The sequence below is a fragment of the Polypterus senegalus genome, chromosome 13 (genome assembly GCF_016835505.1).
Source record: "Polypterus senegalus isolate Bchr_013 chromosome 13, ASM1683550v1, whole genome shotgun sequence".
NCBI lineage: Eukaryota > Metazoa > Chordata > Cladistia > Polypteriformes > Polypteridae > Polypterus > Polypterus senegalus.
In genome coordinates this window covers 1,701,856-1,830,490 of record NC_053166.1, presented here as the reverse complement: position 1 = coordinate 1,830,490, position 128,635 = coordinate 1,701,856, and the positions used below count along the sequence as shown (strand labels likewise).

The following is a 128,635-nucleotide window of genomic DNA, read 5'->3' as shown; positions in this document are numbered from 1 at the left end:
CTGGGTACCCAACAAAAGTGAGCCAGTGAGTTGGGTGGAAGGAGGACAAAGCTTGAGTGGTGGTGGTGGTGGTGCTGAAGAAGAGTGTGTGGACTCGTGCTTGGGACTGTGTTGTGGCAGAAGGGATTACAGGGAAGACGTGCCCTCCAGCTGAAGAAAATAAATAGTCTCTTTTATTTTACCCGTGTCAATCTGTGTCGGGTTGGGCGCTATATACTGTAGCGTCCTTCTTACACTGTGTACCTTCAGTAAATTAAAAGGAACAACGCAAGTGTGACTGATGGCTGCATCGGTGTCTCTTCATTAGTGCACTGGTGCAGAAACTCAACGGCGTCCTCAGCTTCTCGTTTGGCTGAAAATGGAAGGGATGTCCACATACAGGAACGAGGCACGGGCTGGGCTGGGTGACTGCGTTATGACTAACAGGTGTGGTTACTTAATCGAGATGCCCCATTGGTCCATGAGGCATGACAGGAAACCAAAGGACTGGCGCAAGTCGGGTCTCTCGCTCTCTGCCATTTCCCCTCCATAGACGGGGCCGGGCCGGGGGTCTCCATTTAAAAGCCAGGAGCCACTCAGCGTACTAAGACAGACAGCCACCTGGTAACAAGCATATGGGCACAGGACCAACTGCCTCTTTGGTTGTATTCTACAGGGTGGCGCAGGGAAACAGGACATTTTCAATTGACGTTCAATAAAGACATCACAGCATACTTTAAATGATTGTGGGAGCCTCTCGAACCCAACACCGGGGATAGTTATGATGGAGTGAGCTGACAAATGGGGACAAATCACACAAGGTGTCAAAAGTGTTCTGTGCTTTCATTAGAAAGCATCCAAAAAAAACCAAAAAACAGAGCCCATGGTGCACTGCTTCATGAATAATCCATAAAGACAAGTGGATAGCAGGGGATAAAAACACAAAAAATCAATCCATCCAAAGCATCCTGGACCTTCAGATCCCAGCCCACCTCCACCCATAACTGGCGCAGTCGGCGGAGACTCGGCAGCCACGATCTTCATCCCCCGACCCCCTGTCACAGTGCAGCAGGACCACCCGAGGTCGGCACTCCTCCCGTCATCCTTCACGCACCCGCAGTCGGATCTCTCGGGGGGTCATCCGCCACGCTCGCCCCTCTCGCCCCACATGCTCTTTCGTGGCCTTTCCCCTTCAGTCGTCTTTTAACTTCAGTTCCTTTTCTTTCCATCTTCCCCCTCCCTCTCACACTCGCGCTCCTCCTGAGTAAGTGTAATAAAACATCCGGCCAGGGGGCGGCGGAGTGCGCTGACTGTCTTTCTCAGTTCCCTACAGACCTTTCCCGGGAAATCCTGCAAGGTTCCAGCGCCTCAGAAGACATCACTTCCGGAGCTGGCCCCTTTGATGACATCATTCCCAAAGCCAGCCCCTTTGCTGACGTCACTTCTGAAGACAGCCCCTTTGCTGACATCACTTCTGAAGCCGGCCCCTTTGCTGACATCACTTTCAGAGACAGCCCCTTTGCTGACATCACTCCCAAAGCCAGCCCCTTTGCTGACATCACTTCCGAAGCCGTCCCCTTTGCTGACATCACAGCCGAAGCCGGCCCCTTTGCTGACATCACTTCTGGTTCCGGCCCTTTTGATGACATCAGTTCCTCTACGGGCCTCCATCTTGGGCTACTTTCGTCAGTTCTGTTGTGGACTCTGTTCTATGCACATCGTGCTTCAAAAACTTAAAACTTTTGCAGCCGGGAAACACAATACACAGGCGGCTGCTCCAACTCTTGATGATGTCTTTTGTTTATTATTATCAAAACTGTAAATATGGTGGGTAGGCGGAAGAGGTGGAGTCAGGGCAGCTGATGCGGCAGGATTCTGGGTAGATTTTTGGGTAGAAAGTGACATCGGGGGACCGGTGGTCATGTCATTGGGAGGCGGGGTCTTCGGCTGAACTGCAGAAGAACAAGAGGAGAGGGGATCAGGTGAGGGTACCCACCCCTGGTCTGGCTGTCGCAGGACACTATTTGTGCCTATTTGTGTGACAGAAGTGCAACATATGAGGGCTCCAGCAGGGATCGGGGGACACTTTATTCAGGTCTGCGTAATAAAGAGCATGAAGGGGAGAATAAGATCACCACGGGACCCCACCAGAATAGAGCAGTCATACATCATGACGATGGAAATCGTACCGCAGCTGCAACTGCACCGAGAGCACGGCACTCCGACAACGCTTGATGGCACCAGTTTGTAAAATCTTTGTCCGCTCAAAGGCTGTTATGATGGGGGGGGCGGGTATCGCACACTCACACTTATCATATTTAAAGTGCTGCATAAAAACTCCAGATACGCACACCTGGTGACAGAGGAGTCCTTCAAGAAAATGGCTAAGAGACGTCATCACCACTGTGGACCCAGAGGCAGGTGTGGGAACTCCGGAATCAGCGAAAAAATATTCAGTGGAAAAAACCAAAATAAATAAATAAATAAATAAATAACAATAATACAACACACATCAGCACAATTCAAAAAGTAGCAGAGAGAAAAATGTTTGTCACCGAAGTGACGGCGATGTCATGTAGGGGGGAAGCAGCAAACCGCAGAGCCCACATCCTGGGACGAGGTCTTGTTTTGTTTCTGCTTCATCTGCGGCGCTGGACTTGTTACAACACGTGTGGAAAAGCTGAAGACCACAGAATCACAAAACGCACTAACAGGGGGGTCCGCTTTTACTAAACTGGCGTCTGCCAACCTGTGGGCCGCAGCCAACCCCGGATGATTGGACAGCATCACAGGAGGATCGTGGCCAATCACAGACGACCTTCTGACGATCGCGCTTGATTTAGTCACCGAGTGGGACCACCCGACATGGGGAACATGGGGGTCACGGCACGTCCATCGGCTGTTTGAGTCCCCTGAGCACAAGGCCTGCTAGAGTCACAGTTCAGGGGTCCACTCAGGGTGGTACACAAAGCCAGTGGTGGATTCTGAGTGGGCCACCCACCCTGAGCCCTCGGGGTCCGCTTTTCAGTCACTGAATGACAATGACAAAGCCTTTTAGCGCCCTGATTGTGGGCGATTCTAAGAGATGAACTTCTCTGTATGTTGAGATGCCATCTTCTAACACAACAGAAAATTGTGCTGCGCAGGAAGACCTGGAATTATTATTTAGTTTTGGAAAAAGGAGAGAGGGGGGCCGGGGGCCCCCACCACACAACGAGCCCCCTGGATTGGGACCCGAGTGCAGCGAGTGACACCTCAGCACCACACTGGGACACTGGAGTGAGTGCCAGTCTTGCCACCAAACCCCAAGTTTTCCCTGCATGTTGGAGGACCTGAATGAAGGGGTTTGGTAAAGAACAGAAGAACAGGAGACCATTCAGTCCATGAAGCCCCCTAAAAGTCCCAAAAGTGAAGTCTTGCACTGCCAAGTTATGATAATTAAAATTAATAAAAGTGTAAAATAAATAACCACAAGCACCTCAGACATCACCCACTAATCCAACTGTAGGGGCTCTTTGGGTGTGTGTGTGGGGGGGGGGTTATACTATTAGCCCACCAGCTTAAACTTCGGGCTTCTTCTATCGAGAACATCAGCATCTGTGGAAATGTAGAAAATGACACAAGAACTCATTCAAGTTAGATCAGCGACATTCACTTTACAACTTCTGGAAAAAGTGAAGGGTTCTCAATGCTTCCTGCACCAACTATATAAACTGTAAGAGGAGAACTGGCATGCCGGCTGGGCAGGAGGGTGGTTTCATACCCGGATGGGAGGCCAGAGTGGAAGGGCAAATGCATCAGCTGGTGGGACGAGAGAAAAACTTTGTGTCTGACTGGCATCACGTAACGGATGGACCAGCAACAGCCAGGAATCAGGAGCAGTTCCATCACCCATACACCAGGTGGCAGTGGTCCTCACATGGGAACCCAGTCAGGACACCCGCAGGGGTGCTTGGGACATGGAGTCCAGAAATGTAGCCCTGTTGGGGTCCATACGTACCAATAGAGGGCGCTGTCGGAGGGAGGACATCCCTACTGTCTTTATGGCTCAGACGTGCGTCCTGGAAGACATGGTGTGGTGCGGGAAGCATTCCCGGGTCCAGAATAAAATAAGGAGTCAGAGTTGGGAGGCAGCGGGCAGTGGGAGTTAAAAAGGAGGAAGAATTAGTTTGTTTTGTATTATTGTGGCTTATTTTTGGAGATGGGGTTGTAAAGAAAGTGCTTCTTGTGAATCAAATCCTTTATTTTATCACAACGATGTGTCGATTACTGTGTCTTGGATTCGGGGAGCTGCAGTGCCCCCTGGAGGTTACCATATAAATAGTCATATGAAAAAGTTTGGGAACCCCTCTTAAGTCTTTGGATTTTGGTTTCTGATCGGCTGAGCTTTCAAAGTAGCAACTTCCTTTTAATACGCAACATGCCTTATGGAGACAGTAGGATTTCAGCAGGGACATTAAATTTATTGGGTTAACAGAAAATATGCCATATGCATCATAACAAAATCAGACAGGCACCCCAACAGAGATGTGACATCGATACTCAGCTGAGCCTCCTTTTGCTCCTTTGAGCCTCTCGACGCTGTCCTCCTGTAGCCTGTGAGGAGTCTCCAGATTCTGGATGTTGGTATTTCTGACCCCATTCTTCATTACAGAATCTCTCCAGTTCAGTTCAATTTGATGGACAGCCTGCTTCAAATCATCCCATAGATTGTCGATGATCTTCAAGTCAGGGGACTGTGACGGCCATTCCAGAACATTGGACTTCTCCCTCTGCATGAATGCCTTTGCAGATTTCAAACTGTGTTTTGGGTCATTGTCTTGTTGGAATATCGAACCCCTGCTTAAGTAACTTCAACTTTGTGACTGATGTTTGAATATTATTCTGAAGAATTTGTTGATATTGAGTTGAATTCATCCGACCCTCGACTTTAACAAGAGCCCCAGTCCCTGAACGTGCCACACAGCCCCACAGCATGATGGGACCTCCACCAAATCTGACAGGAGGTAGCAGGTGTTTTTCTTGTTCTTCTTCCACCATGCAAAGCGCTTTTTGTTCTGACCAAATAACTCCATTTGTGTCTCATCAGTCCAAAGCACTTTGTTCTTAATGACTCTGACTTGTCTAAATGAGCATTTGATACAACAAGCGACTCTGTTTGTGGTGCGAGTGCAGAAAGGGCTTCTCTCTCATCACCCTGCCATACTGATGTTCTGAATTGTAGAGCGATGTACAGATACACCATCTGCAGGGAGATGTTCTTGAGGTCTTTGGAGGTGATCTGTGGTTGTCTGTCACCATTCTCACAATCCTGACTCTGCATATGCCGCTCTTGTATTGTTCTTGGCCTGCCAGACCTGAGTTGTTTAACAGCAACTGTGCCTGTGGCCTTCCATTTCCTGATTCCATTCCTTACAGTTGAAACTGACAGTTTAGACCTCTGAGATGGCTTTTTGTAGCCTTCCCCTAAACCAGGAGACTCAACAATCTTTGTTTTCAGATCTTTGGAGAGTTGCTTTGAGGATCCCATGCTGTCTGTCACTCTTCAGAGGAGAGTCAAAGGGAAGGAAGCACAACTTGCAGTTGACCACCTTAAATATCTTTGACCACTCATGATGGACACTCCTGTCTATGAAGTTCAAGCCTTGACGAGCTCATCAAGTAATCAGCATTGAGCAGTGACAGGCACTCAAATCAGCACAATGACAAGGGGACCCACAGCCAGTTTTTCACATTTGATTTAATTTCATAAAACTAAAATACGGCGTCACTAAAAAACGTTGTTCGGAAAACACCGCAGTACTCCTAGGAAATGACAGACACACCACTGTGATCTTTGTAGTTCAAAGGAGAGTCAATTATTATGCAGGCTGAGAGGGGGTCCCAAACTTTTCATATGACTGCATGTATATAATATGTAGTATTTAGTATATATTATCTAAAACATAGAGTATACAGTATATGTACATACTAGGGGGCTTCACCCCCTGCTTGCTTTGCTCGCCAACCCCCCGGCCTGCACAACATGACAGCCGCTTCACGTCTCTGCCGCTCGTGTTTGTGGATTTCACTTTCACCAAACGACAGATCCCTTAATTCTCGCGGATACGCCTCTTCATTGGGATGAAACCCCGATGGCAACAGGAATTAGATGATCTTAGACGAGCCTCCGACTTAAACGTTAAAGCCTTACAATATCTTTATACTTCTGTCCATATATTCGATCTCTTTTCGCTGTACTGTTATATCAACGAGCAATAATTTCCGTTTGTTTGCGCTAATGCGATCTTTGCGCATGGGAAAGGCGCTATATAAATAAAATGTATTATTATTATCATTTATTATTATCTTTACTATCAGATTTTTGAGACTTTCGAATTTTCTCACTTTCATAATCTCTAACCTGCTCTGCATGTGTTTCACGTCGACGATTTTGCTCTCTACGACGTTCGACTTTGTCTTCTACTCTTTGTCTTTTGTTTCCGACCCCGCTTGGAGCGGAGAGCGCAGGAACTGAGTCTGACGTTAACATTCACACGAATGAGAAGTGATTGGATGGTGGGCGTGGCTCTAAATGTTTGAGAGGAGGGCGGGACTTGTCGAAATCTCTGGGCCAAAAGTCTCGTCTCGCGGGACCTGAAGTTATCTCTGAGAAAGTCTCATCCTGGGATTTCCTTTTATAATAGAGATGTATATATAGTAGCACACACACACACACACACACACACACACGTATTGTCACACGTGTGCACACAGGGGACAGTTTAAGGGTAATTCACTGCCGCTCCACAGGATGGCGCTGTGTGTTCATGCTTCTCCTCATCTCCCTCTGCAGATTGGACGGTTGACGGTTTCTCCACCGCTGACATCACCTCCGGTGGCCGCCCACCTGGACCCGCCTATTCCTGCTAGTAAAGGTCTTGACCAGAAGAGCCGCCATCTTTGGTGGTCACATCGAGACTCCCGGCTGAGAAGACACAACATAATGTTTTACTTGCCTTTTATTTCTCCTCGAGTATTCAAGCTTTGCCTGTGGGTGCCCTAAAACGTGTCGCTGTCTTTGCTTTGTCATTACAATCAACTGGTTTGGTGTTATTGTCAGCTGTTCTGAGGGGACACACAAATTAGAGTTTCGTTCTGCTATGGCCAGGTGAACGTGACGATGACCGATGGCCGTGTGGCCGAGCCCTGAAGGATACGAAGCGGAGTTTGATTAATTTGGGATGATGGCTGGCATCTCCGTATCTCAGGTCTCAGGTTGTCCTCCTTCAGAGCAGAACAGCGCATGGCTGACTAGGCAGCACCTTTGTATGTTCATCGCTTGCTCATCGATAAGAACTCGAGGGTCATTTCCTGTTCCGGACCCTCCTCTCTTCAAGCTGCTAGTCCTCCTCATGGATGCTTTAGGATTTCATCATATGCCGTGATTCAGACCGCCCAGAGTGCCTTTGTCATCGTCTTTTTATGTCTGATGAAGGCCAGGCGTAGCTTGTTGATTTATTTTTTTAATTTCTTCAGCACCTCTTTGAATTTACTGGGGGCTTTGCCAGTTTGATTGTTTGTTATTTTCCTTCACATAACTAGCGGGCTCTACCCCCTGCTTGCTTCGCTCGCCAACCCCCGGGCGGGCACTACCCGCTAGCCACTTCACGGCTCTGCCACTCGCATATGAGGAAGCGGATGTGCAATGTAAACAGATTGTTATTTTCATGGGAATTGTGACAGATGCATAACAGAACTAACTATTTGACATTACAGCGAGTAACTAACCGTAGTAAAAAAGAGTAAAACGTAATTATGTGTCCTGTTGCGTTCGAGGTATTCACTGTGTTATACGTCTTTGTTCTGTTTGTCTTTGAAATTAACACACAAATACTTTTTAAACTTACACTTTTACTGTAAAACAATTTTTTGAATTAACTTTTCGTCAATATCGCATTGAATTCTGATTCCGTGTTTGGACTTTCTTTGTGACAGCACCACGTCTAACTGAGTGAATTTCATTTCTTTCTCTCTAATAAATAAAACGACTCTTTCGAATGTTTGTCCCTATGATTTGTTACTTGTCTTTATAAAAGCTTTTCTAACGGGAAACTGTAAATGTTTTAATATGAATGGCATATCAAGATACAATTTATTTTTGTGCAGCCCAAAATCACACACGAAGTGCCGCAATGGGCTTTAACAGACCCTGCCTCTCGACAGCCCCCCAGCCTCGACTCTCTAAGAAGACAAGGAAAAACTCCCAAAAAAAACCCTGGTAGGGGAAAAATGGAAGGAACCTCAGGAAAGGCAGTTCAGAGAGAGACCCCTCACCAGGTAGGATTGGCGTGCAGTGGGTGTCAAAAGAAGGGGGGCAATACAATACAATACAATACAATCCACAGAACAGAACACAAGTCATCCTCAATACAATAGAAATATGATGAGTACAGAGCAGATTTCAACAGGAGATGACACCCTGCCACTTGACAGCCCCCCAGCCTGGACCCTCTTAGAAGACAAGAGACCCCTTTCCAGGTAGGTTGGGCGTGCAGTGGGTGTCAAAGAGAAGGGGCTCAATACAATACAATACAATACAGAGAACAGAACAAATCCTCTATACGGTATACAAATACAAATTTTAGAAGTAGGTAGCAGAATTTAACAGTAGATGATATCACATAATAGGATTTGGAAAGATCTCCTTTGGTGCCCATGTGCGGGCACGGAACTACTCCCAAGTGGCTTCCACTGGTCCACCTTTAATTTTATACCAGCTGGGCACAGAGTTCTCTTTCTGCCCAGCTGGCCAATCCATAGACTGTCCCGTCCAGGTGCTCCTCCTTGGCCGCGATGCCCGTTCTTATCACACAACTGGTAGTCGTTGACTTATGACCGACGCGTCTTACAACCATTTGACTTACGCCGCTACCTCGTCACACGGGAGAATGACAGTTTTCGCCATGCCGGCTTACGATTGCCTTTTAGACAAATCCTTTCTGCTTCCTTTTTGTTTTGAGCTTTTTATGATCTTTTATTTTTTTCATCAAAGTCTTCCTTCTGTAAAGATTCCTTAGGGTAACACACCCATCCCAGACTGGGACGTCAGATAATCTTGCTTGGCATTTACACGAGATATTAAGTCAAGACGACATTTGTTGTATTTGTTTCATAAAAAATGGACCTTGAGACTTGTGTACTTGAGGAAATGGCCTGCCTGTTGAGGTAATCAAGAGCAAATGTAGCTTTTAATTACAAGAAGTCTTGTAAATAAGCGCACGTCTAACACACGCTTCTATAAAAATACAAAATAAGCAAATCGAAGAAACACCAGCTCCGTTTGTTATTTGCAGCGGTTTCGACTGCGTTCAGTTATATTTGTCTTACAATTACAGGAAATGAGGCATTTGATCTCAACTCAAAAATGAAGGCGATCACGCAGTAGAAGGGAGGAAAGAAAGCGAACGCGGTGGCACGCGACTTTAAGTTAGCCCGTTGTCACCACGCATGCGCTGCACTGCTGCGCTCTGGCATTGCAGCCTCCGGAGATTCTGCGCTGTGACTCACGACGTGTTGCTTCATGCGAATCGTCATAAAGGGGTAAAGAAACCAGGCTGAAGTCCGTTATCTGTTAAAGTTTACTATTAACAGGCTGTAGTACTAGGGGGTTGTACTGTGTTAGCCATTATGAATGTAGAGAAGAGCCAAGCAAAATGACCCCTTTTATTGGCTAACTAAAAAGATTACAATATGCAAGCTTTCGAGGCAACTCAGGCCCCTTCTTCATCTTCTACATCTTGCCTGAAGAAGGGGCCTGAGTTTGCCTCTTGCATATTGTAATCTTTTTAGTTAGCCAATGAAAGGGGTCATTTTGCTTGGCTCTTCTCTATTAACAGGCTGAAAAGCTTAAACAGAAAACCTACAAGGGCTCGGAATTCTGCCAAGATTAACACGATGGACACTGGGAGAGGCTCACGCTGATGACGTAACATAACATAACATGACACAGACAAAGAAATGATTTGTGACGCCGTTAAAGTAACGAAACAAAATAATAAAATGGAAAAATAATTTACACATAAATGATAGAAAATCTACACCGTGTGCTAAGAACGATGATAAAAAAAAAAGCCATCAAACAAACAATAAGGCTTAAGGAACTTCTATTGTATTATACTTTGAGTCAGGTTTGAATACATTACACCGTTATGTCCGTCTTACCTCCAGATCGACTTTTGACCGGTCCGTCGGAACTGAACGTGGTCATTAAGTCGATGACCACCTGCACGGTTCTCGTCTACAGGGTGGTCCAGATCTAATTCTGCAGATCCTGATCGTCTGGATGACTTTAGATAGATAGATAGATAGATAGATAGATAGATAGATAGATAGATAGATAGATAGATAGATAGATAGATAGAAACTTTATTAATCCCAAGGGGAAATTCACATAATCCAGCAGCAGTATACTGATACAAAGAAACAATATTAAATTAAATAGTAATAAAAATGAAAAGAATTAAAATAAAATTAATGTTCGCATTTACTCCCCCGGGTGGAACTGAAGAGTCGCATAGTGTGGGGGAGGAACGATCTCTTTAGTCTGTCAGTGCTTTATGTGGAGACGATTCCAGTTCTGCACGAAGACGATTCTTCATGTTGTCAGTTCGCACACTTCTCGATGGTCCGGGATTTTTCGGGTGATTTTCTATGTAATAAACTTAATAAGTTACAGCGTAATGAAAATTGCATAATTAGATCTGGACCACCCTATAGATTGTTGTAATAAGAAGGCTGCTGTAAAGAGTCAAGATTTTAGTATGAGTGTCATGTTACTTCTGGCCAGCAGGGGTCTCCACAGCGCCAGCACACTACAGCACCGTAAGTTCTGCTCTGTGAGCCGCAAGTGGAGGCAGATGTCAGAAAATCCAGCTGAAGCTTCTGGGCTGCATATTCAACTTTGTGCATTGATGATGAGTTGAAGAAGTTCAAACACATCAAAGAATTCAAGGCAGCTCTGAGAGAAGGTGTCATTCTTAATGCTTTGAACAATGTTTCTGTCAAAGGTGGTGTGCTGAGCCCCCTGCTCTATTTGCAAATATACACACAGTGCCTTCAGAAAGTATTCAGACCCTTTACTCGGTACTTAGCTGAAGCCATTCCAGCTCCGAGTCTCCTTGGGTTTGACATGTTGAGCTTCACACTCCCAAGATTTGGGGATTTTCTGCCATCCTTCTCTGCAGATCCTCTCAGACTCTGTCTGGTTGGTTGGTTGGAGGACGTCTGTGGACAGCTGGTGATCTGGAGATGTTCAGTTGGGTTCCAATCCAGGCTCTGGCTGGACCACACAAGGACATTCACAGAGTTGTCCCTAAGCCATTGCCCTGTTGTGTTTACTTTGTGAACCTTCAGCCCAGTCTGAGGTCCACGGCTCTCTGAGGAGGTTTTCATTGCGAGTATCTCTGTGCTTTGCTCTGTTTGGCCTTCCCTCAGCCATTTTCTTGTCTCCCATCTGCCCAGTTGTTATCAGGAGCTCGGCCAGAGTGACCATTAGATTCTTGGTCACCTCTCTTAGCAGGGCCCTTCTCTCACCATTGCTCCGTTTAGAGCAAGTCCTTTGTCATCCAGCAGCTACCTGGCTACACCTTCCATTTTGCACTGTGTAGTAAACTCAGGTTTGATACAGTTGAGCACAAGACCCTCTGTAATTACAGTGGTGTGAAAAACTATTTGGCCCCTTCCTGATTTCTTATTCTTTTGCATGTTTGTCACACAAAATGTTTCTGATCATCAAACACATTTAACCATTAGTCAAATATAACACAAGTAAACACAAAATGCAGTTTTTAAATGATGGTTTTTATTATTTAGGGAGAAAAAATCCAAACCTACGTGGCCCTGTGTGAAAAAGTAATTGCCCCCTTGTTCAAAAAGAACCTAACTGTGGTGTATCACACCTGAGTTCAATTTCCTGATTACTGCCACACCTGTTTCAATCAAGAAATCACTTCAATAGGAGCTGCCTGACACAGAGAAGTAGACCAAAAGCACCTCAAAAGCTAGACATCATGCCAAGATCCAAAGAAATTCAGGAACAAATGAGAACAGAAGTCATTGAGATCTATCAGTCTGGTAAAGGTTATAAAGCCATTTCTAAAGCTTTGGGACTCCAGCGAACCACAGTGAGAGCCATTATCCACAAATGGCAAAAACATGGAACAGTGGTGAACCTTCCCAGGAGTGGCCGGCCGACCAAAATTACCCCAAGAGCGCAGAGACGACTCATCCGAGAGGTCACAAAGACCCCAGGACAACGTCTAAAGAACTGCAGGCCTCACTTGCCTCAATTAAGGTCAGTGTTCACGACTCCACCATAAGAAAGAGACTGGGCAAAAACGGCCTGCATGGCAGATTTCCAAGACGCAAACCACTGTTAAGCAAAAGAACATTAGGGCTCTTCTCAATTTTGCTAAGAAACATCTCAATGATTGCCAAGACTTTTGGGAAAATACCTTGTGGACTGATGAGACAAAAGTTGAACTTTTGGAAGGCAAATGTCCCGTTACATCTGGCGTAAAAGGAACACAGCATTTCAGAAAAGAACATCATACCAACAGTAAAATATGGTGGTGGTAGTGTGATGGTCTGAGGTTGTTTTGCTGCTTCAGGACCTGGAAGGCTTGCTGTGATAGATGGAACCATGAATTCTACTGTCTACCAAAAAATCCTGAAGGAGAATGTCCGCCATCTGTTCGTCAACTCAAGCTGAAGCGATCTTGGGTGCTGCAACAGGACAATGACCCAAAACACACCAGCAAATCCACCTCTGAATGGCTGAAGAAAAACAAAATGAAGACTTTGGAGTGGCCTAGTCAAAGTCCTGACCTGAATCCAATTGAGATGCTATGGCATGACCTTAAAAAGGCGCTTCATGCTAGAAAACCCTCAAATAAAGCTGAATTACAACAATTCTGCAAAGATGAGTGGGCCAAAATTCCTCCAGAGCGCTGTAAAAGACTCATTGCAAGTTATCGCAAACGCTTGATTGCAGTTATTGCTGCTAAGGGTGGCCCAACCAGTTATTAGGTTCAGGGGCAATTACTTTTTCACACAGGGCCATGTAGGTTTGGATTTTTTTTTCCCCCTAAATAATAAAAACCATCATTTAAAAACTGCATTTTGTGTTAACTTGTGTTATATTTGACTAATGATTAAATGTGTTTGATGATCAGAAACATTTTGTGTGACAAACATGCAAAAGAATAAGAAATCAGGAAGGGGGCAAATAGTTTTTCACACCACTGTACATTACGACACCAAATTAATCGAGTGTCACACACATGTGCATGGGAGGCAGCTAAAGGGCCTGAAAGGGAGTAATTCCATGCCAGGCCAGGGGGTGGCAGAGTGCACTGAGTCTCTCTCTCTCACTTCTCTGCAGACCACTTAGGGGAAATTCCATTGACATAGAATTACTAGACGGCCAGCAGCACCGTACGTCATCGGCTCCGCCATATTGCGAGTGGCACTGCTGTGGAGTGAAGTTGTGGATAATGTGCTGCTTGGGATTACAAACCTCTGGGTGCTCCAAAGCAGATCCTGGGAGATTACATGTCATAGGTACGGCTGAACAATTGTTTTGGTTATATTTGGTCATTAGAAAATCCCGTTTTATTGTCTTAACTTTAGCTACGCCAGGCTAAGCTAGCAAAGCTGTGCATTTATATGCTCAAGTGAGCCTCCAAACAGCGATTTGGCTAAACGTATTTAGTCACTGACTATGTAGATTGTTGTTAGCTGTTAACGTTTCTCAAACTTTGAAGGTTTCCCAAAGAAGTCCACCTCAGGAAGCAGTGGGAGGTCAGGCAGCCCTTAGACGTGATTTTGAGAAAGCTGTCCTGTGACGTGTGCCATGCTAGTTTGGTGACAGACGCTGTACTGGCATCATATGATCAAAGCTGCCACTCGCTCACATTAAAAAACAAAGGAGGTCTGATGATTCCTCCCGAGGGTCCAGTCAAGGTGGTCAAAGTAGCTGAGCGTGTTATCCGACAGTCGACATTCGGGCAAGCTGCCAGCGTATCTTTGATCGATCAGGTTGTTGGGGCTGAGATCGGTTCAGACATCGAGGAGACACAGTTTGAAATTGACTGCCATCATTTGATGCTCCTGTCTTTAGTCGTCTCTGTCTTCACAAACTAAGGCTGCACCACATCGCCAGACTGAATCCTCTCAAATTACAGAGTGGCAGCACACGGAAAAAGCTATGGAAGACAGCTCTGTGTCAAGGATTTGAGATCCTATCCTGCAGATATTTAAGTAACCACATCGTGTGTGTGTGTGTGTGTGAGAGAGAAAGACAGATGGAGAGAGGAGCGAGTGAAATGTTTCCAGAAATTATTAAGCCAATGTGTGTACAATAAAATTGTTTCTTTTTGTCATTGAGTTTATCATTTCACTGTTAAGAGGAAGACCAGACCGCCAGTTGCAGTCTTACTATCTTGACTTTCAGACATTGGTCAAGCGTTCATCTCAATAATTAATAATAGTCCATCCGTCAATCATCCAACCCGCTATATCCTAACTACTAACAGCATGACAACGATCAACACACCCCTAACAACAACAACAAACTTCTCAAAATGGTGGCACTTGCAGAAAAAAACAAGATGGCATCACGGTAAACAATAAGAATAATCTCTATGCAGATAAAAGTGAGAACCTGTGTTCTCTGACCTTAGTCACCGTCGCAAATGCACAAAATACATCTCGGAAAAATCCATCCATTATCCAACCCGCTATATCCTACCTACAGGGTCACGGGGGTCTGCTGGAGCCAATCCAAGCCAACACAGGGCGCAAGGCAGGAAACAAACCCCGGGCAGGGTGCCAGCCCACCGCAGGGCACACACACTCACAAACATACCAAGCACACACACACGGGACAATTTAGGATCACAAATCCACCTGACCTGCACGTCTTTGGACTGTGAGAGGAAATCCACGCAGACACGGGGACAACAAGCAAACTCCACACAGGGAGGACCCGGGAAGTGAACCCTTAAGGGTCTCCTAACTGCGAGGCTGCAGCGCTACCCACTGTGCCACCGTGCTGCCTATTAATAATAATAGTAATAATACATGGTCACCTTACAATAAAACAAGAGAATGACAAATCACAAAGCAATAATTAGCAAACAAAGATAGCTGGCAGTAACAGTGCAGAATTCACAATTGTTATGCCAGTTTAAAAAGATTAGTTTAGAGGGCAGTTTTAAAATGTGATATTGAACCGAGCTGACGGATATGAGAGGGAAGAGAATTCCCGAGTTTTGGAGCACCAGGAGAGATGTTCGAGCGCCCATAGCATTGAGTCTGACGTGTGGGACAGAAAGACGAGCTTGAGAGGAGGATCTGAGTGAGGAGAGGAGTGCCAGCCTGGAGGAGATCAGTGAGGTTGTGGAGAGCTTGAAATGTTCAGAGCGGGATTGTGTGTCGTATTCAGTAGTGAAGTTGAGAGAGAATCGGTGTGATGTGATCAGTGGATTTAGAAAAGCAAGTTAGTATCCTGGCAGCGGAATTTTGAAGACGTCGTAAGCGATGGATACGTGTTTGTGGGATGCCAGATAGAATAGCATTACAGTAATCTACACGTGAGGTGACTCGGGCATTAACCGATACTTCAGTACTGTGCTGTATAAGAACAGGACGGAGTCTAGAAATGTTTCGGAAATGGAAGAAGGCAGTCCGAGAAATGGTACTTATATGGGAGGAATTATTTAACAATAATAATAATTGCCATTATTAGTGTATAAATGTTTATAAATAATTGCATTTAAATGATTCGGCCAAATCTGTTGTATGTAAACGATACTGTTTTAAACAGTTTCCACGTCTACCTGTATTAGTTTAAATGGCACTTTTGCCACTCGCAATATGGCGGACGCGCTGACATATCGTGTGGACTGGGCAGCACAGTCACTGCAGCGTCTATCTATCTACAGTTAGGTCCATAAATATTTGGACAGAGACAACTTTGTTCTCATTTTGTAAAGTTCTGCACATCACCACAATGAATTTGAAATGAAACAACTCCGATGACGTTGAAGTGCAGACTTTCAGCTTTAATTCAGTGGGTTGAACAAAACGATTGCATAAAAATGTGAGGCAACTAAAACATTTATTAACACAATCCCTTCACTTCAGGGGCTCAAAAGTAATTGTAAAGCCAGGCCTTGTCCCGGTCCTTGTGCTGGACTTCACATGGCAGCCATAATGAGTGGCACATTTGAGTCACTGATGGCAGTCGGAGGCCCTGCCCCCTTAGGCTCCATTTTTAAAAGGAACAGAGCAAACCATTAACAAATAAAAGAAACATAAAGGAAAGGAGACCAAAAAAAGGGAAATGTGCAGAGTTAGGAGCTGAGCTGCAGCTAAACCAGGAGCTGCTCGGATATGCAATCACTCAGCAGGCGGCACACGGTTATTGGCATGGTACCAGGGACCATCCTGGGACTGCTTCTTGGTGGTAGCAGGAGACTGAAGGATGGCTTTACTGATTGAGACATGACAAACTTGAGTCGCCATAGCGACAGGAACAACATAATCATCATTAACTATTTGTTTAATATTCATCAATTAGGTATTCAGTTCAGTTTAGCACACCCTGCCTAGAGCTGCTGATTAGCTGTGCAGACTGTCCTTAGCACTAAAACAGAAGTAACGTGATAGTGAGAATTGGATACTCACCCTCACCTATTCGGTTTCTCTTCCCGGTACTCAAATATGGCACTTGGTGCCCACGGCCCACCTGCCAAGTTGTTCTGTCTGCCAAAGGTGAAGTCATCCCTGATGGAGGATCGCAGGAATGGTGGGAAAGAGGAGTCCTGTCATCTGATTGGCTGACTCGGCTGTGGAATGGCCAACTGGGGGAGGCAGCTTGATGGCTGAGGTCTCCTGGACTTGAAACAAATCCAAACCCTATTATGGGATGTCATCTCCTGTTGAAATCTGCTCTGTACTCATCATATTTCTATTGTATTGAGGATGACTTGTGTTCTGCTCTGTGTATTGTATTGTATTTGCCCCCCTTCTTTTGACACCCACTGCATGCCAATCCTACCTGGTGAGGGGTCTCTCTCTGAACTGCCTTTCCTGAGGTTCCTTCCATTTTTCCCCTACCAGGGTTTTTTTTGGGAGTTTTTCCTTGTCTTCTTAGAGAGTCGAGGCTGGGGGGCTGTCGAGAGGCAGGGTCTGTTAAAGCCCATTGCGGCACTTCGTGTGTGATTTTGGGCTCTTGTATTGTATTGTATTGTATCACAAAGGCATTTCAGTATTTCATTAAAGAAGCAATGCAGCACTTTTAGACAACGTCGTGATTAATATTTAAACAGGCCTCGACGATCATCGACATCATGAGGTGATTGGACCAAACTGATGAACCGAAACAGAAGCAAACTGGGAGAAGGGCGAGGGTGAGCCAGAGGGGAGCGGGTAACAACAACAGCATTTATTTCTGTCGCACATTTTCATACAAAAAGTAGCTCAACGTGCTTTACATAATGAAGAAAAGAAAAATAAAAGACAAAATATGAAATTCAAATAAGACAACATTAGTTAACATAGAAAAGGAGTAAAGTCCGATGGTCAGGGTGGACAGAAAAAAAACTCCAGACGGCTGGAGACAAAAAATCAAATCTGCAGGGGGTCCAGGCCACGAGACCACCCAGTCCCCTCTGGGCGTTCTACCTCACATAAATGAAATGGTCCGAGGGTAACCTTCAGATCATCAATACCTGGGGCACCAGGTGGTCATCTGCAGTCAGCGAGGTCTCCCCCAAATTTAAGGCAGCGTTCCTTCACGGTTATGTTCCCATTCCTTTTTTATGCTTTAGTTCGTTTTTAATTCTATCACTTGTGCTATTGGCTGTTATGCATCTAAATTATTTGCCTAATTATGCATTTTATGTTAATTTAGTTTCTGTGCTTGCAATGATATTCTCTTGTGGGTGGTTCCCCAAGAGGCGGGGCCACTCTTACCTCACCTCTAAGGGACCGCCCCCAACCAACAAAGGAAGGCTGGGACTTGCAGTCCCTTGCGGTTCATCCGAATGCACTCTTGCGACGGCGGTTTTGTCTTTCCTGTGAGTATTTTGTTCTTTGTATTGAGTTTTGCTAACCTTCTGCTAATGTTTTTTCCTTTCTCGTATACAAAGTATGAAGTGCTGGAATTTTCCAAAAATTCGTTGTCGAGATTTTGATGAATCTCGATGTTTGGAATGATGTCTCTGTGTGTGTGGGTGTAAACACGATAACTTGAAATTTGGGCCTCAGACAGGAGGCGGAACCCCTTTGGTGGGATTGCGGTGTGTAGTTTTTATGCTTTTGCTGTCCTGGGACGCCTGGGAGCGAGTGGCACGTGGTGTCATATGCACAACGGCGTCCCCATGCACTTCCTGGTTACCTGAGGTTACAGAGCGAAGCAGCACACGTGTTTATGTTTCACAGCTGAGGTCCTCCATTGTGACTTGTGCTTTCCGATTAGGCGGCAGCGGCGGGGATTGGAATTCATTTTCAGACTTGGCTCGGCCTGCTCATTCAGTGTCACCCCATACGGGGCCGTCCACTAGCAGGCCGTCTTTATGGTGGGTCTGCCTATCGAGTTATTCTCATTGGACAGATTAAGGCGGCTCTGTAGAACGCCAGCCATGGCAGCATTTGAACTTGCTAGGAAAAGCTTGGACGTGTTGGTGAGGCCAGCAGGGGGCGCTTACCCCGTGGTCTGTGCGTGGATCTCAGTCCCTCACTGCAGTGACAGGGGACACCGTGCTGTGAAAATGGCGCCTCCTTCAGATGAGACATAAAACGGAGGTCCTGACCCTCTGTGGTCATTACGGATCCTTCTTCGTTAAAGAGCTGGGTGGATCCTGGTGCCCTGGTTAAAGTGCCCACCACCGCCTATTCACCCCCAGTCTTTAACTGGCTCTCTCTCTCTCTCTCTCACCGCTTCACCACCTAACAGCTAATGTGTGGTGAGCGTACTGGCGCGAAAACGGCTGCCATCTTATTATCCAGGTGGGTGCTGCACATTAGTGGAGGTTAAAGTGGCTCTCCACTCACTGTGGAGTATTGAGCTGTAGAAACGTAAAGGATTATGATTATTATTACTAAGGGGCACTGCCCACTGTTCGCCAAGCCCCGGGTGGCCACTTCATGGCTCTGCTGCTCACGTATGGGGAAGCGAATGTGCAATTTAAATGGTGGATTGTTATTTTCATGGGAATTGTTAGACATGCATAATAGAATGAGCTATTTGACATTACAGCGAGTAATTAACACGTAATAAATTGAAAGTAAATTATGCGCCATGTTGCGTAATACGATTTCATTCTGTTTGGCACTGAAATTAACACGCAAATACTTTTCAAACTTACACTTTTACTGTAAAACTTTTTTGAATGAACTTTTCGTCGATATCGCATTGAATTTTGATTCCGTGTTTGGACTTTCATCGTGACAACGTGATGTAGAACTGGCCGTGAGCGAATTTCGTTTCTTTCTCTCTAATAAATAAATCAATTTTTTCAAATGCTTGTCCCTGTGATTTGTTAATTGTCTTTGTAAAAGTTATTCTAACGGGAAACTGTAAACGTTTTCATGCGACTGGCACATCGAGATCTCCTCTGGTGTCTCATGTTGGATGGACTCCATCACCTTTCTCCTTGTTGATATTCCATATGGTGGTCCACAAGGCTCCATCAGGGGTCCGCTGCTCCTTTCGATTTACGTGCTTCCGTGAGGTCAGATTACCTCGGGGCACAACGTGAGCCACCATAGCTGTGCTGACGACACACAACTGTGCTTATCAGGAGCGCCTGACGACCCCGACTCTCTTCATTCACTGACACGCTGTCTCACTTGTGTTTCTGAATGGATGAGTTGGCATTTTACTCAACCCTGCTTTTCATAAGGCAGGTTTAGGAAAGAACTGGATAATCCGACATGTCTGCAAGGGTTAAAAGGCATAAAAGGAAGTAACGCCGTTTAAATTTTACAAGGCAGCCTTCGCAGATCACAAAAATCACAAAGCAAACAGACGTAAAATGAAATGTCGACATCTGAGGACACGACGGAGCGGCCTTTGAACCCGACAACACACACACCGCCAGAGAGGACTGGGAAACACGGGGTTAATGGATCTAATAAGAGACGCGAAACCAAAAACCAACACGTTGTCAAGTCTCCATTAGGACTTTTTGTGTTTCCAGATTTTTTTCTACTGGTAGACACGGTGGCGCAGAGGGTAGCGCTGCTGCCTCCCAGTTAGGAGACCTGGTGTTCGTTTCACGGGTCCTCCCTGCGTGGAGTCTGCATGTTCTCTCCGTGTCTGCGTGGATTTCCTCTCACAGTCCAAAGACATGCAGGTTAGGCAGGCATTGGCGATTCTAAATTGTCCCTAGTGTGTCCTTGGTGTGTGTGTGCCCTGCAGTGGGCGGGCGCCCTGCCTGGGGTTTGTTTCCTGCCTTGCGCCCTGTGTTGGCTGGGATTAGCGGGTTGGATAATGGATGGATTTTTCCGAGCTGTATTTTGTGCATTTGCGACGGTGACTAAGGTCAGAGAACAAAGGTTCTCACTTTTATCTGCATAGAGATTACTCTTATTGTTTACCGTGATGCCATCTTGTTTTTTTCTGCAAGTGCCACCATTTTGAGAAGTTTGTTGCTGTTGTTAGGGGTGTTTTGATCGTTGTCATGCTGTTAACGTGATAAGCTGGCACCACTTGGGCAGCAGTGCTCAATGTATGCATTCCTCTCTATTATAATAAAAAATCTTGGGGAGGCAGAGTAGGGAGACAAGCCGTGATCTTCTCCGAAGACCATCTGAAGTCCCGTGAGAGACACTAACTTGCTCCCGGCTCTTCAAACAACGACAAGCGACAAGCAAAACACGCAGCTCACAGCAGACGATGCGCCCGCTGCTCCTTGTGTGCATTCATCCACCCTAACCCCCCCTCTTCACAACGCGAGTGACAAAAAGGACATCGGCTTTGAAATCATCGACCCCTTCACAATGCGTGCAGCATTATACGACCTGCGGGAAAGAGATGTAACCACACCCGGGGCCGGAAATAAAGGACAAGTGTCCATCCATCCATCCATCCATCCATCCATTATCCAACCTGCTATATCCTAACTACAGGGTCACGGGGGTCTGCTGGAGCCAATCCCAGCCAACACAGGGCACAGGGCAGGAAACAAACCCCGGGCAGGGCGCCCGCCCACTGCAGGGCACACACACGGGACATTTTAGGATCGCCAATGCACCTGACCTGCATGTCTGTGGACTGTGGGAGGACATGGGGAGAACATACAAACTCCACACAGGGAGGACCCGGGAAGCGAACACCAGCGCTACCCACTGCGCCACCGTGCCACCCCAGGATAAGTATTGTTTTTACAAAAGTTTTTAAAGTAAAAGTCAAAATAATGCAAATGTAACAATTCCCATGAAAATAACAATCTCTTTAAATTGCACATCCGGTAAACCAAACGCGGGGGTGGGTGGGTGAGCGTAGCGAGAAGGAGGCGGAGCCCCGTAGTCGCTTAAAAGTAAAGAAAAAAAAAGAATCCCGCGTACACGTAAAGAAATTGTCAGAGTGCCAGGGAGTCGCCCTGCGCTTTGCTTCTTCAACTTGGCGTCTAGGAGTGTGCAGTACGAGGGCGTCGTGCCGCGTTAGCCTTTATGAATGTTTTGAGAAGTCAAGCAGAACGACAAACTAAAAAGGTCACAACATGCAGGCTTTCGAGGCGACTCAGGCCCCTTCTTCAGGCGAGATGCCATACCGGAACTGGGACTCCCTGTGTTCCCTGTCACACGTGTGAATAGGAGGACGTTGTGTGGACCAAGTAATGGTAATTCCACGCCAGGCCAGGGGAGGGCGGGGTGCAATAAACCTTCTCTTGCTATCTCTGCAGACCAGCCGCAGGAAAGCCTATCTGAATCAGGAACATCACTTCCAGTTCCGGCGCCCAGACTGATGTCAGAGAGACATCACTTCCGGTCAACCAACATCACTTCCTGTTAACATGTCACTTCCTGTTTGATCATTTAAAACCGCCATCTTTTCAACCCTTGAGCAGTTCTGTTTTGGACTCCGTACTGATAACATCAGTGCTGAAACTTAAAAGACTCCTTTGCTGCTAGGAATATTATATGGGTGGCTGCCCCAAACCTTTTATACGTGTGTCGAGTGGCTTCATTTTACATCCCATAGACGCCAGGACAAGACACAACATTGGCAAACCTTTAAGGGAGACATCTTTGATGTAAAAAACGTCACGGACCTCTTCAGGCTACGATTCATTTAACAAGAGAGGAGAACAATGTGTAGAGTCCTAAAGCACACAAGTGCCATTAATATGTCCACTAGAGGGGGCTGTCACAGTCAAACCCCGGCTAGTAATAAGAGCAAGCACAGGATCTTTATGAAACACTAGGGGGCTTCGCTTGCCAACCCAAACCCGGCCCTTCGCTACGTGCCAGTCACTTCACGTCTCTGCCGCTCGCGTTTCTGGATTTTAGATTCACAACAAATCTTTTAATTCTCGCAGATACGCCTCTTCATCGGGATGAAACCCTGACGGCAACACGAATTAGACGAGCTGCAAGACTCCAACTTTGAGTTTAAAGCCAAACAATTTATTCGATCTCTTTTCGCTCTTCCGTTATTTCACAGAGTAATAATTTCTGTTTGTTTGCGCCAATGCGATCTTTACCATCATTTTTTTTTTTTTGAGACTTTCAAATTTCCGTACTTCCATTATCTCTAACCTGCCCTCATGTGTATCACACCAACGTTTTTGACTTTGTCATCTACTCTTTGTCTTTTATTTCCTGCCCTGCGTCATTAAATCTCTTGGCACAAAGTCTCCTCTCGTCTCGCAGGACGTCATTTTTTTATTATAATAGAGAGATGTAAAAAGCCCGGGCTCTTAGACACCATGGATTCTAGCACTTCGATCGGTCGCCTCGCTGGTGTATCAGTGGATTAGCGAGTTTCTCTTTTCTTGGTGGTGTCACTTTGGTCACAGAGTCGATTTCTTTGAGCTTCACTGCTAAAGCCTCGCACTTCCGGGCCGGACAGACAGACACCCAGACGTCCACATTTATATATAAGAAACGATTTACTCCTAACAAAGTAACTCTGGAGAGCACAAAAGGCAACAGGGATTACCCGAAGAAAAGGCCATCCAAGACCAACAAGGTCCAAATGTGGACATGCAAGGCAGCAGCCGTAAACAGCGCAGGAGCTCACCGATGGCAAAGCGCAGTCACAATGACTGACCCACCAGAAACTGCCCAGCTTTATAGGGTGGAGGCGGGGCGGTTCCTGCTGGTGATTGACAGGTGGCCCCGCCTCTTGGGGGGTGGGGGTAGATCCCCCTCAAAACATTTACAAAACAAAACCAAAAATAATAAATACCATTAATTAAAGAATACAAAATGAACACAAGAGACATAAATCTGAATCAGCCACTGGAGGAACCCTGACACTTTGATTCATAGACAGACGTTCATTTGTCCCCAGGGGAATGTTGGGCTTTTTACAGAAGCTCTTCAAACACACACACACACACACACACACACACACACTGCGGTCTGAACATACACCACCTTGACTAAAAATAAACTGAAAAAGTCTCGGCCCCAGTAAGGCGCTATACAGGTGTATTGTTTTTGGTATAAAGGACCCCCGAGTTGCGTATCTTGACACCCTTGTGCTAAGTGATTCATTGGCTGAAAGTCCTCAGTGTTGGTGTGTCACACACAGAGAGAGATGTGCTGCGTTGTTCATAACGGCACTCACCTTGCTCTCCATTCTCTCCTCCTCTCCTACTTCCAGAGTGTGTGCCATACCTGAGCCAGCCCCTTTGAATTGGCTTGTTGGTGTGGTTGTCCTCTCTTGAAGTGGCATCGCCAGCCCAGCATGCCACACTGGTCATCACCGAGTTGTAGAAGATGGGAAGGTTGTCACTCCCCAATTTGAAGGACCGCTGTCTCCTAAGATTAAAGAGCCTCCTCTGCCCCTCCTTATTTAGCTCTGCTTGTCATTGATGTGGACCCCCGCGTGCTTGGAGGAGCGCACCACCTTCTTGTTCTTTGTATTGGGGTTTGGTGCCCATTTCTTTTTGTATTTCCAGTTTGGACCTCTGCTTACTTACTGATCTCATTTCAGCTCTTGGTCCTTTCTGTGCCTTAACTTATGGCCTTCTCAATAACAACATCTATGGCAGCCTGTGGCGTTTCTATGCCATAGCAGCCCTCAGGTGGCACTCAGTGCGCCTCCCTACCATGTACCTTCAACAGTCCACCTCCCAATTACCCTAACAAAGGTTTTGCCTCAACTACTTTATCTTTCCTTCCTCCTGCCCAGAGGTCTCTCATCTAAGACGCCTTGGGGGGGGACTGGGTGGTCCCGTGGCCTGGAAACCCTGCAGATTTGATTTTTTTTCTCCAGCCGTCTGGAGTTTTCTTTTTCTGTCCACCCTGACCATCGGACTTTACTCCTTTTCTATGTTAACTAATGTTGTCTTATTTTAATTTCTTATTTTGTCTTTTATTTTTCTTTTCTTCATCATGTAAATCACTTTGAGATACTTTTTGTATGAAAATGTGCGACAGAAATAAATGTTGTCGTTGTTGCTGTAAGCCTCCACTCGTGGTGTGTGTAAGGAGAGTGTAGAGGCTGTGGGGGCAATCATGAGGGGCGCCCTCTAGTGGCACCAGGCGGTTCTGTGGTCTCAGGCTGCAGTGGGCGTCAGCTGGTTCAGACCACACAAAGAATAAATGGAGCACAGCCAGGACCACCTAGTGACTTGGGGAATTCCTAATAGCAGCATGGGCGCTCCAAGCTCTATAGAGTTATCTAACAGTGCCGCTTGCCACCGGGAGCAGATGGCACTAACTGTGCCACATTCACGACGTATCATAAATTACAATGTGATTAAATACAGAAGAGGCAGCACAAGAACTCTTGATATTTGAGTAGATTGAAAATATAATCTGAAAACAGAGCCGAGCTGGCATCAGTTCAGACTGGCAAACCCCCGGGAGGACATGGCGTAATTTCTGCTTTTCTTGGCATTAATGTGGTGCGCCCCACAGATTATTATTATTACGTGCTCAGCAGTCACTATTATGTACGTATCGGATACTTTCATGTGTGCACCAGATACTATCTCACGTGCCAGTGCAGCATTTGCTGTTAACAGCTTGACGTGACGTCTGCAGTCACACTTTCTAAAAACAGATACTGCCGAGTTTACACGATACAATTTATTTGTTGTACGGCCCAAAATCAGACAAGTGGTGCCACAGTGGGCTTTAACAGGCCCTGCCTCTTGACAGCCCCCCAGCCTTGACTCTCTAAGAAGACAAGAAATGGAAGAAACCTCCAGAAAGGCAAAGATAGAGAGAGAGAGAGAGAGAGAGAGAAGAGAGAGAGAGACAGAGAGAGTGAGATATGGAGAGAGAGAGAGAGTGAGATATGGAGAGAGAGAGAGTGTGAAAGAGAGAGAGAGAGAGAGTGTGAAAGAGAGAGAGAGAGAGAGAGAGAGAGAGGAGATATGGAGAGAGAGAGAGAAAAGAGTGTGAAAGAGAGAGAGAGAGAGAGAGGAGATATGGAGAGAGAGAGAAAAGAGAGAGAGAGAGAGAGAGAGAGAGAGAGAGAGAGAGAGAGAGTGAGATATGGGAGAGTGAGATATGGAGAGAGAGAGAGAGAGAGAGAGAGAGAGAGAGAGAGAGAGAGAGATATGGAGAGAGAGAGAGAGAGAGAGAGAGAGAGAGAGAGAGAGAGAGTGAGATAGAGAGAGAGAGAGAGTGAGAGAGAGAGAGAGAGAGAGAGAGAGAGAGAGTGAGATGTGAGAGAGAGAGAGAGAGAGAGAGAGAGAGAGAGAGAGAGTGAGAGAGAGAGAGAGAGTGAGATATGGAGAGATGGACATGCAGTGGGTGTCAAAGAGAAGGGGGGGGGGTCAATACAATACAATACACAGAAGAGAACACAAGTCATCCTCAATACAGTACAATATACTGTAAAACTAAAAATATTACAAGTATGGAGCAGAACTTAACAGTAGATGATATCCCAAAACATGATTTGGATTTGTTTAGATCAGGGGTCTCCAACACGTCACTTGCGAGCTACCGGTAGCTCAAGACCCCTTTCCAAGTTGTTCGCCAAAGGCTTAATGAATCCTACATAAATTTGAAAACTTGATTAGTCAGATTAGGGAATGGCCGATCTTTCCAAAAAAAAACAAAAAAAAAAAAAACATACCAGAATCCACAAACTGAATTTCAGTCTCTCTTGTCAAAGTGGCAGACACTTAAGAGAATATCGGGACTCAAAGTCATCAAGACCGGAGTAACACTTTCGCACCGTATCTCTCTCTCTCTCTCTCGTGTGTGTGTCTCTCTCTCTCTCTCTCTCTCTCTCTCTCTTGTCTCTCTCTCTCTCTCTCGTCTCTCTCTCTCTCTCTCTCTCTCTCTCTCTCTCTTGTCTCTCTCTCTCTCTCTCTCTCTGTCTCTCTCTCTCTCTGTCTCTCTCTCTGTCTCTCTCTCTCTCTCTCTCTCTCTCTCTGTCTCTCTCTCTCTCTCTCTCTCTCTCTCTCTCGTGTCTCTCTCTCTCTCTCGTGTGTCTCTCTCTCTCTCTCTCTCTCTCTCTCTCTCTCTCTCTCTCTCTCTCTCGCTCGCTCGAGACTCAACACATGCTGGCTTGTTCGTATACCGAGTGTGTGGTCGTGAACAGATGCAAAAGTTTGGCAAATGTTTTGGTCGTAACCCGATTTGTACGTGTCCCAAGACGTTCGTGAACTGAGGTTCCACTGCACATTAGCTAAACCTTCAAAATAATGTGCAGTTCCAGTCTCAGCAGCATTTCTGGAGCTTAGTAGAGCCTGATAACGATAAGAATCTTCACCAAGCAGCTCTGAAAATGTCTGCTGTGTTTGGGTCTCCACACCTCTGAGAGTCTGACGTGAATGTCATGAAATCAAAGTTCAGAACACGACTGAGAGACTAGCATTGAAACGACTCCATCAGAGTGAACCTCAGTGGCTCCACTCCTCCATCCACCTCCGTGCCAGTCATCTGACTAACTCAAAAACACACATGACACATGCGACTGGACCTGTGAGTAAAGTGACACAGTGACATGTGACACAATGACAAATGAAGAAGTCATATCTGTGGATCTGGAATTGCGTTGTCTTGTGTGGACAGCATTCGTGTTTTAATTCAATAGTGTGAGATTGACTAGAAAATGCAGACAGACGTACAAAGTGCACTTGCAGGTGAACTCAATATTTTTTTTCTGATGTTTTAAGGCAAAATGTGAGTTGTGGACACCAGAATTTTGTAAATGTTCAGGGAAAACGAGCGTATTCAGTTTGTTTGGGTTGAAATAAGCGATGAGAAGAAACGTTAGAAAACATGAACTCGCGGCCATTTTCATTTTGTAAAGTAGCTCTCTTGGAGGTTGGAGACCCCTGGGTTAGAGTCCTGGAGACCCCAGCCATCAAGCTGCCTCCTCCTATTGGCCATTCCACAGCTGAGACAGCCAATCCCTCCTACCTGATGATTCGTGTGATCCTCCATCAGAGATGACTTGACCTTAGGCAGGCAAAACAACTTGGCAGGTGGGCAGTGGGCACCAAGTGCCACATTTGAGTACCGAGAAGAGAAACAGAACAGGTGAGGGTTAGTAACAAATTCTAACTATCGTGTTACTTCTGTTTTAGTGCTAATGGCTGACAACAGAGATGCAGTCTGTAGAGTTAATCAGCAGCTCTAGTCAGGGTGTGCTGAACTGAAGTGGTGAGTCTGAAACCGAAGGGGCATCTCTTTTAGTAGCAGGCAGACCACTCCACAGTTTAGGGGGTCCAGTAACTAAAAGCTCGACCTCCCACTGTTATTTTATTAACCCTTGGAATCCTAAGCATTTATAAAAGTTTGTTCAAACTCGGGCCTTTGCATCTGTGAAGGAGCAGCGCTACCCGGTGCTCTAAATGTTACGACCTCCTACAAAAGTAAAATGACATATACAGTAAAACAAAGTGCTTGCTGCTGTTCCCTCGCCGCCAACTTCATTGTCGCACGACTTACACAAGCGCCACTCACATTCCTCGTTTTGACTGCATGTGAATTTTGCCCGCCGGCTAATTCAATTCTCCAGCACAGTTGGCACGCTCGCTCGTCTACATCACTGCACTGCGGTATTTAACATGCAACGGCTCACCTTAATTGTGACAAGAGAGAGATGCCCTTGTTAAAACAAAAGGAGTTCCGCCTGACCAATCCGGAATATCCTCGTCTCATCCACTGGCAAGCCTGGCACACTGGGCTACCCGCTGCACTGTACAGATGGAGCGGTGAAATCTGAAGGGCACAGCAGGGAGTACTGAGATGGTTTTAATTGTCAGTTTAAATTGCTTACCCCTCACGTAGCTTCACTGCTGAAATTTATTGGGCAACCTGTGCCATGTTGTCGTGTTTGCTGTGTTCTGAAAAAGAAAAGACACCTTTGTTTAGTTTTATGGTTTTACAAATCACTGGCAATGATAATCACACAATCAGCATGTGACAAATGACATGTGGCTCATTTTACTTTGTCATTGTGATTTACTCCCTCAAAGCCGTTAAACTGTTACGAGTAATGAAGAGCGCGCTGGCACCACGCTGGGCTACACTGGCACTTTAACACAGGAGTCCCTTTTAAAATGACCGACGTGACTTAATCACTGAGTGCCCATTAAACTCGGGTGGCTGACCTGTGCAGACTTTGCCAGGACAAAAAGGGACAATCGTACTCACCTTTGGCTGAGCAAAACCTAACTGCAGGTGAACACAGCGGTCGCCATCAAATTCGAGTGGCTCAAAGTGATTTACGCATTTACAGCACCACTAAAATATCGTAAATTGTCAAGTGCTACAAAGAAAGTAAAGTGCGGCTCATTAAGATGGCACACAGAGAGGCAGAGACAGGGAATACAAAGCGATACCTGAATGAGGTTTCACTAAGAACTCCATAATGAAGCTTCAGAAAAGTGAGAAGGCCGATGTCAGAAGATCTCAAGATGTCTGGTGGGTCTTTATGAGTCACGTAATCAAGTCAAGTCGGGGAGCCTGGCACTGGTACAGCCCGTTGCCACACCCACTACACGGCAAAACAACTCGGGATCCCGGTTGGCAACCCCCCTGGCAGACACGCGGCCCAGTCCCACCCTCCAGAAATGACCCTCTATCTGCCGCAGCCTTGGCCTGGTCCAGCCACTCGGGTCCCCAACAACGAGGTTCTTACGAGCCGGATCACCCTCGGGTAACGGTGCCACGCGGCCGCAGTGCCGTTACTGACGCTCCCTCACAGTGCAGGTCATGTGCCTCATTCGGGACTCCATGAGCAACACAAAGTCAGATCAGCGGGATCCAAGGATTTTCCGGAGAGACACACATGAAGGAGTCCAGTCTTCGTCTCAGGTCACTGGATCGCGTCCATGTCTCGCAAACAGGGAGCACCAGGACTCTAAAGACTTGGACCTTCGTCTATTTATAGTCAAGAAATGACGACAGATAATTTGGTGGCCATGCCGGACAGAAAAAGATTTTAAGAAAATACAGAATAGTATGGGAAGCAATACTGGACTGTGGTGAAACTCTAGCAAGACCAGATTGAACTTTCCAGAAGACCACCACACAGTATGAAAGGAAATTTGACAGAAGTAAAAGGCTTTTATTCATTCCTTTATATCAGATTTTCCTACCAGCCACGATGGCCGTTTCTCCCTGTCCAGCATGTTAAGGGTGCTTCACGGGAACTTAGGGACAAGTGAAGCACAACGTCAGGGTGACGAGGAGCATAGCAGGGCCTTGTGCTGGTGATGATCTCAACGGCCATCCACAAAGTCTGCAGTACAAAGACGTGTCATTGGGGCCCACCGTACTACACAGCCATTTCAAAATAATGAATGTGATCAACACGACGAAACGAAGCGAGTCTTTTAAGATTGTGCAAAATAAAACCTTCTTGCTTCCTGGAGTTTCCTCCTTCAGAACATTTCATTTCAAGGTGAGCTCCTGCCTCCTAGTGGCTACTCAGAACAATTCAAGAGGAGTTTCATACACGGATCCGCCATTCAGCTTTGTGCTTTGTGTTGTAAATAAAGAGTGTGACGGTCACCGAAGCCCTTTATTTAATTCAGGGCCACGGGTGGGGACACAGTCTGTCTGAACTGCATCAGGTGTAAGGTAAGGACTTTCAAAGTCACCAAGGGACACTTTCAGCTAAACTGGTAGTTCACTTGTTTCAAGGATCTAAAGTTGTCTGGGTGAAGAAAAATGAGAGTGAAAAACGTCTCGTAACCAGCCTGTAGTGGATACCCCCGGGTGATTATACATTTTATAAATAAATGATAATAATTCATCTGTCCATTAACAGTAAAACAGTAACTACACGCGCTTCAGAACAGGCCCTCCACTTGAAGACAAGCAGGTTCAGACTCGGCCAGGACTTGGATGGGAGACCAACCAAGAAAAGCTGCAGTTGCTGTTGGCGAGGCCAGCAGGGGGCGCTCGCCCCGAGGTCTGAATGTGGATCCTAATGCACAAGTGCAGTGACAGGGACATTGGTGCCGTCATTCAAGATGAGACATAAACTCTGACTCTCTGTGGTCATATTAAGGTTCTGTACAAACTATAGAACATCTGAACACTCTGGACGAGAACCGGCCATTCAGCCCCACAAAGCTCACCAGTCCTATCCACTTGTTTCCTCCAAGAAAACATCAAGTCGAGTTTTGAAAGTCCCTAACGTCTTATTGTCTGCCACACTACTTGGTCGCTTATTCCAAGTGTCTGTCGTTCTTTGTGTAAAGAAAAACTTCCTGATGTTTGTGTGAAATTTCCCCTTAACAAGTTTCTAGGATCCTTGGGCATCCTTCGTAAGTAGGGTGACCACAGCCCCCTAATCACCCCCTGTCTCTAACTTGCTATCTACCTCACCTTTTCACCACCTACTAGCTCATGCGTTTTGAGCATCCTGGCACAAAATGGCTGCCGTCCCATCATCGGGTCTCAGTACTTTAGCAAAACCAGCTTGAAACAGGAATGGCACAGTTATTTACACTGTGTGCACAATTATTAGGCAAGTGAGTATTTTGACCATATCATCATTTTTAATGCGTATATTCCAACTCCAAGCTGTATTAACTTGAATGCTTATTGGATTTCAGCACGTCAGGTGATGTGTATTTGTGTAATGAAGGAGGGTGTGGCCTAAGGAGATCAACACCCTATATCAAGGTGGGCAGAATTATTAGGCAGGCAAAACGGGCCAAAAAAGAGATTTAACTGACTCTGAAAAGTCAAAATTGTCAAAAGTCTTTCAGAGGGATGCAGCACTTTTGGAACTGCTAAGATATTGGTGTGTGATCACAGAACCATCAAACATTTTGTTGCAAATAGTCAACAGGGTCGCAAGAAACGTGTTGAGAACAAAAGACGCAAATTAGCTGCCAAAGATTTGAGAAGAATCAAACGTGAAGCTACCAGGAACCCATTATCCTCCAGTACTTTCATATTCCAGAGCTGCAACCTACCTGGAGTGCCCAGAAGTACAAGGTGTTCAGTGCTCAAAGACATGGCCAAGGTAAGGAGGGCTGAAACCCAACCACCACTGAACAAGAAACAGAAGTTGAAACGTCAAAACTGGGCCAAGAAATATCTGAAGACAGATTTTTTTCAAAGGTTTTATGGACCGATGAGATGAGAGTGACTCTTGATGGACCAGATGGATGGACCTGTGGATCAGTAATGGGCACGGAGCTCCACTCCAACGTGGAGGTGGGGTACTGGTATGAGCTGGTATTTTTAAAGATGAGCTAGTTGGACCTTTTTGCATTGAAGATGAACTCAAAATCAACTCCCAAACCTACTGCCAGTTTTTCGAAGACACTTTCTTCAAACAGTGATACAGGAAAAGACCATGATTTTTATGCAGGCCAATGCTCCATCACTTGCATCGAAGTTCTCACTGCGTGGCCAGCCAGTAAAGGCCTTAAAGATGAAGGAATAATGACATGGCCCCCCTTCCTCATCTGACCTAAACCCTATCGAGAACTTGTGGGCACTTCTTAAACGCTAGATTTACGGGGGAGAAAAACAATCCACCTCTCTGAAGAGTGTCTGGGAGGCTGTAGTCACTGCTCCACAAAAAGCTGATCGTCAACAGATCAAGAAACTGACAGACTCCATGAATGGAAAGGCTTATGACTGTTATTGGAAAGAAGGGTGGCTATATTGGTCATTGATTGATTGATTGATTGATTTTTTGAAATGTCAGAGATGTTTATTTGTAAATTTTGAGGTGTTTGTTTATTATTCTCACTATAACAGATGAAAAGAAACAAGTGAGATGGGAAAATTTTCATTTTTCCTTTAGTTGCATAATAAATCTGCACACTAATAGTTGCCTAATAATTGTGCACATATGTATTCCCCTGATGATGTTCACACTCACATTTCCGTTGTGAAACATTCAGGTTTATTAACATTTTGGATTGACTGATAGCACTGTGTTTGTTCCATATTAAAATGAATCCTCAAAAATACAACTTGCCTAATAATTCTGCACTCCCTGTATTGTAGTGGGATGTGCCACTCTGCAGCTCAAGTAATCAGGTTACCTGCATTTGCGATGTTCCTCGCACCACCCATCGAGATCTTTTCCGTTTGCTGTGGCGGAGAGATGCAGCATAGCTGTGAGCCTGCTGTTGCCCTGGCAACAGATAAACAGTCTTCCATAGACGTGGAGATCGGACTTTGGGACGCTCCTCTGCGTGTTGTCCCGTTATGGGAGGTCAATTTAAAGTCATCCCCCCCATTTCCTTGAGGATTCTTTTTCATTTGCCAAGGCTTGGGGTGGCAGAGCCTAACCTGTGAAAATCGACTCTACAGTATATGGGCCATCAGTCCCTCACGTGGCTCACTCGCAAAGAGCATGCTGGGAGTTAAATAATACTTAACATGCATCAGAGGCAAATTAATGGAAGGAATTATTAAGGAGAAGATTGAGCAACACCTGGAAAGGACAGGACAGGACAGGAGTGTCAGCGTGGGGACAGAAGAGGGAGGTCGTGTTTCACTAACAGGCTGGAATTCTATGAGGAGGCAACAAAAGGAGACGACCAAAGTGGAGCAGATGAGATTATTGATGAGGACTTTCAGAAAGCATTTGATGAGGTGCCACATGAGAGGGTGGGCATCAAGTTAAAAGAAGTGGCAGTTCAGGGTGATGTTTTTAGATGGGTGCAGAATTGGCTCAGACACAGGAAGCAGAGGGTGATGGTGTGAGGAACCTCATCAGAACTGGCCGATGTTAAGAGTGGTGACCAGCAGGGGGCAGTGCTAGGGGCTTGCTATTTTTAATATCTATAAATGATTTAGATAGGAATATAAGTAACAATCTAGTTCTGTTTGCAGATGATACCAAGAGAGGTGGATTAGCAGATAATTTGAAATCCGTTATATCATCACAGAAGGACTTGGATAGCAGACAGGCTTGGGCAGATTTGTGGCAGATGAAATTTAATGTCAGTAAATGTAAAGAATTACACATAGGAAGTAAAAATATTAGGTTTGAATACACAATGGGCGGTCGGAAAATCGAGAGTCCACCTTATGAGAAGGATTTAGGAGTCACAGTGGACTCTGAGCTATCAACTTCACAACGGTGTTCAGAAGCCATTAAGAAGGCTCACAGACTGTCAAGTTATATAGCAATTGCAATACAATGCAGTTTATTTGTTGTATAGCCCAAAATCACAGAAGAAGTGCCACAATGGGCTTTAACAGACCCTGCCCCTTGACAGCCCCCCAGCCTTGACTCTCTAAGAAGACAAGAAAAAACTCCCAAAAATAAACCCCTTGTAGGAAAAAAATGGAAGAAACCTCAGGAAAGGCAGTTCAGAGAGAGACCCCCTTACCAGGTAGGTTGGGAGTGCAGTAGGTGACAAAAACAAGGGGGTCAATACAATACAATACATTACAATACAATACACAGAACAAATCCTCAATACAGTATAAAAATAAAAATTTTAGCAGTACGGAGTAGTATTAGGGTCTTGTACCGTGTTAGCCATTATGAATGTAGAGAAAAGCCAAGCAAACTCCATCCATTATCCAGCCCACTATATCCTAACTACAGGGTCACGGGGGTCTGCTGGAGCCAATCCAAGCCAACACAGGGCAGGAACCAATCCCGGGCAGGGTGCCAACCCACCGCAGGACACACACAAACACACACTACGGCCAATTTAGGATCGCCAATCCACCTAACCAGCATGTCTTTGGACGGTGGGAGGAAACCCACGCAGACACGGGGAGAACATGCAAACTCCACGCAAGGAGGACCCGGGAAGCGAACCCTTAAGGGTCTCCTAACTGCGAGGAAGCAGCGCTACCACTGCGCCACCGTGCCCAATACAATACAATACAAAACACAGAACAAATCCTCAATACTGTATAAAAATAAAAATTTTAGCAGTACGGAGTAGTACTAGGGTCTTGTACCGTGTTAGCCATTATGAATGTAGATAGATAGATAGATAGATAGATAGATAGATAGATAGATAGATAGATAGATAGATGTGAAAGGCACTATATAATAGATAGATAGATAGATAGATAGATAGATAGATAGATAGATGTGAAAGGCACTATATAATAGATAGATAGATAGAGAGAAAGATAGATAGATAGAAAGGCACTATATAATAGATAGATAGATAGATAGATAGATAGATAGATAGATAGATAGATAGATAGATAGATAGATAGATACTACCTATAATAGTGAAAAGCCAAGCAAACTCCATCCATCCATCCATTATCCATCCCACTATATCCTAACTACAGGGTCACGGGGGTCTGCTGGAGCCAATCCAAGCCAACATGGGGCACAAGGCAGGAAACAAACCCGGGCAGGGCGCCAGTCCACTGCAGGCCAAGCAAAATGCCCCCTTTTATTGGCTAACTAAAAAGATTACAATATGCAAGCTGTCGAGGCAACTCAGGCCCCTTCTTCAGGTGAGATGTAAGACAGAAACTGGAGTCCACACACTAGGACAAGAAACAACAATGGTAAATCTTTAAAGGAAACATGAGAGTAGAATTTAACAGTAGATGATATCCCATAATATGATTTGGATTTGTTAAGAGTCCTGGAGACGTCATTCATCAAGCTGCCTCCCCCGTTTGGCCAGTTCACCGCGGAAATAGCGCTAATCCGATGAAAGGCGCCCTCTATAGCGCCTTGACGTGTGGAGTACAAGTCACAGGAGGTTCTGCTCAGGCTTTGTAACCCACTGGTGAGGCCTCATCTGGAGTCCTGGGTGCAGTTTGGGTCTCCATAAAGACACAGCAGCACTAGAGAAGGTCCAGAGAAGAGCTAATTATGGGGGGCTACAGGGAGGGAATGCGTGATGAAGATTAAAAGAGCTGAGCCTTTAGAGTTTAAACAAAATAAGATTAAGAGGTGACCTGATTGAAGTGTTTAACATGATGAAGACCATTAGTCCAGTGGATCGAGACTTGTATTTTAAAATGAGATCATCAAGAACACGTTGGGGGGACACAGTTGGAAACTTAAGAGTAAATTTTGCACAAACATTAGGAAGTTTTTCTTTACACAAAGAACGACAGACACTTGGAATAAGCGACCAAGTAGTGTGGTAGACAGTAAGACGTTAGGGACTTTCACAACTCGACTTGATGTTTTCTTGGAGGAAACAAGTGGACAGGACTGGCGAGCTTTGTTGGGCTGAATGGCCTGCTCTCGTCTCGAGTGTTCGAATGTTCTATAGTTTGTACAGAACCTTAATAGTCAGTATAATTAAAACAGGTGTATCATGGATCAAAAGGAAAGTAACCAAACATTAAACTCAAAACCGGCAAAGATGAGACAAAACAAACAAACTGTCCCTCTCATACAGGACACGTCGTCTAGGATCTGACAAAAAGAAGGGCCACATTTCAAGTGTTTATTCTACAAAAATGCTACAAGATGAGATTTTTTTGTCTCTGTGTTTTAGAAATGACGTCTTCAAGGTGGTGGCCATCATCAGCGCGATGATTTCTGAACGCTAGCCGGACTCGTTCAGCCATTTCGAGGGGAATAGCTGCAATTTTGTGGCGAGTAGCATCCTTGAGGGCTTCAAGGTTCATGGAGGTCGGTGTGTGTGTGTGTGTGTGTGTGTGTGTGTGTATCCCTTCGACTCGAGAGGAAATCACACAGAATGAGATCAGGCGAACGTGAAGGCCACCAGACAGCGCCACGCAGGGAGATCAGCTTCCCCGGAAACGTCTCCTACAAAACTTGCATGGACCTCCGCGCAGGCCACATGAGCGGTCACTCCAGGCATCCACCACATCACATCACATTCTGAAGTGACCTTTGCTTCCCCCTCCCCTCAAAAGAGTAAGGGTCTAACAATGCCAAACTCTGCAACGGCCCACCAAACTGTAACACGTGTGCTCCTCGTGCAGGGGTCTCTGATGAAGTTCACAAGGGTCGGTTTCAGCCCAAGAGCGAAGGTTTTGCTTACAACCATTCAAATGGAAATGTGCCTCGTGACGTCACATGACGATGGCATCTCGGTTTGCAGAATGTTGCCGCTCAGCTCTCTACGGCTTTCCCCGTGCCTCTCAGTGAGTTCCTGCACTCCCATCATTTTGTGTGGATGGAAATGAAGGTCCTCGTGCAAAATCAAAGACGTGTTAGAAATGCTGAAGTGCGGTGAACGTCTAGCAGACTGCAGAATGGACGCCCTTACAGCTTGGATGTTTTCAGGCGTTCATACAGTCCGAGGACGGCCTGGAGATCTTCTGTTCAACGTTGTGCCCGTCTGTCTAAATTCAGCCACCCACTGAAGAGCTGTCTTCCGATTTGGGACATCGCCGTTAGGAGGAATGTGGAAGTGCGTTCAGAAGGAGCGATGTGCCGTGATGATGGATTCGTAGTTTTTGAAGAAGGCTTCGACGGCGACAGCAACAGTGTGCACCAAGGCATGTGACTGACTGAAAACTACAAGGGGTCGCCAATCAAAGGACCCCCACCCACCTCAACCCAACTCGGCTGCCTCTTCCTCGCGCAGTCACCATGAGAAAAGGGGGTACTTCACTTTGGCTCCCCCTGTACAAAGACGTAGAGAGAACGTTGGCACCAGACATCCTCAGATGTTCAGTGTGCTTATCTGGAGTCAGCAATAAAAGTCAAGTAAGCAAATGTTGGGGTCCTAGAGGGGCCTCTGAAACAGACAGACAGGGATGGGGGGGCAGTGCCATGCTGCAGGCGGGTTACCTCGTCATGTTTCTGATAGATAGATAGATAGATAGATAGATAGATAGATAGATAGATAGATAGATAGATAGATAGATAGATAGATAGATAGAATAGATAGATAGATAGATAGTTTAGCAGCAGCAGCATACTGATTGTAGCTGCGTTTTCCCAAAATTACCAGTTCTGTAGCTTCAACTCAAAAAAAGTGGGATTCAACAAAAGCCTGACGCGTAGAAATGATTCCACAGACAAAATATCTTGGTTTTTTTGTAAGTTTAGTTAAGTTTTGAAGTAAAACAGTTCACACAAAAAGAAAAGATTAAAATAACAAAAAAGAAAAAATTAATGTTAAGAAAAGTTCAATTCTAAGCTTAATCTTGTTACATCACAAATCGTTACTTCTCACTTAACATTTCTGAACCATTTCAAAACGGTCAGAAAACTGTATGCTTATCCCATTTCTAAGCTTAAATGGGTCTTTCAAGTCCTTCTTTACTGGGACTTGTTCCAAACAAACTGAGCTTATTATCACACTGTTATTCAGTTATAGTAAGAAGGTTCTATCTCTTGTTAACTTATAGGGGGAAAAGACTATACCATAAGCTATGACTATGAAAGACATTAATATTCTATTCAAATTAAGCAAACATCAATATGAGTTTAACTCAAAACTTTAACTTTCTAAGATTGGCTCTTACATTTCCGGCCCCTAATTGGCTATGCAGGAGCTGAGACAATTACTTTTATATTAACTATTCTCTCAAATCATTAGCAATAACACTGCAAACAAACATTTTAAAATTTCATATTTCAAACATTGGCTGTTTCTTGAAGTAGGCACAGTTTATTCACGGGTCTGTCCAGTGTGCTGGTTTTGGTCTGCACACAAACTCTTCTGACTGCACCTTTGGCATCTGGCATTGTCTTGATGACTCGACCCATTACCCAGGAATTGCGAGGTGTAGCTTTATCTACAATTAGAACAACGTCCCCTGGTTCAAAATTTCTTCTTGGTGCAAGCCACTTTTGACGTTTTTGAAGTATTGGCAAATACTCTTTTGTCCATCTTTTCCAAAACAAATCGGCCATGTATTGAATTTGTTTCCAGCGTCTTCTTGGGTATGGTTCATTTTCTGAAATGAGTTTAGGTGGTATTTCAGGTTTTGTCTTCAATAATAACAAGTGATTGGGTGTGAGTGGTTCCAAATCATTTGGGTCATCTGATGTCTTCGTAAGGGGTCTGTTATTGAGTATTGATTCCACTCTACACATCATTGTAGGAAGGTTTTCATCATCAAGTGTTTGTTGGTTTAGTGTTGAATTTAAAATCTTTCTTATGCTTCTGATTTGTCTTTCCCACACTCCACCTTGGTGAGAGGCTGATGGTGGATTGAAAATCCATTTGATTTGTTCTTGCATCATAGCGTCACTGATTTTTTTGTGTTCCAGTTTTTTAATAGCTTCTCGTAGTTCTCTTTCTGCTCCAACGAAATTTGTTCCATTGTCTGAGCGCATGATTTTAACTTGTCCTCTTCTATCTGTAAATCGGAGTATGGCTTGGATACAAGAATCAGTGTCTAAGCTATGTGCAATCTCTATGTGTGCAGCTCTGGTTGTTAGACATGTGAAGATTACTCCGTACCTCTTGACCAGACTTCTTCCTCTTTTGACTTGGAAGGGACCAAAATAATCAACTCCAACATTAGTGAACGGTGGTTGGTTTGATGCTAGGCGATCTTCTGGCAAATCTGCCATTTTTTGCTCACCTGCTTTGCATTGTATCTTCTGCATGTTGTGCACTTTGAAATTATTTTTCTGATAGCTGAATTTGCTTGAGGTATCCAGTATTTCTGGCGTAATTGTGCGAGACATAGTTACGCCACAATGTCCGACGCGTTTATGAATGTGCTGCAATATGAGTGAAGCAACATGTGAATGCTTGTGTAAATTGCAGGATGTTTAGCTTCTTCAGGCATTGCAGCTTTACGGAGTCTTCCTCCAACTCTTAATATTCCATCTTGTATGATCGGGTCGAGTTTATAGATTTGACTGTTCTTTTAACACAAGTCTTTTCTTTAGAGCTTTTAATTCTTCTGGAAATTCTTGCTGTTGACTTAGACGGATAAGCTCGGTTTCAGCTTTAACTAAGTCATCTAAAGAAATTGTACTTGGTTTTAAAGTCCGTTTATATTTTTTCATGTGTTTTGTGATTAGTGATTCTTGTTCTTTTGGATTACCTTTAGTCTGACTGGCTTCTAGTTGAAATGTTTTTCTTTCATTTCTTAAGTGCAGCAATAAGTCTTTAAACTTGAGAAACCAAGCTACTGCTTTCTTCAAGCGATGCCAATCTGAAAAGTAAGTGATTAGTTTGTTGATGGGTTCGGTCACCTCTCTACTCTGTCATGTTAACTGCACAAATTTTAGTTTCTGGATCATCTTCAAAAATGAATCATTCAGTTGATCTGGTCTTTTGGCCACTCACATTCTGACTTCAATAAGAAACTTGGACCATGTGACCATGTGGTGTTCTTGAGAAAGTTTTCTATGCTCAGCCCTCTAGAGGCTTGATCAGCGGATTAAGGACAGATGTGACATACCTCCACTGTGAAGGTTGTGAATGATCTCTGATCACGGAGATTCTGTTTGCAACAAAGGTCTTGAATCGAGTGCTTTCATTTGAGATGTATTTTAGCACCGTGGTGCTGTCAGTCCAAAATGTAGATTCTCGTAAGGGCATTTGAAGCTCACCTTTAAGCATTTTGTCCATTTTAACTGCCACAACTGCTGCTGTCAGCTCCATTCTTGGAATTGTGACCTGTTTCAATGGTGCGACTCTTGACTTGCCCATCAGGAATGAACAATGCCTTTTGCCCTCTTCATTTGTTAAAACAAGGTAGGTGACAGTGCCATATCCATCTTCACTAGCATCTGCAAAATGGTGCATTTGTGCTGTCTTTATGGTTCCAAACCCAGTAGGTTTGAAGCATCTGTTCACTTTATAGTCTGTAAGTAACTTCAAATCATCCATCCATTTTTCCATTTCTGAATGTGTTTGACTTCTACTTCTTCATCCCACCCATTTCTCTTTACATAAGTCTCTTAGAATAAGCTTTGCTGGCAGTAAGCAGGTGCTAGAAACCAAGTGGATCATAAACTGAGCTAACAACAGACAGATACCACGCCTTGTAGCGGGCTTGTTTTGCAACTTAATCTGAAATTTGAAACTGTCAGTTTCTGTGCACCACTGGATGCCCAGGGCACGCTCTGTGGGAAGGAGACTGTGGCTCAAATCTAAGTCCTTTTGTTCATGAGCTCTGTCTTCTTCAGGTATGGACAATAAAACTGCTCTGTTGTTACTCACCCACTTAGTCAAATGGAATCCCCCTTTGAGGCATAGAGCTTGGAGGTCCTTTGCCAGCTTTATTGCTTGTTCTTCTGTAGTCACTGACCTTAAACAGTCATCCACGTAGAAGTTGTTGAGAACGGTGTTAACAGCTTCCTCAGGAAATGTATCTCTGGCATCTTCGGCTGTTCTACGCAAAGCATAAGAAGCACAACTGGGTGAAGAAGTAGCACCAAAAAGATGTACTGTCATTTTGAATTCTTCTAGGTCTTTACTTAGATTACCTTCAGGCCACCATAGAAAACGTAAAAGATCTGTGTCTTTGTCTGGTATCTTAACTTGGTAGAACATTGACTTAATGTCTGCCATTAAGGCTACTGGCTCCTTTCTGAATCTTGTAAGGACGCCAATGAGTGTGTTAGTTAGGTCAGGGCCTTTTAGTAATTGTTCGTTAAGTGAAATCCCCTTGGTAGGTGGCAGTGCAGTCAAAGACCACTCGAATCTTATTTTTCTTTGGATGATACACACCGTGATGTGGAATGTACCACACTCTGCCTTCATTGCAATTCAGGCTTTTTTTGGGTACTTTAACAGCATAGCCATTGTCTATAATATCTTTCATGAAGGCTTTATAGTCTTTGTGGAAACCTGAATTTTTGCTCAATTTTCTTTTGAGTCCGATAGCACGCTGTTCAGCAATGCAGCGGTTGTTCGGCATTTTAAGTGATTCATCCTTCAAAGGCAAATTTAAACAATAGTGGCCACCTACCAGTCTTGCAGATTCTGAAGCTATGCGCATGAACTTGATGTCTTCTTGTGACATTTCCTCCTTTTCTTCACAATTGCGCTCTGGAAAATCTGTGTTATACTGTTGCAGCAACATATCTTCAATCTCTGTTATTGAGACACGATTGATTGAATGTTTAGGCATCTTACCACTTTGTTTTGCGAGGTCGTCTTCTCTTTGTATGGTCCACCAACTACCCATCCAAGTGCAGTCTTCATAGCATGAGGTCCACCTCCTTGGCTAGGTATGATTCGTGACTGCTTGAAGATTTCTGGATAGTTGATTCCTATTAAAAGATCAACTTCAGAGTCAATACGAGATAGACGTACCTCTTTAAGATATGCCCACTTATCGAGATCTTCTTGTAGTGGAATGCTTTCTCTGTTCACTGGAATGGAGACCTGTGTGAAGACCTTTGGCAAATCAATATATTCAACATCATTGAGACCACAGACTTGTAAATCTGATAAAACAGAACATTGGGTTAGCATTTTTGAATCATCATCATAATTACTCATAGTTTTGAGGAATACTTGCGTCCTTTTCCCTTGAAGGCTCAGTTGTCTCTGGAGCCTTTCAGTACAAATTGTTACTGTACTGCCGAGGTCTATAAAGGCGTATGTTTCTACATACCTTTCACTTTTTTGGATTTTACCTTAACAGGAACTACTTGTAGTGCATTCTTCTCCAGCCCCTATAAAGATACAAGTTCCAGTCTCGGTTTCCGTTTCAGTAGATGTTGCCACACTGGCCGTAGCTTTAAATACTGCTCCACTGTTCCTTTGAATGTGCAGGATATCTGGGTGCTGTAAAGAACATGTCTGACATTTCATTCTCTCTTTACAATTCTTACTTAGATGACCCTGTTTGAGACAGCGAAAACATAAACCTTTAGATTTTAAAAGTCTATTCTTTCTTTATGTGGCAATTCTTTGATTTTTTTACATTCGGAGAGAATATGCTGGTTACTGCAAAATGCACATGTATCATTAACAATATTTTTGACAAAGCTTTCTTGAGTCTCCTTTTCGGCTACATCAGAAATATTGGTGGTGAAAATACTTCCTGATCTCTGTCCGTACTTCTGAGGAGACCTACTTTTGTCGGTTTTTTCTTTTTTCTCCATGTTACCTTGTGTAACATCTCCATAAAAGGGATCCATCATCATCCTCACCTGGCGATGTAGAAAGATAATCAATTCATCAATGCCTGCCCTTCTACTTTCCTTTTCTTTAAATTCAAAAGCCCAGCTTCTCCACTTGTCTCGTAAAGTGTATGGGAGCTTAGAGATTATTATACGAATATTTGGGTTGTTACTGAATGTATCTCGACTTCCTGCACTTGTCATTGCGTCTTTGCAACTATCAAGAAAGGATGCATATTCTCTCAGAGCTGCACTATCATTTTGCTTTATTTGAGGCCATTTCAATGCCTTTTCCATGTATGCATCAGCTATGAATACTTCATCACCAAAATAAATTTCAAGTTGCTTTCTGGCCTTTTCATAACCCAGACTCGATGGCAGTCGCACACAGCCTTTAACTAAATCCTGAGCAGGACCTCTTGTAAATTGGATTAAATAATCTAATTTATCTTGAGGATTTTGTAGCACATCCCCAATAGCATTATCAAAGGCTCTGATAAAATCTGCATAAGCTAATGGGTCTCCTGAAAATAAAGGGACCTGCCTGTGAGGTACTTCACCACGCGGAGCTGGGGGTGCTGGAGCAGGCGTTGTCTTTTGATCAGTTAACGATTTGGCCATTTCGGTAATTGCCTTACTACATTCAGCTTGTTTCTGCGCTAAGAAATCCATAAGACCGTGTCCATACAATTGTGGCTGTGCCGAGGTAGTTAGTGACCGTATTTGCCTTTCAGACTCTAGTTCATCTAACCTTTGTAGGATTCTATCAAGTGTCGATTGTTCAATCAGCACTGGCGTAGAAGGTGATGATGTGGCTTTCTGAGCTAAAGAGTCAAGTCTAACATCAAGAGTATGTTTTAATTGAGGTGACGTCTTTCGTTTTTTTGGCTTTAAACGAACCCGTTCTTGAAATTGCATCTCTTGAACTGATTTACTAGCTGTTCATCAACTTTATGTGCTAACAGTCTATTTGCGTCTTCTAACCAAGCCGTAGTAGCGACAGTGAATTCATTCCATTTCTTAAAGCGTTCGGCTAATGTCGCTTTCTGTTTCTGAATCGCTTCCTCCTTATTTAATATACAAAGTAGCTTTTCATGTAGTTCTTCTAGCTCTCTGTGTCGAACGAAAATCTTCAAATCTTTTGCCACCATCAGCGGTTTTCTGGAATGTTTTAAGACTTTCGATCTCAGCTATGAACACATGAAGCTTATCTTCTCTCTGACTTATGTGATCTTTAAGATCTCTAATTATATTTTCTGACTTCGAGTCTGAACTCAGATCACTGCCGATCTCACTTGAGCTCTGTTTAGACATCGCCATGACAACTGTTCAATAAAATGACAGGACGTTTCCTGACAGCAGTTTCGTCACAATAGGGACGTTCCAACAAGGCAGATTACTTTCTTGAAACAAGGTTCCAATGACTCAAGCAAAGGCACATCCAATCATCCAAAATGTCTTTTTCCAAGACGTCATTTAATAATATCACAGTCTCTCAAATCTTCTTAAGGTACGGCGACCTTGCTTTCATTAATGATCATGCGAAGATAGTAGATAATATCACAGTACCTTCTGAATGATTCAGTTCTTTTCCTTCGTTGACGAGTTCTGTAGCAGAAGTGTCTTCTGTTCTCGAATGGTAGATTCCAGTTCAGGCCTTAGATAGCAAGTTTTCTGACGAAGATGTAGCTGCGTTTTCCCAAAATTACCAGTTCTGCAGCTTCAACTCAAAAAAAATGGGATTCAACAAAAGCCTGACGCGTAGAAATGATTCCACAGACAAAATATCTTGGTTTTTTTGTAAGTTTAGTTAAGTTTTGAAGTAAAACAGTTCACACAAAAAGAAAAGATTAAAATAACAAAAAAGAAAAAATTAATGTTAAGAAAAGTTCAATTCTAAGCTTAATCTTGTTACATCACAAATCGTTACTTCTCACTTAACATTTCTGAACCATTTCAAAACGGTCAGAAAACTGTATGCTTATCCCATTTCTAAGCTTAAATGGGTCTTTCAAGTCCTTCTTTACTGGGACTTGTTCCAAACAAACTGAGCTTATTATCACACTGTTATTCAGTTATAGTAAGAAGGTTCTATCTCTTGCTAACTTATAGGGGGAAAAGACTATACCATAAGCTATGACTATGAAAGACATTAATATTCTATTCAAATTAAGCAAACATCAATGTGAGTTTAACTCAAAACTTTAACTTTCTAAGATTGGCTCTTACACTGATAAAGAACAATATTAAATTAAAGAGTGATAACAATGCAGTATAACAGACAATAACTTTGTATAATGTTAACGTTTACCCCCCGGGTGGAATTGAAGAGTCACATAGTGTGGGGTCTCCACAGTCTGTCAGTGGAGCAGGATGGTGACCGCAGTCTGTCGCTGAAGCTGCTCCTCTGTCTGGAGATGATCCTGTTCAGTGGATTCTCCATGATTGACAGGAGTCTGCTCAGTGCCCGTCGCTCTGCCACAGATGTCAAACTGTCCAGCTCCATGCCTACAATAGAGCCTGCCTTCCTCACCAGTTTGTCCAGGCGTGAGGCGTCCCTCTTCTTTATGCTACCTCCCCGGCACACCACCGCATAGAAGAGGACTCTCACCACAACAGTCTGATAGAACATCTGCAGCATCTTATTGCAGATGTTGAAGGACGCCAGCCTTCTAATGAAGTATAGTCGGCTCTGTCCTCTCTGGCACAGGGCATCAGTATTGGCAGTCAAGTCTAATTTATCATCCAGCTGCACTCCCAGGTATTTATAGGTCTGCACCCTCTGCACAGTCACCTCTGATGATCATGAGGTCCATGAGGGGTCTGGTCCTCCTAAAATCCACCACTAGCTCCTTGGTTTTGCTGGTGTTCAGGTGTAGGTGGTTTGAGTCGCACCATTTAACAAAGTCCTTAATTAGGTTCCTATACTCCTCCTCCTGCCCACTCCTGATGCAGCCCACCATAGCAGTGTCGTCAGCGAACTTTTGCACGTGGCAGGACTCTGATGTCTGATGTAAGTTGGCTGAACAGGACCAGAGAAAGTCCAGTCTCCTGCGGCTCCTGTGCTGCTGACCACAATGTCAGACCTGCAGTTCCCGAGATGCACATACTGAGGTCTGACTGTAAGATAGTCCACAATCCATGCCACCAGGTGTGAGTCTACTGCCATCTCTGTCAGCTTGTCTCTAAGGAGCAGAGGTTGGATGGTGTTGAAGGCGCTAGAGAAGTCCAGAAACATAATTCTTACAGCACCATTGCCCCTGTCCAGGTGGGAGATGGATCGGTGTAGCATGTAGATGATGGCATCCTCCGCTCCCACCTTCTCCTGGTATGTGAACTGCAGACGGTCGAGGGCGTGGTGGACCTGTGGCCTCAGGTGGTGAAGCAGCAGCCACTCTATGGTCTTCATCACATGTGACGTCAGAGCGACAGGCCGGAAGTCGTTCAGCTCACTAGGACGTGATGCGCGCCTGGGTGCCTGATGTTGACCTTTGTTAATATTTTGTGATGATTTTGAAGGACAGAATTGGAAACAAAAGGCACAGCAAATGTCTTTTTAAAATGGTTGCAAACGTCCACAGGGTGTAATAAAGTTGATGCATTTTTATTTACTTCTTCAGACCGACAGATCCAAAAAATATTTAACACACAAAAATGGGGTAATGATGAGGAATACCAAAAAATAATGTAATTACATCTTTTCACTTTTTCAGGGTGGATGTCGACTTTTGTCGAAATTCTGGGGTGCTCTAAACGACAAGAACGAATGACGTGTCACATCTGGCCGTCCTCTAACGCTACTCAGCTGTAAATGGTGACAAAACTCACCGTGATGTTTTCGTTCGACTCTCTTTGCTAGAAGGAAAGTCAGCGCCGTTGATTTGACCTCGACGTCCTGCGCGTCTACGAGTAGAGAAGAGCAAAGAACTTCTAAAATGGCACCGACATCCGGCCAGAGACCAAAGCGATCGCGTAGAACCAAACACTCCTTGGACGGCGTGCTGCGTGTTATCGCTGACTGGGACTCGGACTTGTCGGACTTCGATTTTCATGCGAGTGATCTGGAGACGGAAAACGAAACGGCGGCATCAGCCGATCGAGGCGCAGAACACGTTTGTGTAGCTGATGTGTGCCTGGGAGGAGTGGCACTTACGAGGACGAGAGGTACAAAGCTGTAGAACCAAACACTCCTTGGACGGCGTGCTGCGTGTTATCGCTGACTGGGAAAGAAAGAAACAGGTGACAACCGTCTCGATTGTGACATCAGGCTGTGCGTTGGGGACAGTCTCAAAACATGTCACACCAAGGACGTGTGCCAAACCTACATCAGCAGAGCAGTGGGCACCAGACAGGCCTGTCCTGCTGTATCCATGGCGACGTATTGCTGTTTACTTGTTTACGTTACACAGAATTCCGTCATTTCCTGTTGAAAAAATGCCACACTTTTGGCTCGTTTTTCTGGGGGCAAACGCAAAGCAGAGGAGGTTAAGGCAGGAGTCCAAGTTAGTGAAGAAACTGGGGGAGGGGAGACGGTGGGAGTGGGGGCCGCACTACGTTATTTGGCCAAATGCACTGAGGGCCGACTTAGGGGGCATCTCCTGGATTTTGGCCGTCTGATCCCAGAACTCCCCTTGAATGTTTCCTGCCATCTACAGCTCTACAGGTTGGAATTGACCGTTTTGTGTTCTCTCTTCTTCTAAGGACACTCCAACCGGACCATCGGCGCTGATCTCGGTGTGGTGGGCACTGCAGCTCACGTCTGCCCACTACTGTGAATGTGGCAGCTGCGCTAAATCGCCTTGTTACGTTAACTCTTTCAGGGCGGATGTCGATTTTTGTCAAAATTCAGGGGTCCTCTAAACGACAAGAACGAATGACGTGTCACATCTGGCCGTCCTCTAACGCTACTCAGCTGTAAATGGCGACAAAACTCATCGTGACATTTTACTTCCGACTCTCTTTGCTAGGAGGAAAGTCAGCGCCGTAGATTTGACCTCGACGTCCTGCACGTCTACGAGTAGAGAAGAGCAAAGAACTTCTAAAATGGCACCGACATCCGGCCAGAGACCAAAGCGATCGCGTAGAACCAAACACTCCTTGGACGGCGTGCTGCGTGTTATCGCTGACCGGGACTCGGACTTGTCGGACTTCGATTTTCATGCAAGTGATCAGGAGACGGAAAACGAAACGCCGGCATCAGCCGATCGAGGCGCAGAACACGTTTGTGTAGCTGATGTGTGCCTGGGAGGAGCGGCACTTACGATGACGAGAGGTACAAAGCCGACTGTGTGGCACGACGACTGCCACCGCCAGCCCCCCACCGGCTGCACAAAGACAACCAGCCCACCGTGTATTCCTGCTGACCGTCAATCGATGGTGAATGGGTGCCGGCAGCAGCCACTGACATTTTTTTGTTTGATTGCTTTGCTTTGTGTGGCTTTCAGCCCTCAAAGAGTTACGCAGAATACAGAAATACGTGTTTGCTAAATGCGCTTTACAATATCGACTCTCTACTATAAAAGAAAATGACGGGAGACCAGACATGATCTTCACGTTAAGATCACAGGAAGACACTTAAAAGACCCGCCAGACTAAAGAGACTGGCCACGGAGCGTCTCGCGGGGACCTTAAACATGAGACTTTGTGCCCAGGACCGTCTCGCGATGACGTAGAACACGAGATTCTTGTGAGACACGCCCTGCTAACAAATAAATAAGAGCGCAGGGAGGAACACATTCAGTCGTGTAAAGGAGGCTTTGAGCAGACGCAGAGCCAGGGCTCTCAGCGCATAGAAAGTGTAGAAGGACAATACGTTATAAATGAAACGTCGACGACTAAGCGAAGAAGAAAGCAGCGTGGAGAAAAGAGACTCAAGAGCGTTGGAGATTTAAAAAAGAAAAAGAAGAATCGAGTTACAAATTCAGATAAAGAGGAAAGTAATAAATCAGCCCGGAACAAGTAGAGTTGAAACAAATAAAGCAGGTCCACTCGGGCTCAGAATTAAAAGACAAAGTAGAACTTCATAAAGACGTTCACAAATGGCGGCGCTAAACACGTGCAGAGCAGGTCAGAGATTAGGAAAGCAGTGGAATTCGAAAGGCTCAAAAATACAAAAAAACGTTCGCACAATAACATGTGGAGAAAGTTAAAGAATATGAAAGTATAAAAAAAAAAAAAGACAGTAAAGATCGCAGGAGCGCAAACATAACGGAAATTATTACTCGAAAGATCAGCACGGACCAGGTGTCGTCGAAAACAAAAAAAAAAACGAGACAAAGCGAGGTCAGAAATAAAAGACAAAGAGCAGAAAACAAAGAGGTTAAAAAACCCAGAGGGCCAAACACATGCAGAGCAGGTTAGAGAAAATGAAAAGTGGAATCAAAAGACGAAGGCGAGAAACACAAACAGAGCAGCAGACAGAATATGACAGCAGAAAAAAAAATGGCAGGGTCAAAAAAAACAAGGAGAGTCAAGATCGCATTAGTGCAAAGAAAGAGAAATAACGAAATGGCGACTAAGAGATTGAATATACGGACACGGGCGAGATGGCAGACGTACAGTGGTGTGAAAAACTATTTGCCCCCTTCCTGATTTCTTATTCTTTTGCATGTTTGTCACACAAATTGTTTCTGATCATCAAACACATGTAACCATTAGTCAAATATAACACAAGTAAACACAAAATGCAGTTTTTAAATGATGGTTTTTATTATTTAGGGAGAAAACAAATCCAAACCTACATGGCCCTGTGTGAAAAAGTAATTGCCCCCTTGTTCAAAAATCACCTACCTGTGGTGTATCACACCTGAGTTCAATTTCCTGATTACTGCCACACCTGCCTGTTTCAATCAAGAAATCACTTCAATAGGAGCTGCCTGACACAGAGAAGTAGACCAAAAGCACCTCAAAAGCTAGACATCATGCCAAGATCCAAAGAAATTCAGGAACAAATGAGAACAGAAGTCATTGAGATCTATCAGTCTGGTAAAGGTTAGAAAGCCATTTCTAAAGCTTTGGGACTCCAGCGAACCACAGTGAGAGCCATTATCCACAAATGGCAAAAACATGGAACAGTGGTGAACCTTCCCAGGAGTGGCCGGCTGACCAAAATTACCCCAAGAGCACAGAGACGACTCATCCGAGAGGTCACAAAAGACCCCAGGACAACGTCTAAAGAACTGCAGGCCTCACTTGCCTCAATTAAGGTCAGTGTTCACGACTCCACCATAAGAAAGAGACTGGGCAAAACGGCCTGCATGGCAGATTTCCAAGACGCAAACCACTGTTAAGCAAAAGAACATTAGGGCTCGTCTCAATTTTGCTAAGAAACATCTTAATGACTGCCGAGACTTTTGGGGAAAATATCTTGTGGACTGATGAGACAAAAGTTGAACTTTTGGAAGGCAAATGTCCGTTACATCTGGCGTAAAAGGAACACAGCATTTCAGAAAAAGAACATCATACCAACAGTGAAATATGGTGGTGGTAGTGTGATGGTCTGGGGTTGTTTTGCTGCTTCAGGACCTGGAAGGCTTGCTGTGATAGATGGAACCATGAATTCTACTGTCTACCAAAAATCCTGAAGGAGAATGTCCGGCCATCTGTTCGTCAACTCAAGCTGAAGCGATCTTGGGTGCTGCAACAGGACAATGACCCAAAACACACCAGCAAATCCACCTCTGAATGGCTGAAGAAAAACAAAATGAAGACTTTGGAGTGGCCTAGTCAAAGTCCTGACCTGAATCCAATTGAGATGCTATGACCTGCATGACCTTAAAAAGGCGCTTCATGCTAGAAAACCCTCAAATAAAGCTGAATGACAACAATTCTGCAAAGATGAGTGGGCCAAAATTCCTCCAGAGCGCCGTAAAAGACTCATTGCAAGTTATCGCAAACGCTTGATTGCAGTTATTGCTGCTAAGGGTGGCCCAACCAGTTATTAGGTTCAGGGGGCAATTACTTTTTCACACAGGGCCATGTAGGTTTGGATTTTTTCTCCCTAAATAATAAAACCATCATTTAAAACTGCATTTTGTGTTTACTTGTGTTATATTTGACTAATGTTTAAATGTGTTTGATGATCAGAAACATTTTGTGTGACAAACATGCAAAAGAATAAGAAATCAGGAAGGGGGCAAATAGTTTTTCACACCACTGTACATCAATACTGTAAGGCTTTGAAGTTTAAGTCAGAGAATTTCAAAGACGGAGTTCACCGCACATGCATTTATTGGTTACTTTGCAAAAAAAAAAATGATGAAGTGCTGATGATGAAGAAGATCGCCGTGTCTGTGCTGAAAATCCAAACAGAGATGCCTGTCCTGAATTAGGGTACAAAGTCATTAAACACACGGGTCTCACTGAGCTCAATTAAAGGATTCAGCACTCGAAAGACTCCAAATGTTGTTTTTACAGAAGATCTGAAATAAAAGTGAAACTAATGAAATAGCAACAATTCAAAGAGAAAAAAAAAAATCTAAAAAGTGTGTATCCGGAAAAACAAACACGGGGGTTGGCGAGGAGGGAGTGAAGCCCCCCAGTGCAAAAAAGGCTAATGTGGACTTAAAAGGCTTTCACTGGCACCAGATTGTAACGCGGCTCATGCCAACATGACATCGCCAGCTGGTTCTCCTTTATTAATTGTCAGGTTCCTGTCGCCCAGTCGTCCTGTGCCCTGCCTCTGATTCCAGAGCTAGGATTGCTCCAGCGTGTCTCTCTGCCCAGTGTGACTAGAGTGGGCACAGTCCAGGGAGGCACCCTTCTGTCATGCCCAGTCTGTCTCTATTCCGAGCCTCTCCCAAATTGCTGAGCTTCTCAGCCTACCAAGGAGTGCCAACCCAGCGATCCTGCTGAGAAGACTCACTGCTGCCCCTCGTACTCGGGATGTTGGCTGCAAAGGCCTATGATGGATAGCAAGTCATTGTGGCGCTTTGCCAAGATATTATAATGTTAATGAAATATTGAATTATTACAATCTGCCGATAAGGCGGCTTTTAAGAGCAAATACGGAGTCCACGTTTATTCACTCGGTGCTTGCAGAGCCAGGCTTACGGAGCTCCTTTCTGATTTCAAGAATTCCCAGATAACTTACACTAAGTCATATTTTTTTTCCTTTCCATGTTTGCATTTTCCACTTTTGCCATCACAAAGATCCTTTGCCCGACCTGGGCTGCCAGAAGAAGTGACTTGGGGTGGCAGAGCTCGTAGCACATTCAGGTACAAACTGCTGCTGGCTGCGCTCCTCTCTCATGATCTGTTTTTGGCATCTGGAGCAGCGACTGGACAAGTAAGAAAGGAAAATATGCAAAATATAAAGGTTAACGTAACCGAAAGTAAAGTAAGAAAGCAAGTCGGGGAGCAGGCACTGGTACACCACGTTGTTGCACCCCCCCAGTCGGACACGCAGTCCAGTCCCACCCTCCGGAAATGACCCTCTTATCTGCCACAGTCAGGTGTTATGTGATGTCCCCTTGGCCTGGTCCAGCCACTCAGGTGCCCAATAAAGTGAGGCTCTTACAAGCACGATCACCCTCAGAGAAACGCGCCACATGGCCGTAGTGCCGTAACTGACGCTCCCTCACCGTGCAGGTCATGTGCCTCATTTGGGACTCCACGAGCAACACGAAGTCACACCAGCGGGACCCAAGGACCCTCTGAAGAGACCCACATGAAGGAGTCCAGTCTTGGTCTCACCAACATGAAGCACCAGGACTCTGAAGACTTGGACCTTCGTCCTTTTGCAGAGATATCAGTAGCGCCACACACCCCTCTCCAGTGACTTCATGACCCCCCCCATGCTCTCCCAATCCGTCTACTGACTTCATAGGAAGAGTCACCAGCGTCACATGAATGTCACCGGTGAGGTAAGTAAACCTCTCGGTGACGAGGTCGACACTCAGACAGACACACTGCTGATGGCCATGCCCAAGAGGTCATTAAAGGCCTGGCTCTTGGTTTTTATCCGGACCCTCACAAGCCCAGACACTCCGACTCAGTCTCTCGAGACCACCGATCAGGGCCTCCATTGAAGATCACAGCATCGTCAGCAAAGTCAAGATCAGCGAATCTCTCCTCACCAACAGATGCCCCCCCACCAGCCACTGGAGCCCACAACCCTGACCAACACCCAGTCCATTGAACAGAGTAGGTTGGTTGCTTAATTAATTCATTAGCTGATTGATTGATTAAATAATTACATGATCGATTGGTTAATTAATCAATTAATTACTTACTTGATTGACTGATTGGTTAATTAATTAACTGCTGATGGCCCACGAGGTCATTAAAGTCCTGGATCTTTGGTGTTTATCAGGACCGTCGCAAGACCCCTCACTCAGTCTCTCGAGAGCCCCAATCAGAGCCTCCATTGACTCTGCGAAAGCAAACTAACCCAGAATTGAAGTCACACAAAATGCTTCTCGGTTTTAGGACAAGTGAGCTGCCAGTTTTCTAAAGCTTTACAACAGGAGTTATTGAAACTATAAAAATACTTGCAGTTTGTTCTACTCAACAAAAACAAAAAGTTCCAAACAGATTTCGATCGTAAAAGAGGACAAAGATAAAAGAGTTGGGGAGACGCCGTGACCCTGTATTTTATAAATGAAGCAAAAAAAAAATAAATACATCACTGAGGACGCGAGTCTCACATCCAAGATGGCGTCACGTCTGGTTAAATGCCAGCCAGGCAGGATACGGTGGCTCCAGGGAGATGAACACCAGAAGTGACATCAGAGGTGGGTGAGGTTGTCAATCATCCAGTCTATAGAGGGAGGAAGAGAAGAGTAGAGCGCCACCCTGTGGACTGGTGAGGAATTACCAGCACCAGAGCCTTTACGTTGTGTGTGTGTGACAGACTGGCACACTGACAGATGCGGACAGACTGAAAACGCACCTACTATTGTCAACATGTCGGAGTCCGTGCAAACGCACCTAAAAAGCTTAACGGTGACTCTGAGTAAAAAGGTCAAAATAATCTTAAAATGAAAAACAGTAAAAGATGTAGGTTTAAATCTTATTGGAGGAAGTGTAGAGCGGGCCAACATAAAGTACACTTAAAAAGGAACAAAACCCCACCACCCCACTGAGACAGATGGCATTTCTCTGTGTGCCATTCGGAGTGGCGAGTGTAGCGCTTCTCACTGCCCACACTGCCACCATGCCAGCTGGCCATCAACACAACTCACCACTTGGCCTCGGACTCGGTGAACTCTGACATGAGGGGGTTGCTGTACCAGTGCAGAGGTGCCCCCTGGTGGCCACTGGTCCACTTTACCTCTCTGAGCCTTGTCAGGTCCTTAAAGCCTGCAGCACACATCACACATGAAGGACGACTCCATGACCTGCATTCAAGAATAAAGAGAAATATGAAGCGCCTTGTGCATCCCAGCTGATAACCGTTATCACAAAAAGACGACGCAAGAGTCCATCCATCCATCCATTTTCCAACCCGCTGAATCAGAACACAGGGTCACGGGGGGTCTGCTGGAGCCAATCCCAGCCAACACAGGGCAGGAACCAATCCCGGGGAGTGTGCCAACGCACCACAGGACACACACAAACACAACCACACACAATTTAGAATCGCCAACCCAGCTAACCTGCATGTCTTTGGACGGTGGGAGGAAACCCACGCAGACACGAGGAGAACATGCAGACTCCAAGCAGGGAGGACCCAGGAAGCGAACCCAGACGGGTCTCCTAACTGCGAGGCAGCAGCGCTACCCACTGTGCCACTGGGTTTGGGGCAGGCGCCCGTATAAAATTCCCTAACTGCAAAAGGGAAACCTGCAAGCACTGATGGGCTCAGGACGGAGTCCAAAACAGAACTGATTCACTGCTTGTAAGATGGCGGTTTTAAAGGCCAAAACAGGATATGATGTCAACAGCGGGGGGCCAGATCCGGAAGTGACATCATTAAGGACCCCAGAAGGGTCCTCCTCCGTGGGTTCGGGACTGGAAGTGACATCATTAGAAGGGCCGGAGCGGGAAGTGACGTCATCAGGGCCAGGCGGGATTTCCCACGAATGGTCTACAGCAGTGCTTCCCAAACTCGGTCCTGGGGACCCCCTGTGGCTGCAGGTTTTTGTTCCAACCAGCTTCACAATCGGTGATAATAATCGATAACAACTGATCTCATTTAATTAACTGGTCTTTATCGCTCTTCTCTTATTCTGCATTTAGGAAAACACAACAGTATGGTTTTAACATTCAGAACACATTTAGAAATATCTTTATTTTTTTCTAAAGCTATAAATGCTTAACTGTCTTTTGTTGTTTTCCTATTACTTTCCCCTTTTCCTGTGTAGCGCGCTCCCTTCATTTAACTCTAATAGTGACAATTAACAGCCAGCATAGCAGCAATGACTTCAGTGTCAGACCCGCTAATTAGTAGATAATTAATTAAATAACCAGAACACTTGAAAAGCAGAATGAACATCAGGTTGAAAATACTGAATATATTCCCCAAATAACTGCTGATTACATTTTAATAAAAATATATCCAACTTAGTTTTGGAATTTCTAAATTGACTCCAAAATACAGAAACTGGGAAATAATGACTCACTTAATTAGGCGAAGAGTCCAATGAGAAACAGAAGTTGGTTGGAACAAAAACCTGCAGCCACAGGGGGTCTCCAGGACCGAGTTTGGGAACCCCTGGTCTACAGGAAAGCGAGAAAAAAGGTCAGTGCACTCCGCCACCCGCTGGTCTGGCGTGGAATTACTCTCATTGAGACCCTTCAGCTGCCAACCATGCGCACGCGTGCGACACCGTGTACAATATTATTGAGGGATGGAGTGCAGACCGTACGGCCAAAAGCATGTGGACGGCCCTCCAAGTGACCGAGTTTGGATGATTCGGCCGCACCCATTGTGCATGAAAACAAGAAGACAGGCCACACAATCTCCCCTGACAAACACTGGGCCACACTGGAGACCTAAGTGAATTCAAACGTGGCACGGTCACAAGTCAGTAGGCGAAATCTGCCTTAAAGTCAACCATAACTGCAAGTACTGTAAAGTGCACCAGCAGATCAGCCACAAAATGGCAGAAAACACAAAGTCACAGAGCAGGGGTGGCCAAGTGCTGAAGCACACAGCATGTAAGAGTGGCCCGTCCTCTGTTACGTCACTCACAACCATCCCAAAATGCCACTGGAAGCCTCATCAGCACCAGTATTGATGAGCCTGGAACAGTGGAGATGTGGTCTCTCGAGTGATGTATCCCCCTTCACTATGTGGCAGTCTGACGGATAAATCGGTAATTTGGTGGATGCCAGGAGATTCGCTCTCCCACACCGGCTTTCTCTCTCTCTCTCTCGCTCTCTCTCCTTCTCTCTCTCTCTCTCTCTCTCTCTCTCTCTCTCTCTCTCTCTCTCTCTCCTCTCTCTCTCTCTCTCTCTCTCTCTCTCTCCTCTCTCTCTCTCTCTCTCTCTCTCTCTCTCTCTCTCTCTCTCTCTCTCTCCTCTCTCTCTCTCTCTCCACTGCTTCATGCTTTCTTCCTGCAACCTCCGTCCTTTCTCTTTCCTTTCTCCTTCCTTCTCTTCTTAGCCGACCCGCGCTTCTATTTATCAAGAGGGGGCAATCAGCAGCTCCTGGGATCAATTACGGACGTGCACTTCGGTGAGTAACGGCCACTTCACGATCTCCCCAGGAACTGCTTTGGCCACACCCCACCATGCCACCTCGCTAAGCCGCGAGTACGGCGATTATTCATTTTAAAACGGGCTTTAGCATGGGAGCTGTGGAGCCGCTATACCACAAAGCCCTCTTCTGTTTTAACACGACTGTGCCCCTGTGCCCAAAGACAGGTCAGTAAAGATGGCAAATTGGCAAGTTTAGTGTGGAGGAACTCCAACGGCCTGCACAGAGCCCTGACCACAGCCATATTGAACACCAACGGGATGAACTGAAATGGCGATTGTGAGCGTCAAACCTCAGCACCTGACCTCACAAATGCGCTTTCTGGCTGGATGGGCACAAATTCTCGCAGATAAACTGCAAAATCTTGCGGAAAGAAGAGCGCAAGTTGTTAGAGTGGAGACAACTCCATATAAATGGACATCTAAGAAGCTCATTGAGGTGTGGTGGTCAGACTTTCACAAACTGTTGGCTTTGTATCGTATCTCAGAATTCAGGCAGAAATACCTCTTACAGGTGAAAGGGATTTCCAGGCTGAGAGCGGCACTTCTAGCAGAGTCTGGTCTTATTCCACACATATAGAAAAATACAACCTTTAAGATTAACAAAGTCTTGAAGCTTTTTTATTTTTTAACGTGTAATTAACTCAATTACTGGCTGGACTGGTCTCGTAACACAGAGGAATGGCAGACTCTTCATTCTTAGGAAATCCATCCATCCATTATCCAACCCGCTATATCCTAACTACAGGGTCACGGGGGTCTGCTGGAGCCAATCCCAGGCAGCAGAGGGCGCAAGGCAGGAAACAAACCCCGGGCAGGGCGCCAGCCCACCGCAGTCTTAGGAAATCACACTCCGTTAATGTGGGTAGTGACGTCCTCCACATGTTTTACAACACTCTGTGACGGCCACTGTCACCTCACCTGAATCAAACAAGCGAATTACAAGGGTGGTCTTAGTTATGGGACCCACTCTGGACCCCCTGGAGGTCGTAGTAGAGGAGAGAATGAAGACCAAACTGAGCGTCACTTTGAACAACGCTGCACATCCATCAAATTATTTATCAGAAGTGTGCGTCACGCATGTGAGTATGGGAGGCAGCTAAAGGGCTCAAAGGGGGTGGCAGAGTGCACTGAGCCCTTCTGTTTTTTAACGGGAACGTCCGCCTGGGCCCTATAAGGTCACTTCCGGCCCCACCCCTGATGATGTCACTTCCTCCCTCCATCTTTAAAACCCAGCACGTCTGTACCAAACCTCAGTTCTGTTTTGGACTCTTTGTCTGTAAAGACCCCTCTTTTCTACAACCTTTTCGATTCATCAGCCATTCCCAAGTACACCGGAGGCTCCCCCAGACCTCTTTTGTTGTGTCAAAGCTCAATTATTTATCACACGTGTCAAGAAATGCGACTGGGGCTCCTTTATACCAAAAGGGCTACGCCTGTCTAGCTCCTCACCGAGGCCATTTATAGCCACTCTTTTAACGTCTGGGCAAGTCAGACGTTTTTCTTTCTTTTCAGTTTTCTTTCTGTTTAGCCATTCTAGCGTGTATTTGTTGTTTTTTGTCATAATATAAGATTTATCGAACTTCTGTAAAAAGCCAAATTTTCCCCTGGGGACAAATAAAATCTATCTACCGATCTATCTATTATATAGTGCCTTTCACGTCTATCTATCTATCGATCTATCTATTATATAGTGCCTTTCACATCTATCTATCTATTATATAGTGCCTTTCACATCTATCTATCTATCTATCTATCTATTATATAGTGCCTTTCATGTCTATCTACCGATCTATCTATTATATAGTGCCTTTCACGTCTATCTATCTATCGATCTATCTATTATATAGTGACTTTCACATCAATCTATTTATCTATCTATCTATTTATTATATAGTGCCTTTCACGTCTATCTATCTAACTATCTATTATATAGTGCCTTTCACGTCTATTTATCTATCTATCTATCTATTTATTATATAGTGCCTTTCACGTCTATCTATCTATCTATCTATCTATCTATCTATCTATCTATCTATCTATCTATCCATTAGACTGGCGTTTAATCTGGCAATAATGCAAAAGCACAGACAGTAAGGAAGCTTTCACCCCGTATGTAAATCTGTTGGCCATTTCCACGCTAGTTTGAGTTTATTTCTGACAAATGCAGGCCTGTGTTCTTAGAACTGCTCCCACAGTGCCCATGTTTAAAATGGCAGATCCCATACTAACTTTTGCAAAATTCCTGACGCCTGACCCTGTATCTTGTGGTTGGCACCATGCCACTCTCCCACGACACCTCAGCAGGCCTGCGGTGCTGAGACAATTTCCTTTCAGGGAAACATTAAAGGATTATCAGCTTCAGGCAGGGCAGCAGCCTCATCAAACTGGTGCCACCTTCTCCATAATAAAGACATTAATTTATACGCAGAGGAAAGAATTGGTCAATTATTTAAAATGAATTGTATTTTGGTTTGGACTTCTTCCGCATGGCATTTTCAAAGCAGCATCGTCTACTTTTGGGTTGTTGACCATTCTGGCCGCAGGAAAGAACCAAACTTAGACAGAGTGCCAGTATATCACGATGCACACTCACACATCCGAATACGGGAGGGCAGCTGAATGCCAAAAAAAGCAAAAAAATATATATTTTTATTAAGTAGGCACAGAACTCTGTGGTTGTACCCTGTGGATGGGCACTAACTGGTAGTCACACACTTGGCATAAATCCACACGCACTGGGATAATTTAGCATTGACAATTAACTTACGCTCAGGGCTGAATTAATCATTAACCAAAATAAGTAGGCGCTTAGGGCATCAAGGGAAAGGGGGCACCACAGAAATTTTCCATTGCTGGATTTACGACAGACCATGTGGTGCAAAACTGCAAAAGGCGCAGCTAACCCAAAAAAATGGGCTCTGACATTAAATGAAAAAATTACATAAATGTAAATCTCTCTCTCTCTCTCTCTCTCTCTCTCTCTATATATATATATATATATATATATATATATAGATCTATATATCTCTATATATACACATGTAGATAGATAGATAGATAGATAGATAGATAGATAGATAGATAGATAGATAGATAGATAGATAGATAGATCCAAGGGGAAATTCCCATACTCCAGCAGCAGCATACTGGTACAGAACAATATTAAATTAAAGAGTGATAACAATTCAGTGCAAGTTAAAAAATGCAAGGAGAGAGTGCCAGGCAGGTATAACAGTCTTTAATCTCGTGTAGTGTTAATGTTTACCCCCTCGAGTGGAACTGAAGAGTCACATAGTGTGGGGTCTCCTCAGTCTGTCAGTGGAGCAGGATGGTGACAGCAGTCTGTGGCTGAAGCTGCTCCTCTGTCTGGAGATGATCCTGTTCAGTGGATTCTCGATGATTGACAGGAGTCTGCTCAGCGCCCGTCGCTCTGCCACGGATGTCAAACTGTCCAGCTCCGTGCCTACAATAGAGCCTGCCTTCCTCACCAGCTTGTCCTTCTTCTTTATGCTGCCTCCAAAGCACACCAACACGTAGAAGAGGGCACTCTCCCGGAAGTGCAGGTGGATGTCGGCAATCAAGCCCCTGGAGCACTTCCTGGGTACCCAATAAATGGGAGCCAGCAAGTCAGGTGGAAGGAGGACAAAGCTTGCTGAGGAGGAGGAGGAGGAGTGGGGGTGGTAGTGGTGGAAGAGAGAAGAAGAAAGTGCTTTAGGGTTGTTACTGTGCTTGGGACTGTGTTGTGTCTGTGGGTATGAGGAAGGTGTAGCCCACAGATGAAGAAAAATAAAAGTTTATTTATCTTACATGTGCCTCCGTGTCCAGTCTGCATTGGGTCGGGTGCTATATAGCGTCCTTCTTACTAAATATATATATTGTGGAAGCTGGCCCAGACACAGACAGGCGGACACGTTAATGTCACCCAACACACATTTATTCACAAAGTCCATAATTTACAAAAGTGCACAACCCCAAAGTCCTTCTCCTCCCGACTCCAGCCATCATATCGAGGGAGGCGGCCCCTTTTATGTGCACCCGGATGTGCTCCAGGTGCTTCCCGGCAATCTTCAACCGGCACTCCCCAGTGTGGCGGAAGTGCCGACTGCATACCCGGAAGCACTCCGGGTGTCCCTGCTTGTCTTCGCCACACCCAGAAGTTCCGAGGTCCAGGGCTCCCAAGGCACAGAGGTGTCCCCTGGTGGTGACCACGGGCCCCTACAGGGTACAGCTTCAAAGCTCTGTACCCGTGGTCACCAAAGGAACCAGGGTGGTCGCCCCCACATGATCTGAGGTGGACGTAAGCCCTCTTCTGGTCTTCCTGGGCGTCCCGGCTGGGTCACCACCCCAGCCATCTCCAACAAAAAAAAAAATATATAAATATACTGTATATATAGTCACATTGTCACATGAGTCAAAGACATCATAAAGGAGTAATAAAGAGTCTAAAACAGAACTGAGGGTATGGTAGCAAAGATGGTATCTTTATTAGGCTGTATAGGAAGTGACGTCATCTGTGCCAGAACTGTAAGTGACATCATAAGAGGTGCTGCGGAAGTGATGTCATCAGAGGCACCGGAAACGGTTGGGATTTCCCAAGAAAGGTCTGCAAGGAACTGAGAGAAACAGTCAGTGCACCCTGCTGCCCCCTGGTCTGGTGTGGAATTATTATTACAAAGGCCCTTTAGCGGACTCCTACTCGCACACGTGTGACCATATATATATATATATATATATATAGATAGAGAGAGATATGAAAGGCACTATATAATAGATAGATAGATAGATAGATAGATAGATAGATAGATAGATAGATAGATGTGAAGGCACTATATAATAGATAGATAGATAGATAGATAGATAGATAGATAGATAGATAGATAGATAGATAGATATGAGGCACTATATAATAGATAGATAGATAGATAGATAGATAGATAGATAGATAGATAGATAGATAGATATAGATAGATAGATCTATCAATATATAGTATATATAGATCAGTATATAATAGATAGATAGGTTGGGTGTATGTGCTGATTTTACAGTGCGTTGCTGTACCCACCACACGATGCAGCACCTGAATTGGGACCCAAGTGCAGTCATGCAATGGGTGACACCATTTTTTTTTTCCCCCATTGACTAGAGTGCCAGTCCCGACACCAACTCCCACATTTCCCCTGTAAATTGGAGGACCTGTTATAGAGGGCTGGATGCAGATTAACGTCACACCCGAGATGAAGGCTCAAAGGCCCGATGGAGTAGAGTCACTTCAGGCGTTTATGGGATTTGAACCAGCAACTTTGTGATTGCCAACGGTGATCTCTAGCCTCAGAGCCACAACTCGCCCCCAGTCATACACACTCACCTAAAGGATTATTAGGAACACCTGTTCAATTTCTCATTAATGCGATTATCTAATCAACCAATCACATGGCAGTTGCTTCAATGCATTTAGGGGTGTGGTCCTGGTCAAGACAATCTCCTGAACTCCAAACTGAATGTCAGAATGGCAAAGAAAGGGGATTTAAGCAATTTGGAGCGTGGCATGGTTGTTGGTGCCAGGCGGGCCGGTCTGAGTATTTCACAATCTGCTCAGTTACTGGGATTTTCACGCACAACCATTTCTAGGGTTTACAAAGACTGGTGTGAAAAGGGAAAAACTTCCAGTATGCGGCAGTCCTGTGGGCGACAATGCCTTGTTGATGCTAGAGGTCAGAGGAGAATGAATGGGCCGACTGATTCAAGCTGATAGAAGAGCAACTTTGACTGAAATAACCACTCGTTACAACCGAGGTATACAGCAAAGCATTTGTGAAGCCACAACACGCACAACCTTGAGGCGGATGGGCTACAACAGCAGAAGACCCCACCGGGTACCACTCATCTCCACTACAAATAGGAACAAGAGGCTACAATTTGCATGAGCTCACCAAAATTGGACAGTTGAAGACTGGAAAAATGTCGCCTGGTCTGATGAGTCTCCATTTCTGTTGAGACATTCAAATGGTAGAGTAAACAGAATGAGAACATGGATCCATCATGCCTTGTTACTACTGTGCAGGCTGGTGGTGGTGGTGTAATGGTGTGGGGGATGTTTTCTTGGCACACTTTAGGCCCCTTAGTGCCAATTGGGCATCGTTTAAATGCCATGGGCTACCTGAGCATTGTTTCTGACCATGTCCATCCCTTCATGACCACCATGTACCCATCCTCTGATGGCTACTTCCAGCAGGATAATGCACCATGTCACAAAGCTCGAATCATTTCAAATTGGTTTCTTGAACATGACAATGAGTTCACTGTACTAAAATGGCCCCCACAGTCACCAGATCTCAACCCAATAGAGCATCTTTGGGATGTGGTGGAACGGGAGCTTCGTGCCCTGGATGTGCATCCCACAAATCTCCATCAACTGCAAGATGCTATCCTATCAATATGGGCCAACATTTGTAAAGAATGCTTTCAGCACCTTGTTGAATCAATGCCACGCAGAATGAAGGCAGTTCTGAAGGTCAAACACCGGATTAGTATGGTGGTCCTAATAATCCTTTTGGTGAGTGTAGATGTGGGCACCAAAATCTTTTAAGCACTTGGAGCCTCTAAAGGTCGTAATCCAGCCCTGCTTAAACTGCATATTTTTGAGATACGAGAAGAAATCTAAAATACATGAAGAAAGCCTTATGCTGACAACAGAGAATACGGCCACTCCATGCAAAGGGATGCTGGGCACAGAATTCAATTCTAGGCAATGCCCCTTTGGAGCTTGGCGGGTGGCGGGAGGGGGTGGAGTTGCTCACCCCTTTAGTTACATAAACCCATAATCCACATCCTTTGGTGTCTACTGTGTACTCTCAGTATTATATGAGGACCTGGGGGGTGGTGGTGGTGGGGTCCCTAGCGCTGTCCGAGAGTGTGCGCCCCTTAACCTTCATAAACGGTGCCCCTCAGTTGTCTGTGCCCAAAGCAGCTGTCTGTGTCACCTAATGGATTGACCAGCTCTGAATTGGGGACACTGGATCCATGAGTGTCTTTATAGAAAAGTTTTTTTTCTTCCTATTTTCAGTTTACATTCCAAGTATTTTTAAATTCTAAAAAGCCAAATTTCCCCCAGTGGACACGTAAAGTTGTCTCTAGCTGTACTGTACATCTATTATTCAGTAAAGATGGTGGGAATGCCCAGTTCCTTCCTTACAGCATTTCGTGGGTTTATTTCCCGACGTTCATGCAAATCTCGTTTTCACGCTTCTGACTCAAAATGCCAGCTCTGTCGGGGCAGACCGAGGTGTTCATCACAAGGCGCAGAAACGGAAAGCAACGTACGCGCTGAACGAACCTCAATTCTGAAAGGCGTGAAAAGGAAACGAACGATAAGTAGCCATTGGTGGGGTTGCCGGGGGGTTTCAAAGCCGTCTATAGACCTTCAATCGCCTGCTCTCTGGGCTCAGCGTGCGGTTCGGTTTCCAGTTGACTCATCACGGTCGGCAGGGGCGGTAGGCGTTACCTTCCGGCTCCCGCTCGCTATACTGTATTATCATCAAGGAAGAATTTTCAATATACAAATAAACTGACTGTATGAGCGGATATGGCCACTTACACTATAAAATGACACGACACGCCACGGAAAGTTTCCATAACTAGAAAAATAAAACCCGCGACTTGCGGAAGCTCACCGGTCAGCAGCTGGTCGTCTGCGCGCCAATCACCAGCCTTTAACCGCTCTTGTGCAGGTATTCCGAAGACCACGCCCACTGGACCGGCGACTTCCAAGAATCGAAAGTGAAAGTGAATTCTTTTCTTTTTTTTGTCGGTATCAAAGAAAACACATTCAAAGAAACCGCCTGCCAGGGAACGAGCGAGGAGCTCTGGTAAGTCATCCGATTGAGCACGAGGCCTGCCGAATTTCGCCGAACCAAACCGAACCTGGCCGAGCCGCGCAGGTAGCGAGGAGGGTGGGCCTTTCCGGATTTAATGTCTGAGAGATTTTAAACGGGGAAGAGGCGCGGAAAGTCGAGGTGGCCGCGGCAGTCTGGGTCGGCTCGGTTCACATTTGGGAGTGTGCAGTGACTTTGCATCCGTGTTAACGTTTATGAAATTCCGGGCTGTGACACAATAAGAACGTAAAATGCGTGGCGTGGCCTAGCAAACTGAAGAAGTGCGTTTAAAGGGACTTAACTTGGGCTTTAAGAGTTTGGACCACTGAAGTCAGTTTTTCGACTGTTGTTTGCGAACACTTGGCTCAGATGAGATATTCTGGGATGAAAAGGCAAAACACGTCAACTTATCCGGACACAAGGAGCTCCCTAACAATAAGCTTTAAAATGAGGGCCGTCAGATAAGCGGAATGTCCAAGAGGCTACTAAATAGTTTGAACAGCTAGAAATCCAAATCCCGTAGGACCGGTTTGATTACACAGGCGTCAGTGCCTCTAAATGTGTGATGTAGTTTGGCTGTTTAAATAAAACGCACACAGCTGATCTTGTCAGGAGTCCAGAAATTAGGCGTCCCTGCGTGGAAACTGAGCGGTCAGCGTGAGCAGAACACAGAGGTGGTGCGCCGGCGCAGCACAGTTACACTTCACAAAGTAGTGGCACGATACGTGGCACCATCACAGCATGGCAGGTTGGCAGTTGTTGGGCATAATATTCTGTTGCACAACATGCAAATATATTAAACCGTTTCACAACGTGGCACTCCCACCCAGGAATATATCAAGTAAGGAAATGTAAATTAGGAAGGAGGAGTTCGGGGTGGCACAGTGGTACAACTGCTGCCTGGCAATACGGAGACCCCAGGGTTCAAATCCTGGAATCCTCCAGGGTGCAGTTTTCATGTTCTCCCCATGTCTGCATGGGTTTCCTCCAACAGTCCAGGTTGGGTGAACTGCCAATGCTAAAATAGCTTTTGTGTGTGTGTGTGTTCATCCTGAAATCGGTTAGAGATCTTATTTGTCACATGCACTGTGAGAGCATAATGAAAGTCTTGTGCCCCAGTGGGATTGGGGACAGGTATAAATCGACAATAATATACAATAAGATGATGATGATGATGATGTATAAATAAAGAAGAGAAGGAGAAGAATGGTCTACTGTACATAAGGCTAAACAGACCACGCTACAGACATATAGGGTGTATTAAATAGTAGTGGAGAAAATGAAGTGTAGATGGCAGTACACGTGTAACGAAGAGTACAAGTAGATATAAACCAGCAGGTGTGTACAGCACAGGGCATGAGAGCTCACTGACTTTATGGCCTGGCAGAAGGAGCCGTCGCTGATGTGGCTAGCGTGATGGGTGAGGCTCTGGTAGAGCTTAACAGAATCCAGAAACGGAAACGGGATGAGCTGGGTGGTTGTCATCTCAGTGGTGGAGTCGAAGTTATGAAGCTGTGGAAGGTCAGCCCCAGTGACTGTCCAAGTGGTGTTTCTGCCTTGGGCCTTAAGGTTGCTTGGATGGGCTCCAGCTTTCCTGTAATCCTTCTCTTGGTGAAAAGGTTAGGAAGATAGATAGGATGGAGGGATGTAATCCATTTGTCGTATATTAATGTTGGTCTCCAGGCTCAAGTTTGAGGATCTTCTAATGTCCGTGAATTGTATGATTTTTCTTCTGGGCGGCACGGTGGCGCAGTGGGTAGCGCTGCTGCCTCGCAGTTAGGAGACCCGGGTTCGCTTCCTGCGTGGAGTTTGCATGTTCTCCCCGTGTCTGCGTGGATTTCCTCCCACAATCCAAAGACATGCAGGTTGGGTGGACTGGCGATTCTAAAATTGGCCCATTCGTGTGTGTGTCCTGCCGTGGGTTGGCACCCTGCCCGGGATTGGTTCCTGCCTTGTGCCCTGTGTTGGCTGGGATTGGCTCCAGCAGGTTAGAAAATGGATGGATGGATGGATTTTTCTTCCAGGTGATCCGGTTACCTCTCACAGTCCAAAGACATGCAGGTTAGCTGGATTGGTGATCCTGGCCCCTGATGTGTGTGTCTGTGTGTTCACCCTGTGATGGGCTGCCTCACTGTCCTAGGATTGCTCCTGCCTTGTGCCCGATGCCGGCTGCGATAGGCTCTAGATAAGTAGACGTAGAAGAACAAGAAAAGGCAGAGACGATCAAAGTGTAGCCATACTGACTGCAGTAGCGACCGGTAACACTTTCCTGATTGGAAAAACTGAAGGAAATGCTTGTCCAGGTGTGCGTAGTCTTCAGTTACATTTCAGACTCCTTTCCTGAATCCTCGATGTGTGCGGTCCGCAAGTCCTCGACAGAGTCCAGTTGAAGGAGCTCCGACCTTTCTGCTGTCTGAGTGAGACCTGCCAGTTTGTTTGGACGCTTTTTCTAAAGTTAAGTCTTGGAAGTAAATTAAACCGCACCAGGGTACAGAAGTAGAAAGGCGCAAGAGTGGAGACGTCGCCAGCTTCCTTCATTGGCAGACCATTTAAACGGAGACTGGTCCTGGTCCTGGTCCTGGTGCAGCCTGGAGCATCAACTCCGCAACATTAACACATGACTCACATTTCGGTAAATTTACATAAAACACCAAAATCCATATTCATGTTAAATAGTGAAGAAGAAGAAAGCGTCAAAGGAAATTCCAGTGTGTAGTTCTTGGGAATTGTGTATGTGGCCTTTTACAGTTAAACATTATAAATATTAATAAGCATTACTGAAATAATACTAGTCAGGGTTTCTGTGGAATAAAAATATTTGTTTCTTGTAAACGGTTTTGTCTACTAATTCGACAGCACCCTTTAAAATGGTGACTCTGCTAAAACAGAGAAATGTTGAGCTCAGGGCTGTGGAGTCGAGGAGTCGGAGACAATTTTGGATACCTGGAGTCAGCAAAAATGTACCAACTCCGACTCGTAATACATTTTTACATTTTAATGAAAAAACGTAAATAAATACAGGAAGTTCAAATGGCCCATTTCTCAAACGATAGTCCTAATGAAGTGAATGAAGAATGAAGCCACGCGCACAGTCGGGTCACTACAAGTGTGAAGTTCTGCCGAGCGATCAGACAACCCGACGTTCACATATTGTAATCTGGATTATGGCCCATTACATGAAGTGTTCCTTTTGTTTCAGATCTAATGTGTTTAACAAGTTGATTTGAGCGTAGACGAGTGTAATGATGGAGGTGGAGGTGTGCGCTGTGGCCTGATGGGTGTTCAGGGGTTTAAACTGGCCGGTACGGTAGAGAGTCGACCTCCTCGCCACCAGTTGTGTGTTTGCTTCCTTCAATCAACGTGGAAAATCCTTTAGCTTATTAAATCCAGAGGAGTCAGAAATACCAGAAACTAAGGAGTCGGAGTCGAAGGATTTATCTACCGACTCCACAGGCCTGCTTGAGCTGCACTTTTGAGTGGAAGAAAAAGTTAGGCAAGTACAGTGACTGTTTTTCGATTATTCGTAGGATTTATTTCAGATACTGGCCTATTGAAAATGAAAGAGCTGATTTCAAAAATGTATTTCAGGCAAACTGTGAAAGACAGAAACGCGTTCCGCAACTCATCGCTGGATAGAGGAACGTTCAAAGTGTGGTCCTAGGAATAGCCGTGTAGTCACTGTTGACCATTACAGCCCTGCCAGTTTGAAAATCCACTGCTCGCTGACAGAGGACGACACACTGATGTCACGTACTTACCTTTAAAACATCTTCGTGACCCACACGTGTTTATTTACAAAGTGTACAGACTGGTTCCACCAACTCACACAAGACCATTCAGTCCTCTTCCTCTCTTCGGCCGCCTCCACTCCTCTCTCGCAAGCTCCGTCTACCTCCTCCTCCCGACTCCGGCTCCTCGAATGGAGTGAGGCGGCCCCGGATGTGCTCCAGGTGCTCTGAGATGGTCTTCCGGCAGCACTTTCGCCACACCAGGAGGCACTCCGGGCGTACGCAGTTCCTGGAGAAGCAGTACTTCCTGGTGTAGCAGAAGTGCTGTCCTTCAGGGTTCGAGAACCATCCAGGCGTCCCCTGGGTTTGGTAATGGACCGCCACAGGGTTGAGCTTCCCAGCTCCGTATCCGTGATTCCTAATGGAAATTGGGGGGGCTGCTCTATTGCGTCCAGGGGAGATGTTGCCCCTCTCCCAGTCCCTCCCTGATCCAGGTGTCCTGGTGGGGTAAGGTCCCTGGTCGTCTGCTATATATATTATTATTATATAATACTGTGTAGATATATATATATATATATATATATATATATACAGTATATGCATCAGAGACTCTTTAAAGTCGTATGTGATAAAATGCTAAGGTCTCTCTGTCTGTCATGTGACTTTCTGCAAACTGCTGAGGCTAAAACCTTGATGTTGGTCTTAGGCAACAGCGTATGACCTGAAATGTTCTGGAACTTCACAACGTTTTTAGGTAGGCATCATACGCCGGGGCAGAAACGTTTATTGTGACTGAAGGATGGTCCCCGCAAGCCCGTCTAGTGATAATCCCTCAGGACATGCGTGTTCACGATTCACAATCAAGTGTCCGTTCTTACGATTGTTAACCACAGGTGAAGAGTTTACTGTTCTTTACATGTCCTCCTTTTGTTACATTTTATTTTCGGACTGCAAGTCCACGTAGGTCCATTTCTAGTATAGAAATAAGATGTTGAAGTGTTTGGGGATTGCAGATTTGCAGTAAATGCCACTGAGAGAGACTGCATGTCGGTGAATGCCTACATTGGTCAGGGGTTCCTCCTCGCCTGTGATGTTCTCAGCATTGTAGTTCACTCATTTCTTCTTCTTCTTTTTGCTGCTCCCGTTAGGGGTCGGCACAGCAGATCATCTTCTTCCATCTCTTTCTGTCCTCGTCATCTTGCTCTGTCACATCCATAAACCTCCTCTTAGGCCTTCCTCATCTCCTCTTACCCGGCAGCTCTATCCTTAGCACCCTTCTCTCTCCTCTGCACAGGTCCAAACCAACGCCATCTCGCCTCTCTGACTTTGTCTCCCACCTTGAGCTGACCCTCTAATGTCCTCATTTCTAATCCTCTCTGACTTTGTCTCCCACCATGAGCTGACCCTCTAATGTCCTCATTTCTAATCCTCTCTGACTTTGTCTCCCACCTTGAGCTGACCCTCTAATGTCCTCATTTCTAATCCTGTCCATCCTCGTCACACCCAATGCACATCTCCGCATCTTTAAGTCTGCCACCTCCAGCTGTGTCTCCTGTGCCACCGTCACCTGCCCATATAACACCGTTGGTTTCCCTACCGTCCTGTAGACCTTCGCTGTCACTCTTGCTGATGCCTGTTTACCACAAGTCACCAGTGCGTGTCCATGTAGTGCTCTATAGTTCACTCATTTGCGGATTTATTTCATGTTGTAGATCCCGTCTTGGACTGCAGTGGGTAGAAATTCTTTCCTCGTAGCACCAGAGACCCAGGATCAGTTTGCTTTACAGACGAGGTGTTGTTTGGAGTTTGCCCGTCTCCTGTAGACCCCCTAGACCTTTTTTTTTTCTCCCCTCTTTTCTGAGACAGTCTGATTTCTGATTAATAATTGTAAACCTGTCCCGTTTTTCACCACCAGTCATTGTTGCAATGGGAGAAGAGGAGTTGTGTCATCTCGTAAAGAAGGAGCTGCTGGCCGGAGATGAACGCAGCCTCACTAATTGCTTTCTTTCCCTCGCAGGTCATGGCCAGATCCTCCTCTCTTCCCAGTTCACTGGACTCCACTTTGCCGGGGTTCTCCCTAACGATCCTGGGTGCAGAACTTGAGCAGAAATACCTGTGCCGTCAGTGTAAACTGATCCTCCGCAGACCCTACCAAGCTGGTTGTGGCCATCGCTTCTGTGCTTTCTGCTTCAAGCAAATCATCAGGTACATTTTGATTCTTCACAATGAATCTTTTCTGACAGGTTTGGTTACATTGGAGACTTTCAGAATCGATGAGCGTTTCCTTGACATACGTGGGATTTGGTCTACAGCAGGAGGGAGTGAGTGAGTGAGAGCGTGCGCGCGTATGTGTGGTGCGAGTTGGTAAAAGTCGTCGATTAAGTTGGCATTTACTGGGTCTGTGGTGGGTTAGACTCTTACGTGGCTAGGGTGTCCTCATGCTTTTGATTTTTTTGCATCTTTGTGGCTGTTCACTCTTTAGCTCAGGACCTCAGCATTGCCTGGCATGTGCTGATGAAGGTGTGGTAGAAGATCTCTTGGACACAAATTCGGTAAATTTCAAGAAAGACCTGTCACAAACTAAAGAATCAGGCTACGTAGGAGAGGATTGGGTGACATGTTTGTATTTCTCCCTTGCCAGGCTTTTCCAGACAATGCTGCCAGGAGGGAAATCGAGAACCTGCCAGCCGTGTGTAGCAATCCTGGCTGTGTCTGGAAAGGGAGCATTCGAGAATATGAGGTAAGAGCTCGGGCTGGGATGTGATGGGAGTTGGCGTGCTCTGTCCGTGTTATGGCGTCGGCCTCTTCCATATTCATGGACCCTTTTTCTCTTCACCTCGGCAGCCCACTGCTTCACTTTCTTAAATGCATGTATCCCCTCCTAGTTGCACTGCACCCAAAGAAACCGGGCACCTCTGACCTCACACCCCGTCCCATCTTTCTTCCTTCTTGCACCTTTGGTCCTGCCGGGCCTCCTCTTATCTCGTTCTTATTTTCTGCCACAAGTGCTCTTCTCGTGTTTTCCTTTCTTCTTCTGACCCAAACTCTCTCTCATGTCGCCTCCTTTCTATTCTTCGGTCTTCCAGTCTTTTCCTCTTTCTTTTGTCATCTTGCCTCCGTAATCCTGTCCAGCCATTGCTGTGTCGGCCTCCTCTTCTTATTATAACGCCAGTTTACTATAAAGATTCCATCTCTCTAACTTCCTTACTTTCACAATGAGGTCCACCCGCCATAACTCACTTGCTGTCATACTTGTCCCCCTTCCAATACTAGGCCTCTCCATTTTACCAGATCCTCCTCCTTTTTTATTCATTAATTATCTGAGCCTCTTTCCTCTTGTCCAGACTCCCCATTACACCCACATTGTTATACGCCAGTCACGGCCACTCTCCAACCAGTACACATGCCGGCCCAGCACCCTCTTAAAAGCTGCACTCCATCCATCCATCATCCAACCCACCATATCCTTACTACAGGGTTACGGGGGTCTGCTGGAGCCAACACAGGGAGCAAGGCAGGGCACCGGCCCACCACGGGGCACGCACACAATTTAGGATCGCCAATGCACCTAACCTGCATATCTTTGGACTGTGGGAGGAAACCCACGCAGGGAGGACCCAGGAAGTGAACCCAGACGGGTCTCCTAACTGTGAGGAGGCAGCGCTACCCACTGTGCCACCGTGCCGCCTCAAAAGCCGCACTCCCCTTTTTAGAAATGTCTCGGCTCAATGCATTTCACTTATAGTGCAGTCATTACATCTTTCTTCATGGCCCCAGCCTGGCACCTTCCCTCTGCAGGAGCCTCTCAACTCCTTTTCCTTTGCTCTGTGCCATCCATTGAGTACCAGTCTTGCTGTACTGTGCCCTCTCCCTCTCCTTCTCTCTCCTTATTCACATTTGTCAACTGCGCCTTCCTTGATTCTGATGGATCGTCAAGCTTCTCACCTCAGGCTACTCTGGCAGTGATGCCCGGTCAGCCACTCGTATGCTATTGATTGAATCATAAAGAGCACTGATGCCAAGTGTGTGGAATACCCAGTAGTAATTGAGATGGAAAGGTCCTCATTGGCTGAACACTGTGACTCTGGCACTTATGAATAAACAATAAATTGGATCCGAAGAATTTTCTCATTTATCTTAAGTAGACAAACCGCGGACATCGCTTGCCAGATGCATTCAGCAAATAAAAGGCACAGTGGCATCATGCAGAAAAGCCCATTTACATGACAGACACTCTATTGGCAAAAGTATCGGGACGCCTGCCTTTACACACACACGGACTTTAGTGACATCCCATTCTTAATACATTGACTTTACTATGGAGTCGGCCCACCCTTTGCAGCTCTAACAGCTTTAACTTTTCTGGGAAGGCTTTCCACAAGGTGTGTAGGAGTGTGTTGATGGGAATTTGCGAGCATTTGTGAGGTCAGGCACTGATGTTGGCTCGCAGTCTCCAACTCGAGTTCATCCCAGAGGTGGTCTGTCGGCTTGAGGTCAGGGCTCAGTGCGGGCCACTCAAGTTCCTCCACCCCAAACTCGCTCCTCCATTTCTTTATAGACCTTGTTTTGTGGTGTAGTGCAGTCACGTTGGAACAGGAAGGGGCCATCGGCAAACTGTCCAAAATGGCTTTGTATGCTGAAACATTAAGAGTTCCTTCCACTGGAACTAAAGGGGGCCGAGCCCAACCCCTGAAAAACCGCCAGACTTTCCACTTGGCACAATGCTGTCAGGCGAGTCCCACCAACCAAACCCAGACTCGTCCATCGGATCGTGTGATTTGTCACTTCAGAGGACACGTCTGCACTGCTCCAGAGTCCGGTGGCGTCTGGGGGGCTTAGCATCACTGCACCTGACGCTCGGCATCGCACTTGGTGATGTCAGGCTTGGCTGCAGCTGCTCGGCCATGGAGACCCCATTCATCCTGTGATGCTCTCCACGCTGCACCGTTCTTGAGCTTTTGGGGGTCTGTAGCTATGGACTCTGCAGAAAGTTGGCGACTTCTGCCCACCTCAGCATGCGCTGTCCCTGCTCTGTGATTTGACGTGGCCTACCACTTGATGGCTGACTTGCTGTTCCCATTTGCTTCCACTTTGTTATAAGACCACTGACAGCTGACTTTGGAATATTTAGTCACGAATGGACTTGTTGCACAGGTGGCATCCTATGCCAGTACCACACTTGAGCGACCCATTCTGTCACAACTGTTTGTAGAAGCCAGCAGTCTGCATGCCCAGTTGCTTGATGTTATACATCGGGGGGGGGTGCCAATACTTTTGACAATATAGCGTATGTGCATGTAGACGCTGTCTATCAAAAATATGTTTGTCTTCCCCCTCCTTGGCTAGCAGGCTACTTGCTGCCAGTCTGATGTCGAGGCCCGCCCGCCTGCCCGCCCAGCCTGCTGGCACACAATCCCTGTGACGTGCTGCTACACTGCGCTGCCTACTCTCTGCCCCAGTATTTTCTCACAGTCCCTGTACGGGATACGGACTGATTTATATGTTTTTGTTCCCCCGTGTTTGATTTTCGGCCCTTTGGAGGACCACATGGTAGATATGGAGGGGCTTAGACACTCTGTATTTTAGACCTGGTTTAATTCAAACATCTCATCTCATCTTGTGTGCTTTTGGGCTGACATATTTTGTGGCAGGATGACACCAATGAAGACCGGGGAAAAGAAAAAGGGCAGGGGATTTCTAAGTGGTGTCACCTGGTCGTAATCTAAGCACGGATTGCAAAGGTTGAGCTGGAAAGTCCCGACTTCCTGTTATGGGTGTTTGGTTAACATGTGGCTTCCTGTGGAAAGCACCCTGCGTTCCTGGGACTGTTTATAGAACAAAAGCTTCACTTTCATTTTAACTTCGGAGTTGCAATTTAAACTCATTAACTTATTCTAGCCGTGACAGCGTGATGAGCCATCATACAACACGATTGTTCTTCTTCCTCAGTGGCATTGAGTAATTTTATCTGTATGCCTTTAAAAAAAAATAAAATGCTTGCTCATAGTGGTGAAAGAGAATAAAGGAAATAGTGAGTCATTATATTCTACAGTGCCTTCCCTATACAATCCGTGAACACAAGTGACCTTACAAAGCCCACCGAGCTCTGTTTTAGATATCGACGTTTGTAGTAAGGACTCTCACAATTGTGGACCAGCCGAGCTGGAACTCTTCAACATGAGCAGGAAATGCAATACTGGTAGTTTTTAGTGCCAGGCGTGGCATCTTATTTTCTGTAGTACCCGCCATATAAAGCACCGTCCCCAATAATCGAGTGCCATTAAATTGGGTTCTTATATGGTGCCTTGAACTCTTTGGAGGCGGATGTCGACATGTAGGGGTGTCTCCACGCAGCGGCCGGCCGCTACACGAACGCGTTCAGCGCTACGATCAGCTGGGGATCAGTCAACTGATGCTGGTACATCGCTTTCATTTTCGATCTCCATCCATCCATTATCCAACCCGCTACATCCTAACTACAGGGTCAGAGGGTCTGCTGGAGCCAACGTGGGGCGCAAGGCAGGAAACAAACCCCGGGCAGGGCGCCAGCCCACCGCAATCTCCAGATCGCTTGCATCAAAATCAGAGTCCGATAAGTCAGAGTCCCATTCAGCAACAATACACACGGAGCTTTTAGCTTTGCACCTTCGCTTTGGTGTCTCGTCTCGCCAGAGCCGGGTGGCGCCTGCATGAAGACGGCTCGGGCGGGAAGAGCAGCTGCTCTGCTGTGCATTCCTGCCAGCCGCCGAAAAAACATTCAGCTCAGAAAGAGTTGATAGAAGGTACCATCATACGTGCAGGATGTGAGCTCGGCACAGTGCGATAGTGTGTATCGAGAACATGGGCACCGTCACAAGCTGGGACACTGTGGTCGAGAACAGGCCAATAAAGCTCGCCACTCGTCTCCACTTATTTCTTCAAAAATAACATCAAGTCGAGTTGTGAAAGTCCCTAACGTCTTACTGTCCACCACACTACTTGGTCGCTTATTCCAAGTGTCTGTCGTTCTTTGTGTGAAGAAAAAACTTCCTAATGTTTGTGTGAAATTTTCCCTTCACAAGTTTCCAGCTGTGTCCCCCCCAGTGTTCTTGATGAACTCATTTTAAAGTCACCGTCTCGATCCACTGGACTGATTCACTTCATAATTTTAATCACTCCAGTCGTGTCACCTCTTAATCTTCTTTTGCTTAAACTGTAATGGCTCAGCTCGTCTAATCTTTCCTCATAACTCATCCCCTTGTAGCCCTGAATCAGCCCTGTTGCTCTTCTCTGGACCTTCTCTTGTGCTGTTATGTCTTTATGGAGACCCAAACTGCACTCATTACTCCAGATGAGGCCTCACCAGCCTGAGCAGACCCTCCTCTGACTCGTACTCCACACATCAAGGCGCTATATAACCTGACAGTCTGTTAGCCTTCTTAATGGCCTCTGAACACTACTGTCTAACACATTACTTAGAGAACCACAGTCACATGGAATAAGCGACTATGTGAAGAAAAATTTCCTAGTGTTTGTGCGAAATTTCCCCTTCACAAGTTTCCAGCTGTGTCCCCCCCAGTGTTCTTGATGAACTCATTTTAAAGTCACCGTCTCGATCCACTGGACTGATTCACTTCCTAATGTCACCTCTTAATCTTCTTTTGTTTAAACTGTAAAGGCTCAGCTCTTTTAATCTTTCCTCATCACTCATCCCCTGTAGCCCTGAATCAGCCCTGTTGCTCTTCTCTGGACCTTCTCTTGTGCTGCTGTGTCTTTATGGAGACCCAAACTGCACACAGGACTCCAGATGAGGCCTCACCAGCCTGAGCAGACCCTCCTCTGACTCGTACTCCACACATCAAGGCGCTATATAACCTGACAGTCTGTTAGACAGTAGTGTTCAGAGGCCATTAAGAAGGCTAACACATTACTTAGTCGCTTATTCCATGTGACTGTGGTTCTCTATGTGAAGAAAAACTTCCTAATGTTTGTGCGAAATTTCCCCTTAAAATTTCCAACTGTGTCCTCGTGTTCTTGATGAACTCATTTTAAAGTCACCGTCTCGATCCACTGGACTGATTCACTTCATAATTTTAATCACTCCAGTCGGGTCACCTCTTAATCTTCTTTTGCTTAAACTCTAAAGGCTCAGCTCTTTTAATCTTTCCTCATAACTCATCCCTTGTAGTCCTGAATCAGCCCTGTTGCTCTTCTCTGGACCTTCTCGTGTGCTGCTGTGTCTTTATGGAGACCCAAACTGCACACAGGACTCCAGATGAGGCCTCACCAGCCAGAGCAGACCCTCCTGTGACTCGTACTTCACACATCAAGGCGCTATATAACCTGATACTCTGTTAGCCTTCTTAATGACTTCTGCACACTGTCTGGAAGTCGATAGCTTAGAGTCCACCACAACTCCTAAATCCTTCTCGTAAGGTGGACTCTCGATTTTCAGACCTCACATTTTTACTTTCTTTGTGTTATTCTTTACATTTACTGACATTAAATTTCATCGTCCACGAATCCACCCAAGCCAGTCTGCTGCCCAAGTCCTTCTGTGATGATATAACGGATTCCACATTATCTGCTTATCCACCTGTCTTGGTATCTTCTGCCAGCTTAACCAGCTTGTTCCTTAATTTGCTATCTAAATCATTTATATTTATTAAAAATAGCAGCGGCCCCCACCCTGCCCCCTGCTGGTCACCACTCTTAGCGTCACCCAATTCCTCACACCCTCGTCACCCTCTGTTTCCTGTGCCTGAGCCAATTCTGCCGCCATCTAAAGACTGCCACTTCTTTTAATTTGATGCCCAGCCTCTCATGTGGCACCTTTCTACTAGATAACGTGTTTCTAGTTGGTTCTTATTGTTTTGTACTTTAAGTAGCACCTTTAAAAGGTGTCTGTCTCGCCCTTGAAACGGTGCTGTTAAAGTTTTACGGTTCGCTGTTTGCCGTAAACTTGTTTATCGGCACAGTTGACGGGTGAAATGCTCTATTATACCACGACTGAGCGCCCGTTTGTGTTCTGTAGGGCTTTCCAAGTAAATACGCACTTTTGCCCAGTTTGTGTCACTTGACGGTCATGGGACTTGCTGCTTGTCACATCACGGCGCCTGCTGACACCACAGATCATTTATTTTTTAAGGGCGTACTGTAGAAAGGTGGGTGTGTGAGAAGCGGCGCGCTAACCCCACACTACCCTGATATTCCAGGCCAGCCATGAAGGGCAGTGCGAGTTCCAGCGCATTGAGTGTGACGCCTGTAAGCAAACGATCAGGAGCTGTGATAAGGAGCGGCACATGGAGCGAGAGTGTCCGGAGAGGAGCCTCCACTGCCGCTACTGCAAGACCATCTTCAACTTCAAAGACATAAAGGTGCTGAGGGCATGGGTAGCTGTTGGGGGGCGGTGGGGTCTACGGTCTCGGCTGCCACCTCCATTGCCTGACTGTCATCTCCGACCCTGTAGGCTCATGACGAGATCTGCCTGAAGTACCCCATGCACTGTGAAGGCTGTGGAAAGAAAAAGATTCCAAGAGAGAAGGTCCGTGTGCTCTCAAGGGGTCTTCTGCCATTGGGGTTGTAGTGACCATCAGCGGCTCTCGAGCTTTCTTATCACTTTGACTTTTTCTTCATGTCACACACAGTTCTATGATCATGCAAAGTCCTGCGGCAAATACAAGTCCCCTTGCCACTTCAAAGGAGTCGGATGCCCAGTGATTGTGAGTATCGTCCATGTCGGTCTGTCCAGTGGGGGCTCATGGTTACAGGGGTCCTGATGTCCGACTGATCCTGTCTGCCAGCTGGCCTGTTTTCAGGTGGACTTTATTGGCCTCTGGTTACCGGCTGGAGATTGATGTCGGTCTCCCTGCGGGTGTGGCTGGCGTGAAACTGATCTATTACTCCTGCAGACAGATTGTTCCTGGGGTGAGAGATTCTGGATTCTGGCGTGAGACTCCTGTCTGTGTAGGCCCACTGTTAGTCTGCGAGCTCGTCCTCTTAGAGATGTGCCGAGTGCCAGCTATTGACCCTAAACTGCGTTCATCTTGAGAAGCCAGCATCCCAGGAGAAGAACGGACTTTTTTCTGCAGTAATTTAGCTGACGTTTAGTTTTCAGCTATGCAGGGTGTATCTTGGGGGAAAGGATGGCAGAGTAAGTTCACTGTGGAGGAATCCTTTTGGTCAGTGAGGTGGTCATGTAATCCTGTATTTTAACCTTCATTCAGATTCTTCAGCCCTGTCTCATTGTTTTTTGGTATGTGTGTGTGTGTGTGAAGATGTCTTCATGTGACAAGTGACACACTTACCCTGTATGGCCTGTCTCTGCAGGTGGAGAACGAGAAGTTGTCAGAACATGAGATCCAAGGCAGCCGGGAGCACATGAGGCTCCTCTTAGCTGCAGTCGAAAGCCTCAAGTTTCTGAATGAGGAGAAGACCGTATCCAACTTGCTGGCCCCACGTTCGAAACCACGTGGACTGGACTTCTGCGTGCAGAACCTGGGAGAATGCTTGATGGGTGGAGGTCTGTACTGTGATCCTGATGAAGGCTTTGCCTCCAATATTCTTCCTTCTGTCGACAAACCGTACAACGGGCACCAGAGAAGGTATGACGATCTCGCACAGAAGCTCGCCACTTTTGAGAACATCGTCTGTGTCCTCAACCGTGAGGTGGAAAAGAATTCGCTCACTCTCGAGGCATACAGCAGGCAGCGTGGACTTGACCAGGAGAAGATCGACTACCTCACCAGCAAGGTCAGGCTGACCAAAGTGAAACAAAAGCAAGGCCTCGCTGCACTTGGGTGCTCTTGGCCGACAGACCAGTTAATACACGCTGTGTTTGTTTACTTAGGTACGGCAAATGGAGCGCTCGGTGTCTCTCAAAGACTTGGCTATCGCCGAGATGGAGCAGAAACTCCAGGAAAACGAGCACAGCACCCACGATGGCGTTTTCATTTGGAAAATTCATGACTTTTCCCGTAAAAGACAGGAAGCGGTTGCTGGGCGCATGCCGGCTATCTTCTCTCCAGGTATGAACGTGCGTAGCTACCTGTCGCTGTAAAGACTGCAGTTAGTCTGGTCCAATCACCTGTTAAGATTCTGATACATGATACATGATACACCTGATACATATTGAAGATGTCTCCTCTCGGGACCCCCCTACAGTCGTTGTGAGAAGGACCCCAGTGTTGGTGTTCACCAAGTCTGCTGCTTCAGTGTGTTCAGGTCTTTCTGTCAGATGTTTCTCTGGTAGACTCAAGTAGAATTACAAGAAGTTTCAACGGCTTTTATTGACAACTAGCAAAATACCCGCGCAGCGCAGCGGTGAAGTACTGCCTTAAAAGTTTTATTAAGAAGAAAATTTAATTTATTAAGAAGAAAATTAAAACCTTTTTAAACTGAGGGAAAATATCCCAATAAATATTCGTTAAGGATCTCTTTGTATACCACGTTGTCAGTTCGGCCCTCTGGTTGTAATCTGACCAAGCTGTGCGCTGAGCTGACTCTGAGCATGTAACGTACAGTCGGCCATGTGAACAGTAATCTTGTCTCAAATCTCACAGCTTGGATTGCTGCTGTCGTAATCGGTTTGAGTTTCATGGTTTGTTTCAATGACGACAGTATCTGTAGGACTTGTTGTGTTGAAGTGACATTCGACATCTGTCAGGCTTTGGAAGCACACAACCAGTTTCAGTGATAACTTCACTTCTCTCTTTTGTGCCCACTCGGTGATACCCGTCTCTCTCTCTCTCTCTTTTTGTGCCCACATGGTGATACCCGTCTCTCTCTCTTTTGTGCCCACTCGGTGATACCCGTCTCTCTCTCTCTTTTGTGCCCACACGGTGATACCCGTCTCTCTCTCCCACTCGGTGATACCCGTCTCTCTCTTTTGTGCCCACACGGTGATACCCGTCTCTCTCTCTCTCTCTCTCTCTCTCTCTCTTTTGTGCCCACTCGGTGATACCCGTCTCTCTCTCTCTTTTGTGCCCACACGGTGATACCCGTCTCTCTCTTTTGTGCCCACTCGGTGATACCCGTCTCTCTCTCTCTTTTGTGCCCACTCGGTGATACCCGTCTCTCTCTTTTGTGCCCACACGGTGATACCCGTCTCTCTCTCTTTTGTGCCCATACGGTGATACCCGTCTCTCTCTCTCTCTCGTGCCCACATGGTGATACCCGCACTATTTATTCCGAAGCGACGTTTGCACTGTTTAGTGGTTTTTGGTGTTTCTCACCCCCTCGTACCCCTTTATCGTAAGAGCATCCCTTATCTACGATCAGAAGAAAATATGAAGCTGGTTTTAAATGAAAAGTCGTTGAAGTGGCGAAAGAAATTGGGAACAAAACTCGAGGTGTCCGAGAAACTGATGAGAGAGATTGGAGGAAGCGATTAGATGTACAAACATGGAAGAGGGCGTATAAGTCGGGTCCAATTTTATGATCGATTTTTCGGATTTCAAGACCCCACTTCTCCGTGAGTATGTTTTGCGGTGAGGGGGCCACGGCTTTGTTAACCTTTGTTAGGACACAATGAAAATCGGGGGGGTATTTTGGTTTCTCTGAACGTTCATGGAAAACAATCGCTGACGGCGGCACTCGCTTGTCTTTTCTGCAGTTTTCTACACCAGCAAGTACGGGTACAAGATGTGTCTGCGACTCTACCTGAACGGGGACGGCACGGGACGCGGCACTCACCTGTCTCTGTTCTTTGTTGTGATGAAAGGAAAATGGGACGCCTTGCTGAAGTGGCCCTTCAATCAGAAGGTGAGCAGCGTGGACACCATCGACTCTGGGGGTCTCGATGAGGGCGATTCTGCCAGGCGGCACCCCCGTTTTACACAATGTCGCTTCTTTTCAGGTAACCTTGATGCTGTTAGACCAGAACAACCGAGAGCACATCATCGACGCCTTTCGGCCTGACATCACCTCTTCATCGTTCCAGAGGCCCATCAGCGAGATGAATATCGCCAGTGGCTGCCCGCTCTTCTGCCCCTTACACAAACTGGACTCCAAGAGCTCCAGTGCCTACCTGCAAGAGGATACCATTTTCATAAAGGCCATCGTAGATCTGACGGGGCTGTGAGGCAAAACCTGGCAGGTGTCTTGGCGCCCAAAGGCGGACATGACGCCTTCTCGCGCCTTTTGTCTTTTTAATGCTCATAGCCATTGGATAGAAGAGCATTAGAATAACAAACGGGCGGCCGGCACGTGAGAAGTCTTGCATGCCAGCTGCCATTGTTTGGTTTCAGTTTACTGTGTAGAGAAAAGCCAAGCAAAATGCCACCTTTTATTGGCTAACTAAAAAGATTACAATATGCCAGCTTTCGAGGGAACTCAGGCAGGATGTAATCTTTTTAGTTTGCCAGTAAAGGTGGCATTTTGCTTGGCTTTTCTCTACATTCATAATGGCTAACACGGTTAACACCCTCGTACTCCAGCTTATTGTGTGAAAGGTGCCGGTGGGACGGGCGTAGTTTAGTCAGCTGTAAGGCACCTCATCATCTAGAGGACGTCAAGGTGGATGGGTGTCGGGTGGTAGCCATGTAGTGTAACAAGGCCACCTTCTCGTTTCGGTGATAAAGATGTCAGTCTGGGGGTCTCGTTAGGACAGAATGCTGGGCCACTTTGCATGCCACTACATGAAGGTTGCTGAATGTTGTGGATGTAAGGCTGGCACGCCTGCATTTGTAAAATCCCCTCTGGTGGGTAAGCGTGGTGGTCCTCCAATTGGTCACCGCTGCTCATTTTAAGTCTCACAGAACTCTGCAAAGGCAGCCCACCACTGGGCTAACTGATGGGCGTGCAAATGCTGCCATTCAGAATTTTTTTTGAAGATTTCAAATTGCTGCCCCTATTTATTTGGCACCGTCACATATTTCCCAATAACAATTTCTATTAAAGTGGGACTGAGAAATAATTTAGGGTCGCTTGGGGGTCCGATGTCCCTGCTCCATGTCCAAGGGAAGAGTGACGTGGGCACCTAGATCAATCACGTGGACATTTTACTGTGGAAGTGAAGTGGGCCATGACTTATGTTTTATAGGTATATACAGTATAATGTAGGAGAAATAGAAATGGGGGGAGCTATAAACGCCATGCCCATGCTCACCCACCGGGCACAAGACAGGTAATGGGCATGCAAAGCGAATCTGTCTTCAGGTACTACTGTAGAGCCTTCCAGTGGAATGGACGGACTCGTACGTGACAGACAGATGAGCTGCCATGCTGTCACCCAGCGGGCCTGGGTGAAACTTGTGTGGGTGAGCTGGCAAGGGGCATCAAATCTAAAATGACTAAAGTAATGTTATACCGGTGCCCATCACTCACTCACTCATACTGGCATCACAGGAGCAGGCACATTGGCTGCAGTGGAGTGCTGGGCAGGGTCTGCCTTGCCTTGAACCCCACCTGTGTGACCGCATGCCCACTGCCCATAAATATAACCTGAATTTAATCTCTAGAGACAGACAGACAGATATAAAATATAATCCAACATCTGTCTTTCTGCTTTTCACAAGAGAACTACTTGGTGTCAAACTCCAGTCCCGGAGGGCCGCAGGCTGTACACATGCAGGTTTTCATTCTCACCCTTTCCTTAATCAGTTTTCACTCCTAATTATCTCCTTTTCCCTTCATTTTCATAGCCCTGTTTTTAAGGATTCAGTCCGCTGAATTGATTTGTTTATTCATTAAATGGCAGCCACACAGAACTGAGATGTGAGACGAGCCGACTGATGAGCAGCTAAACTGGGTTTTCAAACTCCAACCAATGAGAAGACAATTCTTGCTGTTAATTGAACTCGTTGTTATTTAGTTCCGTGGCTCATTGCTGCTCTCATTCTGCCACAGCAGGCGCTTCCCAAACTGTTGATTTTCAGTTTTTATTAAAGACGCCCTAACACTTACTGAGACCTCCACCTTTCTTTATTTTCAGATATTGTGTGATGGGCACCAGTGAGCTGGTCATGTGACAGCTGATTTTGTGTCGCATTATTGTTTAGCAGCTCATTAAGGAAAAAGAAACAACTATGGGGGCCTGAGTCAAGTTAATTACAATTAAGGCAAAAGAAGTTAATTAGCAGCAAAGACGCCTCACTATTTGGTTAGAATGAAAGCCTGCAGCCACTGCGGTCCTCCAGGCCTGGAGTTTGTCACCCCTGACTTAACGGGTTTAGATCTTTTTTTTTCTTTCTTTCTTTTTTCTAGAACTTGCTTGAACGTTTCGGTTGATTTTGGTGACGCGCTGCAGTCAGGACAGACACGATGAGGTCCCGCCCCCCTGGCGAAGCCCCGCCTCTTTAGTTCCTGCACTCAGACGTGTAATTCAGCTTTTATTAAACTTCTAAACTATTGAGTTCTGCATCCGAAGCTGCTGTTTTGGTGTCACATATTAGGAACAAAGTGAACACATTTAGTATTTGATGTTTTATATCCGCGTTCGCACTTTTTAATACGCTGCACTCCACGGAGCAGCGGCTCTGTGACTGAGGATCTGCACTGGTGATCAGAAGGAGAACCGCGTTGAAAAATAGGAAATGCAGAGGAGGAAGAGGAAGAAATGAAAGGCTGCACTCGGCTACGATTTAACACGATATATTAATTCTTATCGGCTCTGAATCGAATAAATCGTATAATTTGTGTAAACAGTCAGAATATGCAATGCTACGGCTCGGAGCTCTTTAGAGTCCTCTCTGTGCCTTATCATTCGTACAGTACTTTTATCATTACTGGTGAACAAAAGGTGAATCTTTATATTGACGGTAGCGGAGTTTACGCTTAGGAGGAATGGCGCACTCGTCCTCAGACGCACAAAGCGGTGTAAAGCAGTCGTTTGAGTCGCCCGGCTAAGACCTTCACTGCTAGCCGAGCGGCTTTGTGTGCCCACTGGGGATGACGGCTCGCGATCTCGCAGCAACCACAAAGAGACGTTCATAACGTCAGCACGACCGTTCATCGTTTATAATACAGTACTAGGGGGCTTCGCTCGCCAGCCCCTGTGTTTGGTTAATCGGATACACAACTTGATTGTATTTTCCTTTAGAGTTGTTTCAATTTCATTATTTGCATTTGTACTGTAGAGCTTCATTAGAAACAATATTTTTTGGAGTGAATATTGTTTCTGTTTCTCTGATAAATAATCCGACTTTTTCTATTGTTTGTCCCTGTGATTTATTGGTTGTCATAGCAAAAGTAAACGGTAAACATTTTAATACGAATGGCATATCACGACCTCCTTTGGTGTGTAATGTTATTCGCGGAATATATACATAACCTTTCTTTTTGCCGGTTATAATTTGCATCGCTTCTCGGAGATCATAAATATACACCTGACCGAATTGTGTTTTCTTTGAAATTCAGCTTGTCGTTGCTTTAACTGTTGCGGGACCACAGATTCTCATATTATTGTGTAAATCCACGTTTTGTGCATTGAATGGTGTGAATGGGGCGGCACGGTGGCGCAGTGGTAGCGCTGCTGCCTCGCAGTTAGGAGACCCGTCTGGGTTCGCTTCCCGGGTCCTCCCTGCGTGGAGTTTGCATGTTCTCTCCCCGTGTCTGCGTGGGTTTCCTCCGGTTGGAGATTCTAAATTGGCCCTAGTGTGTGCTTGGTGTGTGGGTGGGTTTGTGTGCGTGTCCTGCGGTGGGTTGGCACCCTACCCAGGATTGGTTCCTGCCTTGTGCCCTGTGTTGGCTGGGATTGGCTCCAGCAGACCCCCGTGACCCTGTGTTCGGATTCAGCGGGTTAGACAATGGATGGATTGAATGTGAATGCGAAAAGACTTTGTTGGCTACTTTTTGCCTTTTATTTCTGACCTCGGTTTGTCCTGCTCTTTTTTCAATCACACCTCGTCCTGATCGCGAAAGGTGAAAATCCGCGAAGTTAAGACCATCCGTTTATATTGTTCTTTTTTTTCTATTGTCACGCTTGGGTCACAGATTTGCACAGAAATACAGGAGGCTGTGGAGACAGGGACTTTAAAACACTGCAAACAAACATGTGTCTCTTTTTCGAGAGTTTAAACTGTGCTCCATGACAATTCCGTCTCACAATTAAGATTGCAAACATATCTTCGTCTTCAAAGGAGTGCGCGTGAGGAGCAGAGAATGTCAGAGAGAGAGAATCAAACAATCAAAAATCAAAAGGGCTGCTCGGTATGCGAAGCACCGCGCGGGAAGCATATCGTATATCATTGAGGACTTTCATTTAAAACGTAATACGTGCTCTGATTGGGTAGCTCCTCAGCCGTCCGCCAATAGCGTCCCTTGTAAGTTTTACTTGAACAATCGCTGACTTCGTAACCCCAAACGCAGGCCCGCCGCCAGAAATATTTGGGCCCCAGACAACTGGGTACGTGTGGGCCCCTCTGCCTTCCCCCGGGTCCCCACATGCCAAACAAATCAAGCGTGAAGGGGCCCCGGACCAGAGTCCTGTTTGTCCCCCCCCTGGCGGCGGGCCTGTCTCTAGCACCCTCTCCAATCTCGTCTATCAGTCTTCGGTGTTGTACTCCGCCATCCCTCAATCGGACCCGAACAGTCACTTAAAACCAAAAAGGCCGCAACCTGCCTGGCACGCGACCATACTTTCGAATTTTACTGGTCTGACGATCTCATATCTGCCGTTTTTTCTCTCCAGCGCCTTTGAGTGTCTGTTCTCCGTATTGTCCTGATACGCTTTATATGTGTTTTAGAGCACAGGATGTGTGCGCACTACGTGCTTTTACACGACTGACTGTTTTTTGATGGATGTGCTCTTATATGATTTCTGCCCTGCATGGGACAGTCTCTTGGCACCAAGTCTCATGTTTACGGTCACCGCGAGACGCTCCGTGGCAAGTCTCTTTTGTCTCGCAGGTCTTTTAAATATCTTTCGAGAACTTCCGAGAAGATCACGTATCGTCGCCTTGCTTTTTCCATTCCAGGATTTCTTTTTATAATAGAGAGATTTTTTTTGCACAGACGTTCAGTTTACCACCATTACTACAATAGTACACTTAGCACAAAACACGGGGTGGAAAGTGGGAGGAGTCCAACGATGCCGCGGACAGGGGCCTCGGAGTGTCTCCGGTCGCCGAGTCTGTCCTGACTGCACTGCCACTTCACTCATCGCGCTAACTTCGCAGAGTTCGTGTGCGTCTCCGTGAGAGAGAGGCTGGGGCGGGGCCTTCCTCACTGACGCGCCATCCTCCGTTCGAGTCGCTCTCCCTGTCGCCACGTGTCGCCTCCGCGTAGCTAGCGGCGCCTGTCCTGTTGAGCGGACATCATCATCATCATCCATCTAGAGAGATCGGAGCTCCGTGTGGTTTAGAGGGTCCCTGCTCACCGGCCGCCTGCTCTTCTCCATCAGAGCTGAACGCCATCAGACACGGAGGTGACGTCAGAGCGTACCGACCTTCCCATTGGCCAGAGATGCCATCCCAACTTGGTACATTTTTGGCAAAGAGATCGCAGCTCCATTCTCACCCCTGAGAGCAAAACCAAAACTATTGGATATCAAGAGGCCCTCGGCTACGAAAGCTATCGATCAATACCATCCTAACTACAGGGTCACGGGGGTGCGCTGGAGCCAATACCAGCCAACACAGGGCGCAAGGCAGGAAACAAACCCCGGGCGGGGTGCCAGCCCACCACAGGGCATCAATCAATATCAATTCTTCTCAATATAAATTACAATTTTTAAAAAATGATTGATTGTTAAAGCTTGTCCTGTTTCGTTACGATGTGGGCAGAGCCACGGGGCACAGATATTTATTGAATAAAAGGACAAATTTGGAGTAAACCTCACAGGGCTCAGTGACACACTTCAAACCTTTGGCTTACACCGCCGGCCGCCCAACCGCCTCGTTCATCCTGTTCACCTCGAGTGTCTCAAGAGTTGACATCTGAAGGTCCCCCGGCCCACCTCCCCCTCCCCACCACTTGTCACTTGTCTGCTGTTCTTTGTGTGGAAAGACAACTTTCTGCTGTTTATGTAGAAGGCGCCCTTCACCATCGTCTGTCCGTGGCCGTGTGTTCTTGTTGAAGGACTTACTATAAACGTAATGGCTGGGACCCTCCGTCCCCAAAGCACTTCAGCCGTGACCCCCAGCCCCGGTCTGTCTTTGCTTTACCTGTAAAGGTTCAACTCGTCTGGACTTCCTCCTGTGCTGCTCTGTCTATTTTTCTTTTGCAGTATGGAGACCAGACCTGCACGCGGCCCACCAGGTGAGACCCCCCCTCCCTCGTGTGTCGTCTAACTCGAGAGTGACCCTCGTTGACTTTTAGTCTTCATATGGGGGGGGGCACACCATCTTGGCTGTAGATGATGAGCCGTCCACCCCAGGGTCTCGCCCTGCGCCCGTCCCACACTTTTGGCCCTCGTCGCTCCTCTGCCATTAAACGAAGCGCCGTGGCGTATTCGTGTTAACGTCTGCGGTGCGCCGCCTGTTTGAATGTTCTTTGTCATCATAAAATGCTTTGCTTTCTGACCTCACTGTTTACACTGCAGGGGTCTCAAACGTGTGACATTTAAAGTGTCATCGATTTACAGGAAAACAACACAATCCAACTCTCGATGATTTCTAATGGCCGGCCTGCTTGGGGGGGTCTTGCTGTCCCCGAATATAACCGGTGGCAGCCTGGAAAGCGCAACGTCTCCACGTTTGAGTTCTTTTGGCCTCCATTTGCGTATGTCAGGGGTCCTCAGTTGTGCCCTTTGCTGCGTTTCCAGCTGCTCCTCCGTGAAGACCACTATGACAGATGGGTGACAATGGAGTCTGCCACCTCAAACATCACCGACACCCCAACAAAAGGCCAAGGAGACGCATGTGACATTGGTGGCCAGCGCTTGTCCTCTGTCCCCATGCCACCTGTCAAGGACACCACCCTCTGGGCTGAATAGAAGCCAACTTCTGTCTTGATGACCTTCAAAACCCACCGTGGGGGGCCGTGGAACAAGGAGAACATTAAAAATAAGACTTGTGATATTTAACAAGCGGGTGCTTCACGCTCATGTGTTTGTATTTTAAGAATATTTAAACCCTTTAAGGGGTTTGGAGGAAGGGCAGCAGCAAGGAATTGTGGGGGATATGCAAATAGAACGGAGTTTTATCAGCTGTGAGGACACAGATAAACCGACCAGGGGGTACACGCTCGGTGACATTGGGACTTCGCTAGCATCTCAGTCACAGATTAGCTGGCGAGTGACGAGACCCTGGGGGCCGATCAGCTGATGTACCCAAAAACTGCCATCAAGTCACAGGGTGAAAGAACAAAGTGACACACACACCCCAATGGAGAAGAGGGGGCAGAAAGGCGGATCCCTGTAAAGACCACCTGAGCTGGATGAAGAAAGGACCCCTCGGTATCCGTGGATCTCTCTGGGACGTTGACTTGAATCGTTTTTCCATTTCTCGACTTTCAGCCTCGACGTGACATGACAACTGCAGTTGACGTTAGGGTGACATCTCACTTCTTTATCGACACTATGTGCCCCCCACCCGGGCACTCACCAGCCAGCCTGCCTGCCTTGTGGTGGGCATCCAGCCAGTGATGGCCGACTTGTTCTTTTCCAGCTCCTCGATTGTCTGCCGCTTCTCGTTCATTTGGTTACCGCGATTGGTGCCCACGTCTGATTGGCGTCTCATTTTAATTATGGACCTTAAACGGCACCATCAGGCTGTGTGTGTCAAGAGAGGACCGTGTCACGTGAGTCATACGATTAAATAATTAAATACTCAGAATCACGTGTGAACTATTAAATGGTGCATTTGTGATCGGAGCCAAACCCCGTCTACGACATTCACGCATGCGCAGGTCTGCCGACCCTGGAAATGAGGACATTGGAGGACTTCTGAGGATGCTGTGATGTCACAATACGCCGTTATACTGCCTTCTGGGTTTTTAGATGATATAACCCTTTAGTTTATCACTCGAATTGGGATGTGACGTCACTGGCAAACTAGTGAGCCGTTACAAATATTCGGAATATGTCGCGCCTTTTAAATGAACCGACGCCACTCCTTCCATTCTCATTGGTGGAGCTTAACTGTCGTAAACTCTAAAAAAAAAAAAAAAGGGCACGCGCGCTAAATTAACTTCTAGAAAAATAAAAATCATTTTACTCTTTTCAGTTTCGGTTATTTGCATTTATCTTCATTCTTGTATGTTTTTCTCGGTATATCTATGGTTCTTGGATAAATAAATCAATCAATCAATCAATAGGAGTAGAAATCTTCACACCGCAGCAGGCGGCTGGTCTCCTGGGAGCGGCAAGTGCGCGTTGTTCTTGTCGTCTGTGAATTCGCACTTTCTTTATTGGCATAATTAGGATTGGTGACTTTATGGAAATGAAAGAATTATGAAAATGTTATTAATTTACTTGAAGTGACTTGTGACTTTGATCAACTGATAACTAAACAGATATTGTATTTGCACGACAGAATCAATGTGTGGTTTTCTTTAATCACCTGCAACGTTTATCGTTGGCTCCCCATTTACAATTAAAAACCATTTAGGTACAGCGGGTGGTAATAACGATATCCCTCCCTCCATTACCCACCCGCTATATCCTAACCACAGGGTCACGGGGGTCTGCTGGAGCCAACACAGAACGTAAGGCAGGAAACAAACCCCGGGCAGGGCGCCTGCCCACCGCAGTGTACTTACGACATTTTCCATTCAAATATTCCAAAGCAGCACTTAAATACGACGGACGGACTGTACCTTGATGGATGGCGACATTTCGTTTTTAGCTGAGCGGCTGAAAGAAGAATCGAAAATAAAATCTCACCTGGAAAACGTGACATTGCAGGGGCGGAGCTAAGTTCGTGCGCGGGGGGCGGGGCTTCAATTTGCCGCCTATCTGAATATGTTAACCTATTTAAATAGAGAATTAAAATGACGTATAGAGAAAAAATTAGGAGACATTTTGTATAGATTTCATATATTGAGAAACATAAATAAATTATATGTGAAAAATTATTGCTAAGCACCAACTAGACAAGAATATCGTAAAGCCGCTGCACTGACGAGCCGTGTTCTAATTACTAGTTGAATATAATTACGCTGCGGAAACCAGAACCAGTGTATGAGCCAAGTTCTGTATTAACGTTTTTATGTTCAGTTAATTTGAAAATATGTTAATATATAAACTAAACTAGAACTACAAATATATTTAAGAACAGGGCTAGATAATGATTTGGTTTTAATGGGGTGTTCTTGCCTTAAGAAGCGTTGCTGGGTATTGCGAGTTATGGGAATTAGGAAGTTATTGTAAGTTTGTGTGTGGATTAATAGGCTTGCCGTGATGGTCTTGAGTTTCATTTTGACTGTGGAAATATATAACGTGGAAAATTAACATTGTCTTTAGAAAACAGCAGAGCGGGTTAAATATGAAACGCCAAGGCCTGGACACGCGGAAGTTCCTGCGGTAGCCACACGTTTTGTTTCGCACCGTCAACCAGTGCAGTGTACAAAAGTGCAAGGTGGGGATGAGCAAGAAGGCTTTCGGATTGATAACGAAACAAATTTATACATTTTATATTAGTTGTTTATCTTCCTTGAGATTCTTATCGTTGTAATGTTTAGGGTTATTTTTCTCATTGCCTCATAAAGTTCTGATGCCGTCACAGAAGGACAGTCAGAAAATTATTTTTGAAGTATTTGTGGATAAAAATCAGAGAATTAGATTTGTTTTCATTCATGAGTGATATTTTTTGTTACACGCGGATGGTTCTGAGCCTTTTGGCCAATAATGGCGCCCCGAGCGGACCGCGCCCCCTAGCTACGCCATTGTGAAATTGGAATTTCGATTTGGAATAAATTCACTTAGTTACGGTGAATTAGGCTTATAAATAATTAAGGGCAGGAACGACATTTGTAACGAAGTGTCAGCTCGCCCATGAAGTGAAGAACACACGCCGGCTGTTCTCGTCAATATCTGCGCTGTTTGGAAGTAAAGATTCTGAGAAACGAAGTGCGCCGCGACTTCCACAGGTGCTCAGTTCAGTTTTTACCAAGGAGCAGGATGTGAGGTTTTCAGATTTTAGGAGCCGAAATTCCGGATATTTTCCAAAGTGTAAAACTTCCTCCCAGACACGTCGTCATTTTGAAGGCGCCACGGCCTGATTGGTTAAACCGCAAATCCAGGCACGTGACTCGCCCAGAACGAGGCGTCGCTGTTCGGTTAAACCGCCAACTCACTGAACTCACACGCTGCGCGGCGGTTTGGCTCCCTTATTCGAGTTGTTTAAACTTCATTCCCCTTAAAGCTTTCCTGAATCTTTGCGTACCTGCGGCGTCTAACATGTTTAACTTTTCAGGCTGAAAATATCTCACCTCTGACCCTGCCTTGTCAGCTCCGTTCTCCTAACCCTGAGGGCCGTTGGCAGCCCACTACTGTGCCAGCGCCCGATCCTAGAAATTAATAAAAAAAATTAAAAAAATCGATTCACTTTAACGGGCACTTCGAGAGGATCGATTGAGTATCGGCCGTGGAGGGAGGGGCTCGTCAAAGGCGGAGACCCCCGAGCCGAAGGACACCGGTGACCTGGCAGGATCTGCTCTGGTTCTGCTCAGGTTCGAATGGCGCACGTCCCGCTGATTCGGGTGTCGCGATCTGTGGGCCTCAGCAAGAGCAGAACCTCCAAAGGCAGCGAGCGAGCGAGCGGACCGCCACATCCAGGAGTCCCGTCAACCGCAGAGCTCCTGGGCCTTGGCTGAGGTGCCCTCAGTTGTGCCCTCTAGGGGTAGCGACCAACAAGTGGTTGGTGTTCTCTGAGTGGAGCTCTTATAGCACCTCCTGGGGCCCACCGAGGTAAGACCACCTCAGCCATTGTTAAGGTACCGCCGAGTGAATGTGACCTCCTCGTGGAGAAGGCGACCCACCTTAGTAAGGACCCGCGGCACGTGGGTGGACATGTAAACCAAGGCTGCTAATTTAGGCATCCCCCGGATGAAGTCGTCCACCAACTGTAATTGGACCTTTGGGGGCTAAAGTGGCTTTGCTGAGCACTTTGATGTGACAAGACAGGCTGGTCTTTACCCGGGTGCTGCCTGCATCTTCTTCCCTTGTCTGGTGGGCTCTCTCTCCCGTCCTTGAAGATGTCTGTCCCAAACTATCTGCTACCTAAAATAATCCCACAGATTATTTGCCTGTGATGGCCCGGCACCTCCTGCCTTGGGATCAGTGCTGCCAGAGAAGGCTTCACAGCACATGCCCCTGATATGCCAGCTGTAAAAAAAAATCTATAAAAGCAACAAAATGGCAGAAATGATGAAGACAAATCATCAGAAGAACAAGGCAGGCAAAAAACAGCAACATTGGTGCGAGTGGCGGGGAGTAACGGGCGCCGGACACAAGGATGCAAGTTTGCGCGTGGCGGTCGCAGCACGACTTTGATTGGATGTAAACATCCGCCTGGCAGCCTGGCACAGCAAAGAAAGGAGGAGCCTGAAGGATGGCACCCAGTCTCAGACGGGCTAGAAGCTCTGGATGCCGAACTGCATGCTGGGGGGTGGGGGGTGCGAATGAGGCACGTGGTTCGGGTGAACGATAGGAAAGGGCGCCAAACTGATGACAAATGAAAATGAATAAACTGCAAAAGAAAAAGAAAAAGCCAAATGTATGTTGCGATGTTCATCAAATGGCGATTTGCCTCGGACGCTGTCGCTTGTGTCCCCATAGATGTCGCCCGTATGTGTCAGCGCTGCAGTTCGTTTGTCATTAATGTCCGTTAATTGTGCGGTGCGCCAGGCCAGCGAGCAGAAAGGATGATTTGAAATACGTTAAAGTTCAGGCAAGTTGAAGTGAAAATGTTTCATTGTATGTTACATTCTACTGTATTATGATTTCAATATTAGTTTCCATTTTTATTCGTAATGTAATAGTTTCAAAAGTCAGGCCATGACGTTAATTCCAGACCTTAAAGCAGCTACACGTGGAGATCTTTGTAAAGCGATTCATGAGTCCAGTTCAGTTCAGTCCGATCCAAATTCAGAAGGTGCACCGAGAATATTCTTAACACCACCGGAGACGGTGGGGAGAAACCAAAAATGATCAAAACATATTGTATGTTCCTATTGTTATTGTACGATTACTGCGTTCTGTGGTTTTTATTTAATTAATACATTTATTTTGTTCTCAAAATCGTTTAATTTTATTGAATACTTATTAGTAATAAAAAACGCAAATGCATCCTCCTGCCTGAGGTGACAATCCCCCTCGGCCGCCTCTGGTCCGCAGCTCCCACCCCACTCTGCCCGCTGCATCAGGACATGAAGATGGCGCTTTGCAGTCTTTACGTAAATTCAGAATCGGGCACAGCCATCAGCAACGCCAGGAAGGTCGGAGTGGCGCTGTTAAAATCAGGAAGATAAAAAAAAAAACACAATCAAACACACACGTCAGGGAGATTTCAAACAGGAGAAAAGGCGACCGCGACACTCACGTGCGCAATGGCAGCTTTGAATTCTGCGTAAAGTTTCACATAAAAATGAAAAGCCGTTTGTTGGGTTTTGTCCCTCAGAGGTCGTGGGAAAAAATGCCTGGCAGCTGATTGTGATGACTCGGGTGCTCCAGACACACAGACGAGCTCAGAGTGCGGACGGGACCCCCGTAATAGAGACGGACCAAAAAAATCAAATTAGACTAAACGCTACGAATGAGTACAGCGTAATGAAAACGGCATAATTAGATCTGGACCACCCTATATATAATATAGAATATATACTGTATAGGGTATACATCCAGAAAGTATCCACAGCGCTTCATCACTTTTCCACCATTTTGTTATGTTACAGCCTTATTCCAAAATGGATTACATTCATTTTTTCCTCAGAATTCTACACACAACACCCCATAATGACAACGTAAAAAAAAGTTTACTTGAGGTTTTTGCAAATTTATTAAAAATAAAAAAATCTGACAAATCCCATGTCCATAAGTATTCACAGCCTTTGCTCAATACTTTGTCTCTGCACCTTTGGCAGTAATTCCAGCCTCAAGTCTTTTTGAATATGATGCCACAAGCTTGGCACACCTATCCTTGGCCAGTTTGGCCCATTCCTCTTTGCAGCACCTCTCAAGCTCCATCAGGTTGGATGGGAAGCGTCGGCGCACAGCCATTTTAAGATCTCTCCAGAGATGTTCAATCAGATTCAAGTCTGGGCCACTCAAGGACATTCACAGAGTTGTCCTGAAGCCACTCCTTTGATATCTTGGCTGTGTCCTTAGGGTCGTTGTCCTGCTGAAAGATGAACCGTCGCCCCAGTCTGAGGTCAAGAGCGCTCTGGAGCAGGTTTTCATCCAGGATGTCTCTGTACTTTGCTGCAGTCATCTTTCCCTTTATCCTGACTAGTCTCCCAGTTCCTGATGCTGCCACCACCATGCTTCACTGTAGGGATGGTATTGGCCTGGTGATGAGCGGTGCCTGGTTTCCACCAAACGTGACGCCTGGCATTCACACCAAAGAGTTCAATCTTTGTCTCATCAGACCAGAGAATTTTGTTTCTCGTGGTCTGTGAGTCCTTCAGGTGCCTGCTGGTAAACTCCAGGTGGGCTGCCATGTGCCTTTTACTAAGGAGTGGCTTCCGTCTGGCCACTCTACCATACAGGACTGATTGGGGGATTGCTGCAGAGATGGTTGTCCTTCTGGAAGGTTCTCCTCTCTCCACAGAGGACCTCTGGAGCTCTGACAGAGTGACCATCGGGTTCTTGGTCACCTCCCTGACTAAGGCCCTTCTCCCCGATCGCTCAGTTTAGATGGCGGCCAGCTCTAGGAAGAGTCCTGGTGGTTTGAACTTCTTCCACTTACGGATGATGGAGGCCACTGTGCTCATTGGGACCTTCAAAGCAGCAGAAATTTTTCTGTAACCTTCCCCAGATTTGTGCCTCGAGACAATCCTGTCTCGGAGGTCTACAGACAATTCCTTTGACTTCATGCTTGGTTTGTGCTCTGACATGAACTGTCAACTGTGGGACCTTCTATAGACAGGTGTGTGCCTTTCAAATCATGTCCAGTCAACTGAATTGACCACAGGTGGACTCCAATGAAACATCTCAAGGATGATCAGGAAACAGGATGGACCTGAGCTCAATTTGGAGCTTCATGGCAAAGGCTGTGAATACTTATGGACGTGGGATTTCTCAGTTTTTTTTACTTTTAATAAATCTGCAAAAACATTAAGTAAACTTTTTTTCACGTTGTCATTATGGGGTGTTGTGTGTAGAATTCTGAGAAAAAAAATGAATTTGATCCATTTTGGAATAAGGCTGTAACATAACAAAATGTGGAAACAGTGATGAAGCTGTGAATACTTTCCGGATGCACTGTATATACCCTATATATATATATATATAATATAGGGTGGTCCAGATCTAATTATGTCATTTTCATTACGCTATAACTTATTAAAGTTTATTACATAGAAATTCACAGAAGTGTGTGAACTGACGACATGAAAAATCGTCTCTCGAACTGAAATCGTCTCCACATAAATCAAACTCATCCGGACGATCAGGATCTGCATAATTAGATCTGGACTACCTTGTAGATGTGTACACACACACACACACACACACACACACACACACACATCTCTCTATTATAATAAAAAATCTTGAGAAGAGAGACACTTTCATGTCTCGCGGGGCCGGAAATGAAAGACAAAGAGTGGAAGACAAAATAGAACATCAACGTTGGCGTGATTCACATGCAGAGAAGGTTAGATAATGGAAGTACGAACATTCAAAATTCTCAAAAAAAAAATGATAGTAAAGATCACATTAGTGCAAACAAACAAATTATTACTCGGTGAAATAACGGAACAGCGAAAAGAGATCGGATATATTGTTTGGCTTTAAACTTTAAGTCGGGGACTTGTAGATCATTTAATTCGTGTTGCCATCAGGGAGTAGAGTTTCATCCCAATGTGGGAATGAAAAGATTTGTTGTTTGGTGAAAGTGAAATCCACAAACACGAGTGGCAGAGACATGAAGTGACTGGCACGTAGCGAGCGAAGCCCCCTAGTATACACACACACACACGCCGTCCCCTGCGGCTCCGCCCACATAGTAGTGAAGCAGGACAAACGTTAAAAATCAAACGTGTCGCTAGCCAAGCGGAGGCGAGGTACCCCCCAAAACGTGGCGAGAGGCGGACCAACTCAAACGGAGGCTGGCACGTGAGTAAGGAGGGCCCCGCCCCCCAGCCTCTCTCTCTCTCTCTCTCTGTGAACTCTGATTCTTAGCGGAATAACAGAAGTCTCAAAATCAACCGGAATGTTCCAGCAAATTACAGAACAAAACCTGATCTAAACCCATGAATTAGTTCTCCTGTGAAAAGCTGACAGACATACAGAGACAGACGTTGGATTTGATTAATAAATATATAAATAAAACCAATAACAAAAGACACATCTATCCTATGATTTTGTTTCGGATGCAGGACTGGGCGAGCTCAACAGCTTAGAAGTTGAATAACCGGCGAACACGAAGGCCTCAGAACTAGCGAGTCCACTGGTTTGACAGCTGGAGCTGAAAGGAACTGAAATCGACCCGAGGGGCGTCCAGCGAAGGCGGAGAAACAGGGGAGTGGCTCCTGGAAAGTGGGCGGAGTCCAAAGAGATGAGCGTCTCACTGCAGCTGGACGCTATTGGACGCTATTGGACACCAACTCTGAATGAATGGCAGCTGTAATACAACGGGTTCAAATCTCCAATCCCACACACACACACACCGACTCGATTAAACTCTCTTTTTCTTGGAGATGTTTGATACAAATCGAGATTCTCTTTCAAAGTTGTCAGTTTCCTCTTGCGTTTACTGCTCGTCAGTGTTTTTACGCCATCACCACATCACTACAAGCCTTGAAACCCAAACTTGAACAGGTCCGAGTGATAAAAGTCAGCCTGATAATTCACACTGACGGTGACAAAGGGCCTCTGAAGACTCCGAACAAACAAAATAATTCTGTTCATCATCATCAGAGCTCAGTGACTGTACGCAGCACCGGTATGGGGGACACGCTTCCAAAGCGCTCCTCCTTCACGACAAAGCCCTCAATGCCCCTTGGTATGTGGCCAACGACTTGATACATCGAGACAGCAAATCCTTGTCGATTCGACAGCTCGTTCAGAGGAGTTCTATCAAACTTTTCACCCACACACAACTCTTCCAGGGATTCTCCAACATGATAAATGCCAATACAAGAAACACAAATGAGCAAAGGCAATAATGGCCGACTAACCACCTGAACCATCCTGACATTCAGCAACAGGAATCCACACAACTAACTCCCTGACCCAAAGTGACTGTCATGAGACAAGTTACCAAGAACCTCCCACATTAAAAACACAGAGATGAAGACGTGCGAGAGGCGTTGCCTCGGTCCTCCACGACACAAGAAATGAACAGACATAAGTGAAGGAGCAGACGACAAATGGAGAAGTGCGAGTCGGCGGTACCAGAAAGTGAGGAGTGAAGGATTTGTGTTCCAACTCCCCAGTCGAGGATAAAAAGTCCACAAAACAAAAAAGGTACGCACAACACTTCAACACAAGCAGAACGTCACGGGGACCCTCGGCTCTCCCCCTCCCAAACCAATCAGGACGTCCGACGGCTATCAAGATGGAAGCTGGGCGCTGTGCTGGTCGATAGCGCGGCACACCAGCGAGGCTGCACTAAGATGGAGGCCGTTTGCACTACTCGGTTTGTTAGCAGGACTCCGGTCCAAGAGCGTCCAGTGGAGGTCTCCTCACAGTCAAAGAGACAAACCAAGATGCCAACTCGAGAAAAAATCCTAAAAACCACCAAACAAACTCCAACAACCAACAAAAAGAAACCGCTGGAAGCGTACGGCCTGGAAAACCAGGAAGACCACAGCAGCCGTTGAGAGGCGAGACCCAAAAACACCACCCAGGGAAATAAAAGCTGGAGGTGCCAAGGGTCCGCACTCCCCATCCTCAGAAGAAATCCAAGAGCTGCGGCGTACAAGATGGAAAACTCATCAGCACCAGGAACGGAAAGAACGCACGGAGATGAGCCGGCAGGATTGTACAAGTGGTGCTCTGTGCGGAATGGAGGAGACCGCGTCACGGCCTGGGCACGCTTGGTCTTTACTGAAGACACAATTCTGTCTCAAGCGTAGAGTGGCACGTCAACGTCTGCCGTCACATGATGTGGTGGAGTGCCATGCGCCTTTATAATATCACTACTCAATGCGCTTACTCAAGGGCCCACCAGAGCAGAGTCCTTTTTGGCATTTACGGGACTCGAACGGGCAACCTTCCGATTGCCAGTGCAGATCCCTAGACTCAGAGCCACCACTCTGCTTTGCAATCCAATCAAGTGCCTCCAAGTTCAACAAGATCACGACCACCAAACCACGGAGCTCATCAGAAAGTTCTAGACGGACCACCTCTCCATTTACACCCAGCGGAGAAGAGGAAACTTCGAGTCAGAAAAACAAAGAGCACCACCTCAAAAGAGGCCTTGGCACAGCAGCCAAATGAGACAATGCCAGTGGGTCACAGCAGCCAAACAAAGTGATGCCAATGGGGCACAGCAGCCAAACAAGGTGATGCCAATGGGGCACAGCAGCCAAACGAAGCAATGCCAATGGGTCACAGCAGCCAAACGAGGTGATGCCAATGGGTCACAGTCCTGGTACAGCTGCTGCATGCGTGGACCCAAATCTTCACTTGACCCAACTAGGATTCATTTGTATCGAGACTTCGGAGGGTCTTAAACACAACAATTGCCATTTTCCCCCCCAATGTTCATGTTATACAATTTATTTAGTAAAACTTTGCCCAGAAATAAAAGCTGCCATTTTGTGCTTCGGTCTCACACCCCCAGTTTATATCTGATTTGAACAAATCACCCACATTACCTCACCATGCACACTGGGGGGGTCCGCCACACCAAGTGATGTCCTTTGGCCAGCTGGACACCTCAGCATTCTGAGAAAACAGCAGACATGAAGGACAAAGGCAGAGGTCACAGCGGGCCGCCACCTCGACACTCGGCTCATTTATTCAAAGGCCTTATGGAAACAACACTTGCACAAACCAGCAGAACACGTTAACTCAAACACGCCGTCGTCTTCCATTTTTCGTCGACTTTGGCCCGACACCATTTTCTTTTTTGCCTTTAATGTTTCCAGAGTTCCTGTGTCGCCCTTCAGCACTCAAACAATCCATTTGTCAACAACAACAACAAAAAAAAAAAACAAAGTTCTTTCAAAAATACAAGTGGAGACGAGGAAAAGCAGGGCAGGGCAACACGCTGGGCCGGTCTGAGGCCCCCCAAAGATGCCAACCCGCTCTGCGTCTTCATTTCCATTCTTCCTCAGCAGTGAGCCTTGTAGCACGGGGTGGGGGGGGCCACCACAGCAACTGTCACAGATGGGGACGTCTGCCCAGGCCTCACTCAAAGGAGTGCAGAAGGGGACCGGCGCGTCACCCCTTTTGATTCCACTTTCCCCTCCCTGCATTCCAGCTGCGATGCTAAGCCCACCAGGCCGGCCATCCCTGCTGCCCACCCCCCTCCCCGGCTATTGAACCAAAAGCCCCAGACAGCTGGTCACTGCTTCACATTCATCAGCCAGGAGAAGAGCAGCTTGCGGGGCTGTGGACGCCTGGGCTGGGCAATGCGGACCACGCGAGGAGATCGCCACACCTTGATGGTGTAGTCGTCACTGGCAGTCAGCAGCAGCTCCTGATCCACCGGGCTGAAGGCCACAGAATTCACCACGTCGTCGTGCTGCAGCTTGGCCAGGCAGATGTTGTAGTGACGGTCCCAGATGTAGCCGTGCTTGTCCTCTGCACCGCTAGGGAGAGAAAGAAAAAAAGGCGTCACTCGCTAAGACCACCTGACACAATAACTCCTGCCTGCACTGACTGATATTCGGGGGGCATTTTATAAACAAATCGGGGCATCAGTTTAATTTCGAGTAGAGGAGACTGCGTGGGGACCTCATCCAGGGCCTCAAAATCCTCAACTGCAGCGATAAAGTTGATCCAGCAGAGGCGACTCAGGTACTGGGGGCCACCTAGTGGAGACTAAGGGGAAGTGCAGTTCAGACTGAAGCCAGGGGGCGCTTGCTCCTTCATGCAAAGGGTTGTGGGAATCAAAAACAAACTCTTCAGACATGGAGCTGCAAAAGATACCATGAACGAGATGATGGGACAAGTGAGCTATGAGCTAAACAAACGAGCGACAACTGGACTGAGTGGTCTTGTCACGCTTGTCAAAATGTCACTTTACCTTACCAGTGTAGCAAAACCAACTTAAGGGAGTCTCAGCAGCCGCACACATTACGAGATTCAATTTCATTTGTTTTTAAAGTCAGACATAAACAACCCATTGAACCAATCAGAAGAGGACGTGTCAGACATGCTCAGTCGGTCGCCCTTGACGTGTTTCAGACGGAGGACTAAGGCCCTGTGAGGATGGCGTACATTTCAGGGCACGTGTCTGTAAACGCTTGCCACACAACGCTGGGAAGTTTTCACCGCAGACTCGCACAGTGCAGGACTGGACACGTCTGGTGAAGCTCCAGGCACAGGAGTGTGTCTTCCAGGGTGGTGCAGTGTCGGCGCAGGCCTTGTGCCAGTGTAAGCACAGCTCCTCCCAGGGCCGTCTTAATGCATGCATGGGCATGCTGGGCAGATGCCCGGGGCCCCCCACATTTTTTCTGATGCCTACGTATGTCTCGGCCCCAGTGCTCTACTTTGCCCCGCCTATGACGCTGTGAAGATGGCTCTGGCTCGTCACAGTACCAACCAGGCATGCAGCAGAGCTGTCACTCTGTGCCTCGTCTCAGTTAGGGGGTGACTGGCGCATGCCCTGGAGTGTACAACTGTCATGTTTTTTCTTATATTAGGTTTTCATTTTGATCAAACAGACTGGGATGAAGTGAATTTACAGAACTCTTACAGGGCAACTCGCATTACAAACATCCTCTCTTGTACGTTACTCTTATACTGCATCACTAATTTATAACTTTAACAGACCCGCTTCAGTCCGTTTATAACTTAATGGTCGAGGAGACGGAAAACATTGCGGGTGTCACAGACCGTTTAGAACTTTGGGAACGGAAATCACAGCAGAGGTGCATACAGAATCAGAGGCAAAGTCATTCATGTCACATGACCCGGAGTCCCATGAGGAATTTCAACATAAATAATTGCTGGTTTTAAGGACAAAATGACAATATCGGGGGGTGGGGAAACTGCGACGACACGGGAACAGAACTCCAAGACCAAGACACATAAGAAAGAAAGTCAGGGAGGGACAGACCACTTCGCATGGACGCCGGTGAATGCAAACTTCTACAGGACGCCGACTGCTAAATTAAAGGCTGCCCAGGACTTCTCAGGTGGCTTCTCTGACCGTGTGTACCCAGACTTTTCTGCCTGCTTTATTTTCTACTATATCTTCTTTTATTTGGTGTTTCTTACACTTTCATAAATGTCACACTGCCTTTGCATCTCTCTGGAGTGACTGAAATAAACATTAAGGCTCCTGGTGAACGAAGGCTGCCGCTTTTTTGTGCACAGGGCACCTTAACAGAAGAACGAGAGCAGTCGAAGGACGACCTGTTGGTTGTTAAGTGGCATGCAGCCAAAGGGTGTTTAGCCTTCGTGTGACTCGGTGACACCCATAGGTTTGTTAGTGTTGGTGGCAGTGAGTGTGACCGGCTTGAGGCATCACTCATATGTACTTATGTGGAAGGGACCCTCTGTGGGATATTACAGAGAGACTGGCAGGAGGGCACCACTCAGATGTAATTAGGTGACCGTGTTAATCTTGAAGTGCTGGAGGAGACCAGAGGATGACTTGTGTGCTCTTCTGTGTATTGCGTTGTGTTGACCCCCACCGCACGCCCAACCCACCTGGACAGGGGTCTCCCAAAAGGCAGGGTCTGTTAAAGCACTTCTTGTGTGATTTATTGTATTGTATAAAGCAGGGGTCTCCAACCTCCAAGAGAGCTACTTTACAAAATGAAAATGGCCGCGAGTTCATGTTTTCTAACGTTTCTTCTCATCGCTTATTTCAACCCAAACAAACTGAATACGCTCGTTTTCCCTGAACATTTACAAAATTCTGGTGTCCACAACTCACATTTTGCATTAAAACATCAGAAAAAAAATATTGAGTTCACCTGCAAGTGCACTTTGTACGTCTGTCTGCATTTTCTAGTCAATCTCACACTATTGAATTAAAACACGAATGCTGTCCACACAAGACAACGCAATTCCAGATCCACAGATATGACTTCTTCATTTGTCATTGTGTCACATGTCACTGTGTCACTTTACTCACAGGTCCAGTCGCATGTGTCATGTGTGTTTTTGAGTTAGTCAGATGACTGGCACGGAGGTGGATGGAGGAGTGGAGCCACTGAGGTTCACTCTGATGGAGTCGTTTCAATGCTCGTCTGTCAGTCGTGTTCTGAACTTTGATTTCATGACATTCACGTCAGACTCACAGAGGTGTGGAGACCCAAACACAGCAGACATTTTCAGAGCTGCTTGGTGAAGATTCTTATCGTTATTAGGCTCTACTAAGCTCCAGAAATGCTGCTGAGACTGGAACTGCACATTATTTTGAAGGTTTACTAATATATAATCTATAAAGTCCAATGTCTCTCTGTATGTCTGTCCGCTTTTCACGAGAGAACTACTTCACGGATTTAGATCGGGGTTTTTTTCTAGAATTTGCTTCAACATTCTGGCAGATTTTGCGATTTCTCTCATCGCGTTAAGAATCAGAGTTCACTTGCGGTGCTGATTTACTTGCGCAAATCCGAGAAACACGCAGCGGGCCGTTCTCCTCATTCACTCGTCAGTTTCGTGGCGTGGTCCTTAACTCTGCTTAGCTAGCAAACGAAAGAACAATTGAATTCAACTTTGTTTGCGATTTAAAATAAAGTGTGACTCCGGTCTTGATGAGTTTGAGTCCGGATATTCTCTTAAGTGTCCGCCACTTTGAAAAGAGAGACTGCAGTTCAGATTGTGGACTGTGATATGACTTTTTTGGAAAGATCGCCCACTCCTAATTTGACTAAACAAGTTTTCAATTTTATGTAGGATTCATTAACCCTTTGGCGAGTTACTTGTAGTACTAGGGTGTTGTGCCGTTAGCAGGGTGTACCATGTACCGTGTTGTAGGGTGTTGAGTTACTTGGAAAGGGGTCTCGAGCTACCGGTAGCTCACGAGCGACATGTTGGAGACCCCCTGGTATAGACTAAACAAGTAACGGACTTGGAAAGTCTTATCCAGCTCACGATAATAAAGTGCAAAATCATTTGATATAGGTGGGCATATTTAAAAAGAGATGTGCAAGAAAGGAGTCGTTTAGAGAATGGTGGAGTTAACGCAGAAACCTTGAGAGCCTTACATGATGAGATATTGGGACGAGTGAGCAATTAGTTTGATAAGTGAGCTTGACGGCCTGAATGGTCTCCTCTCGTGTCAAATTTTTGATGTTCCAACAAAGATGGTCGCACATCACTCCTGAGGTCTTATCAATGCTATTCTTTGTAGTCTGGTGGTATCACCCACAGTTTAGACTAAGAGCCACCTTTATAATTCCTCAGCTGTCACGATGAAAGGAAGACCCTGTTGCAGTCTTCTGAACAAACTACAGTAAACTCGGATAGATAAGAAGTGATCCCAATACAATGGTTACCTTGCAACAAAGTCCCTGCTAACGTCAAGAAAAATGAAGAAGCATTCGTCATTGGGCGTATAGGCACGATGAGCTCGAAGGCACTGCCTCTCCTCTTGCATAGTCTTCAGATCCAACACATGCATATCGATCTCTTCTGCGATGGGAGGTGGGGACATCGGGTCTGATATGACATAGCCAGTCGGCCATGCCCTGCTGTTCACGTACAGGTATCTGATAAAGAGACAAGGACAGGACTGAAATGCAGACAAATACGGGCATGTCAAGTGGGCCTGGGGAAGGAGAGGTAAACATACCTGTGGTCAGGAGAAAGACCCATGCCAATGATATGACCGTGGATGTCAATCACGTGGTCTAGTGAATCAAAAAACTCCTCTGTACTGCGTTCCTTCCCCAGAACTGGTCCAGAGGTGGTCATCTGATCAGGGAGGATGCGTTTAATTCCTGCGCGACACAAAGACAGGCCAAGATGGGTATCAGAAGAGTCTTGAGATTCATAAACCAGACTTGGTAAAAGAAAAAAAAAAAACACAGGCCCTACCTATCTGGTGCGGTGAGTAGGTCAGGCTACCCATGGTGAAGATGAGGTACTTCTTAGGCTCCTGCACCTCGCTGGGAATCAGGAGCTCAGAGTCAGCAGGCCGCGTGCGAGTCTTTCCCAGATATTCGGCCACTTTGGCCTCTAACAGATGCTCATTGATCACAGGTGGACGTCGGCCCTTGAAAGAAACAGCAAAAACCATCAGTTCATTGGGAGGCATCATTTCATCCCACAGGTTCAGTCAATCCAACAGTCCACAAACCTCCAAGAGTCGTCTCTTAACTCAAGCGATCATCTTATATTTTTACACGATGTAATTTGACCTAACCCTGCATTGAAGAAGAAACCCGTTGACCCCCATCATTTCATTTTTGAAACCACCTTCTCCCATTTAAACCTTAAAAGCTTCTCTAAGCCAATCCCACATCAACATATTGCAGGACTTTCCGTCTTGTTCCTAAATGCTGACGTGAACCTCAGAGGTTGCACTTGTGCTCTTCATCCTCATTGATCACACAGCTGAAAGACCACATGATTAACAGGGACCTGGAACTCCCTGAGGAACGTTTCCAGCACCTTGTTATATCTGTGCCATGAAGAATTATGGCAGTTCTGAAGGAAAAAAGCAAAAGGGGGTCCAACCTGGTACTAGAAAGATGTCCCTACTAAAAGTGGCTGCTGAGTGTACAGTGATAAATATTTTAAGCAATGTCTTTGAAATTTCAAAGCAGGAAGCCCCATGGGCTGGCTAGCTAGCCTGAGGGAATACAGGTGGCTGAAATAAACGACAATGAACAGGCCGGCATGTGGCAAGGGGGGAGTGGGGGGATATTTAGGGCACAGAGATTACGCACCCACTTGTACAAGAGGTGTTTCAAAGACCATAGAATTTGATAAATTTGAGGCTTGTGGGTCTCTGTCTCTCTCCATTAATGCAAATGTCATCCCAGACCACACTGGACCGGAGACCACTCAATTGACAATGACAGAGAGGCACCTGGGAGTCTAAGCAAGATGAACTGATTATTATCCAAGCTGTATTAATATTATTTTGTCCATGTTCGTTTTTACTTTGCTTATACTTGGGGCACAATTGGGAACCTGAAGATAATCTATGAAGAAAAATCCCCACTAGGAAAATAAAATCCAAACACATCACGGCAGTCTGCTGTCACTACACTGGTGACCTGTGTCATTTAGAATGGACTTTAAAATCCTGCGTATGGTTTACTCTCACCCCATCCTATATCTCTGAATGCCTCTCACCTTACACCGCAAACCGTAACCTTAGATCTTCAAATGAAGGTCTGCTTAGAATTCTAAGAGCTAAACGTAAAATAAGTGGCGAGGCAGGCGGCCTTCTGCTGTTCTGCACCTCAAATCTGGAATACAAGTTTACTGATGGAAATTCGCCAGGCTGATACGGTGGAGCTCTTTAAACAACTGCCAACAACCCACCATGTTAACATGGCTTTCTCAGAGCTTCATTTTAGTGTAACTCTGATATTCTGCATGTGCATTTAGTTGTCACTTTTTTTGAATCATATCTCCATAATTCATACTAACCCCTACTTTCTCTGCTGTTCTTTTTCCAGTTTTCTGTGCTGGCGATCTGTGCCACCACCACCAGCACCTGATCAGGGCACCGTGCAGTCCCTACACTGATGGATTGAGGGCCAGAGGTGCACATGACCATCGTCTAATTCTTCCACTTGGTGCCTGACCACCACAAGGACTGATTGAGATCATTGATGTTAGGTAGAATGCCAAGTAGGGGCTGGGTGGGTTGTCTCGTGGCCTGGCACCCCTGCAGATTGTTTTTTTTTTTTTTCTCCAGCCGTCTGAAGTTTCTTTTTTGTTTTCCCTGTCCTCCCATTGGACCTTACATTTATTCTATGTTAATTAGCATTGCCTGATTTTATTTTTATATTTTTTTCTTTCCTCATCCTGTAAAGCACGTTGAGTTCCATCATTTGTGTGAAAACATGCGATAGAAACAAATAGTGTTGCTGCTGTCAACTTCACTCCACTTTGTTCTGGTACTCCATCTTCTGGCCAGAGGTTATTGATATGAAGAGGGGTATAAAAATCTGAGGCTGTGGCTGGGATTTGGGGTATTCTGTTGAAGTCTACATAGTAAATGGTCTAAAAGAGAAAACAGGGTCACTCCAGGACCATCTCACGACTTCACTGCCAGGCACTGCCATCTGGCTTCTATCGTCACTTTTTTGCTGGTGTGAGGCTTTCTGCCTCCAGTTCCTCTAATTTATGATGTTGTCATTATGCCACTTATTATGCAAAAACATGTGCAAATCTCACTTTACTATCAGATTCACTAATCTGTGTGTGAAATGAATCCCTGCAGTTTCGTTTATCACTAATAGACACTCACAAAATGTGTGGGCAGCTTTTGGGATCGTCAAACGAAGACAGCAACGTGACTCAGAATGCAACACCACAAGCTGTTGACAATGCAGAACCACCGTCGGCAAAAAGCACTGCAGCTGGCAGTCGATTCCCTGAAATGAACTTGGCCGCAGAGAAAAACTCATTCTGTCACTTACACAATGTCACCAGCGTGCCCCCCCCGCCAACTCTCTGTATCGGTAGTCGGTTAGCTTGAATGACTGCTGCGGGATCCACTCATTAATGGACTTTCTCCACCATCCCTCTTTATGTCTGAACCTCCAGGAAGTCCTAACTATGATCTCCTCACAATCCCAAAGACCCACAGTGCCATATCAAAGAAACACTTGGCGTGGTGGTGCCCCCGCTTGAGTGCTCTCCTCCAGGCTATACCAATGAAGTTTGCATTTTAAATTTTATTTGTACATTTTACTCTATTGCACCTCGAGTACGGGAAAGGCGCTATATAAACAAAGTGTATTCTTATTACCATTAATTGTGTACTGCACTCTCTCCACTGTAATGCCAATAATCACCTTATGAAGTTCACAGATGACAAGGACCAGGAGTAAGGGGCGTGGCCAAACCACGTTGGGGTACATGTGACCCGTGCAGTGCTTCTCAAGTTCAGTCCCAGGGGTCCCGGTGTGGCAGCAGATGCATGTGATAAACTGTTTTTTTTTTTCTTTTAAATCGGTGTAATGGAGGAATACAGATCATAATTTTTGAACTACAGCCACAATATTGATGACAAGCAGCAATCTGCCTCAATTATACGTTTCTGTTCCAGCGGACCGCAAAGGTCTTTGAAAGGCAATTTAGCAAAATACATTTTGTGCATTCTCTCCTTCCCGTGACCAATAATTTACGACTTGAATGCATTTGTGCATTTTGTTTCTTGTTATCCAAGTAATTTATGGTACACTTAGTTTAAATACGATCAGACAATTTACAACTTAATAGTGAAAGAACTGGAGACAGCAAGTGACTGCAGAGAGAAGTATGAGGAAAAAGCTTTTAGGCGGAGCCATCCATCACCAGGAAGGCTAGCCAATCACGTGAGTTTAGTGCCCAGTACTCTGTAACGCTTGACAGCAAGGACCCTGTAAACTTACGTATATTAAGAGAGCTGATTAAAGAAGACCAGTAGCCAGCAACAGCCCCCGTTACCCACCTCACCACACTGCACCTCATGTCAATGCTAAACTCTGCATCAGGGGTCCTCAACTCCGGTCCTGGACGGCCAACAGGTTTTCATTCTAACCCTTTTCTTAATCAGTGACCTGTTTTTGCTGCTAATTAATTGACTGGTTTTTTTTTTTTTGGCTTTGTTCCCCTGACGGGCAGCATGGTGGCACAGTGGTGGCGCTGCTGCCTCGCAGTAAGGAGGCCTGGGTTAGCCTCCCTGCATTGAGCTTGCATGTTCTGCCCGTGACTGCGTGGGTTTCCTCCCACAGTCCAAAGACATGCAGGTTAGGTGCATTGGCGACCCTAGATTGTCCCTAGTGTGTGTGTGCCCTGCGGTGGGCGTCCTGCCCAGGGTTTGTTCCTGTCTTGCGCCCTGTGTTGGCTCCAGCAGACCAGTGACCCTGTGTTAGGATACAGCGGGTTGGACAATGACTGACTGACAATATCTAGAGTCTGAACTCTGTCCCACCAAAATTATTTGATTCTGAAAACAAACCAGAAGACGATACCAGAGACACTTTAAAACACGTTTATGTCAATTTACCTCAATATAAAAGTGAGGTCAGTGTGCTCAAAATTGTCTGAGCTTGTACTGCACATCCGTCGCTCTTTGCATGAACCAACAGTAGTCACCCATCATGCTCGGAATTTTCCCCGATATCGCTTTTCCATCACCTTTGTATCTTGATGAAATCTTTCCCCATACTCATCTCTCATATCGCTAAGATTTGGTGGAAAAAAGTCGAGATGAGAATGTAAAAAATGCGTCTTCAGTGACATTCTGGCTCCTGTAAGCTAATACAACTTTCAGCAGGTTCTCCACAAGCTCAGCATAATCCTCTGCTCTGTGGCTGTCAACCTGCACGAATGAGGGCGCAGATTCAGTGGGCTTCAGTTTCCTTTTGAACTCCTCGTCAAGCATCAGTTCACGGATTTCAGGGTCAACAGAAACACCTTCCTGCATTTTGGCTTCACTTTTCTTGAGACCAAACTTATGTCTTAAATGCTGAAACGCTTCGCCTTTACTGTCCGGTCACCCTAGTTGTCCAAGACCTGGAACATCATAACTAAAAAATGGGACATGCTGGACGAAAACGGTTTTCAGATTTGGAGTCAGCAAGTGAAATTTGTTCAAGTACAAGTGAAAGACTCCCAGTAGCAAAATGCTTGTTGACCAGCGTTATCATGGAAAAAAACAATTAAGGGGTCTGAACCTTCAAGAGCAAGTCAAGTCAAGTTGGGGAGCATGCACTGGTACAGCACGCTGCCACACCCAATACACAACGAAACAACTCGGGGATCCCATTTGGCAACCCTCCCAGGCAGACACGCGGTCCAGTCCCACCCTCTATCTGCCGCAGCCAGGTGTTAAGTGGGCAACCTCTTGGCCTGGTCCAGCCACTTGGGTCCCCAACAACGAGGACCTTACGAGCCGGATGACCCTACTGCCGTAACTGACGCTCCCTCACAATGCAGGTCATTCAGGGCTCCATGAGCAACACAAAGTCAAACCAACGGGACCCAAGAATTTTCCAGAGAGACACACATGAAGGAGTCCAGTCTTCATCTCAGGTCACTGGATAGCGTCCATGTCTCGCAAACAGGAAGCACCAGGACTCTAAAGACTTGGACCTTGTATTGTATTGACCCCCTACCTTTGACACCCACTGCATGCCCAACCTACCTGGAAAGGGGTCTCTCTTTGAACTGCCTTTCCCGAGGTTTCTTCCATTTTTCCCTACAAGGTTTTTATTGGGAGTTTTTCCTTGTCTTCTCAGAGAGTCAAGGCTGGGGGGGCTGTCAAAAGGCAGGGCCTGTTAAAGCCCATTGCGGCACTTCCTGTGTGATTTTGGGCTATACAAAAATAAACTGTATTGTATTGTATTGTACCTTTGTCCTTTTGCCGATATCGAGAGAGCCACACACCCCTTTCCAGCGACGTCATGACCCCCCCATGCTCTCCCAATCCATCTACTGACTTCATAGGAAGAGTCACACGTATGTCACTGCCGAGGTAAGTAAACCTCTCAGTGACGAGGACGACACTCGCTCCGCAGACAGACACACTGCTGATGGCCATGCCCAACAGGTCATTAAAAGCCTGGCTCTTGGTTTTTATCCAGGACCCTCACGAGCCCAGATGCTCAAAACTCCTCGCTCAGTCTCTTGAGACCCCCTGATCAGAGCCTCTGTTGACTTCGCGAAGATCACAGGATCGTCAGCAAAGTCAAGATCCGTGAAGGTCCTTCAAGAGGAAGTCCGTTAAAATGAATTCAAAAGAAGTTAATTAGCAGCACAAACAGGTCACTAATTAGGAAAAGGGGCTAGAATGAAAACCTGCAGCCACTGGGACCCCCCAGGACTGGAGTTGTGGACCCCCTGCTCTACAAATTCACCCTGTTTATTCAGCTTAATGCAATACCTGGTAAATGTCATCAAGCAACTCTTCCAAGCCTGGCCCGAGGTTGGGGTTATCCACATCAGTGCTCCTCCTGCCTTCGCTCCCGCTTGCTGCCTCATCCTCGCTGTCACTGCCCAGGTCAAAGACATGGGGCACAGAGCAGGTCTGAGAAGTCCTTGTCAACGCAGCAGCTATTTCTGCCGCAGCTCGTTGCTCCTCGTAATTCAAGATGAGGTCTGGCGAGTCGTGTCTCCGGCAGTCTGCCACCATGACAGTGCGAATCGTACTGGCATTTAGGTTCTGGAATTTGAATAGCCGCTTCACAACGTTCACATTCTCAGATTCTACATCCTGTAAACAAAAACAACAACAACAACATGACAACATCGTATAGGAGCCATCTTCATCATACTCTTCGCCAGACAGGAGTGTTTAGAGTGGCGCAGCACTCAAAGTGATTTAAGGACTAGTCCTGCCGACAATGGGCAATGCCACCATCTTGAAAGCTACAATAACCTGCCATCTCATGGAGTGTCAGAAGCAGCAAAGGTTCAATGGGAAGGGCAGACACCCAGCAGTACTGAGCCACTCGACCGCTCCAGGGCGAGTTTGTTTGTCCTCTTTACCTGGAATGCTTTGTTCAGCCAGAGAACTGAGCAGGACGTCATGTTTCCAATCCAGTGCAGCTTCCCTGAGATCAGGTGAGTCTCATTCAGCCAGCATCCAAACACATCGTACGGTTTGTTCCTGACCCGTGAAAGAAGTGTGAAGTCATCTGCAACCAAAACATTTCACTTATGAAAACTCCGAGCACTAAAAAAAAAAAAAAGAGGAAAAAGGCGGGTCAGGTGGAGGCTGCTTACCCAGGCTGATGACCGCAATCTCCCCTGAGGAGGCCTGCTGAGGGCCAATGTAGACACCTGAAACTAGCAAAAGGGTATCATCTGCATTGAACTGGGAGAACTGGGTGTAGCCCCAGTTAAACCTGCGCATGCTGGAGCTGTGGAGGAGTGATATCTCAGGGTCATTATTCCACACCTGCAGCAGAAACAAAGCACATTCATGAATAAATTAACCCCAAGAACACCAAAGACAATGTTTCACATGCTCTACAATGTCTTTTGTTGTTCTTCTTATTCTTTCAGCTTATCCTGTTAGGATTTGCCACATCGGATCATCTTCTTCCACATCTTCCTGTCCTCTCCATCTTGCTCTGTCACACCCATCACCTCCATGTCCTCTCTCAGCACATCCATAAACCTTCTCTTAGGCCTTCCTCTTCTCCTCTTGCCTGGCAGCTCTATCCTGAACATCCTTCTCCCAATATACCCAGCATCTCTCCACTGCACATATCCAAACCAACGCAATCTCACCTCTCTAAGTTTGTCTTCCACCCATCCCACCTGAGCGGACCCACTAATGTCCTTATTTCTAATCCTGTCCATCCTCGTCACACCCAATACAAATCATAGCATCTTTAACTCTGCCACCTCCAGCTCTGTGCCACCGTCTCCCACCCATATAACACAGCTGGTCTCACAACCGTCCTGTAGACCTTCCCTTTCACTCTTGCTGATAACCGTCTGTCACAAATCACCCCTGACACTCTTCTCCACCCATAACACTTTCTAGCTAAAAACGCACACTCGTGGCATTTTCACTCAGAATGCTCACCGTGACAATCCAAGAGAAGACAACAAACTTTGCTTTGAAGAGCACTTCTTCACCACGGACTGCAGAACTGTGGAGTACTTCTGGAATACTGTATTTGGTGTTAGAACATCAGAAGGATTTAGACAAGAACAGGCCATTCAACCGACAAAGCTCGCCAGTCCTTAATTCTTCTGAAACAACATCAAGTCAAGCTTTGAAAGTCCCTCAAGTTCTGCTGTTCAGCACACGACTGGCTCGCTTATTCAATGTGTCTGTGGTTCTGTGTGTGAAAAAAAATCTCAATGTGTGTGAAATTTCCTGCTGTGTCCCCGTGTTCTTGACGAGCTCGTGTTAAAGTCACCGTCTCAATCCACTGCACTGATTCCCTTAATCATGTTAAGGGGTTGAAGAGGAGACCTGACTGAAGTGTTTAAGGCTCAGCTCTTTTAATCTTCATCACCCTCACCCTCTGTAGCCCCCCGTAATTAGCCTCATTGCTCTTCTCTGGACCTTCTCGTGTGCTGCTGTGTCTTCATGGTGTCCCAAACTGCACCCAGGACTCCAGATGAGGCCTCACCAGTGGGTTATAAAGCCTGAGCAGAACCTCCTTGGACTTCTTATCTATATGCAGTATATAGCTAGATCTATCTACTCTCTATATAAAATCCTAAGCCTAAAAGTGCAACGGTTTTATGTCACTTTATTTGTCACACTTTAAATCGGCTTATTTTAAAACCTACATATATATATGTTTGGTCTCATTCTTTTCAGACTTTATCGAACTTTAATGCGATGTTGTTAGATTTTCGGATTCTTATTCCGTTTTTAAATTCTAAAGTAAAATATCAAGAAGGTCGAGTTACGATGACCCATTATATACCACTTTAGTTTTCACCTGATTTTTCCTGTTATGTAAATGAGTTACTTTTATATAAAAAAAATATATATATATTTTTATCTATTAAGAATGTCAGTTAAAACGAATGGATTGTTTATTTAGTCTCTTATAAATACTCAGTGAGCACAGTGGACCTCAGTTTAACAGGAATACTCCAATTGGTAAGAGAGTAAATATTTCATTCTCATTTCATGATTTTTACTCTGTTAAATAATGAATTAATTTTCTTTTACATATTTATCGAATTTCATGATTTCGACTGCAATAAATAATAACTTTTCTTTTGTACATTTATAGATTTTCCTAATATTCTGGCCGTAACTGGGGGTTGGGCGCCCCCCCCTAGTGTGTATATATATATATATATGATGTATGTATAGGGTGGTCCAGATCTAATTATGCAATTTTCATTACGCTATAACTTTATTAAGTTTATTACACAGAAAATCACCGGAAAAATCCCGGACCATCGAGACGAGTGCAAACTAACGACATGAAGAATCGTCTTTGCGCCGAACTGAAAACATCCCCGCATAAATAAAAGTCATCCAGACGATCTAGATCTGCATAACTAGATCTGGACCACCCTGTATAGATGTATATAAAAAAATCCAATGTCTGTCTGCTTTTCACGAGAGAACTACTTAACGGACTTAGATCAGGTTTTTTTCTATAATTTGCTTAAATATTCTGGTCGATTTTGCGACTTCTCTCATTGTGCTAAGTATCAGAGTTCACTTATTTATTTGGGCGAATCCGAGAGAGACGCAGCGGGCCGAGGCCCTTCTCACTCACGTGCCAGCCTCCGTTCGAGTTGCTCTACCTCGGAGCGCACCATGTCAGCGATACCCGTTTGTTGAGCAGACACTACCATTCAAAGATTGGTGTGGAGTAACGTTTGACGTTTTAGAGAGCGAGATCAGAGCTATGTGTGTTTCAGAGGGTACCTGCTCACTAGCAGAGATATCACGGCCACGTGCTTTTCTCCCCACGCGGTGGGCGCTCTCCCGCCAGAGCTGAACACGATCAGATACAGTGCCAACGTTTGACGTTGAAGTCTACCCACCTTCCGATTGGCCAGAATTACATTTCTTTAAATGTATTTATTGAATTTGAAACGTTGTCCTGTTCCACTACTACGCGTGTGTGGCTGCGGGGGACAGCTAGTAGTTTATATAACCTTTGGAGTGAGATGGAAAGTGGCGCATATTGCACGAGTGAAAGGGACAACCAGGAACTTCATTGTACTTCACGCATTTCTGACAAACCAAAATATCTGATTTTTGAATGAGCCGATGCTATTGGCCACCTGTATGAGGTCACCAAATTCACAATACCAATCAACACTCAGCATTATATGCTTTCTGTGGCATGGTGAGTGCGTGTGTGTGAGCACAATAAGAAAATTAAGAAAAATTCAGATTATGCAATACATGCAAGTTGTAAATAAACAGAACAAAGCTGCTTATTGTTTTAAAGAGTATGTTAAGAATATGATGGAGGAGGCGTGTCTGAAGCCATAAAAGTAAAGAATACATTTTTAATTCTTGCCGGGAGACATCAAGTCCATAATATGATGGCGCATTTCTGGGTTTAGGCTTTGTAACCAATTTCAAATCAATCAATGATTTTTATTATCTTTCTTACTGAATATCATTTCTTTATTACGGAGTCCTGTAGCTATACGTGCGTATCTGCTCTGCCCTCCCACTGCCCATGACATACACCGTCATGCATGATATGTACAGCGAGAAGGTCCACAGAGACACTCGTGTACGATTTCAATCTGTGACCTGGGAATTACAAGAGCAGCTCACCCACCGAGCTGTGGTCGACCTTCACCAGTGAGCCTGGGAATCAACATTCCCTGCTGGCTCAATACGGCACTTCCTTAGGATTGGTCTGTGGAGTCCGTGGAATACCTGGCAGGTACCACCTCGCTGGGTGAAGCAAAGTGAGTTACATAACCTGCATGGTTCACACTTTTTCTCTGTAATATCTGAGCTGCAAATCATGCACTGCCACTAACATGGAAGGCAGCACATCAATCATCTGTGCAGAATGGATTTATAAGGAAAAGCAAGTGGCAGGGATAAAACTGTGACGAATTGCCTGGAACAAAAACCAGCTGTCAATGGGATCCCCAAGTCATATCAAACGTGGCAAAAGCAAAACACAATGACATCCTCATCTGCCACATGGATACCTGAAATGCCACAGCACCTGGAGATGCCAAGTCCTCCATGAACGCTCGGCGGCAAACCACCTTGAAATGGTGAACTCCACCTACTCACCTTGACAGTGCAGTCTTTGGAGCAGGAGGCAAAGAAATGGCCGGAGTGGGAGAAGCTGAGGTGCAGGACCTGATCATGGTGCTCCTTCAATGTCTGCACCTCCACACAGGGGATTGTGTCGTACAAGCGCTTGAACTCCTCTAACCAGGAGGTGGCAGCTACAGGAAAGAGAGAGACCCAACAATCCATGAAAATGAACACACGGCTTTAACGGCAGACATCTGCACCTCAGCTCAGCTCAGACAATTACGTTGTGTTCACACACTTGACAAATTTTCGTAGTTCCCATTTTTTTTTTTTTCCTGTTTACATGCATTTCTGGTTTATCATTTTAGGTAAAAAAAGAAGTCACTGCAGATTCTTCACACAACCTAAAAAAGGAAACGTGTTAAGAACAACGATGTGCTCCACGTGCAAAGGGACCAGAAATTACGAGACCACTTCTGATTGAGCCAATGGCGAGAGGTCCAGTGTTTCACCTGCTCCAGAGACTTTCCTTCCGCCAAACGTCCTCGCACAGTGAAAATCAGAACAAGACGTCACCTAAAGAGCTTTCTACCGATGCGGTTATTCTGACTAATCAGGTCGGTCTGAGCTTCTGTACACCTGCACACTGATCTACCTGGTCATGTTAATCCAACTACCTCTTCATGACTGAGTAACGCCCTTGTATGCCTCATCATATTTTATTGTTTTATCTTCTTCTATTTATCTTTGATATCTCGTGTTGTCCTTGTATGTCGCACCAATACAATCAGATAGATAGATAGATAGATAGATAGATAGATAGATAGATAGATAGATAGATAGATAGATAGATAGATAGATAGATAGATAGATAGATAGATAGATAGATAGATAGATAGATAGATAGATAGATAGATATGTGAAAGGCACTCTACAGAGTGCAGCAGAAATAACTCCCACATTTTGAAAAATCACTGTGGGGTCCCCAAAGCAGGTACAGGGGTGCGGTCCATTCCATTAGGTACATAATACATAATCAAGTTTTCAGTCGTCAACCATGCTGTGGTTGGGTGAGCATCAAGGCTTTGTAGTGGTGGCTTTTTACAAAAATGGCGAATCTGTAGCTGCGACGCAGAGGGTGTTTCGCACACGCGGTTCGGTTTACGCGCTAATGAAAGTGTTCCAGACCGGAAAACGATTTTGCTGTGGGTTCAAAGAGTAAGGGCCACAGGAGGTTTTCAAACATCGTCCTCGGTCCCTGGACCAACTAAAGGAGGCTATTCAAGAAGAAACTGAAGGAATTTCGCCTGACATGCTAGTGAGAGTGATGGAAAACTTCCAAGAATGGCTCCAAATGTGTATCAGCCGTCAAGGCCACCATTTGGACGATATAATTTTGAAAACTTAAAAGTAAAAAAAACTTTTTTATATCTACATTTGGGAAATAAAACGTTTTTGGTTATACTGCGTAGCATTTTTGTTCCAATCCCCCTTTGAAATGTGGGAGTTATTTCTGCCACACCCTGTATAACAGATAGACAGATAGGAGTGAAAGGCACTATATGATAGATATGAAAGGCACTATATAATAGATAGAGTGAAAGGCATATGATTGATAGATAGATAGGAGTGAAAGGCACTATATAACAGATATATATATATATATATATATATATAGATAGATAGATAGATAGATATAAAAGGCACTATATAAAAGATAGGTGGATAGATAGAGTGAAAGGCACATGATTGATAGACAGATAGGAGTGAAAGACACTATATGATAGATATAAAAGGCACTATATAAAAGATAGGTGGATAGATAGAGTGAAAGGCACATGATTGATAGATAGATAGGAGTGAAAGGCACTATAACATATATATATATATATATAGATAGATATAAAAGGCACTATATAAAAGATAGGTGGATAGATAGGAGTGAAAGGCACATGATTGATAGATAGATAGGAGTGAAAGGCACTATAACATACATATATATATATATATATATATATATATATATATATATATATATATATATATATATACAGATATAGATAGAGATAGATATAAAAGGCACTACATAATAGATAGATAGGAGTGAAAGGCACTATATGATAGACAGACAAACAGAGTGAAAGGCACTATATGATAGATAGATACTTTATTAATCACAAGGGGACAAATTCCTAGTACACATTAGTGTACCTGGCCAATAAAGTCAATTCTGACATCAGTAAATGCAGGCACTTCTCTCATCTGTGAATTCTAACAATGGGTGCAACGACTTGGGAGGGCATTCAAGAGAAATTTCCCATCATTAAGATATATATAATTGGACAGAAGATACAACATTAGTTGCTCTTTACTTTATAGCTCCGGTAAAATGACCGAATTCCTACTGGTGGTGCAGGGGTAGCGACAAGGAGTTTGCTTGTGATCCCCGTGGGTTTCCCCACCACAGTACAAAGTCAGTGTGGCCTCTGCATTTCTGTTCAGAAAGTCTTCTGCAGATAGTCAACTCCGACACTTCTACATCGGCCTCCTGAAGACTGTCTCTGTTAAGTAGCCCTCTGATATGTGTGTGTGTGTGTTCATCCTGCAATGGCCCCTGCCCAGGGACTGGTCCTACCTTCTGCCCGATGTTTGCTTGGATAGGCTCCAGCTTCTCCACACCCCTGCTCACAGTTAGCAGATCTGCAAATGGACAGATGGATGGATTGAACTTCTACTCCAAACTACATTGTGAATCTTCCAATTTGTACTATGACATAATAATGCTGCTCTTCAAAAGGGTCCCAAAATGGTAATTGCCGCGAAAGACCCTATTATAAACAAGAGCAACGAATTTCAGTGTCAGTCTTTGGGGAAATGAATGTGGTGGTGTTCACCTAAGTGAGCAATTTCTGCTTTACTGGATTCCTACCTAATGTCAATTCAACAGAATTCATTTTTTATTATTGCAGGAGGACAATTTGATTTGCCACAATGTTAAATTAAAAAACAGATCAGCAAAGAACGCAGCCATCAAACATAAACTTAGTACAAGTAACTAAATGTAGCAGTGAACATAACACCACTGGTATGACACCAGGTAAGACAGATCTACTCAGACAACAGAACACTAAGATCTGTGTGTCCAGTCGCTCAGAGCAATCTGATTGGTTAGGGTGGCTTTGGTGCGATCGGCGAGTTTGGTGACAAAAGAGGACGTGTGAGAGTGAGACACACAAAGACAGACTCGCCTTCAAAGACATAAAGTATAAAAAGAGACAAGAGTGAGAAAGGCGCCTCAAAACTAAACAAGAGAGTCTGAGAAGTGCTCTCGAGAAAGAGACGTTCAGACACACGAATACAGAGGAGAGGCACTGAAAGTACACGTCGGATAAGAGATAGCAAAGATCTGCAAATGATTCTATTACCCGTCTTCGACAGGCAAGTTACATAGAACATTAAAACAACATCAGGACTTGACTGATGACTGAGGCAAACGGCACGATCGTTCCTCTTCACAGCTAAATCTCTCTAAGACAAAGGGTACGGGTGTAGATCTCAGGTGCATTTCACATTACTTAAAGGGTGTAGTTAAATTCTGAATTATTACCCTGTAAACTGTTAAAGGTTATTCTTCATCTATGTGCTAATCTTGAGAGTAAGTAATTATGGTAACAATAGGTGAAGATGGAGTGTCTTCCCTGCTGTCTTTGTATCTGTGTAATGACGTCTTATATTTTGTACTTTTCTGCTACAAACACATTTTCCTCAGAGACGATAATCAAGCTAACTTAAAGGACAGCAGTTCACCCCACGAGTCTAAGCCAGTGGATGTAAAGTTAATTGAATTTAGATGATCAGCTGGTGTAGGGTATTTGACCCATCTGCTCTTCCTCCTTGGAACCCTGAACTTAAGACCCGATGGCAACGACTGGAATCGAGAAGGTCGAGGAGTCGCGTCTGACAGAAGACCCTCTGCTTTCCATAACACTTGCTTGTTAAACAGTGAAGTCTTGTTATTTTACTGCCCTATTTTACAGTTTTGTCCGTTTCTGTTTTTTTCTTGCCGACATTAACATTTCCAAACCAGGCCAGCAGAACACATCTGAAGGCAGACTTGGCACAAGAGTTATAAAAGACTGACATAACGGGGGGACGCACATTAAACAGACGCGGCTTCACTTCTTTCAGAGGCAGAGCCGAGGGAGACCCCCTCTCCGATGACAGCGTCGGTATTTTCTTTAAAGATCCGTTCCGAGTCTCCGGTTGCAAGCTGTTATTGAACAGTTTTGCTTTTGTATCAACCCTGAAATTTCAAAACTGGGCTTCCTAAATTTTCTGGAGTGTGGATAATACGTATGTTAGTTACGTGGAGATGATTTTGTGCTACTTTTGACGTTGATTTTTTTTTTTTTCCAGACTTATTATTTTCCAAGCCCCCCACATTACTTATGCTGTTGTTTATTAAGGGTCTCACTCGTGGATCTGACACTGAAGTAGCTGCGGCCTTCCAAATTTTGCTTGCATTTTCCTCCTGTCTACTAGAAAAAGAGTGAATGAGCAACGAAACAGACAAAATAATAAGAATTTAAAACTACTGCAAAAACACAGAGATCTTTAAAATTCTTGTCACTGCAGTTTTCACACCGTTGTGCTTTTCTGCATGCAAAATAAAAGAAGAAAAAAAAGATCAGCTAATTAAAGACGTCCACCAACTGGAGGTAAAATGACTTTTGGAACAAAACCTCCAAAGGTCATTCGTGCAGCCACAGTGGGCCTCCGAGACTAAACTTGAGGACCACCAAAATAACCTGAGGGGTTACATTACACTGAGAACCTAAAGAGAGAGGCCGACTAGCACAAGCGGAGGCCAACGCCGGGCTGCCGCTTAAAGGAAGCCATCAAGGAAGAACGGAGGGAGTTAGTAAAGCCGGCTTGGACTCGGGAGGCCGCCCCACGTTGGTCATTGCTGCCCCTCGGGTATTACCAGGGTGCCTGGGCACGGCTCGCGAGATGCGGTAGTAGCCGTAGAAGAGCTGGCGCCACAGGAACTCGTCCCTCGAGACGGCGTGCCACTGTCGGCACACTAGGCTGGCAGACAGGACGTCCTCGTGTTCCAGGTGCATGAAGATCTCCAGCAGAAGACTATCGGGGAGAGCAGGGAGGCGACGCTCCATCGTCTCATTGTCACCAGCGCGGCCTGCAAATGGACAGACACAACAAGTCAGGCTTTCCGAGTTGGAGGGCGGCGGTGGCGACGCGCCGCTCAGGTGCATTCCTTCCATCCGACGGCGCCCGTCATGTCGAGACTGACCGCAGACCGCTGCCCGCCGCGCGGCGTCACACCTGTCGCGACTTCCCGCCCATCCGGAACAGCAGCAGCAGCGGGCGTCTCGAACTCCATTTCCCACAACCCCGCGCGTCGCTCTGCTACCCGCCTCTCCCACCCGCTCGCCCTTTTTCTCCTTTTTTTTTTTTTGCACTTTTGTCCTGCTCATTAACGATTCATCCCCAAGCTGGACGCCCTGCCTCTTATTTCCTAATTCACTCCTTTCCTTTCAGCGGTCCTTTGTCTCCTGTTTCCCCCACCACGCCAAACCACCCCCTTCCTCTTCTCTATCATGTGAGCCGACGCACGAGAGGCCGCAAAGAAAGGCAAATCCAATCCGTCCGCGCGGCAAAACTCCGTGAACCGCAAAAACGACACCGCCTCGTACCCACCTCGCCTGGCCGGCTCGTCACTCTGTTCGTCAAAGGTAGCATAGCGGACACCTCCGTCCGGCACATTCAGCAGCGCCACCCGGCGGCTGGGAGGAGTCACGTCGCTGTCCGGGTCCTCAACGAGTAGCATCCCCTTGCAGATTGTCCTGGAGTGCAGACTTGGAGGTTCCCAAACTTTTAGAAGCCAAAGCAGTCGTACCAGCAGGTCAGGGCCCCTCCACTTATTTTAAAGTCAATGCTGCGAAGCTCGGCTCGCTTGTGGATCTTCGCTTCTGCTAACTGCAGCCCCACAGGAGGATTTTGGATGACAGCGGACTTGTTAGTCAAAGGTAACACTTAAACGTAGCCGGCTATTGATCAGATAGCACGTGATTTACACGGGACCGGAGCGGGGATGTGGCGTTTCGGGGTCTCAACCTTTTTTATCTCCTAGAATTGAAGTGTTTTGTGTTAAATGCTGAACTCTTACTGGGCACAGCTAAAGGTGATAACGTCCTTAACTCCCTCCCTGATTAAAATTGCATTTGGGAATTTTAACAAGGGGCCACTGATTGTGTTTTGCGTGGGTCTGCGCATTTTAACTTTATCTTTTTACTTAGCCAATAAAATGTGTCATTTTGCTTGGCTTTTCTCTACATTCATAATGGCGAACACGGTACAACACCCTAGTACTATGTGTACACCGAATGCTTTTTTTAATGAATTATTATTAATGTCCATCCATCCATTTTCTAACCCGCTGAATCCGAATACAGGGTCACAGCCAAACCCACGCAGACACGGGAGAACATGCAAACTCCACGCAGGGAGGACCCGGGAAGCGAACCCGGGTCTCCTAACTGCGAGGCAGCAGCGCTACCACTGCGCCACCGTGCCGCCCTATTATTAATGTGAAAACAGTAATATGATTGGACAAAAAATAATAGTAATCATAATAATAATAATACATAATTTTATTTATATAGCGCCTTTTCCATGCAGAAAGCACTTCAGAGAAATCCAGAAAGAACAATGGGGCACGTAAAACATTGCATACAAATAATGTGCTCATAAAACACTAAATAAAGATAAATACTGGATTTTTATAATTTAATAATAATAATTAATAATTTACAAAATGTATACAGTTACATATAATTGCAGATTAAAAGCAGGAGAAAAAAACCCTCACAAGTTACATACAACTTATGGTCCAAAAAAGAAGAAACGGAGCCCCCAAATGGCTCCAAGTCCATGTGATGCTGAGCCCACCTCATGGCTGCCCTGTGCTGTTTCTGTCCATTAATGGATTTGGCTTTTAAGGTTTAAGGTTTCTTTATTTAGTCAGGTTTACACAAGAAAACATGAAATTTGCCTTCTACGTTGCATCTAATAACAGACAGATATGAAATAAAACAAACCAACAGAAACAAGGAAGGTTAAGGTAAGGCAGTCCATTATCTAAGGCAGTCCATTATCCAACCCGCTATATCCTAACTAGAGGGTCACGGGGGTCTGCTGGAGCCAACACAGGGCACAAGGTAAGAAACAAAAAAAAAATTGATAAGGATACACCAAAAAAAAAAAAGATTACAGGATATCTGTCAAAACCTTAATCATTATGTCCGATATTTCTTATTGAAAAGTCGTCTGGCACGAGGAGGAAGAAAGGAGTTTGTGGAGCGATTTGTGTGGGTTTTCAAAGCGACTCTCCGTCCTGATTTACTGAACTTTAGTTCTCCGTGTAATGGATGTCTGTCATCAGCTGAGATGATTTCCAGTTTCTTGAACGTCGCCTGCCCTCTGACACACACACACACACACACACACACGCCAGTCAAATCATCTCCATCAGCCCCAATAACTTTAGCTGCACACTTCGTAATCTGCTGGAGCTTTTTGGAGTTTTGGTTTGTCAAACAATGAAAGTGATGACCGACTGCGATGAAAGGACAACATGAGGTCCTTGTCTACTTGAAATAGTTTGAGTTTATGGAGGAGACATAAGCGCTGGTTGCATTTAGAGAATTATTGTATTTGTATTCTGCTTGTCCTGCCTTGCGCCCTGTGTTGGCTGGGATTGGCTCCAGCAGACCCCCGTGACCCTGCAGTTAGGATATTGCGGGTTGGATAATGGATGGTTGGATGTATTCCGGTTGAGTCTGTTATCTAGGTAAGTTCCTAAGTATTTCTATTCAGTCACCATTTCTACCTCCTCTCCCAGAACTACAATAAGTGGACATACAGATTTCTATCTCTTAAAATCAAATATCATTTTGTCATTTTTTACATTCAGATTGCGAGACCAGTTTACCATCCAGTCCACTTGATTTACATGGTGGCTTTCATCCTCCCCAGATATGCGTCCTATGAGCCTGGTGTCGTCGGCATACTTGATGATGGAGCGGCGGTCACTGTTCTGTCTCGGGTCACTTGTGTACCCAGTAAACAGTAATGGTGAGAAGACGCCCCCCCTGCGGACATCCTGTGTTTGAGTGAATGACCATTGAAAAAGTGGCCTGTACTTTAACTGTCTGTGAACGATTTAAAAGAAAGTTCTGAATCCAAAGTGTAATGAAAAGGCAGGACGAAGGTCCCCAGATATGAGTGACTGAAATGCTGTGTCAACCTCGCTAGGAGAGTCACGGCCCACCCGGGTGGACCCCCAGCTTGAAAAGCACAGTGCGCTGGAGATGAACGGCAACGTGAAATGCAAGATGTGAACTGGAGTTTAGTGTCAAGTGTGAATGGCGCACAGTCGGCCGAATTCACGTTTTGAGAAATGAATGACAATGCCTCTTTATTGAATATGAACAATGAGATCAAAAGCAGCTCCTTCAGCGCAGACATACTGCAGATGTAGAACACACAAGTAAATACACAAATGGTCAAAAAAGATCTGCGACGCTATATAAATACGGAAAGGATAATAACTATTGGGTTATTGCACATAACTTAAATATTTCACAATGATGCTGATCATGTGCAGAGAGTAGTGGATGTTGGACCCTGAGAGTAACGATATTGTACAGTATACAGATATTATTATCCGTACCATTTAGATATTGGATATTAAACAGTCGGTGGATACGATACAATACAATTTATTTTTGTGTAGCCCAAAATCACACAAGGAGTCTGCAATGGGCTTTAACAGACCCTGCCTCTTGACAGCCCCCCAACCTTGACTCTCTAAGAAGACGAGGAACAACTCCCAAACAAAAAAAACCTTGTAGGGAAAAAATGGAAGAAACTTCCAGAAAGGCAGTTCAAAGAGAGACCCCTTACCAGGTAGGGTGGGTGTCAAAAAGAAAAAGGGGGTCCATACAATACAATACAATACACAGAACAGAAGAAATCCTCAATACAGTATAAAAATAAAGATTTTAGAAGTACGGAGCAGAATTTACCAATGGATGACATCCCATAATATGATTTGGATTTGTTCGGAGTCCTGGAGATCTCAGCCATCAAGCTGCCTCCCCCTACTGGCCAATCCGATGACAGGACCCCCTGTACCCGATGATTCCAGCGATCCTCCATCAGGGATGACTTTACCCTAAGCAGGCACAACAGGTGGGCAGTGGGCACCAAGTGCCACATTTGAGTACAGAGAAGAGAAACAGAACAGGTGAGGGTTAGTAACAAATTCTAACTGACATGTTACTGATGTTTTAGTGCTAATGGCTGACAAGAGAGATGCGGTCTGCACAGTTAATCAGCAGGACGTCCAGGGGTTGGACGGGTTTAGGATGGTTTTGGCTTTTGGGAAAAAAAACTGTTCTGGAGTCTCTGTGTCCTTGTTGTGATGCGCCTGCGCATTTGCGCAACTTCCTATAGTTTCTGTATTGGAATTGATTCACTTGTTTCGAGTCTTTGGGTTTTTCGAGTCGTTCGTTCATCACGTGACAGCCTCATGGGCTTAACTGCCGGAAACAGAATTGAACGAAATGACTCGAAAAATGATTCGTTCATTTTGCTGAACGAGACTCAAACGTCCGAGTTGGTAAAATGATCCGAACTTCCCATCACTATTAGAAAGTGTTGTCAGGATCAAACCCCAGTAGACAGTTTGCATTAGTAAAGTAACAACAACCAATAACAAATATCCATCCATCACCCTCCCCGCTATATCCTAACTACAGGGTCACGGGGGTCTGCTAGAGCCAATCCCAGCTAGCAAAGGGCACAAGGCAGGAAACAAACTCCAGGCAGAGAGCCAGACCACCGCAGCCAATAGCAAACTCGTATCACTTCATTACACACATTGAAAACAATTCAGTGTTTAAAGAAGTTACGGCACAATGTCTGATGGAGAAGTTAAGGTTGCTTTTGTGGTGTCTGGTGCCGTACACGTGTGCCAGCTTACTGAATACCACCCACCAGAAATCATCTTCCATAACCTGAAAAAACCTTCAGCATGCAGGGAACAATACGTCTGTTAAGTGTGTTTAAGTTTTTTTCTCTCCTGTTCAAAGATATGCGGTTCACCAGGAACAATATGGTTAAAAGGGGGCGTGTCCTTATGCAAATATCGTAACCGGTTTTCCTGAAGCAGCGCTTTAGCGTTTTACATTTCACGATTGTTGACCTTCGCCGTTTAGCGGTTTTACACAGTAACTTTAACAGATTTTTTCAGTGTAATTGTAATGCATCAGTAAACGGTATTTAGCATATTCTGAAGGTAGAAAAATATCGATTTTATACAACTTGACTGTAATAATAATGAAACGTATTGTTTAAGGTATACAGGTAATTTTCAGTTGAATATAAGGTAACTTTCCTTTTATTTCAGAAAAGGCCTTTTACTTTCACCATTTACAGTATTTTTACGGTTAAATTTGCCGACATGTTTTACAGTGCACACCCAGAAGTCCTCCAGGAGCTTCCTGATCATCTTCAGGCAGAACGTCCACGTGTGGCAGAACTGCTGCAGTCCAAGGCACCGGAGCTGTCCTGGCGCCCCCTGGTGGTGGCCGCGAGCACCAACGGGGTTGAGCTTCCAAGCTGTGCAATCCCGAGGCCCCGAGGCCGACCCGGGGAGGTCCTGCTGTTGACAAGTCCTCTCATCAGAAGGGCCCACGGCATGTTTTAATTAAAATGTTCGCTCAATTTCATTAATTCTTGTGTTTAATTAAAATGTTCTTGTGATTTATTTAATTTGTGTGTTTAAAATATTGATGTGATTTAATTCATGCCTACATTTTATTTAAAACATTACCTTATTTAAGTTTATTGGTGAGTTTAATTAAAATGTTCCCTTGATTTTGTTCATTTATACGTTTCATTAAAACGTGTCCATTTTGCTTATTACAATAAATATTTTCTACGTTTATTATTTCTGACTGCACATCCCACACCTGCTATTGTTTTCCGTTCTCCGATGGCCCCCGAGGTCACAGCTGAGGGTTAATTCGTGATGATCTGGTGACACTCGTCGTCCTCGACGCCGTCACTGAGCCATTAGCTTCACTCCTGCAGTAAACTCGCTGCGGTTTGTCAACACGTTCACAGGCGTCGCTCTCACGTTTTTTCCGGTTTTCTCAATGCAGTTTGTTTGGGTGTCTTTGTGTCTGGCGCCGCCCACCTGGACCCTCAGCGTTGTCTCCGTCTGTTTGCTCAGGTGCGGCTTTCACCTTTTAAAGTTCTGCGGTGTAAAAATGTCTGTCTCTTTTGGCGTAGTCGTCATCGTTCTCATCAATCACTTTGATTTCTCCTCTGCACTCCAATTTAGCCGTTTGCACAAACACTGGAAATGTCGGACTCTGCCTTTGCATTTGTGCTCCCAGTGTGGAGTATTTGATGTCTTGTAACGTTCTGCTTGGTGGCTCTACTGTCTGCTGATGCGTTTGTGTGAATGTCCATGACCTCATTTGGCTGCCGTCTCCTCATCGCCGTGTCTCCCACTCACGTGACGTTTACAGGAGGCTGTCACCTTCCTTGGCCGCCCCCCAGCACTGCTGCCATTGCCACTCCAGTCCTCCAGCGTTTCTTCCCGGCTGCTCTTTTCTCTGTCACGGCCACTGCCTGCATATTCAAGCTGCCGGCTTCAGACATTCACATTCAGATGTGGTGTTTTGGGTGGGCGTCCAGGGGCCTGTGATGGCAAGGGGCCTTTTCACTAATCCAACCTCCTGGGCACAATGAAAGAATCGAATCTCCGTGTGCCGAAATGACCAACGGGGACACGCTCGATGAAACGATGTAGACACCAAGAGCCGAAATGACAAAGGGTACACAACTCCCCCCTCGCTTGCTGAAACAATCAAGCGCAAGAGTGGGAAATACCACAGTACACTGTTAAAAGTATAATCAGCTCCCAGTTAAGGGGCTAAGACACCCAGGGTTTCTGTGGGGGTCTTAATTTGGGCCGACTGACACCACTCACTTAGGGTCAGAGGCGACACCATCTGCACAGCTGGGCATGAATGAAGGCCAGCAAATACACAGGAGCAGGGCCCCCCCTTTTTTGTCAGGATGTCACCGCCCCCTCTGACACATTTCTCATTCCCCCCCCATTGTGCCCCACCAACAGCATCTCATTAACCAGGCTTCACCAACTCTGACAGCGTCTCCCCCCCCCAGGGTCTTCCCTTCACTCAAGCACCACCCCCTTTGACTGCTTCTCTTTCAGGCTCCTCCCCCATCCCCTCTCTCTCTCTGCAGGCCCACTCCACCAACAGCATCTGTCTCCATCTAACTCCGCCTCCTCAGACACTCTCTCTCTGCAGCCCCAGCCCTCCAACAGCATCAGTCTCCCTCTAGCGTCAGTCCCTCTCTCTCTGCACCTCCGCCTCCTCAGACAGTCTCTGTGCAGCCCCACTCCCCCAACAGCATGAGTCTCCCTCTAACTCTGCCCTTCAGTCTCTCTCTCTCTCTCTATCTGCAGCTCCACCCCTCCAACAGCATCAGTCTCCATCTAGCTCCGCCTCCTCAGACAGTCTCTGTGCAGCCCCACTCCCCCAACAGCATCAGTCTCCCTCTAGCTCCGCCCCTCAGTCTTTCTCTCTCTCTCTCTGCAGCCCCACCCCTCCAACAGCGTCAGTCTCTCTCTCTTTCTCTCCCTCTCTTCTAGGTCTGCGTTTTTTCCTTCGTAATTTTCACTCCCAAACGCCCGTCTAGACAGACAGCACCAGAGGATTTGCTGTCCATGAAAAGTTCACTTTTATTTAGAACGCAGTTTTTTTCCTTACCGATGTTCCAGTTTCTCTTTGTCCAGTGGTCTTCTTACTCTTTGGTAATTTTGGTTGAAAAGATTGACAATTCCTCCCTGCATTAATTAGTAATTAAGCAGTGACACGATTGGGATTTACTTTTTTTCCACTTCAAAGGCAGCAGCCCAGGCTTTTGTAGTCATTCACAGCACCTGCCTGCCCCCCCATGATGTGGATGGACCCCCCCAAATGATATGAGCTATCATCAGACACCAGACATGTTGCAGATGGTTATGTGATGTCTGTGTGTTCAAGGATGGACACACGGAAGAAGATGGGCTCCTGCCAGTGGCCTCCATCTTTAATGAGCTCACTGGAGTTCTTCTGCATGGATACAATGAGAATGACATGAGGGCTTCACATACACAAGGACTTCAACGATGGATTAGCAGGAAAGAGAACTCGACACTCCATGAATGGATGGCACTGCCACCTCAAATGTTCAGGGCCCTGGCTCCAAATCCCACTCCTGAAACCTGTCCCAAACCCAAAGACGGGCACTCAAACACAATGAGCCTTGTGTCATTGTCAGCATGTGTGTGGAAATGGGCCTGCGATGGCCCCTCACGACCCTGAACACAGCAGTGGGACAGCAGCAACACCAACACACATCTGGTGGAGAGCTAGAGATCCTAAGTAGTCCAATAAACAGTCACAGAAAAAGGGGACTTCATGGGAAAAATGACAAAAAAGGGAGTTCAGTGTATGTCCAAAACTGAAACTTTCACTGCTGCCTTTCATAACAGTGGAACAAGAGGGACAAAGGCCTAGCAAATGAAACCCGGGAGATCAATGAAAAGAAAAATGAGTGATGAGGAATGAGGAGGAACAAAATCCTACAGCCATAGGGGGGCGCCA

General features: G+C 45.8%; 2 protein-coding genes and 1 long non-coding RNA gene across 7 annotated transcripts; 1 reads left to right on the top strand and 2 right to left on the bottom strand.

Moving 5' to 3' along the window:
* Positions 1 to 50,846: 50,846 nt before the first annotated feature.
* LOC120542000 lies at positions 50,847 to 64,020 on the bottom strand. Of its 3 annotated transcripts, none has more exons than XR_005636127.1 (4): positions 63,941 to 64,020; positions 52,858 to 53,964; positions 51,717 to 51,903; positions 50,847 to 51,045 (listed from the first exon to the last, which is right to left on the bottom strand). It is a non-coding gene; the product is annotated as an uncharacterized LOC120542000 (long non-coding RNA). The 3 variants fall into 3 exon arrangements; XR_005636128.1 differs by lacking the exon at positions 50,847 to 51,045 and having other exon boundaries at positions 51,101 to 51,903; positions 52,858 to 53,384; positions 53,809 to 53,964; XR_005636126.1 differs by lacking the exon at positions 50,847 to 51,045 and having other exon boundaries at positions 51,101 to 51,903.
* An 11-nt stretch (positions 64,021 to 64,031) lies between these two features.
* On the top strand, positions 64,032 to 83,206 carry traf2b (Tnf receptor-associated factor 2b). 2 transcript variants are annotated; one of them, XM_039774068.1, is made up of 12 exons: positions 64,032 to 64,135; positions 69,887 to 70,074; positions 70,352 to 70,421; positions 70,511 to 70,609; positions 77,064 to 77,225; positions 77,318 to 77,392; positions 77,496 to 77,570; positions 78,178 to 78,600; positions 78,698 to 78,875; positions 80,462 to 80,610; positions 80,705 to 80,940; positions 83,053 to 83,206. In XM_039774068.1, the coding sequence occupies exons 2-11, from the start codon at positions 69,890 to 69,892 to the stop codon at positions 80,927 to 80,929; spliced, it is 1,641 nt and encodes a 546-aa protein (XP_039630002.1). In that variant the 5' UTR covers positions 64,032 to 64,135; positions 69,887 to 69,889; the 3' UTR covers positions 80,930 to 80,940; positions 83,053 to 83,206. The 2 variants fall into 2 exon arrangements, with proteins under 2 accessions (XP_039630002.1, XP_039630003.1); XM_039774069.1 differs by having other exon boundaries at positions 80,705 to 80,944.
* Positions 83,207 to 98,813: 15,607 nt separating this feature from the next.
* On the bottom strand, positions 98,814 to 120,804 carry fbxw5 (F-box and WD repeat domain containing 5). 2 transcript variants are annotated; one of them, XM_039774067.1, is made up of 10 exons: positions 120,585 to 120,804; positions 119,851 to 120,063; positions 114,900 to 115,057; positions 110,918 to 111,092; positions 110,681 to 110,829; positions 110,076 to 110,405; positions 104,060 to 104,237; positions 103,815 to 103,962; positions 103,519 to 103,731; positions 98,814 to 99,651 (listed from the first exon to the last, which is right to left on the bottom strand). In XM_039774067.1, exons 1-10 carry the CDS (start codon positions 120,712 to 120,714, stop codon positions 99,405 to 99,407), a joined length of 1,941 nt encoding a protein of 646 aa, XP_039630001.1. In that variant the 5' UTR covers positions 120,715 to 120,804; the 3' UTR covers positions 98,814 to 99,404. The 2 variants fall into 2 exon arrangements, with proteins under 2 accessions (XP_039630001.1, XP_039630000.1); XM_039774066.1 differs by lacking the exon at positions 120,585 to 120,804 and adding an exon at positions 120,178 to 120,376.
* Positions 120,805 to 128,635: the final 7,831 nt, after the last annotated feature.

Excerpts from the sequence above, each read along its gene's own strand:
- fbxw5 (XM_039774066.1), bottom strand. The coding sequence starts at position 120,361 with ATGAGCAGGACAAAAGTGCAAAAAAAAAAAAAGGAGAAAAAGGGCGAG. Across the intron at positions 120,064-120,177 it reads GCGGCGGGCAGCGGTCTGCG|GCCGCGCTGGTGACAATGAG; the intron begins GTCAGTCTCGAC and ends GTCCATTTGCAG. Across the intron at positions 115,058-119,850 it reads AGCCGTGCCCAGGCACCCTG|CTGCCACCTCCTGGTTAGAG; the intron begins GTAATACCCGAG and ends TCTTTCCTGTAG.
- traf2b (XM_039774068.1), top strand. The coding sequence starts at position 69,890 with ATGGCCAGATCCTCCTCTCTTCCCAGTTCACTGGACTCCACTTTGCCG. Across the intron at positions 70,075-70,351 it reads TGCTTCAAGCAAATCATCAG|CTCAGGACCTCAGCATTGCC; the intron begins GTACATTTTGAT and ends TTCACTCTTTAG. Across the intron at positions 78,601-78,697 it reads TCGACTACCTCACCAGCAAG|GTACGGCAAATGGAGCGCTC; the intron begins GTCAGGCTGACC and ends TTGTTTACTTAG.